The 103,951-nt window shown below is 34.5% G+C and overlaps 5 protein-coding genes and 1 long non-coding RNA gene across 11 annotated transcripts; 5 read left to right on the top strand and 1 right to left on the bottom strand.

Moving 5' to 3' along the window:
- The first annotated feature begins 3,023 nt into the window (after positions 1-3,023).
- LOC130625895 (uncharacterized) lies at positions 3,024-17,819 on the top strand. Of its 2 annotated transcripts, XM_057441022.1 has the most exons (10): positions 3,024-3,152; positions 3,594-3,716; positions 10,578-10,693; positions 11,190-11,903; positions 11,985-12,127; positions 12,362-12,393; positions 13,873-14,027; positions 14,529-14,902; positions 15,302-15,354; positions 17,048-17,819. In XM_057441022.1, exons 1-10 carry the CDS (start codon positions 3,082-3,084, stop codon positions 17,142-17,144), a joined length of 1,878 nt encoding a protein of 625 aa, XP_057297005.1. In that variant the 5' UTR covers positions 3,024-3,081; the 3' UTR covers positions 17,145-17,819. The 2 variants fall into 2 exon arrangements, with proteins under 2 accessions (XP_057297005.1, XP_057297004.1); XM_057441021.1 differs by having other exon boundaries at positions 11,190-12,127; positions 17,048-17,817.
- Positions 17,820-18,996: 1,177 nt separating this feature from the next.
- On the bottom strand, positions 18,997-22,031 carry LOC130625896 (uncharacterized). Its single transcript, XR_008981772.1, has 2 exons — positions 21,576-22,031; positions 18,997-19,702 (listed from the first exon to the last, which is right to left on the bottom strand). It is a non-coding gene; the product is annotated as an uncharacterized LOC130625896 (long non-coding RNA).
- A 5,925-nt stretch (positions 22,032-27,956) lies between these two features.
- LOC130625894 (exonuclease 3'-5' domain-containing protein 2-like) lies at positions 27,957-31,121 on the top strand. Its single transcript, XM_057441020.1, has 4 exons — positions 27,957-28,740; positions 28,878-29,512; positions 29,791-30,028; positions 30,541-31,121. Exons 1-4 carry the CDS (start codon positions 28,100-28,102, stop codon positions 31,034-31,036), a joined length of 2,010 nt encoding a protein of 669 aa, XP_057297003.1. The 5' UTR covers positions 27,957-28,099; the 3' UTR covers positions 31,037-31,121.
- Positions 31,122-37,087: 5,966 nt separating this feature from the next.
- On the top strand, positions 37,088-62,038 carry LOC130625892 (SRSF protein kinase 3-like). 4 transcript variants are annotated; one of them, XM_057441018.1, is made up of 15 exons: positions 37,088-37,233; positions 44,366-44,453; positions 56,042-56,172; positions 56,559-56,667; positions 56,778-56,865; positions 57,257-57,344; positions 57,827-57,933; positions 58,394-59,108; positions 59,195-59,269; positions 59,414-59,481; positions 59,824-59,931; positions 60,317-60,386; positions 60,526-60,618; positions 61,142-61,175; positions 61,441-62,038. In XM_057441018.1, the coding sequence occupies exons 1-15, from the start codon at positions 37,203-37,205 to the stop codon at positions 61,592-61,594; spliced, it is 1,959 nt and encodes a 652-aa protein (XP_057297001.1). In that variant the 5' UTR covers positions 37,088-37,202; the 3' UTR covers positions 61,595-62,038. The 4 variants fall into 4 exon arrangements, with proteins under 4 accessions (XP_057297001.1, XP_057297002.1, XP_057296999.1 ...); XM_057441019.1 differs by lacking the exon at positions 37,088-37,233 and adding an exon at positions 42,501-42,612; XM_057441016.1 differs by lacking the exons at positions 37,088-37,233; positions 44,366-44,453 and adding an exon at positions 53,492-53,803.
- A 7,612-nt stretch (positions 62,039-69,650) lies between these two features.
- On the top strand, positions 69,651-82,575 carry LOC130625891 (uncharacterized). 2 transcript variants are annotated; one of them, XM_057441014.1, is made up of 10 exons: positions 69,651-69,909; positions 70,714-70,931; positions 71,701-71,836; positions 73,034-73,263; positions 73,771-73,868; positions 74,089-74,158; positions 75,061-75,226; positions 75,427-75,740; positions 77,299-77,388; positions 79,043-82,575. In XM_057441014.1, exons 1-10 carry the CDS (start codon positions 69,672-69,674, stop codon positions 79,508-79,510), a joined length of 2,028 nt encoding a protein of 675 aa, XP_057296997.1. In that variant the 5' UTR covers positions 69,651-69,671; the 3' UTR covers positions 79,511-82,575. The 2 variants fall into 2 exon arrangements, with proteins under 2 accessions (XP_057296997.1, XP_057296998.1); XM_057441015.1 differs by lacking the exon at positions 77,299-77,388 and having other exon boundaries at positions 79,043-82,520.
- A 15,123-nt stretch (positions 82,576-97,698) lies between these two features.
- Positions 97,699-103,535, top strand: LOC130625265 (uncharacterized). Its single transcript, XM_057440317.1, has 4 exons — positions 97,699-102,966; positions 103,116-103,174; positions 103,263-103,487; positions 103,529-103,535. The coding sequence occupies exons 1-4, from the start codon at positions 97,699-97,701 to the stop codon at positions 103,533-103,535; spliced, it is 5,559 nt and encodes a 1,852-aa protein (XP_057296300.1).
- The last annotated feature ends 416 nt before the right edge of the window (positions 103,536-103,951 follow it).

Below are 103,951 nucleotides of genomic sequence, written 5' to 3'. Positions count from 1 at the left end.
GACGTGGTTTGGGTTAACCCAGGGCAATGGTAACATTCGCTACCCCGTATAATGAATTGCCACCCAGGTGAAACGAACCCTGGTCTCCACACAAAGTGCAAAAGTTATAATCAAGCTAAGGCACCAAAAACTTCTTCGTAGGACAAGTCGTAGAACAATGTATATGTTCTGCCCAATCTTAGGACGCTGCCCAATCTTTGGACACAAAATTGCCAAGTCTTAAGATTGGCCGGCCAGTCTTAAGACTGGGCAGGGCGTCACAAGATTGGGCAAAAGACCATGTTAGGCCCATCTTTGGTGCCTTTTAGATTTAAAAGAAGGGATGTAGCACACAAGCTCTGTTTTTTGCAAGTCCAAACAAACATTCTCAGGTACATTAAAACATCATATTTTGAGTACCGTTGAATTGACCCGGCCAGGTTTTGGACACATTAGAGTGAAAATCTGGTAGAGCACGTGTTATACATTTATATACAGCTTGGACTATATTTATGAAGAATCAGAAAAATCGTATTCAACCATATTATTACTTAGCTAGCTGTTAATTTCGTTGGATGAGATGTTTAACCAGCTACCGAACTGTAGCTGGCTAGCTAATATCATAGTCTATAGAAGAAAAGCCTTATAGACTGTGCTAATATGGTTAAGTAGTTTCAATTTTTTATACATAAAAACATGGCATATATAAATTTTTGGCCTTTTGATTTTCCAAGAAAAGTTTTAATTTAAAGTTCCTATTTCATCCTGCCTGTATATATATCTTTTGCCTATAAATTTACACAGGAGTTATATACAATTTTAAAACCTTATATAATTTTTTACACTTATGTTAATATTTTGTTAGCTTGCATTTTTACGAGTGTAAATCTTATATTCCATGACAAAAAAGATTGTCTACATCGACTCAGTACTTTAGTATATAACCAGTCGATAAGGCCCGACATGCACATGACATGCATTAATCGGCAACATCGAAGGAAAATGACAATATCCACTATGACCATCACAAACACTCCACATTATCATATAAGATACAGTGCCGATCGCGAGTAAAGCTACACATTTTCGAGAGTAAGAGTACAAAAATTAAACAGTGAAAGTGCGAGTAATTCACTTCCGAGTACAACGCGAGTTCAACTAAAATGATATTACTCGCATTTTTGTTAATCATACTCTCAATGATTAATTATATTTTTACTCGCGAGTGTACTCACGTACGTACAGTTTTTAGTACAGCAGGTAATTAAATTTACTTGTTTTTGCACTCCCGAGTACAATGAGAGTAGAAAATAAAAAAAAGCCTAACATTTCATTCATCATTTAATAACCTTTGTTTTTGTACTCCCGAGTATAGTTGGAGTAAGAAATAAAAAAGCCGAAAATCAAATTCCTTATTTAATGACTCTGTTTTTGCACTCCCGAGTACAATGAGAGTAAGAAATGAAGAAAGCCGAAAAATAGCTATAAAAGAGTTTGCTTCTTTAGGAATTCATTTTCAGTGTCTTCATTTATCTGAGTTCACTATGATGTAACTTTCTTTTTCAAGGTCCGTAGTCATAGTTAAAGTTTGTGTGTTTTAATTGTTTATTAACTACTTTAATTGATTATAACTTTCTGTATGTGATGTAGTGAATTATGTGAAGAAATCAAAATTTCCTAGCTAGAAATATTGCAACACAACGGTAAATATATTTGTAAATGAAACCCTATGTATTGTTTTTTATGGTTAACTCTTTTATGCTTTTTGCTATAGCTTTGTTCACTTTGTCAGTGTACGTTTGTCTGTTGGCTCATATCGAATTCATTGGATTTTTTTCCTCAATTATCAAATCATGGCTTAAGGTTGTCATTTTGGCTTATTTTATGGGTTTTTAAAAAATCTTGTTGCTGCTCTGCTTTATCTAAGTCCCATTAAAATTAATGGGGCTTATATACATCTAGTAAAGTTACAAGTTTTGAGCAAAAAAATATTATTTTTTAATCAGCACTTTAATTTGATTTAGATAAACAAGTTGATTTAGATAAACATTTTTTGTTGGGGGAGGTAAGCTTTAAAAAAGAGGCATTAACAATACCATTTTTGTGCCAGTTTCCAGTCCTTGTTCTTGGGATGCACAAATGTTAGCAAAAATAATATAATGAACAGTGATGTGGCCCTACCCATGTTCATGTGCATTCCTCCTTGTAAACGGGATGACGACATTTAATGATGGTCTTATCGCGTTTGTCAAAGCTCAATTCCAACTAGCAAGTTTTGACAGAGAGCATACACATTTATTTCCAACTAAGGCTTGGTGTCTTGAGCCAGCAATGTATTATTCTCTATGAAATCCCATGTAAGGACTGTGATACTGTTCATTTTGGTAAAACAAAAAATGTTTAAACAACATTACAGGAGCGCAAAAGGATGGTACACAACCATGATACAGACAAAAATAAGATTGAAGCCTAAAATATGTTAAAGAATGATGGTGTGATCTGGTCCGAAAATGATTTCATTTATTGTCTAAAGTCATGCTTGTGCATGACTTGAAATTATTTGATATTATTCTGTGACAATAACTGAACAGATAAGAAGTATTAATTTTTAAAATTACTACTTTCATGTCACTTTGGTAACTGACCTTTGTTATATAAAAAAGTGTATTCTTTTTGCCCCAACACAATCCGAATGTTCAGGGAATGAAAAGAAAGACAGTTTGTCAACTATTGACACATTGGAACGCTAGTGTTTACACTTGCCTACACAGACCTCCAAAAATTACTGGTTCTCTTCGCAGTCTGTGACCATATTGTAACTTTCTGGTTTTCTGTGCAGACTCGTGGTTTGCTCCTTAATCAAAACTTTGTCCATAATAAAACCAAATTTGCCAACCATACTGCATTTTAATAAGCTGTTATGAGTTTAATGTTTCTGCGCTTCCAGGACATGTCTGAATCTTTAGGTTTGAGTGAAGGTGTGCAGGCACACAGTAAATAATTCACAGCAAAACCTGAATTACCCAATCTAGTTTATGTAGCTGTGTACCTTTTTGTGTTAAATTAAACAAGACATTTTAATTTTTTTTTTGCTTTTTAAGAATGAAGTCAAACTATATTATAATAAAAGAATTTCCGGCACAAATAACAAAAAAAGAAGTAAACAAAATCAGGTATAATCTTTATTCTCTTTCACCTAATTTAGTAATATAATACTAGAAGTATTGTCTATATACTCCATATATAGGGCTATATACTCCATATATAGGGCTAGAATTGTAAAAATTGGGAAAAAGCCTAAAATGTTGAAATTTATAACATTAACATTTTAATGCTTATTATAATCATTAGATCATAATTTAGAGCTCTTTGCATTTTAGAGAGCTTTTTATGGTAGTTTCGAGGTCTCATATGGTGACATCATTAAAGTAAAAAAGTTTTAAAAAAGGTATAAGTCATAAAAGAATTCCTAGTGACAAAGCTTTAAATCAATTAAGGAAGTAATTAAGAATATAATAATGAACAAATAAAACTTACTTTGCTGTGAGCCCCCGTTCCAAATAGGATTAAAAAATATCATGGAGACTCTTTTTAATTTCATTTAGTCCTTTTAGATCTATTATTTCATCCAATGACCCTCAATCTACGATAAGGTGCTTGAACGTTACTGAATCAGGAAACGTGGCTATTGTTATTAAGTTTCAAAATGTCACTTACGCAGAAAAAGCTGTTACAAGGTAAGTAAAATAATATTTTATCTATATTTTAATACTCCTATAGGTCTGTCTGTCATGAAAAATGTTGCCGCAAATAGCGAGATCCGCAAAATGCGTTAAAAAAAGGATGGGCATTTATTTTTCAAGAAACTTGCATGCAGAATCAACATGGAATGTGGTGTGAACTTTAGTGTTCTATCCACAAATAAATTTGAAATCTATCCTAAAAATGATTGGAAGAATTAATTGTTAATTTGCTAATATCTTATTGTGATTTATTTTTGGTAGAGTTTTGCGATTTTGCGAAAGGATTTGATGATTCGCAAAAAAAAGATTTTTTCGTTCCATTACTTATTATATATTAATTTTGAATATCACAAGGTAGATAACACTAGGTTGAGGATGGCTAGTGTAAATGTTGGTACTCTGAGAGGTAGAGCAGGTGAAGTAGTTGAAATGTTAGAACGTAGATCTGTTGATATGTGTTGTGTTCAGGAAGTCAGGTGGAGAGGAGCTTCAGTGAGATTTGTTGAAGGTAGGAGGGCAAGGTATAAGCTTTTTTGGATTGGTAATAGTGATGGATATGGAGGAGTTGGTATATTCGTTGCAGAGAAGTGGGTAGAAAAAGTAATAGATGTTATGTGTGTTGATAGTTGTATTATAGTGATAAAAGTTTTTGATAGGTAATAGGATTGTCATTTTTCTGTCAGTTTATGCTCCGCAGTGTGGACTCAGTGAAGAAGATAAAGATAAGTTTTTACAATTACAAAAAATACAACAAAAACGAATTCAAATCAAATCTACGTAACGTACCATGGGAAAACTGTCTATCGCAACCAAATGTTAACGCTGCTTGGGATTTATTTAAGAGTTATGTTATTAAAGTAATTGATATTCATGCATCTTTAATTGAAAAGAAAATTGGTGGCAAGGATAACCCATGGATGACGAAAGAAATTAAACTTAAAATGAATACTCGTGACTATTATCTCCGAGGGGCGAAACGTACTAATGCCGAAATCGATTGGTCCGCTTATAAACGTATGCGTAATAATGTAACAAACACTATACGTCATGCCAAATCTAACTATGTACGACATGTTTTCAAAGAAAACATGCATCATCCAAAACAATTCTGGAACCAAATCAAAAAATGTTATCCCTCAAAGGAAAAGGAAAGCCTGAGTAGATCATTTAAAATTGATGATTGTATCGTAACAGATAAAAAGCGTATTGCTGATAATTTCTGTACCTTTTTCTCAACTATTGGTTCCTCTTTATCGAAGAAGATACCTTCAATTTCGAACTCTACATGGAAAACGTTTTCATGTCAAAGCTACCTTAGATGCTTCAAAAAGTGACTTTTAAGTTCAGTCAAGTTTTTGTTGACGATGTTTTACCGATTCTGAAATCAATAAGAAGATCAAAAGCATCTGGTGTTGATGACATTCCAAGTTCGTTGGTCAAGGATGCCGCTGAAGAACTTGCACCACCGATATCATTCTTGATAAATTGGAATTTTAAAGTAGGAACTTTTCCTACAGCTGAAAAAACTGCAAAAGTAACACCATTGTATAAATCTTCAGGAAAAAGGAACTCTTTTGACAACTATAGACCGATATCTGTCCTGAATGTTATATCCAAAGTTATAGAAAAAATTGCTTGTCATCAAATTACAGACCATTCAGAGAACAATAACCTACTTAGTTCTTGTCAATATGGGTTTCGTCGCAATCGATCTGCACAACATGCGGTTTCAAAATTGGTTGATCACATTCGACACAACATTGAAGGAGGTAAATATACTGGTGTTCTTTATATGGACTTTTCGAAAGCATTCGACACCGTCAATCATTCATGCTTATTGCAAAAGTTACCTTACTATGGAATAAATGGAGTTGAACTTGAATGGTTCAGTAACTACTTGTTTAATCGAAAACAACTTGTCGTGTATGAAGGAGTATATTCCAATGTAGAAAGTATAACACATGGTGTACCGCAAGGTTCCATTCTTGGACCCTTGTTGTTTCTTATCTTAGTTAATGACCTCCAGTCCCAGCTTACCATATGTTCCTTGTTGATGTATGCTGATGACACTGTACTATATTTTTCCGACAAATTATCATCCAACATCGAGAAACTTATAAATGAAGAAGCTGAAATTGTTCAAAGATGGGTGAACGACAATTGTTTGCTACTTAACCTTAAAAAAGGAAAAACTGAATTTGTATTACATGGTTCACGTCCATCCAAACAACCAAATTGTTTGATCAATATCAATACTGTAGAATTGAACCGACCTGAATCGTACCAATATCTTGGAGTAACATTAGATCAACATTTGAATTTGAATTTTCATTATAATTCGGTTTACAAGAGAATATGCTCACGTGTTACATTGCTCAGTCGAATTTGTTATACTTTACCACCAACGGTGGCAGAAACTATCTACAAATCCATGATTAATCCACTGTTTCATTATTGCTACCCTCTATTTTCTGGCTTGAACTTAACCTGGAAAATCAAGTTTCAAGCGCAACAAAATAGAGCAAAAAGGATCATTGGCACAGATTCTGCAATGTCCTGGCTGGAAATTGATCTACAAAGAAATCGAAAAATGGTTACCGATGTATTTAAATCGATTCACAACCTGGAACCAATTCAAAATGTTCAATATGAATTTATAGAACATCGAATCAACACATGTGGTAACAAATCGTTACTCAGAGTACCTTGAAGCTGGTTGCAAAACCACTTGTTATCAAGGAACCTTGCTGTTCAATAAACTTGATTTACCTTTGAGAAACGAAAAGTCATTTATTATTTTTAAAAGAAATATCAGCGTAGTTAATTTGTCTTAGTTATTCAATTTATTTTTACTGTCTGTTTGTTTTTCTAGTTCAAGTCATGTTTATCGTTACTATGTATATTTTGTTTTAATTTTTGGTTTTCTTGCATTGTTTAATTTCTTTCCTCAAAACCTTGTTTGTCTCATGCTATTTGATCCAATTTGAATCACTTTTGTATCCTGATTGCCTTTCATTTTGTTCTAAGTTTCTCTCTTTATGGATTTTATTGCCTGAGAATGTTTTGACTAAGCAGTGTAGTAATTTATATGTATATATTTTTCTGATCATTCTATTAGTATCGTTACCATGTATATTTTGTTTTGATTTTTGGTTTTCTTGCATTGTTTAATTTCTTTCCTCCATAACTTTGTTTGTCTCATGCTATTTGATCCAATTTGAATCACTTTTGTATTCTAATTGCCTTTCATTTTGTTCTAGGATTCTCTCTCTATTGAGTTGCCTGTGTGTGAGTGTTTTGACTAAGCAGTGTAGAATAATTTTCGTGCTATCCCATTCTTACGTCATCAGTGTACCAGTTTCCTTTTTTCCATCTAACCTATCTAATTAATTTATTTATTTTCAATTACCTTATTTATTTATTTGTTTTTGTATAATATGTATAGAAAAAAAGATTTACCTAAATTATTACCTATTTTAAAATTTCATTTATTACTATTTTTTGTTTCAACAGGTCCTACATTGATACCAGGATTGTAAATATTTCTGACGTAGTCAACCTGTAAAATTATAATTGTTAATTAATTAATGAGCTAATAGCAGTTACATCAAAGTTTGGAGACACTGAACTTGTCATGGTGGGTGGCGACTTTAATGGTCATGTTGGGAAGTCATCTGAAGGTTATAGAGGTGTGCATGAAGGCTCTGGATTTGGGAGCAGAAATAAGGAAGGGGAGAGATTGCTTGAGTTTGGAATGGCAACGGACATGGTGGTTTGCAACACATTATTCAATAAGAGACAGAGTAGGCTGATAACATATGAGTCAGGTGGTTGTAAGACACAGATAGATTACTTCCTGGTTAGAAAGTCAGACAAGAAAGTGGTGAAGGACGTGAAAGTTATATCGGGGGAAGAGTGTGTTTCCCAGCATAGGTTGCTGGTTTGTGATATTATCTTGAAGAGTGTTAAAGAAGCCAAGGGAAAGTACAGGCCCCGTCGAAAAGTCTAGAAGCTGAAGGAGAGATTGTAGCAAGACAATTTAGTGCTAAAGTTCAGCAGTTAGCCCACAATGGTCTGGTCAGATTGGCACGGCTGCAGGAGTATCAGGTATTGTTGCAGAGATAGTAAAAGCATCTGGATATATTGGAGTTGAGCTTATTACAAGTCTTGCTAATCAACATCTTGATTAGTCTTCTTCATTTGCTTTGCTATCTTGAATACCTCTTTGCGATGGAGCTATTCCAAGTGAGTGGCAGTCAAGTGTAGTAGTGAATTGTTTCAAGGGCATGGGTGATGCATTAGAAAGAGCTAACTATAGAGGTTTGAAGTTAGTTAATCAAGTAATGAAAGTTATTAAAAGAGTGATTGATAAGTTACCTAGAGAAAGAATCATCATCATCATCATTCTCGGCTTAACGTCCGCTTTCCATGCTAGCATGGGTTGGACGGGGTATATTAATGACCCTCTTCCAATCTGATCTAGACTGTGTTAGATCTAAACTCAACTTCCTCTCTATCAAGTCTGTCCTTATAACCTCCTGCCAAGTCTTTCTCGGCCTGCCTCTGGGCTTTGCCCCAGGAACTATCAAGTCTCTACACTTTCTTACCCAATTATCCTCCTCCATTCTTTCTAAGTGCCCCAGCCAATTCAATCTTCTTATCTGGATAACATCTTTAATTCTACGGAGACTTAGCCTGCTTCTTAGCTCATCTGAACTCTTTCTGTCTCTCAGACTGGCATTACACATCCACCTAACCATTCTCATATCATTCCTTTCTAAACGGTCAAGATCTTCCTGCTTCACTGCCCATGTCTCACTACCGTACAACATAACACTTCTTACACAGGCCTCATACAACCTACCTTTTACCTCAATTGACAGGACTCTGCTAGTCAATAAAGGAAGTAACTCTCTAAACTTTTTCCAAGCAGAACCTATCCTGCAAGTAACACTTCTTCCAACACCTCCATCACTGCCCAACATATCACCTAAGTAACAGAAGTTCTTAACTATCTCTAACGAGCCACTGTTGTACATCATTAAAGCTGGAAATACTTCATTCTCTATAATCTCACCTTTGCAACGCTTGCATACAAACTGTATGCCAGCTCTTAACCTTCCACTAATACTACTGCACTTCTTATGTACCCAATGCTTGCAAGTCTGACAAAAAATTGAGTTACTGCCAACCCCTTTCCTGCAAACTCCACAAGGCCACTTTCCAACTACAAGGTCACACTTGGCTGCAATGCTACTTATCATGACTTTAGACTTTGCTGTGTTTACCTTCAGCCCTTTCTCTTCTAGTCCTTTCTTCCACTTCTCAAACTTTTCAACTAATTCTTCCATCGACTCTGCTATGAGAACCAAATCATCTGCATACAATAACTCCCATGGACAACCTGTTCTGAACTCCATCGACAGCGCTTCTAAGACTAGAATAAACAACAAAGGACTAAGTACAGAACCCTGATGTACACCAACATTTACACTAAATTCGTCACTAAGTGAATCGTTAATCCTGACACGACTTCTAGCATTGCTGTACATAGACTGAACCATCGTAACTAGCCACTCATCCACACCTAATTTTCTCATATAGATAAGATGCAATTTGGTTTTGTTCTGGGGCGTGGCACTACAGATGCAATATTTTTACTCAGACAGCTTCAGGTATTTAGGAAAGAGAAAGAGATTCTATTTTGCCTTTGTAGTGATGTCAGGATTAACGATTCACTAAGTGATGAATTTAGTGTACATGTTGGTGTACATCAGGGTTCTGTACTTATAGTCCTTTGTTGTTTGTTCTACTCTTAGAAGCGCTGTCGATGGAGTTCAGAACAGGCTTTATGGGAGTTATTGTATGCAGATGATTTGGTTCTCATAGCAGAGTCGATGGAAGAATTAGTTGAAAAGTTTGAGAAGTGGAAGAAGGACTAGAAGAGAAAGTGCTAAGGGTGAACACAGCAAAGTCTAAAGTCATGATTAGTAGCATTGCAGCCAAGTGTGACCTTGTAGTTGGAAAGTGGCCTTGTGGAGTTTGCAGGAAAAGGGTTGGTAGTAACTCAGTTTTTTGTCAGACTTGCAAGCATTGGGTACATAAGAAGTGCAGTAGTATTGGTGGAAGGTTAAGAGCTGACATCCAGTTTGTATACAAGCGTTGCAAAGGTGAGATTATAGAGAATGAAGTATTTCCAGCTTCAATGATGTACAACAGTGGCTCGTTAGAGATAGTTGAGAACTTCTGTTACTTAGGTGATATGTTGGGCAGTGAAGAGGGTGTTGGAAGAAGTGTTACTTGCAGATAGGTTCTGCTTGGAAAAAGTTCAGAGAGTTACTTCCTTTGTTGACTAACAGAGTCGTGTCAATTGAGTTAAAAGGTAGGTTGTATAAGGCCTGTGTAAGAAGTGTTATGTTGTACGGTAATGGGATTTTGTTTGTGTATCGCTAACAAAATTTGGACTGCAAAATAAATCCCCGTAAACAAAATCCTAATAAGGTATTATTTTTTCCTAATATAGTAGTATTCGTTTTTTTCTTTTTTGTTCTTAAAGTATAGGAGCCAGCCTTAACGAAACTATGGTTTTTTTATGATTCTCAAAGAGATATATTTAGTATTATTAATTTCTGAAATACATGGCGTCTTTATTTTATTTATTGTTTTATTCCTTTTTCAATGGTATCATCTATATTAAAAAGCTGCAGGTATGAAAAAGATGTGTGGTAAACTAGATAAGTATCTCCTGACTCATGGTCTAGATTATGTTTTGCTAGAGAATTTTAGCTAACTTTTTTTAAGCTATTTTTGAAAAGCGTTTGAAATCACTTGCTACATGTAATTATTTGTTACTAGATACAATAATTCAAAGCTTCTTGGACGATGTGTTACCATTGAATATTATCAAAGTCCTGTTGAAGAACATTTGAATTATTATATTCCCAGTCCTCCCAAATCATGCAGTGTTCTAGGTAATTACATTTCTTAAGAAATTATAAAATTGCAAAATTTTTGTTGTGTCTTTTGGTTGCATCATGTTGTAGTCTGAGCTTGTCCCATACAGTAATTATGTCGTTTTTTATAAAACCTCAGGCGTTGCATTGATAGATTATTTTTTTAGTCTGATAGGTAAAGTTACAGAACTTAATACTGTTATAATGTGTTTTTTTGTATTTGAATTTTAACAAACACATGTTTTATTTGCTAAAATTCCCCAAATAAATAAACCTTCCATTCCATGAAACATAAATTTTTCCTTTTCTCTTTTTAAAGTTATTGAAAATGCACAATTGTATTTTTTCTTGTAAAATTTGTGTTAACCTTCTTTACTATGACACAACAAGGTTCTCACCCTCTATTAAAAAGAACAGAAAGTATTATCTTCTTTTTTTATGGTTGTTTCCACAGCAATTAAGACTCCAAAAAAAGCAAGGAATAAATGGTTTGATAACCTTGCTTGATTTCTAGCAACAACTCAACCTGAAACAAAACGAAGGAGATTACCCTGCATCGATAATAAAGCATCAAAGATGTTTTGTGATGAAATTGAAACTATTAATCAGAATTTTAAACAGGTTAATCAAGAAAACTGTGATCCCTTGAGGACAAGTAATTGCAGTCAGTCAGACGTTGATTACACGGTATATAATCTAAACGAAAGTTTAACATCAAGTAGAAAGAAAAAGGCTAACTACAGGAGAAGAATAAGGAAGGAAATATTAAACAGTAAATCACATATGACTTCCAACCAACGCACTTCGAAAAATGTGCATTTTTCTCTTCAAAATCCCCAATATTGCCCTGATACTAGTTTCCAAACTATGTGGAGGGTGCTGGACGATGCTTTGATTCGAATACAAAGTAGTAGTATGGTGCCTATTCCAAAGCCTTCCAGTTGCGATGAAAGGCGTACAACAAAATTTAATACATCCAGAGATTTTGCTGATATGTTAGCACACAAGACTGGCTTACCTACGACCAAACATGTATCTAAAAAAATTGGTAAAACTTCGCATCGAAATGATACCAAGGGTAACGAATGGGAAAGTGAGGAAGGAACCAGAAGTTATAGTAACTACAATAACAGAGCGTCTGCAGTGGATATCTTGGATGAGATGCGCGCTCCTTGTGGTCTTGGCAAGAAGGATTTAAGCAATGGAGCAATAACATCAAATCATCAAAGTAAGGAGGGAGACTTTCTTAGTGAAAAGAATAACTGTGTTCTACAATTTACAAAGACAAATTCCAAATTTGAACTTGTAGCGCGGGAATTAAAATCGTCTGATGTGATGCATACTAAAAATATTCAATCAATTGAACCAAACTTAACTCAAACTGGTAACATCCGGGTAAAAGTTGATAGAGGATTTCCACCACTTCAAATAGATGCCTTTAATTCAAACAAGGTATTTCATAGCTTATGAATTTTTCTTGTCAATTCAGTACTATTTTGCTAAACAACCTTAGTTTGTTCGCACAGTTTATTATTTAATAAGAGCTTTTTTAACTTAAATATTTGTTCGGGGAAGACTCAATAATATTTAAATCAAACTTCTTTCTATCATGAAACAGATTTTACAAGTAAATCGTAGCAAATGTCATCATTATTAAAATATTAGATTCTGTATTTTACTTTTTAGAGCTTGAAACAAGAAGAAGTGTTAAGAAATCGGTAGGTATATTGATTTTGTAATGTTTTAATTGTGTAACCCTATTGTTTTCTAATCACTTCTTTATTTTCTTCAGAAGTACTTCATCCCCTTCTTACAACCACAACATTACTTTTATACAACTTCTTTGTCATTTTCTTACAACCTCCACATTATTTTCTTACAACCACTTCATCATGGCCTTACAACCACCCTATCATGGTTTTTACAAGCACTACATTATTTTCTTCCAACCTCTACAGCATTTTCTTACAGCCAATTTATCATTGTCCTTACAACCACTTTATCATTTTCTTATAACCACTACATTATTTTCATATAAGAATTTCATCATTTTCTTACAACATCTTCATCATTTTCTAGCAACCACTTTATCATGGTCCTTCAACCACCACATCATTTTCTTACAACGTTTTCATCATTTGTCTTATAAACACTACATTACTTTCTTACAACCACTACATCATTTTCTAATAACCACTTCATCATTTTCTTATAACCACTTCATCATTTTCTTGCAACCACTACATCATTTTCCTACAACCACTACATTACTTTCTTACAACCACTACATCATTTTCTTACAACCACTTCATCATTTTCTTACAACCACTACATCATTTTCTAATAACCACTTCATCATTTTCTTACAACCACTTTATCATTTTCTTGCAACCACTACATCATTTTCCTACAACCACTACATTACTTTCTTACAACCACTACATCATTTTCTTACAACCACTTCATCATTTTCTAGCAAACACTTTATCATGGTCCTTCAACCACCACATCATTTTCTTACAACGTTTTCATCATTTGTCTTATAAACACTACATTACTTTCTTACAACCACTTCATCATTTTCTAATAACCACTTCATCATTTTCTTATAACCACTTCATCATTTTCTTGCAACCACTACATCATTTTCCTACAACCACTACATTACTTTCTTACAACCACTACATCATTTTCTTACAACCACTTCATCATTTTCTTACAACCACTACATCATTTTCTAATAACCACTTCATCATTTTCCTACAACCACTACATTACTTTTTTACAACCACTACATCATTTTCTTACAACCACTTCATCATTTTCTTACAACCACTACATCATTTTCTTACAACCACTTCATCATTTTCTTACAACCACTTCATCATTTTCTTACAACCACTTTATCATTTTCTTGCAACCACTACATCATTTTCCTACAACCACTACATTACTTTCTTACAACCACTTTATCATGATTTTTACAACCACTTCATTATTTTCTTACAACCACTTTATCATTTTCTTACAACCACTTCATCATTTTCCTACAACCACTACATCATTTTCTTATACTTACTTTATTATTGTCTGATAGCAACTACGTCTTGGTGTAGTGCTTAAAAACAGCTATAGTCAACTATATAACTGTCACATGACCTATAGTCACTCCTTGATTTGTCCTAAAATCTTTTCAGATTGTTTATGTTTTATGAAGTAGCCGATATAAATATGATCATACCTTTTAAACCAATGAAAGACTGCTTACTGGAAAATTTGTTACCACCTGTTCCCAGCGATGAGGAAATAGTGGCAATTATTGAAGACGTGATCACTGGTGCAAAATATAATGGTTAGTCCTTTAATTTCATACATGTTTCAGGTTTTTTTTCATCATTCTTCAGATTTCGGTGAAGACTGTGAAAAGTTCTCGAAACTCGAAAAGTATTTTAAACAAAATAAATTTCAAATACCAAGACCTTTCATCTTATTTTCTGATAGTGACGTCTTTCCGCTGTTTTTTTCTTTGTTTTAATTCGCTCTTGTCTACATTGCCAAAATTATGGTTCGCAGCTAAAATGCCAAAAAATTGAATATTTTTTAAAGTCATTAAAAAAAAAACAATTTTTTATTTTCTTCGCGTTTTCAATTTTTTATAGGAAATGTGTTTTTGCTTAGCTTTAATATATAAATACTAGTCGTCAACCCGTGGAAAAATCCACGGGGTCGCCCGTCATTTATATATCGCATTTCGGGTTTCCGTAACAGACAGACGACGGCTATTGCCATACAGACTTCACCTATATTTTTGATATGTTTTCTGTTTGCTTTTATGCCTATTCCTTCTTTCCAGCTGTTGCAGGCGTTTTACGAGGTATACGTTGCAGAGGATATGTTGACAAACAACTTTTAAAGTTTGAAAATAAAGAAAACCAAGGTGTAGCTTCCATAAAAGTCAATATTGATAAACAGTCATCCATGGACACACATTCTAAAGTCGGGAAACATGAGGCCGTTACCATACAAGCGAAGGTTGAGAATCAAGCAACCGTGATCACACAAGTGGAGACCGAAAAGCAGGCGGCCATGGATTCAAAAGCTGAGGCTTCCAAGCATGCAACGATGGACACACATGCGAGACCTGAAAGGCGAGATCTGGTGAAGAATCACACGTGTACTAAAACACAAACCAATAGTGATGAGTTGAACAAAAAGGAGAGACTTCAGGTTTGTATGTAGTCAAAGTAAAAAAAGTGTAATGCAGATTGTGAAGCTATTGAGAATGATTTTTTGGTAGTATTATTGCAGATGATGAAAAATAATTTCAATTGTTGTCTGGATGTCTCTTTCGTCTTTTCTCCTTTCGTTATTTTTTCAAAAACCTCATAATTTACAGGTAAATTATGAGGTTTACAGGCTTAATGTCGCCGACAACCTTGATAATTTTCTTGGTAGAAACATTGTGAATGCGATTCAATAATTTGAAGGAAGGCTCTGTAACAATGTATATATTTTTTGACAATATATTTTGGAGGTATACTTCATTTTCAGGTCAATATGTAAAACCTTGGTAATCTTGATATTATTGGTAGATATTTAAAGTTTTGTTTCTGTTATTATTGTTAGGTGTTCAAGAATGATTGTGTTGCCATAACAACAACAGTCAAACTGTTAATCAGGTGAGCGTTGTTAGTTGTGAGTTTTTTATAAAGTCATCAAAACATATCCATTATTTCTTGGTTCTAATTTCAACTTATTTATATAAGTAATGTTTTAGATGCTGAAAACCTTATAATCAGACTTCCTCAGGAATGTTACTTTTCTTTTCAGATTTATTTTCTGTGTTTTATGAGAAATCTTTCGCGAATCAGGTGTTTTTTCATGAAGTTAATTTTTGTGAATGAGAGAAAGAAAAACGACTAATGATAACAATACTAGTAGTAAACCAAAATGGATCAGTGTAGAAAGTTCGAAATCTTCCTTTTCTATGATATCTTCTCGTCCTTATTTTCCATCCAATCTTTCCGTCCCTATTTTCTATCATATCTTTTCATCCCTATTTTCTATCATATCTTTTCATCCCAATTTTCTATCCTATCTTTTCATCCCTATTTTCTATCATATCTTTTCATCCCAATTTTCTATCCTATCTTTTCATCCCTATTTTCTATCATATCTTTTCATCCCTATTTTCTATCATATCTTTTCATGCCAATTTTCTATCCTATCTTTTCATCCCTATTTTCTATCATATCTTTTCATCCCAATTTTCTATCATATTATTTCATCCCTATTTTCTATCATATCTTTTCATCCCAATTTTCTATCATATTATTTCATCCCTATTTTCTATCATATTATTTCATCCCTATTTTCTATCCTATCTTTTCATCCCTATTTTCTATCCTATCTTTTCATCCCTATTTTCTATCATATCTTTTCATCCCTATTTTCTATCATATCTTTTCATGCCAATTTTCTATCCTATCTTTTCATCCCTATTTTCTATCATATCTTTTCATCCCAATTTTCTATCATATTATTTCATCCCTATTTTCTATCATATCTTTTCATCCCAATTTTCTATCATATTATTTCATCCCTATTTTCTATCCTATCTTTTCATCCCAATTTTCTATCCTATTTTTTCATCCCTATTTTCTATCCTATCTTTTCATCCCTATTTTCTATCATATCTTTCCGTCCCTATTTTCTATCATCATATCTTTTCATCCCTATTTTCTATCATATCTTTTCATCCCTATTTTCTATCATATCTTTTCATCCCTATTTTCTATCATCTTTTCAACCATATTTTTGCACACACACAGGCCAGACAGAAAGCGTTAACAAGTTGCTAGTCACATTCTAAAGCAAACCTGCACACCGAAATAATCCACGTCGAGGCCAACAAAGGCCCCGAAATTCGTGAAAAATGGCCATGTTGACGTCAGCAACAATTAGCACATTATAAGAGTATGGACTTAATCGAGTGCAAGTCCACTCTGAACATTGAAAAGCGAACTTTGACCAGTTCAAAATGTGTCAATCTAATATAGAAATAGCCTACGCAATTACTTGTGGTGGCGAGCTTCAAAATTAGCTGCCTTATCTCAACATATTTAGACCAAGATTGTTGTTTAAGCAGACATTCTATTTGGCGAAATGGACAACTTGAGGCATATTTTATTTTCGCGAGAATTAATTTCTTCGGTTGGCTATTTTTTGTATATTTCGCAAGAAGAAATTTTTGCGAATCGGAACGAAATATCGCGAAATTTTCTTCCCACTCGAAATACTTTTTGTGCTCAACTTCACTGCAATAAAGGCCGCTCACATAACTTTTCTTAAAATACGACTGTTTGTTTCTAGGAAGAATCCTGATTTAGAAGCGAGGTTGGTTTTATCCTGTAAAGACATTTTGAATGAGCTTAGTTTGGCGTTCCAAAGAAATATGGCGTTGAGTTGACTCAGTGGCGTTTCAAAGAAATATGGCGTTGAGTTGACTCAGTTTAATATTTATTTCCTTGTAGAAGACCTTTGCTTTTGTCAGAATTAGCATATCAATCAATTTCAACGCCCTTTGTCCACCCCTTTCTTCCAAGGTGTTACTCACAAGAAACCTCCTGTTTCTGTTAAATTCACTGGATCTGTTTAATATTGGTAACGGAATACCTTTATAAGCCTATTCGTAGTTTGATGACAGAATGCAAGTTTTTTCTCTGTTTCAATTATTTTATTTTTGCAGTCATTGCGAATAACTTTTGTTGATGTTTCATATATTATATTTTTTGTTTGTTTTTTACGTAAAAAGAAGTTATTATGGTAATGTATCATAAAAGTTAAAAATGAAAAGTTAACAGAGCTATTATTTATGTAAAAATATAGAAAGTTGAGATTTGTATATAGTTTTTTATATGCTTTATTTATTTTATTTGTTGTTTTTATTTGTTTGTATTCATGTTATGCAGAAAAAAAAAATTCCATTTCGATATCTCTGGCCTAAGATTCAGTGCCAACTTTGTTCCCATTCTTCTTCACATTTTTTATAGCTAAATTCGTTTTTTTCACACTGTTCAGAGCTCAACAAGGCAGGTTTTTATCCATAGAAATTCGCAATACAATAAGGTGTGAACAGATGGTCGTGATGTTCCACTGTTCCTCCTATGAAGTCTTCTATTAGGCAAATTCCCATAATGATGAAACAAAGCGAAACCCGTAGTTGGTACTCAAGCGAAAGCTTGCGAAGACAACTTCATTTGACTAAAGCGTCAAAAATGCAAAAAAAAAAAATTTATTTGCGGAAAGAGTCAGCCATCGCGAAAGTTTCTATGTGTGCTAAAACTGTAAAAAATAATGTAAATCTTCCCTGGTGATTCGCCAGGGGGTGAAACACTGGCAAAGTCTGCAAGGTGCAAAACATGCGTTGCTTTGTTTTGCTTTAATTGATATTTGGCTGGAATTAAAACATCACATTTTCTCAGTTAACCCTACAGTGAAACCTTATTTATTGATCAATGCTAGTGCGCTACAATCATTTACATAAAGAGACAACGCAGAGCCCGGAAACATCTAGGGTGTTTAGGCATTTGACGGATTTGTTCAAAAACAAATGGAAATCCACTGACCTATCTAAACAAAATTTGCAAATATTTTGTTCGTCACGTGCCACTAACGAATATAGTGCAATCTCGTGTGCCCATAACTTGTGGCCAAATCACCATAGCTCATGGACAAAAATATTTACTCTAGATCTGACTCTGCCTGTTGGTACAAGTCCTCTGCCGGCAAACATTGAAAGTCGACCTCCATAGAGCACGGTCATTCAAAACCGCGATTTTAAGGAAAAAAAGTGTGCGCATGCGCCAAAAATTTTTTTTAAAAAAGCGCCTACGGCATAAGATTATGACGTCATCGATATTGACCTCACTCTCTATTATCTTGTTTTAGTTGCCCAATAAAAGAAAATTTAACATTTTTTTCTTTTAAAACTAAAGAAGGATGACCATAGACTACTATTTCGCCTTTGGTTGCTACCCGGGGCAGCCTAAACAGACGGCAAGGTCCACAAAAGCCCGGATGGCTAGTTCACAATTTACCAGTACAGGAGCACTCTTGTACAACATTCTGACGCAAGGTTTTGCCTAAAAATTACTTTTCCTGTTTGCATGTATCCCTTATCGAGCGTTCTATCGTATTAGGTAGTAGCTGCCACTTTTTTTACTACTAAAAGTTCGAGCTTTTCTACACCATACATTTCACTTTCGTTTTCACAAAAAAAAAATGGTTGACAACTATTAGAAATGTAAAATAGACGCTAATAAACAAAGAACAACCGATATTATACTACTAAAATTAAATTTTAAAAGGAAAAAAAAATAATTCATCTGATCTGTAACCTTAGCTAGCTCTAAGGTTGGTCTTGATTAGTTTTCTCTATCTAGAAGCCTGCTAAAACTAAACGTAAATGTGAGAAAGCTAGCTTCACTCAGACTCAGTGGACCCCAATGGAAATAATCCACTAATAATAGGTTTTTGTGATATTCTGGGCTAGAAACACATCATTATTGTTGTTGTTGTTAGACTAGCAAATGATTGCAAATGAAAAAAATTTACAGTTATATAGCTATATATATGTTAAACGAAAAAGCTAACCATTTACACAGACATTTCAGCCTAGACCATTCCCTAATTGTGAGATTTTTCACCACGAAAGTCAATCTGAATTATATAAAAATACTTTACAAATTAGGCTATTACAAGTATTTTTTATTTCAATTCATAATCTGGATTTCACGAATATATTCTTATTTCAAACGCATCCAACAAAAAGTGGTAATCGAGCAAATCAGCAAGATCTTCTGTTTCATCATTGTTCCATCATTTTTTTAACCGCTTCTGTCAACAAATCTTCACATGCAAATCACGTTTGAATGACGCTTGAAATTGTGAATTATTGGGTCAAAATTACTTTAATGAAATCGTGCCAACATGTTTTGTATCATAGAACAATTTGGGACTGGTGCCCTAAAATGTGAAAAAACAGAAAATACAATATAAGCTACCAGAATCACCCAGAACCACCCAAAACCACGAAAACGCATGCATGTCCAATGTGTGGCAATCGTTTTCAATATTTTATAATTTAATAATTTAACAGACCAGCCGTCAACGTTCAATGGACCCCGGGTACAAACCTCGTACAGCCGACTTCCCGAAAACAAAAAGTTTCTATTTCAAGTCTCAATTATAAAATGTATTTTTTTGTACAAAAAAAGTTTCATAATTCCCAACTTCTTACTAAATGTCCTCCTTTTCAATTTCTTAATGTTGGCTTGGAAGGTCTTCTACCTAACATGAGTCTTTCCCTTTAAAGTCTATGTTATACACGTTCGATACGGAGCCAATTATTAACGCACTATTTACACCAGCGTTTTTTCCTAGTTGTTTATATTTTTTTCAAGTGACTGTTCGTGTTAATTTGGTCTGGAATCAGTCAGAATGACCTAGGGGTCATTCTGACTGATTCCAGCTGGTTCTGGGTGATTCTAGGTTTGGAAAACAATGATTGAGCAGATGGCGGGGCCTACAAAAAGCTCTTATCTTTTAAAAAAACCTGAGGCTCTCATAAAAAAGCATGTAAAATGATAGCAAAGTGTGCATAAAAATGTACAGACATGTGAGTTAATGTTTAACATATTCCTGTGAAACCCCTGACTTTTTTCCGGCGAGATAAACATAAATTTTTCATGATTTATCAGACACCACAAACTCGGCATAAGCCTCAATTATATAAGTCAAAAATTTTTTCCAGGGTACGAACAGATATGCTGTCCAAATAAATGCACAGGAGCATCTCTGGTTTAGTGTTACTTGTTGTTTTGTTAATTATATACATATTATAGAAAAATATTATCGATTTCTTTTTGTATGAGATTTTTCATTAACAAACAAACCTTCGCTATGAAAAATTATTTTTAGCAGAACTATTAATAAACCCTAACCCCTTTTGGGTGACTGTGAAACAGTCAGGGTAAACACCTAATTAGACGACATGACCTAATTAGGCGAGTCATTTAGTTAGGCGACATGATGTAGTTTAATTACGCTAACCGTAGTTTAACTAGGCGAACGAAAACTTTCTGTTGTAAATACGTCGAAATCATTGCGTTTCGCACTACAATTTTTATGTGAATCAAATCGCAGACAATTTTGACCAATTATCGTGTTATTTGCATTGCGCATTGGCAACTTATGGCCCAAACCTTGTGTGGCAATATTTGTTGTTTTAAATAATGGATTTCAGCCATTTACGCCACAGGAAAAGAAATATGGGGGATGAAAATGTGGTATTGTTTGACTAAGATTTTAACGTTGCTAAAACAGGATAAATAAAAAAGAAACGTTACAAAACAAATTGTTACCACATCCATCTTAAAAAAAAACAATTTTTTTTTTTGCGTTTTTTGTGAAAGAATATCTTCATTAAATTATTGCGTATTTTACTATCGTCACCTAAATAGGCGACATGTAATATTTCATTTTAACATAATTCTTACTTGCGCGAGCATATCAAGGCACGAGTGACAATTTTGGAATCATGGTTGCATACACTATCCATTCTGAACAAAGTGTTTTTGCTATTTTTTCTTAGGAATGTGTGAAAAGCCATTGAATATTGCAATGTCTTAACTAGGTTACATATGGTCTAACTAGGCTACAATGAGTCGCGTAAATAGGTGGTATGCCCTAATTAGCCTACCGTCGCCTAATTAAGTGTTTACCCTGACTGAAAAGTTAGGGGGTAGCCACAAGCAACATTTTTCACATCTAACACTGGTTTATTGCTTACATTTATCTTATTGAGTGCGCAATTCTCATTTAAAATAATGATATTTACCGATTTATGAAGTCTCGGAAAGGTCATTTCCGAGGAGCAATTTCTTTCAGAAAAAAAGTGGCAGCCACAAACCACTGGTTTTTTTTGATAAAACAGGCTATCAGCTTTCAGGAAAAACATGTCTTAAAGCATGACTTTGCGTTGGAAAGCAAATATCTTCATTTTCCACCAACTTATAAAATTTTATAATCAAAACATTGCTATTCTTTCTGTCTCCTCCCAACAAAAGTGAAAGTGTTCGGGTAGTCGAATCTAGAGTTTTTGTATAGTCCAAGGCCTGCTCTACTAAAATAAAATCCTTTTAGGGGATGATCTCTACCGCAGAGGCTCAAAAAACATTTGTTTTTAAGGGAAATTAGAAGCACGTGCGATGGTGGCCATTATGAATCGCTTGCGGCAGAAAATTTGATAACAAATAATGGCGCATGCGCACACTTTTTTTCCTGCCGTAAATGACCGTGAGAGATGTACGTTTATGTATCATTTAGCACGTCTCAGCTGCAAAGTCAGTAACATGGTGGCGTTTTCAAAAAAGAACGATGAGCCAATGCGCACTGTTTGTTTCCAGGCAATAAACGCTCATGCCACCCGTAAAACGCTCCACATACCTTCTCCTTTCCACCAAGTTCGCCACCTGATGCATGGAACAGATAACACAGCGTACCTCATCGAAGATAGGCATATCACCACCTTTATTACATCTAGTGTTTGCTGTCGTTACTGCACGACCCCTTTAAGGTTCCATTTCGTCAGGTGATGCTTACGAATATATTCAATGAAATGGCAACATACTTCACGAATAATATCAAAGCTTTCCACGACGATTTGCTCTGGGAAGACACCTTGAAAAAAAGCTTCTTTCAGACGCCAAGATGGCTTGACCTTTGTAATAGAAATGGTTAATCCAAAACTCTGAGAAGTTTATCCTGGGCGCTGTTGGAATTTTCTGGATTTAAGGTTGCATGTAGCACTATTCAATCGAGTGATAACATCCCTTAAGCCAAAACCGCTTTCTCAATATCAGACACCATAATAGGCATACGTTCTTGGTTTGGGCTGATAAACCAGGTTGTCTACACTCTCAGCATGACCAAACACATGCAACCGTTCCGTGATCTGTTGAAACTGAAAAACAAGTTTTTGTATGGAACGACGTCCTGCAATAACTTGAAGAATATCGAAGAAAACGAAAATGGTGTTCACAACTTCGACAAAAGCAAACCAGCATGTTTGGCTACCGATTGATCCAAAATGGGTATCAAAAACACTGCGCCTTTTTAAAATGTCAAACCATTTTGTTGTTGCAAAGTGGTCCTGTCTGGCAGTCGTTTTGTACATCCTGAGTGTACATATGTAGCAGACGCGTTCAGCAAGGCTCGGCATTTTATCCTTGGCTGCAACAATCTTATAATCGTGGTTGACCATAAGTCACTTCTAAGGATATTCCTCAATAGATCCCTAGAAAATATAAGAAATAATCGTGCCTGAAACTTGACGAAAAAATCACTTAGATATGGCTTTACCGTGCATCATATTTCGAGAAGCTAGAACTGAGTATCTCACAGCCCCTCCCGACATGCCAGCAGAAGCAAATCTTGGAATAACGCCACTCCCTAGTGATACTGCGACATTGCATTCCAACTTTTCGCTGGAACCACTACCATCTGCACATCGCATCCTACCCACGACAGGCGATGATTGATCGAACTCCACTTACAACCTAGAGCAGGATATCCAGTCCATCGCATCTTTACTATCTCCTCAGTCACATGGGGCATGGACAAGACTGACATGCGACATTTAGTATCTACAATCAAATCTGGATGCCCAGCTAGAGTTCATGATCTTCCACCCACCCTGCATTAATATTAATATCGCAACAACCTATCAACCATAGATAGGCTGACGATTTACAAGGGCAGTATTATCATCCTAACATCATCCTCAATAATATTAATGTAGTCCACCAAGGTTCTGTTTTTTAGCCAGGTATAACTACAGCTATTAAGAACATACGTGTTCGATACCGTCAACTACATCCAGCACAGCTAGTGTACCATCAGTACCCTTTTCAACAAATCTGCATTGACTAATTTCAATGCAACTTGTATTTCATATCTGCCGATAGCAAGTCTAATTGACCTATCGTTGAAAGGTCCAGTAAAGGTAGCAAAAGCCTTGCCAACAGTCTCCGCCGAACTTTTGTAACATATTGCATCCCAGATGAACTCTTATCAGATGGCGAGCCTGAATTCATAGCGAAGAATACTAAAGATTTCATGGAAGCTTGGGTTGTCCATCGTCGCAAACTGTCAGTAGCGTTCCCACTTAGCAACTGTCGTGCTGAGGTTGGTGTCAACACCGTAAAACGAACGATAGTTGGCAACACTGGACACAGTTAGACACAGACGCCTTCTACGAGCTATGTTAACCTACCACAAGAAACCTGATATTGAAAAAACATATCATCTGCTGTGTGCATATTTTTGGCCGACCTTCACGCATGCCAGTCAAAGGCAATCACATGACCAGCCTGTTCCAGGGTCATTGTTGGCTACTCCGTAATAACGGCTCAGGGGTCACAAGACCCTGGGGACGAGGATGTCTGTTTTCTCCCGCGCCTGTTTGGACCCCCAGCAAAGTTTAAACTTCGTGCATGTTTTATTTGACACTATCTAAGCACGCATGCTAAACAGATTATTTTTGCAGTTTTGTTGATTTCCTTGCCTTTCCTTTGACCTTTGTTTTTTAATATTCATACCGCAATAATTTGCATATGGCTCTCTAACTGCAAAGAAGGTTAGGGGGAGATTCTGTGGCACCTTCTTTATTTTTGTATATACGTATGTTGCAGGAAAAAAAAATCTAGCCAAACACGATGGTGTTGAAGAAAAACGCATGCTAGTCAAAGGCAATTTAATGAATAGTTTTTAATTACCAACATACATGATAACTAATCAATTTCTATCAGGTACTGTTCCAACTTATGTTGCAGACTTTTACTATAGCTAAGCTAGCTAAAATCCCCTACCCTACATTGAAAAACTTTTAATAGATAGATGACTTGCAAATGTTTACAAAAGTTAAAAAGTTTTTGGTTTTTTGCACATGCGCAAGCATTTCTGTAGGCAAAAAATAAAAACAACAGACAATAATAATCAAGGAAATCCATCCATTAAGGATACGGTAACCCCCTGAGGCACATACTCAGCATATTTAAAATATCTTCTCTGTTCACTATATTAACCCTAGCAAATATATATATTCTGAAAGCCAAATAAATTATCTCTAGAGTGATGAAATAATATTTCCATAAAAAAAATCCAAAAAGGAGATAAAAAATTATATACGAAAATTCACCCTCCCAGTTCATTTTGTCAAACACTCCGCTCAGTAAAATTTTTGTTCATTGAAAAAAATATGATTCTAAAGCTCTTATTCAGCTCTAAAAAACTTTGCTTTTTTACTCAAAACAACACGTGGTTCCAAAAATATAGCATATTTTGTGTTACAGTAGGTGTTTTATGACTGATTTATCTATTTTTAAGCACGATAGATCAATAACTCGATATTTACTTACTTTCTGCATTAGAAAAAGCAAAGTTTTGTAGCCAAAGATATAATTGTTGCAACAAACTTGTTTTCGTACAATATCGGCAAGATGGAGGGTAGTGTTTAACAAAAATGTATACCGTTACAACTAAAAAATTTATTTCGAGAAAAAGCAAATCTAAGAGATTTGTTTTACCTACAAGAATCATGGTTACACTCACTTAAACATTATGAATAATTAATAACTCATGAATATTTTATTTAAAATTAAAGGTATAGTGTTTTCGTAGAACTATAGGTCTAGTTATTGTTGAACAGAGAACAGGATAACATAACATAACAGGATAAAAACGAAAAAAATAAAGAAATAACTTCTAAAGGTATAGATGATAAATAATAATAAATTTGTATCGATTATTAAAGTGTGAATGTTTCCTATGTTATATGTAGAGATGCAATTTTTTTATTCGTTCTGCAAAACTCTCTTTAATTGTTATACAGATTAAATATATTTGAGGAATTTCAAACTTTGAGCACACTATTGAAAACTAAAAAGATAAAAAGGATTTTTTCCCATTTTATCCCTCTTAACAATAAATATTTTTGATTCTTTTTTTAAACATATCAGGAAAATATGCCAAAGAATCAAAATTAGAAAAAATATTTTTTTTAAAAAAAATGACTCTGAAAGGGGTTACCGTATCCTTAAAGAAATATTCGCTCAAAATTAGTAAAATCTTTTAGAAGAATTTAGGTAAAATTTAATTCCAGCTCCTCTTAAATCTTATGCTACCCAAAAAAATTTATAATCAGCGTTAATAATCATTTTACCATGTGGAAGTCCTGCTTTTTTACCTACACAAAAGTGCGCACATGCCTATTGTTCTGAAAATGAAATCAAAACATCTATATACGTCACACAGAAATTGGTTTAGAAATGAGTTAAAAACGTTTACAAAGTTCTGTACATATGCACACATCCCAACAGGCAAGAAAAGAAAGACCACCTAGGCCAAATTAACTATTTATGCTCCTTTGTAGATTGACATAGATGGATAGATGTATGTGCATATTTTACATGGCTAGCCTCACAAATATCGAGGGATATACCCTGTCTATTATTTCTCAGAAGGGGCCATGGCTTAGATGGAGGGTCCTAGAGTATTTAATGCTCATTTTGACTTACGTAGACCCAATTAGTAGGGCGCGCGCTCTACTAGACAACTCCTGGCAACATCCAACAGCCCACACAGTGTGCCATCTCCCCAATTTCCCTCATATGGCTTGGGTTAACATTACACTGTGGTAACATTCACTTGCCTATGTTGAATCGCCATCAAGAGGAATCGAACCCCGGTCTCCTGCACAGAGTACGAGAGCTATAACCACTAATCTATGGTGCCATGAAGGCATGCAATTTTTAATTCTTTAATGTATTATGACAACCATATTTTCCCCGTATTTTGGCTTTATGCATACAGTTTAATTAATATTTTTTTGTTACGAAGGAAAAAAATATAATTTGTCTTACCAAAAAAACTTATTTGAATAAATTTGAACCCTTGTTTTGATTTATAAAAACAACTATATAGCTGTTCTAGTGAAATTATATAAAATACAGGCAAGGCTAAAAACTTGTTTATAAAAGTTTTGCAGCAAAAACTTTTCATGTGCTGTTTAGAAAGTTATTCAAAATATGCTTGTGTTGTTTTAAAAGTTATACAGCATGTTATACTTCATTGTTTCCAAATTTATACAGCAAGGATATTCCTGATGAAAGTTATTATATTTTCCTGATTATAAGGATTTCGTATAAATTTTTGGGAAAGTTTCAAGTAATTCGCAATATGTAAGGCTCTAAGAGGTATGGAACTTAAAAAAATTTCACATGCAAGTGCCTAATATATAAATGTGCAAACCCAGTTAGGGGCTGTAGGAGATGGTACGATTGCCAGGAGAGGACATTTGCCACTCTCATTAATAATTATACTAAAAATCACTTTGTGTTTATATGGAAAATTTTTGTCCCAGGACATTTTCGTACATTTGACAAGTAATAGTCTTTTAAGTGGTACAAGAGTGACTATCCAAATTTTACTTAGTGTATACATGACTGCAAAATAACTCATTGCCACATAGATGATCTGAAAACCATAATTTTAAAACATTTACAATGAATGGACTTACTGTAGTGTTTCCTGTATTAATTGAGAGCGTTTTGGCCTTTAGGTGAGTGAATAGAACTATATTTTGGGTAGCTGGCAATGTTTCATAGATATTAAGTACCCCACTAATGTGATTGTTGCATTACACAGTACTTCTTATTTATCTTTATTAAATCCACGCAATTGTTTGTTTTTTCATGAAGGTTCTCTTAGAAGGCCATGCTTGTCTCGGTTGTTTTAAGAAGACACAGAAATAAAATTGATTTTTTTGCCAGCAAATTTTGTGTTGAAACAACTTTGCAAGAGTATCAAATCTATTTTGATTCTGCTGCACAATTTTTGCAACTTTTTTTGCTTAATTTGATAATGATAGGACCACAAGCAGCAATCGTTATTGTTATAACATTTTGCTGAATGTGCCTGAAAAACGTTGATTGTGGTTCTTTGGCTGAAGCCTACAAGTAGAAAAAAATATTACAGAAGTTATTTCTTCCAAAATCAAGCGTGGAACCATGCTTGGTTTTGTGGAATATCCACTTTCAGAATTGGGATATAATATTTAACATAGGTAGGCAATTTTAGCTTTGAACCCCCAGTTTCTGGTAGTAAAGTATAGTTTTAACCTTTGTTCACTTCTTATATATATTTTTTAAAATTAGTTATTTCAAAACCACATAATATATATATTTAGCAAAAGCATACATTTTTCAGAAATTTGTGGAAATAAATTAATTTGATGCACCTGACTGTCTTGTTTTATCTGTAAAATGTATTATACATTATGAAGAAATTTAATTGGTCTTTTGCATGTGTAGAAAAAAGTATGAATGGCTTACCATGACCCTTCATCATGAAGAGTATTTCTGGAGTAGCACAGAATACCCAGAAGGATTTGTTCTTGTTGCCACTTGCTCCATGCTTAAAGAAATGTTCTTTCGCTATGTGTTACCAATAGCTCGTCGAATACTACCCTTAAAAAATGATTCACATTTAAAAAGACAACGAATAAAGTTTGATACAAATCGTAAATACATCGCAACGCACATCAAATCTGTTTATGAGAAGGTAAAAGTTTTTGTTGTAAGTGATGTGCAGTTGTGCAATGAGTTGCTACAGAAACGAATGGTAGGTGAAAATAAGGTCAATTTTATTGGACTTGACTGTGAATGGGACTCATCTAAAAAGAATGGGGTTGCTCTAATTCAAATCTCCTGTGGAAATGACTGTTTGCTTTATCAGTTATCAAATGCTAATGGAGCCATACCAGATAGCCTCAGGAAGCTGTTAGAAGATCGCAAAATTTTAAAGTTTGGAGTGGCTATACAGGAAGATGTTAGAAGATTACTGTACCATGGCGTAAATGTCCATGGTTTTGTTGATCTTCGCAACTTGGCACAAAGGTGCTTACCTGTTCAGGAAGATATAGTGCTTCATGACAGTGATGACCCGTGAGTAAATTGTTCATTGTGTAGGTTGCATAGGTATATTTGTTGCATAGTTATGTCTGCTGCATAGCTATACCTGTTGTATATACTAAATTCTCGTAGTCACAATGTCTCATAGTCATACCAATATTTTATTTCAGCTACCAGTGGACAAGTCTTCGATCACTCTCAGCCAATGCATTGAACATTAAATTAAACAAAAATTACCACATCCGATGCGGCGATTGGGAAGCGGCATCTTTATCGAATCAGCAAGTGTTGTATGCTGCAAAAGATGCCATTGTTTCTCTGGAAATATTCTACGCACTTGTACTCCTACGGAAAGTTACTCGACAAAATGTTTCCGTGCTGCCGCACTCTTTCAGTACGAAGACGGAAACCATTAAAACATGGGCAGGCGGAGACTCATGGGAAAAGCTAATATTAAATTTGTACTGCTACTGTCACTCAAGCGATCAATTAACCGAACTTAACCCAATTCTCCCTAAGAATTACCATGTCACAAAGCCATCTGATTGGTTAATTGAACTCGCCTATTCCTTATGTCAAGGCATAGTAGACACCAATCACAAATACCGACCACCTGTTAATGCCAAAGGAAAACTCGGCATGTCATCGCGGGCAATGTCAACTAAGGCTGGAGTTCAAAAGGTTTCCAAACATCAGTGCCGTGGTAAACCGCTGTACGAAAATTGCTTTTTGTTGGGACCTGATAAAAAGGTGCTGGCTACGGTAAACGAATCCAAAGCACGCTGGTACCTTCACAAAGGACTAGGTAGGATTGCTTGTGTAAAATCGAAAATCAATAATTTTTTTCTTTTGTTGGCAAAACATAACATTACATATACAAGGTTGCCAACATTGACGTATTTTGTGGCTGAAAAAAGATTTCTTGTAAGCATACAAAATCGGAAAGGAAATTACACTATGTTTGTTAAAAAAGGAGTACTTTGCAACCTGAAATTAGAGAAAAATCTGGATTTTGCAGCACAGTAAGCAAAGGTATACCATTCCTGTCATATAGTTTTTTATATATGATGTGTTTGCTTTCAGGGGAAATCGAGTGCGAATCTCCCTTCACAGTAAGGTTGCTGTTTGAGCCGTCTGGCCGACCGATGCCCGACGCTGACTACTACACGACGGTGAAAGAAAACGTATGTGTCGTGTGTGGATCTACCGACAGTTTTGTGCGCAAGATGATCGTCCCGCACGACTACAGGAAATACTTTCCGCAAGATTTTAAAGATCACATGTCGCATGATGTTCTATTGATGTGTTTGGATTGCCATAGGTGCGTTTTTTGGTCGTAACTAACTCGTTTCCTCTTCCACTGATACCAACAGAGTAAATATTTGTATTTGGTAACACTTTATTGACTAAGGCACTGTAAAAAATTGTTTCTTGGCTATCTCTTGCGTATCCACCCCTGAAAGAAACATGTTTTTATGCGGATTCGATTTAAAAATGCCCTGTTTATAAATTACAGAGTCAAAAAATAAAGCAAAATTTGCACTCAGAAACAAAAAAGAAAGAAACAAGAAAAGTAGTTTCATTTGATTGACTATTATTTTTTATTTTGTATATATATATTGTTCCGGTCCTGTATTTAAAAAAATATAATGATTGCACCTCCAGCTTACATAGAAACGGTCGTAACGGAACTTTTTTTTTAACCAATCAGATTCCAGAAAACAGAGTTGTTTGATCCTACTGTTTCATTTTATTCTTGAATGGAAATTTACCTTATGAAGGCCTGTGAATTTACTGCCGGTATTTACTTTTCGTTTTATTAATATTTTACAGAATGGCGCAACAATCTGACGAACAAATGCGACAAGAACTGGCCGAAAGATACGACGCTCCTATGGGCACAAAGGAGCGCATGATGTACGTGGATAATCCACAGTTGGCTAAAGTGAGATCTGCCGCGAAAGCTCTCCTACACAGTGGCTCTAAAATACCCGTGATGAGAAGAAATGAATTAGAGGAGGTTGTTAGAAGCTACCATAATGTGAACGTATTATCCGAAGATTTGCTTAAGAAAACTGTTGAGATTAACGTTAAAGTTGAAAATCGCAATTTTCAAGGGCTTCACGGCGAGAGAGTCGTCCGAAGTGTTATCTCAGAGGGGGAATTACCAGAGTTTGTACGCTTGTGGAGGAGACACTTTTTAGAATACATGCAACCAAAGTATTTACCAGCCATGTGGTCAATCGATCATAATCTTCATAAAATCCAATCGCAGAATTCTATGATTGAAACAACGAAAAGTGAAGCTAAGTCTGGTGTAGTGTTATAATTTTTTTTTTTTTTTTTTTTAAATATTGGTTTATATATTTTATATTTTTTCTGAAGTTTATATTTACATAATCAGATATCCGAAACATGGTTTTATGTTTTACTGGTTACCTGTCGATATGGATACAATTACCTCCTCTGTAACGCGAGAGATCTGGTCACGTTTGTCAGGCGAAACCAGCGTATTTCTAAGGAGCGCAGTTTAAATGACGATTTAACTGCGAAATATCTTTTTAACTTCCACGAGAAAAAAAATTGTGGCGAAGTAAAGTACTGAATCTATGAAGCATTAAAAACAAAACAATCAAATTCTTTCTCCGATAATTTTTTTGAAAAATAAAACTAATGTTTGTGTTAAAAGTTTACAGCCAAATATTCTGCGCCAAAAAAGAAAAAATTAGGTGGCGAATTTAAAATACTGAATCTTTAAAGCATTAAAAACAAAACAGTCAGAATCGTTTCTTGTATATATATTTTTAAAAATATACACTAATGAATGCATTTAAAAGTTTACAGCCAAATATTTCACGCCAAAAAAGAAAGAAAAATATGTGGCGAATTTATATTTATTATAAACAAAACAGTCAAATGCTTTTTGTGTATATATATTTTTCAAAAACAACACTAATGATTGCGTTAAAAAATTCACAGTGGAAAATTTGCGCCGTAATAGTGAGTATTCGGATTTTTATTAGCTCGAACTGTTTTCTACGGTCCCTTGGACATTTCCTAATACTTCCTTTTAAAAACTACTCGTTAACTCGAACCCCGGATAACTCGAACATTCGTTTTCTCGAACCATTTTTTGGTCCCCCTTAAGTTAATTTCTTCGGATAACTCGAACTTTTTACTGTCTCAGTAGAGAATAAATGTTCGAAAAATGAATACTGATAGTAATGTATCTTATGAGGCGTCTTTAATGAAGAACATCCTGCAGAAGAAGACACAGATGATGCTGTTTCAAATGAGCCAATTCGCCCGCAATCTTATGATGTGCGTCAAGCCATAGTCACAGGAAAAAGGATAGTCTGGATACAAGGGCCGTCCTACTCATACCATTAAGCGCGGAGGTTGAAATTAGGGGGGCCGTATAATTTAAATGCAAACATTTGCGGTGACGATGGCTGAACGACAGGAAGACTTTTTGAGTGGGGAAGACTTGGATGCAATTTTCGCAGTAATCGATATTGAAGATTGAATGCTTTTTTTAGGTGGATTTAATGTTGGTAGTTGTCCAGGTACTAATGTAGTTCTCTTCGTGTCTAAATTAAAGTAGTTAAAAAGTATATACTACAAATGTGCCTTTTCCATATCCCTGCTTATTACATTATATACTGAAGATGAAGAAAGGGTTGGCTGCAAGTAACTTACGCTTTCTGACTTTGTTCTGTTTAAAATGTAGCTCGCAAACATGGAGGCTCTTCTCAATTTGCTGTCTCAAGAAAGCATCAATAACTCGATCTTTTGTTATAATATGTACAAGATTTGACCTCCATTGGAAATTGTAACTATCATCACCTCGTGGGAGTCCAAATATAGCAGTGTTAGGGGTGTATCTGGATATTGTACATCCATAAATAAAACAGTTTTCTCCATGCATCGCGACGATCCAATACAGTTCCCGTCAGCTCTGCGGTTTGTTTTGCACTGATATTACACGGGCCCCCTAAATTATCATGGAACACGACCTTCAAATCCGAACGGCCCTTGTATCCAGACTAGCTATTCTTTTTCCTGCGACTATGGTCAAGCTTTGGAGTTACTCCGGGAGTATATGTTGTTTAGTGAAAACACAGCAGTTCACAAACACATCAGCCTAATAAGTCGAGTTGTTGAACAAGAACTATCAACAAGGTTAAGTCAAACCAACATACGAAATTTCTTTTAATGAAAACTTACTAGATTGTAACATTTATAAATTTTATAGAGTCTAAAGAAAAAATCGCCTTAACTCGAACTAATATCTCATTTTTGTCTAAGTTCGAATTAACGGGATCTTCGCTCAAGTCAAACATTCGTTAAGTCGAACTGTTTTCTCTGGTCCCTTGGAGGTTCGAGTAACCGGGAGTTAACTGTATATTTATCTCGTGCGACTAGATCGTATTTCCTTAACTCACTTTTTAAGTCTGCAGTTTTCTTGACGATTGTTCATATTTGCTATCGCTAAATTTTGTGCATCTCTAATTTTTTGCTACTCAGCGATGATTTTGTCAATGGGAAGCTTGAGGATTTAAAACCGGGGGTAGTGGGTTGATCTATTATCAATATCTTCACACTGTCGACTAAGTTTTAACATCGTTGGGGAAATAATTTTTAAATCAAGTGAATTGAAACAGTATATCAGAATATAAGCTTGAAGAAGAGAATATCAAGAACGATGTTACACGTTGTCATTCAATTGAAAAAATCACAGTCATCATGAAGGCTAATTTTTCAAATTGCCATATTATCAATATTCCGTGCCTTCAGAGTAATCGAAATTCATTTTAACATATCGTGCCATTTTTTTACTTACATACGATGTATTTAGCGGTTTATTATTTATTTATTTATTGTAGCAGTTGACTTATCTGCAAAAGCAGCAATTTTAAGACCGTCTTCACTTTTAGCAAAACACCACCTTTGTAGTCTTCGTTTTACCTGGAGTGCAGCTGAGCAATACCCAACACAAAATACCCCACATATCAACGATCGTGACGAAGGTGATTCTGCAGAATCAGAATTTGAACTAGTTACTGAAGATGGCAATGCCTTTGACAACTTTATATGTTAAAAGCTTTTGTGTGTTTTAAAAACATTTATAGTACTTCTGTTTGTAAGCTAAATTTTGTTTTATTTCTGACCAAGTTTCACCGCGAAGATTAAAAAAGGGTTATCCGTAAAAATAATCCACTCCAAATATACCGCAGCCTTGTTTCGGCGAAATTAAATGCACACTAAATACGGCGATTATGGTGTCTGCAAAAATTAGTGCACGCGAAATTTCATCACGAATGATGACCAATTATCATTTCGTCTCCAACCATACGCGAATTTAAAAATCGTTACATATTTTGAATCGATATATCGTTTTAAAATTTATTATTATCTCTTAAAAAACCACCCTCGTCCTCCTTTCACTAAGCCCCAAACAATTCATATAATTCCAATCTGTTTCAATACAAACGCCATATGACTAAGAGCTGATAAAATTGAACTAATGAGGAGGAGCAGGAGAAAAGATGATCAGGAGGAGGACGACGAGGATGTTTTGCGACGGGGTTGAGTTATCTGCGTTAGTATTGAATTTTACAAATAACGTAGGGAGGTCACTTTTAAAGTGCCTTGCGTGCAAACGCACAGTCTTGCGTCCGCCACTTTCATTTCCTATGTTTCTTCAGGGATTAAACTGCTTTCTATTGATAAAACTGTGTGTTTGTTTTAGTCTTCTATGCTTTCTCATGCTTTTTATTTTATATGAACATAAAGCAGAGGAACAGTGGAAGATAAACTGTTTTTTTCCTGACAGATTTTCTTTTAATTTTATCTTTTGTTTATTCATTACAGTTAACCGCTGTTGAAACACCATTCATATCTTCGCTATTTTACCTCCAATGACATATTTCTTACAGCGTGTAGTGCAAGCACAACCTCGTCCCTGGAAGTTCTGCGTTTTTGAGCCATCAAGTAAGCGCTAGCGATTTTATCATCATGCAACAAACCCTGGAAACGAGGATGGTGCAAGCAGTAACAAAAGGTTGTTTGTTTTGATCTAATTTTTTCAATATTTACATAGTTGCACACCTTTTTATAAGTTTCTGCAGAACCTGGACAGAACAGATAAGAAGGCTCTCCTGAGATCCTCAAAAAATACATTTTTACATTGTCCTGTTTACAAATAACAATTTCATAGGTGTATGGTGGCAATTAGGGTTGATTTTATTTCGTTTAGATGGTGCAATAGGGCCATTTTCGCAACCAATCGCAGAAATAGCATCAAGCCTATAGCGACCATTTATGTCATTTTTGGAAAGCTTTCTCTTTGGTTGATGCTTAACGCGTTACGATCATCAACAGAGCCCACTTTGAATAATAAATATGCTGTTGCACAAACAGTCAGAAATCTGCCTTAACACAATGTCGTTCCAAGCATCTGTTGTCTCTTTTTTATTGGGTACGGCGAAGAACGAGACAACAGGTACTGGAAATGAGGTTGGATTTAATAGTATGCCCAACCTCATCACAAAGACCCCTTTTCGCTTTTCGCACACGCCGTCCCCAATATAAAAAAGCGAAAAGGGTCCTGGGGACTAGCTGGAAGAGATAAAAAAAAAACGTGGGGACGAGGGTGAAGTTTGTCGACAATTCACTTTCCAAAACTACACTAAAGAAGAAACCAATAAGAAGCATACTTCCAACTTTTTCGTTGGTTTGCAGGCCACCCTTAGAGAGAAAAAACTAGTTATGTCCAACTTTGATCACAAGGCCTGTAGTGTTTTATCCTCATATCTAAAAAAAGGTACAGGCCTAGGAGCTGTCCGGTCAGAATATTATATGTGTATATTTTATGTTGGGTATTCCTCAGCTGCATTGAAGGTAAATCGAAGACTTCAAAGGTGTTATGCTAAAAGTTCAAAAAGGGACGAGGTTTGGTATGCTCTAGCATCGCGAGGCGGCTGTTATTGCCCAACTTTCGTGCTAAAAACTCGCGCAACTTCCATGAAAGATAATTAGACCTTAAAAAATTATGCTGCACATGAATGAACTACTGATAGTGTGTTCGAAGTCGAGCAATTTAATCAGTGTTTTTAGCTTAGAAAAGCACCAAACTGCAAAATTTATATTTTGCCTATATTTTGTTTAGCAACGGATAACCGTGGCAACTAACCGAATATATTTTAACTCAATTTTGCGCTATTGTTGCGGTTTATGGTATTGTAGTAGTATTTTCTAGATCTTTCTGAAAAAGAAAATCCCTCTATAAGTAAAAAAATTCGACACTGTTTTTTCGGATTCCAGTGTTTTATCAACAATATGTTAGATAAAGTTTTTTTTCCAATATAGAACCTACGCTGAAATTGAAGAAAATGGAGATTGTTGAAGAATGATAACAATTGTAAACTCGTCGGTAAGCATCCCATGTTACCTAGTCTAAGTTACAAATGCCCAAAACGACACCTTTTGGTAATAACTCTGCGTAAGAAACGCTGGTTGTCCGGTTTCTTAAGTTGTTTTTTAAAAAATAAACCTTAAACTCTGAGAACGAGAATGGTTTTTATAATGTACAACAGGAAAACAACGAAACGAGTTTTTTTCGCGACGCCACTTAAAAAATTACAAAGAAAATAAACAGATGAAATTATCTTCTTTCTTATGTTGCTGTGAAGCAACATAAGAAAGAAGAATAAGCCAAGAATTTACTGATAAACCGCCCTCGAAAATACAAAAAAAAATTACAAACTTATATCGACTTTTCAGATTTGGACAGCCATCATCAAACCATAAACTTTTATATGTTTTTGACATTTTACCCCTAATATCGCTGAAAATGTTCAAAAAGATGTTCAAACAGTGTTTCGTTCAAAACATCAAACATCACCTACTTGAAAACAAAAAAAACTTTTTTTCAGCTTGGTAAAAAATCATTTAAACAGTGTTCTAGTACAATTAGGTTTCAGCTCTTAAAGTTTCCTTTCGAGCTACAACAGGTTGAACAAATACAAAGTTACTTTAACTACTTGTGTTCTAAACACTACTTTACTCTACGACAATGTGCCTTGCACGCTTCATTTCTTTGTTTGTTAAAAAATGATCTGCTAAAACTAATTTTAACAAAACAGGGCCTTTGTCAATTTGTGAAATATAACAACACGGACTTTTTCAAAGAAATCACTGCATTTTTGTCAAGTTTTTTTCGTAGCCCTGGTATTTTGTGAAAAGAAAGACCCTCGTCCCTGACCTTCTGCTGTAATATATTTTTGGCGCCATTCATTCTTCCCCCGAAATAGGTTGCGTGGTATGGTGTAAAGGCTGCGCTTGTCCGTAAAATGAGGGCAATGGATCAGTTGGGGACAATTTTAACTAGCCTCTGGCCCCAGGTTTTGTCCGAAAAAACCCACAGGCATCACACGGCAGGACTTGTTTTTTGAATACGCATGCGTGCATGGTACTGTACATGAAAAAACAACATGGAAGACGTAAAAGGACAACAGAGAAAAGGTATTTTTTTCCTATTATTTTTACTGGCTTTTAATTAACAAAAACTTGTATTTCTTACGTTTAATGGCTTGCTAACTTGCCAGTATACATCTAGCAAAGTTAATCTGATGTATGTAATAAAATTCACATGATTGCTATTAACTTATAGGATATGCTACCAGGAATAAATTTTCCAGATTCTGTTTATATGGTCAGGCATTTTTATTCTACAACTTTTTTACTCTAGCAGGAACTGTTGCAATTTAGACAGGAACCTGTTGTATTTGACCATCAATTTTCCTTGGAAACAGACTTTGTTTAGGCAGACATCACAAATTCAGCGATTCGGTTCAGCTTTTTGTTGCGTAGTAATGATTGACATTTTGCTCAAATGATGAATAACATTTATGCTACATCCGCCATTTTTAAAATTTTGCAGGGTGAAAACAAACCTAGTTCGTAGGATGGAGAATGCTAAAAAATGTGGAAATAAAAGAATAATTAGCTAACGAAAGGTAACCACAATAAAAATCTGTCTGGAAATGATGCTTAGCTATCTAGATTTTGCTCCAAAAAATTATCTTTGCTCAAAATGTGTCTAGCTAGCACTGCACTCTCTTAGATAGATAGATGTGCATATTTTACATGGCTAGCCTCACAAATATCGAGGGATATACCCTGTCTATTATTTCCAGGAGGGGCCATGGCTTAGATGGAGAGTCCTAGAGTATTTAATGCTCATTTTGAGCGACGCAGACCTAATTAGGGCCCGCGCTCTACTAGACAACTCCCGGCAACATCCAACAGCCCACACAGTGTGCCATCTTCCCAATTTCCCTCACATGGCTTGGGTTAACCCGGGGCTATGGTAACATTCACTCGCCCATGTTGAATCGCCGTCAAGAGGAATCGAACCCCGGTCTCCCGCACAGAGTACGAGAGCTATAACCACTAATCTACGGCGCCACACCTAAAAAAAACTTTCACCTCCAAAAAAATTGTTATGACGTCAAACCGAATCGCCGAATATTTGGTGTTAGAGAACCATTTGATTGCAATTCTTGACATGCCTTCTTGACAACCTTGTTTGAGCAGGACCATAGGATCAATGACTTTTCAAGCATCACATTGCACAAAAAGTGTGCACAAACGCTGGAACAAAAGATATAAACAACAAACCAATGTGATTACTGAGACAGCAAACACGCACGAATTTCCTTGGAAGCCTACTTTTGGAAAAAGTAAAAGGCTGCATGACTTTTTGTATAAATCACACCATTGCTTTGCCGGCGTGCGATTGCATATGCACGTCCACAGATTTGTTTAGGTGTGCAATTAATGGCACCTGCAAATCTTTGTTTTCTTATGTCTCCAAAAAATTTCTCAATTTATCGAAATTACGAAATAGCAAATTAAGAAATCAGAGAAAGATTTAAGAAGGCTTTGTATCCTTTATCGTTAACTTAAATCTTTTTTATATCTATATCTGTAGAAAATCATGTAGTTAAAAAATGCATATTTGTATGAATTTGCTAAAGAGACAATAGTTATTCTAAGAAATAAACAGGGTTCGAATTAGAAAACCATCTAAATGTGGCCTTTGAACACCTTAGATCAATTACCATTTTTCTACCGCCGTTCTTCGTTCCTAAGTTTTTAAAATGCGATCTAATAAAGCATTTTTATTGCCGATTTTCGTTCTTAACTTTTTAAAATGCAATCTAAAACAGCATTTCTATCGCCGTTCTTTGTTCTCGCAAAAATCGCATTTTGACTCGCAATTTGTGAATTGTGAACTGCTAATTCGAACACTGGTTAAAACAGAAACATAAATAAGTAACAAGGCATGCCAGTAATAATAATTTGATCTAAATCTATTTTTAGATCTTTTATCTTTCTTGTCATAATAATATGAACAACCTGTTCTGAACTCCATCGACAGCACTTCTAAGACTAGAACAAACAACAAAGGACTAAGTACAGAACCCTGATGTACACCAACATTTACACTAAATTCATCACTAAGTGAATCGTTAATCCTGATAGGACTCCTAGCATTGCTGTACATTTGTGGCGCTGTAAATTAGTGGTTATAGCTCTCGTACTCTGTGCGGGAGACCGAAGTTCGATTCAACATGGGCGAGTGAATTTTACCATAGCCCTGGGTTGACCCAAGCCATGTGAGGGAAATCATGAAGATGGCTTCATGTGTAACACGTTGGATGTTCCTGGGAGTTCTCTGGTAGAGCGCGGGCCTTAATTGGGGCTGCATAGCTCAAAATTAGCATTAAATACTCTAGGATTCTCCATCTAAACCATGGCCCTTCCTGGAAATAATAGACAGGGTGTATCCCTTGATATTAGGGAGGCTAGCCATGTAAAATATGCACATCTATCTATCTCATAGATTGTACCATCGTAACTAGCCACTCATCCACACCTAATTTTCTCATAGCCCACCAAATGACTTTACGTGGCACTCTATCAAAAGCTTTCTCTAAATATACAAAGGCAAAATAGAGATTCTTTCTCTTTCCTAAATACTTTTCCTGAAGCTGTTTGAGTAAAAATATTGCATCTGTAGTGCCACGCCCTGGAACAAAACCAAATTGCATCTTATCTATATCAATTCTTTCTTTAAGTAACTTATCAATCACTCTTTCAATAACTTTCATTACTTGATCAACCAACTTCAAACCTCTATAGTTACCTCTTTCTAATGCATCACCCTTGCCCTTGAAACAATTCACTATTACACTCAACTGCCACTCACTTGGAATAGCACCATCCTTTATAATCTGGTTAGCAAGACTTGTAGTAAGCTCAACTCCAATATATCCAGATGTTTTTACCATCTCTGCAACAATACCTGATACTCCTGCAGCCTTGTTAATCTTCCATTTCCTAATAGCCTCCACTACCCATTCTGTCTTGATCTGCATAGCTGGCTCTTCTACAACATCATAATCAGACAAATTATCCTCATCCCAATTAAACTCAGTGTTAAGCAACCTTTGATAATAATTCTTCCAAGCTACCCTTTTCTCCTCCTCTGTGCTAGCCAAAATACCTTTATCACTACGTATACACTTCTCACCTATAACATCTTGATTAGTCTTCTTCATTTGCTTTGAATACCTTGAATACCTCTTTGCGCTGGTCTTCCCTTCTTAACACATCTGCAAATCTGTTTCTCTCTGCTTCTGATTTTGCCTTATACACTGCTGTACGAGCACAGAAAATATTTACTTAGCTTCTAAGTAAATATTTTCACTACAACCTGACTTCCACTCTTTTCAAAGTTTCCTCTTTTCCTTTATACACTGGTCAAACTCATTATTCCACCACCAGGACTGTCCATGTCTAGCTAGTCCTTTCCTCCACTCACAGGTATCATCAGAAGCTTCTAGAAGACATTTCTTAAAAGTAGTCCAAGTACTTTCAGCATTGTCACTATCACATTGACCATTGTGGGCTAACTGCTGAACCTTTGCACTAAATTGTCTTGCTACAATCTCTTCCTTCATCTTTCAGACTTTACGATGGGGCCTGTACTTTCTCTTGGCTTCTTAAATACTCTTCAAGATAATATCAAAAACCAGCAACCTATACTGGGAAACACACTATTCCCCTGATATAACTTTACGTCCTTCACCACTTTCTTGTCTTACTTTCTAACCAGAAAGTAATCTGTCCTGACTCATATGTTATCAGCCTACTCTGTCTTTTACTGAATGATGTGTTGCAATCCACCATGTCCGTTGCCATTCCAAACTAAAGCAATCTCTCCCCTTCCTTATTTCTGGTCCCAAATCAATAGCCTCCATGCACACCTCTATAACCTTCAGATGACTTCCCAACATGACCATTAAAGTCGCTGCCCACCATGACAGTTCAGTGTCTCCAAACTTTGATGTGACTGCTATTAACTCATCATGATTAACAGGTATAAATTCCTGAAGGAACTTAAAACATGTGAGCATGAGTGTGTAGCTCTGGCCAGCTGCCTAACAAGATATTTCGACACTTTGGAGCTAGCAAGTTAATTTAATAGATATCCTGTTTAGTTGTACCCTGGATAACTAAAATGTCATATTGGTTTTTTGTCCCCCTTAGGTTTTGACAAGCCAATAGTCCACTAAGTTGTACCATGGATAGCAAAGACACTTGGCCCTTTTTTAGGTATCAGTTTTTCTGTCCCTTTAAAGTTAATCAGACACTAAGAAAAATATTCGAATTTAAAATGGAATTCTTGCGAACTTTATTAAAATGACACGATTTCCTTAGAGCATTTATTCTTCAACTTCAACATGACGTTTTGCAGCATAAAGTAACATAAAATACAATCATATGTAATTGTTGGATATATTATGAACCCTGAAAACAAAAAGGCGAAACTTCTTAATGCATTTATAGATTTCACTTTTATACTTTTCAAGAAAGTCTGAGTTAATATGGCTTCCAATATCTCAAACATCAGTTACTACACCCATGAGAAATTCTTCAACATGTTATTATGTTATTAAAGAAGGGCAATTATTTGCTGACACTTAAAATGTCAAATTACAAGAGCTGAACATTCAATTACTTTATTTCTAGAACAAATTTTAACACTTTGCTTAAAGTTTCTTGTAGATAATTACAAGTTATTTCCAGTCTTTGCATAAATTCACATAAAGAAATAATAAAAATAACCAAATGTCCAATGTTTCCCAATTGTTGAGTAAGTTCTAAAATAAGGACTTCATAGAACTTTAAAGGCCAATAGCAAAAGCTCTGCGAGCTATGGGACCTAAAAATTGGGCATGCACATGTCTGATATGAAAATCCAGTAAGTTTTATGTAGCATAGCGAAAATAGTTTTAAAAAGTGGGGGAACTGAAAATAGTTAAGCATAAAGTACCCTCTTGTGTGATTATTACTATTTTGTGTTGTATATGAATAAAAACTAATTTATTTCCTAATTCTTGGTACATAAACTCTGTGCAAGCCAACAAGTTTTACTTCACAGCAATATTTTGTAAGAGATTTATCTGGGCCTTTGATTTTATTTCTGTTTATCAAAATGTTGTTTGAAAGAAGCCTTAATATTTCTAAAAAAGCAAAGAAAATATACTGTTACTAAACCCTGCATTTAAGAACAAAAATAACTCCTGTTTTAACATGCTTTAACATGTTTTAAATGCATTATGTATATCTTGTATTTAAATTCTAAATGCATAAATATATAGCTTTATTAATTAACCATAAAATCAAGCGCATATTTTAATTATAATATTAATTAAAGACGAGCTGTAGGTGGATTTTTTAGTAAAGCAAAAGGAGAAAACGTTAATTTTTGTTTAAAAATTGTTTTGTTTCTTCAAGAAATCATGAAAGAAAACAAATTTAGAAGAAAAGGTAAAAGGAGGGAAACAAACTATTTTTAAATTTTCTGCTGAAGAGTTAAATGCAACAGATATATACATTGTATAAAGCAAAGTTTAGCATTTAAATAAATATTTGCTTGTGTCAAACTTATTGCATTATGCTCATGTGTACAGAACATAAAAAATAATAGTTTTGCAAATTACTACTACAGGCCTTGCCATGAGCAAATAACCTCCCGAGCAATTAATTGCTCGCGTCAGAGTGTCTACGCGAGCAATTTTGCTTGCCATATTTTTCGCTAAAAAAACTTTACATTTAGTCTCTTTTTCAGGAGAGGCGTGCGCCTTGGCACACACCTAAATTGTTTTGGGGGTGTGATTAAAAGTCCGCCACATTTCCAGTTTGGTAGGACATGTCCGTAGCTCGTTTTAAACTTTCGTCGGTTAAAACGTCCGATAGATTTCCGTCTTGGTCGAACACTTTTAGATCTCAGAATTATTGAATAGTCCTGGTCCTTTAAATCCACAAGCAAGCCTATTCATAGCCAACCTGACCATCCTAGCTAATTCACCCACTCCTGACTTAGTTAAAAAACTACGTAGACATAAATCTCTTTTGCTCGGCCCCTTCGTCGTTGGTAACCAGGTCTTACATAAAAAATCCAGCCATGCGGTTCTTAACTAATGCGGAGGTGAACGCCGACGGAGCACTGATGACGCAAGTCTGCAAAACTGCACTTACAGGCGGAACAGACAATTTATCATGGATTTAATTGTAGATAATTTCTTCATTTGATGAAACAATTGGAAACCATAGCAGGTCCAAATTTAATGGATTATTTTCTTTATGCCGCAACTGTTATTCAAACAATTTTAAAAACGAAACCCGCATGCAGTGTAATTTTTTTTTCTGTATAAATTTTATGTACCTGACGTGTACCTTAAGAAGAGATTTTATTTATTAGTTTTATTTAAACCACGCGGATAAAGATTTTTTTTTTAATTTGAAAACGAAGCATATTTTTTCCTATTTGCTTGTTATGACCTGAAAAATAAACATTAAATACCATTTTGGACAAGTATAAAAGGAAGTTAAGATTGAGAGAGTCGCTATACCAGTAGACGCTCGATCATGTTTGGGGTTCACAATTAAAAACGTCCCCCACTTTTCTACTGCAAAATAAATGTGCAACAAAGATTAACCTTAATGCCCGTATCGCACGTGTTTTATAAAATGGCGAATGAACTGTTGTACGATGGGTGAAAAATAATCACACCAAATATCTTTTCATTTTCACTTAAAAGACCAATCAATTCTTCAGAAAAACTTATCTCAAAATGGTAATTTTTACGCGAACAATAGAATGCTCAGGTAACGAGCATTTACTTGAGCACTACGCGGGCGCAAGCAATTGCTCGCGACTCATGGCAAGGCCTGTACTACCTGTTGCAAAAAAAGTTAGTTAAAAATAAAATGTTTTATATTCTGTCATATTTTTTATTTGTACATATAATAATACAAAATTAAAAACAAAATAGACTTTAAATTATCTAAATTGTTTTGTTTAATCTGTCTGTCTTTCAGTGGCAGTCTGTCAATTGCGATTGGAGAATTCCTGTGTATTTATCTGCTGGTTAAGGACTAGTAGTTTAAATTTTATTTGTCCTATTTTGTGTATCCTTAAGAAAAGTAGCAACTTAGCATCCAATTTGAAATAATAGACTGATGATCATGTTTGAGCTGTGTATTGCATTCTAATCTTATTCTTCCTTTTTTCATTTAGTCCTGGTTCAGCGTGCAAAAAAGAGAAGGAACAAAAATAAACGGAAACATGGTGGACAAAGAAAGTCGAATGCTCTACACCAAGACAGGTAAAATAATTTACATTTTAACCTGTGAATCTATCATATTCACATTCAAATGATCTTATATTTAGAATATCTTTAATCAAGTTAGTAAAGTTAATTCTAAAGTATATTATACGCTTGATACAGGTTGTCAGTACAACACCATGACATGACATGAGTAATAGTATTTTATGGTCAGAAAATTCAGCGTAAATTACATGTTTACGGTAGCATAATTTCTGAAAGAAACTTAAAACAGGTTCCATAAGGTTAACAAACTAGCTTCATAAACAGCGAAGCACAATTGTTTTTTTTTAGTGGTTTTTTGGTTTAAACTACCCAAGCTGATGTAAGCGTGTGCAAATTGAGTTCTTGATTAAGTCAGTGCTAGTATATACTAAAAATATAAATTGGGGATGTCTTTTGTTATTATTTTATTACAACTTGTGTTTGCCTTGGTTTAGGCACTCTTAACATTTTAATCCAATGGAAATAAAGTCTAAATGTGGTGCTGAGTGTTATGTTATATAATATATAGGTTTTGTTTATTAGTATTAAGTAACTCAAAGTCTAACTTTGATTTTTTACAACTGAATAGGGGTTATCAAAAATTAAATACGATTTTGTGCTCCTAAAGAAATTCTTTGTTTCTTGTATTCTCAAGGGGTTCTTATTGGGAAAAACCAGTTGGTGTGCTAACAATGCTAAATGTTCTACCCGGTGTAATATTGTAGCTCCTTTTGGTATGTAAGACATTCAAAAAAAGCACACCCTACCTTATCAGGCCTGGAAATTCGGCGGAAACGTTTGTTTCGTTTCTGCGACGTTTCCTTGGACAATATTTCAAATTATAATAATTTTGTATTATAATATATATTTATATCATATCTTACTACTATGGAGTAGGTCTTGTCACTAACCAGGGACATTATGAAATGGTTCTCCACTTATTTATCAGTTAAAGCTAATTGTTACCGTGGTTAACATATCGTTTCCGCAAGTTCTACTTCGCGTACACGAAAAAATGTTTAGATCGTTTCCATCAGCTTTAAAGCACGGTAACGATCGATCGTTTCCATAGACTCCACAAATTTCCAGGCCTGCTTATAAATTTTTAAAATTTTTTTTCAAAGAAATAAGTTTGTTTTCTAAAAAGGCTAACTGAGATATGACTTGGAATAAAATTATACATTTCATTTTGGCTGTTATAATATAGACTAGTTAACGTATGGAAAAACCTACATAATCACCTGTCACCATAATGTATTCCTCTGCAGGGTGCTGGAATGGTTCAGTGTTTAAATTATGTACCTGTGCCTCACACATAAGTGGGGCTCTTTCTACACGTTAATGGTATGTTACAAATTTAGTAGAGTCCTTAACAGCAATATTGACGTTTAATATCTGTTTAAAAAAAAAACCTCTCATACAACTTCGACTGAAATAAAAGCACAAGTGCACAAGTCAGCAGAGTAAGAACAATCGTGGGCGACATTGGCTGATTGCTTTCTGCAGTTAAACTAAAATTAATCATTTTAAAGAAGAACTAACAATTGATTAAAAGTTGTGTTAAAAAGTGTTGTGAGTATAAACTGTGTTAGTTTTTTTATATTTATTAGCTCTGGTCCTCAAGATATTAAGGTACTAAGTAGTCCTACTTTCTGTTCGGTAAAATACTAACTTGTGTGGCGTAAGCTCACAGGGATGTAAACAAATGCATTCTGAATGAACCAAGTGAACCTGCCTCTTGTGATGTCTAAGAGTAATTCCATTTATCATATTTTGAAATAAATAAAAACTAGCTGAATTCCCGCAGAAGAATCAACTGAATCTCTCATTAAACCAATGTAAGGGATACTAAACACAAACATAAAACACAGTTATTTGAATTTTCAAAACTCCCATTTCAACCTCGACCCCAGGCTCTTTGTCTCTTTTATAATAGGATGGCAAAAAGAGAAATAAGACCTGGGGTTGAGGTTGGAAATAATCTGCATTATTATATGTGTGTAACCGCCGAAACAAAACTTTTAAAAATATAAGCATGTGCAACAACAAAATAAATAAATTATTATAAAATAAAAATGGAAAATGTCCAAAAATATCAAAGGTGTCCAACAACCGTTACGTAAAACTTGCTTTGCATTCCAGGATACTAAGCATTAAAAAAATCCAACATTTTTCGTTAAGTCATACAAAATCAGCTATTCAGTATATTGCATACAGCAAACTTTTCAAAATTTTACTCAAAATATAAGAAATTAATAGTTAAAAATACATAAAAGAGAAATATAAAAACTTGAATCATTTGGTATACTGTATATTTACCGAAATATTTCAATCCAAAATATTAAAGGAACAGTTTGCCTTGACCCAAACTTATAATCAAGAAAGTCACGCATAAAATCAAAGAAGATGACAACGCACCTTTTTGGAATTTAAGAATCAAATATATTTCAAACGATCGTAACGTAACAGATGTAAACATATATTTAAGTTTAGGTTTGAGGTTTAGATTTTTTATAACGACATTGACACTGAATCACACAGTCTGTAGTGGTAAAAGCAATAACAACGGAAAAATTACTTTTACAGTTTATGTAAATTATTCTTTAGAAATATAAAAACTTGAATCATTTGGTATACTGTATATTTACTGTTTTTATAATTTTTTTATATATATATATTTTTATATATTTTGTCTGTTTTTATAAGAATAGTGTTTTAGTTTCAGCCTCGATGTTCTCAAATTTTTTGACAAATGCTATCCTCAATATTCTCAATGTGTTCTTAACATTACTCTGGCCTGAAATTATATAAGGCCTTAATAAAATAAAGCATGCTATGAGTTACTATAGCTAGCTAATGTCAATTCTACTACATTTAACGGCCCATTGCTTGGACACTAAAAAGTTCAGTTCGTTTGATGTACAATAAAAAAAGTAAACTTCTAATCAATTTTGTGCATCATACAAATGTTCATATTTAAAAAAACTATCAAGCGTAGACATATTCTTAGGATATTCTGAACTTCTCACCCTTTTTTGACTGTATTCTTACAAAATAATTGCTTAAAGAAAATATTTTACGGAAAAATTTAGCTCTGAAAGAAACAGCTAAAAATCGTTTTACACCCAAAATCATTTCTCTATCAGATAATTTAGACAACACACCTGCTTTTCTTTCTCTTTCTTAGTAAGTCGTTAGCTAGGTTGAATAAAAGTCCAATCAGTTTTTTACTTTGATTACTAAATTTCGCTTCATCCCAAAGAGAACGAATTGAAAATGTATAGCTACAATTGTCGAATGCATTTCCAATCAATTCTTTTTGTGATGTTATATCATACGTTTTTTTTTGTTTTAAAAAATATTTTTGACAACAACATTAACTTCTTCGACAACAACAGTTTGTTTTATACATTTTAGATTCAAATTAAATTCATAATCGAATGCGATACAACCTCGATCCCAGAACACAAAAATGTAAAATATGGAAAAAACATATAAGCTTTAAGCTAACCTCATGATGAGTAAACATTGACATGCTTTGTTTGAAGTAACTTTTTTCAGATTAACTTGAAAAACAGACAGCCTTCTTCGCGTCGGTTTTCTTTTCTCAGTTGATAAACGACTTATTTCCATGAGATACGGCGCGCACATGGTAAACCAGGGTTAAAATTAAATTATTTGTTTTCTCATTTGGCAGTTTACTTTTTTTTTTACTAAATTTTAGCATATAGCCACGTCAAAAGACGTCATAAGAAAGTGACCTGTAAGTTGCGTGTCGTGGACTCACAATTTTACTCAAGCAAGGGAATTAAGATAATGTTTATCATTATAAATATAGTAAATATAGTTTTAGAGTTTTAAACATGAGTTATCAAATTATGTGTATTCAACTTTGTTATAAAATTTTTTAGGTGCTTCATTTAATTTGCTAGAATTGAAAACAAAACTTCAAATATAGCAAAAACGAAATAAAAATAGTGTTCAAGTTTTTCTTTGTTTACCTAGTTTCACATTGTGTTAAATAGTTAAAAATTATTTTTACAATAGCATTGGTTTACTGGAGTTTAACCTCGCAATAAATTATAATCTCTTTTGTAAGAACAAGAAGTGAGTGTATCTTCACAAGTTCTGGTATGTACCCCATCTGACATCAAAAGCGACCATTCTGTAATTATGGCTTTTTGGGACAAAATTTGGAATTTAATAAAATGCAAAAATTTAAAAAATTTTATGCTATGTTGTTTTGGTGATATGTATGAATGTTTTTGTTACATAAAAACATGTATGTAGTTTTTTTCGTGGCTCTCCTTTAAATAAAAACAGCCTACAAGCTTAAAAACGGGAACTGGGGATAAAAAACATTGGAAACAACTTCCTACGTTACATGTGCATTATTCAAGATACAAGATTGTTATTCTTGTCTTCAATAAAAAATACCCAATTGTCCTGTGGGTTGCTGAAACAATCATGAAGACAATTTAATTAATTTACAATTATATTTATTTGGGTCACAAAAGATTTTGCTAATGTTGTATACCTCATAAAAATTCCAAATAATGTAAAAATAAAAATTTTAATTTTAAGTAATTTAAAAATAAAATTATATTTATGAACTGTCTGAAACTTTTTTTTTTAAGTAATTAGATGCAACTGTATGTTATTATGTAACATATTGTGTAATGTGAGTGTTTGTGTGACAGCTTTAATATATATAACGTTTATAGTGTTATTGTTGTCCTTGGTTTTTTTTTATAACTCAAAATGTGTTGCTTTTAATCAAGAAAACTGAAATTTGATACCCCCTCTTTTTCTGCTTTGTTAGCTTGTGATAAAAACCCATTGTGCCTTCTTTTGCTTTTCTCCTTGACACAACGCTTTCTTGCTAATGACCTTAAATTGACAACTTGCGTCTGCACAAAAGATTAGCCTATTGAACTTTGCTTCTTTGTGGTTTTATAATTAAACCTTCATGTTTTTGTTTTCACCTCAGGAGTGTGGTTTAAACAGCTCTTTTTAAACCATCTTAAAAATGGGGTGTTATGTTTCACTTTTATTATATTTTAAATGAAGGTTTTTTTTGAGAATATGTTGGTCTTTTAATCAGTAAAAAAAATGATCAGCTTATTTTGTATTCTCCTTACTATCATTATATTATATATGTTTGGATGTTGTCTTTTTAGCTGTAGTTATTTTTGTTTTATATTAATTAAAGGAATAAATTAAATGTTACGCTGCACATCAACTTTTTTCTAAATACTAACATTAGTTTAAGGTTGAATTCAATTTTTTTAAGATAAGTTAAAAGTTTTTTTTTTACAACATCAGCAATGTTAATGTACACTTAATATTTAAAGTTTTTGTCAAAAATGCTCATTTTTGTGCATCATTTCACCCTCAAATGTTCTGTTGTTACTTCTTTTAAAAAAGTTTTAAAATTATTAATATTTCAGCAATATTTATGTACAAGTGTTTTATAACATTTAGGATCAAGGTCAAAATTACTTGTTTTTGTGCACTTTTTAGTTTTGGATATTCTTATCTGTGTTTTTTTGAAGTTGCAAAATTAGATATTTTAACAAGAAAATGGGCAGCTATAATGACCAGATTTACGATTGGTGATTTTTTCTTAGTAAATGTAGACACGCATCATTTTGTTCTTAATCTAGGCTAAGATTGTTTTTAGTCTATATTATAATACCCGTATGCGTCTGTCTGTCATGCAAAATGGTACCCGCAGTATCGAGACACACAAAATGCAGTTCTAGTTCTTATAAAAAACTTTTATTTTTATCATAAACATTTAATATGTGTTTAATAAAATTTATGATGAATTTTACATAACCTTCAACCAACCTGTGTAAACAATTTAATTGTGTGGAAAATAGTCTGCTTTGCAAAATAGCATGACGTAAAAACATAGCCTGACTACCTCTCCTGTAGCCTATTCTGTATGATTTGCATTCAGATTCTCCCACTGCGAAATTTTACAACCTAATGGTAAATGTTGTGCCTTTTTTAACAAAATATGGGTATTAACAGTGCATTTTGTAGAGTTTTAGTTTGTCACCTATCGAAGCATCGGAAGCAACTCCAAAACAGGAAAATTTCTCAGTGAACATAGATTTTAAAATTTTCGTTATTGCTAAGAAGATTTTGTGTAATAGTAGGTTAAAATATTGAGTGGAACGGATGGATTCGGTAATTTCATTGCTTTCTCATTGATAAACACCTGAACAACATTAGAGAAAATAATTGTTTAGAGAATTTTCAAGTTAAACCCAATTTTTATTGAAAAAGCATTTTTTGAAGAAAAAAGTGCAATAAACAGTTAATATCAAAATAAATCTAGATTATTTTCCAATGTAAAATCTGATGACTACTTTCTTAAATTTCACAAAACGTTTTTAACACTCTTTTAATGTTGCAGTATTGTTTAATGTTTCAAATTTTTATCATAATTCATGCCACTTTTATTTCTTTGAAATCACTTCACAATATTATTACAAGTCAGTTTCTTCAAAGAAACTTAATGTCAAGGGCCTGATTAAAATTTATTGTTGTGATTCAAAGTATACAGATAGACAGTTAATTACTCAAGTGTATTTTAATTTTTGTCATCAGATGAGGTGATTATGTTATGAAAAGGAAAAAAAGCCACATCATTTATGTTGCTTAGTAAGATCAATTATATTTCCATTTGGATAAGGGATGTCATTGACATCATACTGATCAAACAGATTTTGTACTGATGTAATGTTTAGTTTTGGTTGTGTGTGGTTTAATATCACAGCGGGGATTAATAGAAGAAGAGTTGTTGGTGCTGTATATAGCATTGTTTTGATAGATTTTTCGTTGTTGTTTTTTGTGTTATGGATAAATTACATTACCTTCACAGTCAATTTTAGAATAATTTCATGTCCCCTTTTTTTTTCTTATGGCGGGACAAATGTTTTGTTTTTTCGATTCGTTCTAAGAACATAAACAACATACTGGCCATGTTGAATACATATTAAGTAAAAAAAAGCAAGCCTGAAGAAAAGACAAAGTTTTTTTGTTTGTTTTGAAATCACTTGTGAATAGCATAAATTTCGTTTACCTCTTTTTGCCACAAGTGTCAATTTTTATGCTTATAATCCCCTTAAGTCATCAAGTTTGTGAATAAAAATTGTCACTTATCATAGTAAAAGCTTATGTTAGTTAAGTAAACAGAGAATTTACATAAAGCGTTATATAAACACAATTAGTGTTAGAATGGAATTTTGGTTGTGTGTGGAATGTTTTTCTTTTGTTAGAGTTTTCCTTACTGTTTTCTTGTAGGCGAAAGTGTGTGCTTGTGTTTCATGTTAGAGAGTTTCGCTTCGCCCAGAGTGAACTCAAATCAACTTGTTTTCAAACTGTGACTGAGTGGCTTCAAAATATAAGTTTATATAACTGGCATTGGTGATTCGTCATTGTGATCTCCGTCTGCTTTGTTTTGAAAGCTTTAAAATTGATATTTACAAACAATAATTAAGAATAAAGATTTAAATGTTTTTTGTTTTCACTTTGCAGGAAAGTATAAGTTTAAAAAGAAAGTATTAAAAATGGTAGTCAATAAAATGGTTTCATAACCATTTCAGTATCATGTTTAAAGCATATATATTTCAACTAATTAATTTTAAAAGTTTAATTTCTCAAATTAGCCCACCTTAACAAGTTTATGATTTCGTGTATTTTCACTTGCTTATAACCTCTTGATTAAAAATTTATTGCCTTGACAGAAATTTGTGAATTAGTTAAATTGGATCCACCTGAATGCAAAGTTGCAGCCACAAGGAGGCGACTTTAAAAGAGTGTTGTATTGAAATGCTTTTTTTGAGAGAATACATGGAAATATTTCTGAAGATTTAGACTTTTTTACAATCTTAACTTTAAACAAACACATGGAAATGCTTCTGAAGATTTAGAGTTAGAAAGTCATTTATACAATCCATTTTGGTGATCTGTTTTAATAACTTTAACAAACACAATTTTTTTAACCTATCAAGATTTTATTGTTACTCAATAATTTAAAAGTTCACATTTCTTTACTATTTTTATTTGTGTATATACTTTTGTTTTTAACAAGATATAGAAAATGGGAAAGCTATGAAAGTATTTTTTTCTATGGAATCGAATTTGTTAATAAAATGCATGTCTAGAGAATTTTTCAACAATTTTTGTTGGCTTCCTACTTTCTTGTGTGTGGTGAATTTGTGGTGATGGAGTGTCTTTTTTATTTTAATATTGTTCGAGTAATGTTTTAAAACTTCAATGGATATTGTTACCAGTTTTACAAGTTTAACTATTTTTATTTGTTTTCTTTGTTTTCTTATAAATTCATTTTGTTCTATTTTTTTAGCTTTTATTCATTTAAACTTTTCTTCTATAATATAGAATGAGTAATATTTTATATATACATTGTTGATCTTCAACAAGAGGAAATATTTGTGTTTTTTTAATGGTCATGTAAGAGCATCATGAAATATTTATGTCATCTAAGTACTTGTCGTTTCTATACGTCAACTCACCACATACATGCTACCTACATGTAATGATGTCATCAAACCAACAACAACATAAGAAATTCATGTTGTGGTGACAGAATGCTTTTTTTATTTGTATCAGTAGTTTTCAGCTTTATTCAATTTTTGTACTGTATGGTTTGTGTGTGGGCTTTTTTATATTTGGGGTGGACAGTGATCGAAAATCTGGTATTTTTACATTCGGACAGTCTTTTTAAAGTTTTATGTTACAAAATGGAAAAGGTTTATGTAATAGAATATCTTTGTTCAAATAATTTCAAGTTTTGCATCAATTTGTTAAAACGCTGTAAAGAAATTACCTATATGCTTGATCCAACAGACACTAATTTGCTTGTCTATACATTATAATTAGCATAGAGTTTATAATTAGACGTCTCACTCCTTCTTCACTCCTACAAATATCTTGTAATTTTTGTCGCACTGCAACAAAAAAAGTTAAAATGATTTTGCTTGCTTCTTGTTTCAAAAGGACTGTTTTAGAGATTATTTTTAATGTTATTTGTCATAGTTTTAAATAAAAAATATAAAATAAAATAAAAACATACAAATTAAACAAAGAAAATACTGACGTATACATTATATTAAATGCTAGACAGACAGTTCCTTGTTGCGTAATAACACAATGGTGAAATTATTGGAAAGAAAGTTTTTCAGAAGACGTAAACGAGCCATTCGAGCTGTACTCCGTGCTTGCTTGCCAGATTTTTTGAATCAGGTTGTGTTGAGCATGCTTGGCTTGATGACCATAGAACCTGTGCTTCAAATTGACTGCGTAAGTGCAAGTGTCAAGTCGAACACGATGTAAGTATTGATACTAAATATTTCAAACTACAGTTGGATTTTCTTTTCGTTCAGTTGTGTGATTCCTTACTAGTTGTTTTTGGTTTCCATGATCATTGCCATATTTGCACCGCCTTCTCATGATCATTGCCATATTTGCATCGCCTTCTCATGATCATTGCCATATTTGCATCGCCTTCTCATGATCATTGCCATATTTGCATCGCCTTCTCACTCAATTTGGTAAAAACTTCGATGTAAAATACTTGATTCAGGCGTTTGCGGGAAAATTTTTAACATGTGTGCAGCAAAATGGACACACTTCTTTATGAAATTTGTAATTTTCTATGCATTTTACGTGTATGAGGGTGTGTGTGCTGCTATCACACATCTCTGTTGAAATAAGCTGGTGTTATTGATCAGAAAGTGTACAGTTGTTAAAAATTTATCGCTGGCTATGGCTAAAAATGTATCGCTGGCTATGGCTAAAAATGTATCGCTGGCTATGGCTAGAAAATGTATCGCTGGCTATGGCTAAAAAATGTATCGCTGGCTATGGCTAAAAAGTGTATCGCTGGCTATGGCTAAAAAATGTATCGCTGGCTATGGCTAAAAAATTTATCGCTGGCTATGGCTAAAAAATTTATCGCTGGCTATGGCTAAAAAATATATCGCTGGCTATGGCTAAAAAATTTATCGCTGGCTATGGCTAAAAAATTTATCGCTGGCTATGGCTAAAAAATGTATCGCTGGCTATGGCTAAAAAATTTATCGCTGGCTATGGCTAAAAAAGTTATTGCTGGCTATGGCTAAAAAATGTATCGCTGGCTATGGCTAAAAAATGTATCGCTGGCTATGGCTAAATGAAGACGTTTCTTCACAGAGAACAGAAAAAAACACAACTGTATGATATGATGTCTCAAAATGTAGATCGGCTTGTAGGTGATACTAAGATGAAGTTTACCTGAAGATGTTACCTTACCTAAAGTGGCATAAAACGTTTTTTTTCTCCATTAAGAAGCTTTGAAATGATACCCGCGAAAAAGAAGTTACATTTGACTAGGTTTTATTTTTTCGAAAGCCAGAATTAAATTGTTGTAAACATATTGACATAAAATTAAAGTTAAAAAATGAGGGAACAGAAGCTATTATAAGGCAGCGTAAAATAAGGTGGAACTTGAATTTTATACTTTACGGAACACGTCTTGTAAACACGACACCAATTCACTTTGGCTAAAAGTTTAGCGTGCCAACTGGCTTTGTCCTGGAATGGCATTCAATAAAATTTAACTTGTACTTCTTTTGTTGTCGCAGTGTAGTGGAAAAGTTTTTACAGATTGCGCTTACCTGCACAACCTATTCCAACTACCATGTTGTGATATTACACCATAGCTAACTTCTACAGCTGAAATTTGTTTACAACACAACCTATTTTCAGGATAGAGACAAAAAAATATTCGCAATTACTCTTTAAATAATTTATAACTATCTAATTTTTCTTCTTTTTGTTATTTTTTTTTTCCAGTTTAGCCTTCCAATGAAAACCTATTTTGTTGGTGTGGTGCAAAAACGATTTAAATTCTAATCTGTTTTTTTTTTTTGATTGGATTTTTTTAAAAGATGAGGTTTACTTGCTGTAAACGTGTTAAGTTTCTCTGACTTTTCATGAAGTTTTGCTGTGTTATCTAATCAATTTGACCTCGGTTGAATCTTCGAGTGGTTTTGTGTGAAAGGAACATAAAAAATGCAAGAAGGTGTATTACGTCATCGCCAGAACACGCAGAACATCTTTTTATCGTGTTTTTTTCTTCCTCTCCAAAAGAATGACAGCCGTTTGAAAAATTGTAACGTTAAAAAACGTGGACGCCGTACAACCAGAACTTTTGTTCCAAAGAAATTGAAAAAAGTCAGGTGATAGATGAATTTTTGAGACTGAATTTTTACGCTCCTTGTTTCAATTTTGTTTGCTTTTCGATCATTCTTTTTATGTTGGTTTTATTTTTTAAAGTTATTTCTTATATAGTTTTAATTTTTATATAGTTTTTATTTTTATATAGTTTTTATTTTTATATAGTTATACAGTTGAGAAAGCGATAAAGTAGATTGAGAAGTTTGTTTTTAATTATTTAATATGTTGTTGTTGTTGTTGTTGTTGTTGTTGTTGTTGTTGTTGTTGTTGTTGTTGTTGTTGTTGTTGTTGTTATCATTGTTTTTCTATGCACTCGATTCGTCTAACCACTACCATGTTTGCATGTTTAGCACACCTGGCTCCAACACCGACGACAATCATCGCCATGAACAGCCTGTCGACAACAGATCAGCTAGTGAAGATGACTACGCGTCTGATTCAGATGAAGAGGAGCAAGAGGACGTCGCTGATTATTGTAAAGGTGGAGTAACTTAGTGTAAATTTCTTATCGTTTTCTTGTGTAAAACACAGCTTTTCCCCGTAAAGCCCGACTTAATGCACATTTTGACTCTGGCCAAAACAACGAACGAAAGCTGTTATTTTTATATATTGCCTGGAGTAGTAATTGTTTTTTCTCTTCTTGTAGCGTTAAGAAAGTGTTAAAGCGAAATAGATATTCACACGACAACCAATATCGTGTTTGCTCCGAAGTAATTTTTTTTCAAAGTCAAGCTTTAATCTACGGTTGTGTTTGTTGAATAAGCTGAATTTTTAAATATCGTGTTGATGTTTGGTGTTTGTTGTTGTTGTTTGTTTTACGTAGATACTAAGAAATTATAATCTATTAATTTTTCTCTTCTTGCACAGGTGGCTACCATGTGGTGAATATAGGTGACTTATTTCAAGGTCGTTATCACGTCATTCGCAAGCTTGGTTGGGGACATTTTTCGACAGTGTGGCTAGCATGGGATTTAACGTGAGTATAAAATTAGGTGCCTTTCTGTTCAGTTGGTTGGTCGAAGCATGAACTTAGTTGAGTACATGTTGTATCAACAATGGTTTTTGAGCAGTATTTTTTCATTTCAGAGACAAGCGGTACGTCGCGTTAAAGATAGTGAAGAGCGCATCTCATTACACTGAAACTGCACTTGACGAAATGAAATTGTTAAGGACGGTAAGATATGCTTGGTGTAAAGGAAGCCTTACTTCTTTCATGTGTTGATGCATGAGTAACTGACGACAAAGCGGGGAAAAGTAAACATAGCCATTTTACTTCAATTGATAGTCTTCCATCTTTTCTGTACACTGCCTAATTTAATGATAATACACTTTTTTTACCAGTTTGTAAGAAACCTTAGGCTCTGAAAGGCTTAATTTTAGGAAACTTTTAAGAAACTTTGACAGGCTGGAAATCTCTAACTTTAGGCAACTTATACATATAACAGAAAAAATACATATAAACATAGCAAATGTTGTTCATATATTCTAAAACTAAGAAAAAGTAGGAAACATTTAAGTTTCAATGTATCAAAATTTTAAGAAACTCCACTTTATACTCACTTTAGGTACACACAGCTGATCCTAGTGATCCTGGCTATCCGCACGTTGTACAACTGTTGGATCATTTCAAAGTGAGAGGAATACACGGAAGCCGTATCTTTTTCCGTAGACTGCCGGTTGTTTTGTTACATACAGCCCTAAATCTAAACTTTTGTAGACATGATTTCGAACGGACCTTTTATGGTGCTTTAAAATAAATAAAAATAGGATTGTAAGGCTTTCATTTTTTACTTCCAAAGTCAAAAAATCTGGGGGGGGGGGGGGGGAAATCGAGGTTAATGTGAAACCGTATTCTAATATTTTTCCTTCAGATTTTAATTCGATCTTCTATTATATGCGTCATAGCGGTCTAATATAAAACTGCCAACACCTAAGATTTTACTTTATACGTTCAATACATATCTTTAAGCAGACAGAAAATTATAACAAAATCTCATATAAAAAAAAAATGTTTTTCTCTGACGACTCTTAACATTTTTCTCGTTGTCATGGTTACTTTTACGTGACGCCATAATGGAGTTTGTAATCATTTAGTAATGGCAGCTTCATGTTTTCTTTAACCCACAACTTTATAGATGTTTGTATGGTGTTCGAGGTGTTGGGACATAATCTCCTTAAATTTATTATCAAATCCAGCTATCGTGGTATATCTCTTCTGATGGCGAAAAATATTATACGTCAGGTAGGAGTTTCGAAATATCTTTACTTGCTTTACTTATACTACTCATATCTTTACTTTACTTGACATTACTTGCAATAAAATGACTTTCAAGTCATGTGACACAGAATGTTGATTGTTTTTGTGTTCACACGTCCAAAAAGTGTAAAGCTGTTTTTCTCCGCCGCCCTTACATTAACGCTGCACCGCGTGTTTTCATAGTTAATTAATTAATAGTTAATTAAACGCCCCAGATTTTTAGAAGCCTAAACTACGGTCCTATTGTTTTGTAAGGAGGTGATAGCGTGAAGTTTCCTCTTTATTTTACTAAGGTATATTAACTGCTAAATTTGCTAACTAAATTCGCAAGCTGGTATTTACAATCCAGACTGTACGCCACACTACTCGGTTGTTGTCTGGTATAGCCTTTTCAGTTTTACGCGGTTACTTATTGACTTTTTGTTTTGTTTTGATATTTTTGCAGACGCTTCTCGGTTTGAATTATCTTCACACGGCATGTAAAGTTATTCACACCGACATCAAACCCGAAAATATTCTTGTTTGCATCAACGAAGAGGAGATACAAAAGTTAGCTGTTGAAGCCACCGCCGCTTCGCAACAAGGAAAAGTATCGAAAGCGCTAGCCGCAACAGCGCCGAGACATATAGTGCAGAAGCAGAGTGAAACCACGACGAAAATGTCGAAAAACAAGAAAAAGAAGCTAAAACAGAAAATTAAAAAACAACTGCAAAAACACCAACAAGAATTGGAAGACGATAACGGTAATAATATTGACGCGAAACTTACGGTAGACAACGAAAATAGTGTTAACAAGGAAAACGGTTGTGTGGATGACGCGGGAAACATGGAAAACGTAAGAGATATTAAGATGGAAGAGTGTAATTCACAGAACGACCGTGTGTTGCCCGAGTCAGAGGAAAAAATGGATACTCTAACGGTTGTGAAAACTATTCCGGAAAATACTGCAAACGAACTTTCGAATACAACCCGAGAGCAACCCATCGCTCCTGCACCTGCGGAGGAGAGCGATTGTAACCGTGACGTCAGAATGATTAGCATTGAGCGCAATGCGGCGGAAGCAAAAGAGTTAACAAATGGTTGTAATCAAGACAGGTCGAGAGATGAGGAACGAAAGGAAAGAACGGGTGTCAGTGATGCGGAAAACCACACCCATAATGGTAGCTAATTTTTACTCAAGTCGAATTTATATACTTTTATACTTTTATACTTTTTGTTATTTTCAATTGTTTTCTTTATTCGGTAGGTATGACCGTGGAAGAAGTTTTAGCTGAGCGACTAAAAATTGATAGCGGAAATCAAGAGAATATGACTAGAAGAGGTGATTGGCTATTTTGTCGTTTGCTCTCCTATTGTACTCGAAGCTGTCTATACATAGTATGATTCCCGGGTTTAACAGTGCCTTCTTTACACATGTTCAATATCTTTTGAATTTGTTAATAAAGTATTTGATTATTTATTTCAGCAACATCTTTTCTCGATAACCCAGATATTCAAGTGAAAATTGCAGACCTTGGGAATGCTTGTTGGGTGGTAAGTTTTTGTATCAATCAGTTAGAAACTACTCAAAATTTTCCGCAGGGAGTCGGTTACTAATGTACTACACGTATTTTTATAAACAACCTGGTGCTTAAGTTGCTCAACAAATGCCTTAAGCTTCTTACCTGTTGCTTAGTAGAAAGTGAAAAAGATATCAAAAATCCTACCAAGAAGTACAGAACTAGATGTTTTCACCTAAATACCAAGCCGAAAAAGTTAAATTGATCACTCGAAATTACTCCACTTCGTAGACACAAAACAAACTTAACCAATACATACCCAGTTCTACTTAAAAGCGATGGCTTCTGATATAACATTGATTTTTTAAATTATTAGGATCACCATTTTACTGATGAAATCCAAACGCGACAGTATCGCAGTATTGAAGTTTTACTTGGTGCTGGATATGGTCCTCCGGCTGACATGTGGAGTACAGCCTGCATGGTAAGTTGACATCTAGATAGTGCATTTCACGACGACTTAAAAAGAAGAGACAGTCTTTTTTATGATTTACCATGTATTTATCCACTGGTTAGGCGATTTTTGTATCATTTACTAATTAATTAACACCCATTTTTACTATTTGGCAAACATTTCAGGCCTTTTTAGACAGTACATCTTACGAATGTGGTAGAAAACACGTCTCCCAAACCTCGATGATTTTCTAACTTTTTATTTTTCATTCACAACCATTGTTATAATGACAAACTCACTAAACTTTTTTATAGCTCCTTTTTCTAAACACGTGACAATTGTTTATTTCTAATGTTAGAAAGGAGGCCTACTTTGTGTTTCTTCTCGTGTTTTTTTTCTACTCCTTAATTTTTAGGCGTTTGAGTTAGTGACAGGTGATTTTCTGTTTGAACCTCATTCCGGTGAAGACTATTCAAGAGATGAAGGTTTGTTTATTTGTTGGTTGGTTTGTTGATCGGTTTGCTGTGTGTGTTCACCGATAGTGAGCAGTACTCTTTTTGTTATGTTTTTATGAAATCACGTATAATTTAAAATGTCTACACTGTAACACTTCTCAATGTCTAGATCACATCGCTTTGATAATCGAACTGTTGGGTCGTGTACCGAGACATGTGGCATTAGGTGGCAAATATTCGAGAGAATTCTTCACCAAAAAAGGTAAGTCGTCTGTGTGGTGGGTAGCGACTAGAAAAAAACATTCCTCAGCTCAAAAGCTACCAAAGTCCTTATCTTATCGTAATTTCGGAGTAAATACTTCAAGAAATAGTTTTGCGGTAACTTTAGGTACTCTTTGACTATGTATACCTTTGCTGTAGCAACTTGAATCGACGGTGTGTTTTTGCTCTCCTTTGCTCCTCCGTTCAGGCGCTCCTTTGGAGCCCGGTCCCCTCTGCTTTAGCAAGGAGGTTTTGAGTTAAAAATGAACAGATCATAAATTTCTCTAGCTAAATATTATATTTTTGCAGGTAATTTTATACATTGAAACAATTTTTTTGTTTTTAATAAAATTCAGTTTTTAACCGAAATTATCAAAGTTCTTAACTGGCAACAAATTTTGTAATGTTAAGCACAGCCAGTTTCCGTGTTGGTGAGCAACGCATTTCATAGCCTCGTAACGCATTTTATAGCCTCGTAATGCATTTCATAGCCTCGTAACGAAAATGTCATATTTCTTTTTTAGGAGAACTTAGACACATTAAAAAGCTGAAACCCTGGTAAGTATTTAGGTTAGAAGACATATGGTTTTCAACCTGAAATCTCAGCCTGACATTCTTATAAAGCATATTTTTATAAAAGAAAAAGCAGGTTTTGGGAATTGTCGATTTTACATGATTTTTTTGCGATATATTACTTTTAGCGAATATGGCCAAAATCCGTTAATGTGTGAAAATTAATACCTGTTAAAATTAGTAACATTAAGGTTTAAGTTGTTTCTTCCTTATTTGTAATGACGGAGAAATGTGTTAACTTTTTGTTTAGGAGTCTAAAAAACGTGCTCATGGAAAAGTATGAATGGGCGGATCAAGATGCTCAAGATTTCTCCGATTTTCTTGTTCCCATGATGAATTTTATCCCAGAAAAACGAGCAACGGCGGCTGAGTGTTTACAACATCCTTGGTTGAACACGTCTTGATAAAACAGGAGTAAAAATCTGGGATACGGAATTAAAGAAAGTTCGAACACGTTTTGGCAAGAGGTTACATTTTCTGCGTCTGTTACAGGGTGGATAGTAAAGATAACAAAATAGACATTGCTGATTGCGTAAAATTCAAATTGATGTTTGTTAGCCCATAGTTAGACCTTGTTGTGTGATGTTGGTTACTTCTGGTGAAGCTTCCCTGTTCTGGTTCTACCTTGTTAGTCCTATGATGTGTCATATTTGCCAGCTTTCCTGTTTTGACTAAATTTTCGCGCATATTTAAAGAAGATAAGTTACGCATCGATACGTTGCAAGACGCGTGTTTTGTTACTACTCGATATATTTGTCATTAGGTTTTTGCTACATGTTCCAGTAGGCTACAGTTGTTTAAATTATTTGAATGTTATGTGCATGCAATGAAATCAGTAGACACATGAAGACGTGTATTTATTGTGTCTTCTCTACACTACACTGGAGATGTTGTAGGCTTGTGTGTCTTACGACAGAAATTCCAGTAATATTGTGTACATCGAAGTGCTCTTTTAGATAGATGTGCTTATTTTGCATGGTTAGCTTCACAAATATCCACGGATACACACTGCCTATTATTTCCAGGAAAGGCCATGGCTTAGATGGGTAGTCCTAGAGTATTTAATGTTCATTTTGCGCTACGCAGTCCAAATTCGGGTCCGCTATCTACCAGACAACTCCCTGCATAATCCAATTACTCACACTGTATACCAGTTCCCCCATTTACCTTGCATCACTTGGGTTAACCCCGAGCTAAGGTAACATGCCCTCCTCCATATTGATTCGCCGCCAATCAAACTCAAGATTTTCCGCACAAGTGCAAGAGTTTTAACCATTGAGTTACGACGCTATTTTTAATAGGTGTTCCATTAGCGACCTTCCCCGAGCTAACGACTAGTATTTTTAAATCATATGGGTGATTTCTTAAAACAGTCTCCTGACTCTTGGTAAGATCTTTTTTAGGCTTCGCTTTTAATTATGCCTGGTTTTCACTGTGCTATGTTTCTTGTAGCACGTGCGTTGATTCGTACTCAGACCTATTTGCTGGCTAAAGGTTGTTACAGAATTTTTTTGACTTTTTATGACTTTGATGCTGTTTTAGGTTAAGCAAACATGATGACTTACAAATCTTTTTCTTTTTCTGACGCAGTTAAAAAAACGTAGAAGATCATCAAAATGTTACTGTACCATGTAAAAATACAAGGCCCTTCGGATGGTTAAAATTAAATTTAATCATCCAAGAACTTTAAAATAGCCCTTAAATGCATTTTTTCGATAAGGTATGTATTTCAAGGCGTAACATTTTCCCAGTTCATTGAATAAGTTAAATTATTAACATAAATTTAAAAAAAACTAAATATGAAAGTTTATAGATTGTTACTTGATAACAAGTAACAACACGATGCATTTTATTTCAATTTTATGACTCTGTGTTTTAGCCTTTGAAATAAGTGACGTCTTTTAGAATTTTCAGAGTGGCTGAGTGCTGGACGAATTTGTTTGACCTAGAACAACATCAAGAACAGTGTGCCTATACTTTTTTTTTCCAACATTGGCATCAGTTATTTATTATATAGGAACTAAATGTCGCGAATTTCGGCAGTTTTTGTAAATTTGTCCCCGCGAAAAAATTAATTCTCGCAAAATTAGAGATTACAACAGTTTTTACTTTGTTGTATAAAAAAGCCCCTGGAAACGGTATAAATAAATAAATTATGAAAAAGTTCGTCAAAAAAATTAAGTTCTCGCAAAAATACTTGAAACATTTGCTGTTTGAAATAAAGTTCCATGTAGGGGCTAGCGGCTTTAAATCCATGCAACAACCCTGAAGACAAGGATGTTTTGTTAAATATCTTGCAACAATTAATGTCTTTGAGGTACGTAATGAACTATAATGACTTTAAAACAATACAGATAGTATATGCGATGCACGCAGTTGCTTTGAAGAAAAGTTGTTAGCAAATTGTAAACTCGTATCATGGTAGCTTTATATTATGTTCCTTTCTTCGTTTCTCAACACGTAGATTTTCAGAAACGAAACCAATCTCGTCCCCACGACTTCTTTTTTATTGTAAACTCGTATCTTCAGTTTTCCAACTGAAATGTAAGCGCTGCATATTATGTTGCTTTCTTCGTTTTTAAACACGTACAATTTCAGGAACAAGACCAATCTCGTCCACAGGACTTCTTTTTTATTGTAAACTCGTATCTTCAGTTCTCCAACTGAAATGTAAGTGCTGCATATTATGTTACTTTCTTCGTTTTTAAAGACGTACAATTTCAGGAACAAGACCAATCTCGTCCACAGGGCTCTTTCTGATCTGTGACTACGTGGAAGACGTTTTTGTGCCAGCGCGGATATTAAAAAATCGAAAAAGAAGGCCTGGGAACGAGATTGGAACGAGACGAGAATTTTATGAACCTTTTTTTTTCCTTGCTATCCTAAAGTGTGGTAAAAAAAATTTAATTGACAAGATAAAGTATATAAAATATGTTTTATTCTTAATATTAATACCTTCCCTACGAAGTTTTACAAAAATTGTCTATTTTTAAATTTTAAAGAAAAACATTTTAAGTTTAAAGAAGTTTTACGTACTGTTTTGTGCTTTTTAAAAGTTTTATTGATTTATTGATTTATTAATTTATTCATACAAGTTTTACTAACAACTGTGAGAAAATTTTAAACAGCCTAAGCATTAGCAATATTAGATAAAAAAAACTTTTTAGGACTACGATTTTTATTAGCATTATTCCGAATATTTAGACAGGATATAGCCACTTCAGTGTTTGAAACACTGTTATCAATGTGGGTCCTGTCTCTCTTTTTCTGATTGTGGCCTATATTTGGGGATTGTGTTAAAATTTGACATTAAACGAAACAACTGTGTGATATTTTTGTTTTTCATAAACTTTCATTGCTCCTATCATAGTCATAAGAAAAAGTAAAAACTTTCAGAGAGCATCCAAGTCTAATTTATATCGTATTGCACATCAGCTAATGTGGAAATGAAATCTGATCAATCCAACTTATCATCTCTGCTCAATACCTTAAATGATCTTGATTCTTGTGATTCTAATTGCATTTTTTTTCCCATTCAAATGATCTTAAAATGTCCTAAATATTTGTACGTGGTTTCCTGAATAATCGAAAAAGCATCTAAAAGTCCTTCTAAATTCTTTTAAATATTCCTAAATAATTAGTTGTAAAATGAGTGAAGACCATTTGTTCTTTACTTTCTGTTACGAAGTAATTTTCAACCAACGTTTCTATCAAACTTATTAAGCCGATTTACACAAGTATGGGTTAAATTGTCACGTTGTTTATAAAATAATGGACGCACACCTACTTTTTGTGTCTCTTTTTACTTATTGTGTATTATTTCAGTAATGTTTCGCATTCGAAGTGGTACTTACGTTTATTTCGTTTTATCTATTTGACTGATTGTTCTCTTGTGTACTTAAAAATACTGCTGGTTCTCTGTTGGTTACTTCAAAATACTGGTGGTTCTCTGTTGGTTACTTAAAAATACTGCTGGTTCTCTGGTGTTTACTTCAAAATACTGCCCGTTCTCTGTTGGTTACTTCGAAATACTGGTGGTTCTCTGTTGGTTACTTCAAAATACTGGTGGTTCTCTGTTGGTTACTTCAAAATACTGGTGGTTCTCTGTTGGTTACTTCAAAATACTGGTGGTTCTCTGGTGGTTACTTCAAAATACTGGTGGTTCTCTGGTGGTTACTTCAAAATACTGGTGGTTCTCTGTTGGTTACTTCGAAATACTGGTGGTTTTCTGGTGGTTACTTAAAAATACTGCTGGTTCTCTGGTGGTTACTTCAAAATACTGTGGGTTTTCTGGTTACTTCAAAATACTGGTGGTTCTCGTGGACAAATTGGTTTAAAAAGTGAAGACATTTATACATTGTCTAAGAGGGTCCTGTCACAATTGTGACTGCTCTAGAAAATTTTTGGAATTTAATACTCCAGATAAGCTAAACAGTGTTTAAATTCTAAAATTTTACTGCATTAAAATGAAGAAAATAGTGTTTTTGCAGCTATTATAAGCTGTCTTTAAACGTCTAAAAGTCAGACCCACCCCCTCTTCCATTTGATTAGCCCTAGCTTGGAAGTTCCACCCATTAGTTTTGCTTCCCTTCTGTTGGTTTTGTTACAATAAAGTTGTATAAAAAAGTCGTTTTTCACGAAAGCTAAAACTACTCGTGCCGCACTACACGCGCAACTTATATCATGTCTCACTTTTTGGACAACTGTGTTGTTAAATACAAAGTTGTCAGCCTCGTTGCTAGGGCGTTTTTACATCATAGCCTAAATATAGAAAAAATCTAAGAAGGACCTGGGGACGAGGCTAAGAAAATGTAACAAAAGTTAGAAAATAATCTTTCCTCGCTATAAAAAATTGATAACATGAAATTCCGTGGCTAAAAGTGTTTTAATATTGTCCTAATTACTTAATTTTTTGAAATCTTTATATTATTTATTTTAATTTTTATTTATTTTTATATTTATTTATTTTAATAAAACACTTGTAAGAAAAACTAATAAATTATATATTTGGCATGAGTTAAGGCAAGAAACATGAATTAAAGCTCACCTCTGGTTTCATTTGAAGAGCTTAAAAGGTTGTCTATGAAAATTAAAAAATAACAAGATTCATAGACAACTTTTCTAAGTTCCTACATATGAAGACAACTTGTTTATTTTGCAGAACATAAGCTTTAACATAAATGTCGCTTGCCTTAAAACAGAGGAATTGACGTGTATATTTTATTTTATAGGCATAATTTTCATAAAATATAAGCAATTATGTAAGCCACCTTTGCCAGGGAGTTTTCGCCGCAATTAAACTCATGGGAACGGCTATGTGTACTGGGAACGAGATTGTGTCTAAACAGTTCAGTCGCTATCAAGTTCATCGAAAAAGCAAAAGTGCCCTGGGAACGAGATTGTGTCTATGCAGTTCAGTCGCTATCAAATTCATAAACAGGCAAAAAGACCCTGCTAACGAAATTGTGTCTACAAAGTTCTGTCCTGAAGTAGATCTCGGTCATAAGATATCAAAATTTTGTTCGTCAAATTAGAATAGCTTAAGTTTTTTAAACCAGAAGACAAAAGAAGATAATTTTGCGTGGGATAATAGGCGGATGTTCATATATGGTAAATCTGTATATTTTATAACTATTGACTCATGCTTAAATTGAAAGAAAAAAATATACATACAGCAAGAATGCTTGCATCAGCATTAATTGTTCATTGGTTTATAAAAACGTAGTATAATTATTTTGTCCCTGATGATTGAATTAAAAATGTTATAGAAAAACTACTGTGAAACTATAAAAGAAAGCTATTTCAAGAACTATTATATTCTAATTCAACCTAAACTAGAAAGTCTTTAGGTAATGCTGCTAACAATGTCTTTCACATAATTTGGATGACGATTGGTAAGGTTGAGTTTTATGTCTGTAAAACTCCAATGCAAAATTTTATGTTTTGTGACAGAAAATAAAATTAGCGTTTTAGTGTCTTCTTTGGTTGGTTTTTATGAGTTGTTCTTATTCGTATGGTATGGTTAATAAAAGTATAGAACGTTTTTTTTATTTCTATGTTAATAATACTCGTATACTACCTGTTCATGAAGCCTGCGTACTACTTTATTTCGTGTCTATCGCAATGTAAATAATTTGCTGACGGGCAAACCCGTGGATTTTTGCACGGGATTAACGACTAGTATAGCCCGATTTTTTTCAACATGGTTGTTCCGCAGCTTTAATTTGGATTCCGGCAGAACCCGTTTTTTACCTGTTTTATTTTGAGCGCTTACGCGTAGTAGACCATTCATGAGGCTCGATTTTTACTAATAATCAATCCAAGTTGGAGTAAACATGCTACGGTCTGGGTACGCTGACGAAGGCATTTTTGGTTTGAAACGGATGGTGTCATTTTTGTATGTCTCCTTTTGACCCTTTTCTCTTCTAAATACTTTGTATCTATAGGAATATTTATTCTGTATGTTTTCACATGTCAAGATTAAAATATTGTCACGTTTCTTAGTAAGTAATATGAAGTTTTAACGACCTTTGGGTATTCCATCTTTATGGTTGGCTATTTTTCTTCCCCGGCGGTAACTATGTTACATTACCTGCTAGAGATACGTATAGCATTGTTCTAACTTATTTGCCGGTCAGACAAGCTAATTAGCGGTCTGTTGATGGTTTCAAATAGGTTAACAACACTATATTTAAACTTCGTCGGAACAAGGACTCCAAACTGCAATGTTATGATTACAAGTTTACAACGCTACCACTACACCATCTCCGCCATAAAACATCAATTTTATGATTTTCTCTACACCATCTCCGCAATAAAACATCAATTTTATGATTTTAGCTACACCATCTCCGCCATAAAACATCAATTTTATGATTTTAGCTACACCATCTTCGTCATAAAACATCAATTTTATGATTTTAGCTACGAACGAAGATTTTAACGTCAGATTGCTACACCTGGTGTTGTGCCTGCTATTAGCTTTACCTCTACCTAAAAAGTAAAATTAACCCAACCCAGCTTGGCTACAACAAAATTCTTAATAAATGATTCTTATGCTACATACAGTCACGTAGCTAGCTACACCTTTTACTGTAATATAAACTGTAAATGTCTACAGTTTTTTGACTTAAGGAGACAACAGTCCCAAATTGTGATACTTAGTTAAGGTTTTTTTTTACTCATAATTAATTTTGTAACAACAGGATTTTGTAAATATTCTACAAAATAAAATTTCTGAGTAATTGTTTTAGCTGGATGGGGTAATGGCGCTGTTTCCTGTATTTTTATTTAGAAGGAAATATTTAGCAATACGGATGGACGACATGGTTCACCTGTACTAAGCGCTCAGCCTGTTGAAGCCTAAAGTCCACTTCAATCTTTTAGCACTTCGGTTCAAGGCGCACACGTCAAAGTGCTTAATACTGCTCAATATTTAAAAGCGCTTTTGCACGCGCTGGTCGTTTTAGAGTCAAAATAATTTTCACTTTTAACAGAGGGCTGTGATCGCTGCAGTGAATATTGACGTAAGTTCATGATTTCGACCAATGGATTTGCTTAAATCGCCGTCATTTTGACTTTTTGCGCTAATTTCTGTTTCCAGTGGACATTGTCTTGGACGCACGACCGCATAGCGCTAAGTGCATCGCACTTTGCAATCGAAGTGAACTTCCGCATGTAATGACGGGCTGTTCCCTGTGTTTTTACTTAAACCGAGGTTGTGGTATAGTTTTTTAGAAAAGAATATTAAGCCTTACAGGTGTGCAACGTGGTTTACTCATACTAAGCGCTTATCCCGGTGTCACAATTAATTTTTGAACTTTTGCGGCAACTTATTATTAAATTATATTTAGAAAAAAAAATCCGGCTGACTGTCTTTGCTACAGCAGGGTAGCTATAAGTTAAAACTTGACATTCAACGTTGGAAAGCTTATCACTCCGAGCGCTTTACTGGATTTGCGACACACTGTATACTTACTCCTAAACTCTCGGCCTGGCGTTTAATTCCGTATCACATATTTAATTGTGGCTTAACCCGGCTAGTCTATATTATAACACTCGCTGTCTGTCTGTGATCTAATTTAAAAACCAAGGGGTTTTGTAATCGAAAATGTCATTATAATTGCACCTATAATTATAGTCATAACCCCCGTCTAAGCAAATTTCGTTACTTCATGTAAACAAATGAGCGACCTAACGTTGACTTCTTCGCGGGCCAATGGGTAGTATATAAAAATGCCTTAGTTTTAGCTTAGGCTGGTTGTAACTTTTTTTTTACTCTTTTTTACGAAGCATGAACATTGGTAAAAATAGGGAAGAAATGTTCAGAAATGTTTGCCTGTGTGCGTTCTTAATATTGTTTTTAATTTTTGGCAGAATCTCAGCCTTAACGTTCTTATAAACAAGGTTCTTATAAAGAATATGTAAGATTATATTAATAGCTTATTAACTTTTTTATAGCAACATTGACAATTAGAAAATATGATCGTGCGCATAATTTATGTGGTAGCCATTATTAATTTATGCAGCTGTCAATTTATAAAAGTAAAGAGACTCCGCGATGGCGATGAGTTTAATTCCAGCTCGACAAAGTGTACCTCTTACGGAGGAGTATTTAACGCTGACGTATGCAAGTGCAAGAACGTAAACAAACATGGCACCTTATTAACCAACCAAAATGGAAGAATTAGATGTGCGTACAATGAAGCTGGAGAAACAGGTTGGCTAACTTATTGTGTTTGTCTGAAATTATCACCAAGTTCTTATTACAGTAAAATATTCATATAACCAACAGCCTTCATAGCCGACACATTTCTACAATTGACACGTTTCTCAGGAATGGATGGAATGACGGTCAAACTCTCATAACAAAGACTTTATGTAGCGGACAGTTTCAAACAGGGACTCTCCATCGCAGACGGCGTTTCAAAGGTTCCAATATACATTACCCGTGAATCACTACAGCGGACACATTTAACAATAGGTCATATAAAACCATCTATGTAAGAAGTAATGACAGAAAATTCAGAATCTAAAAACAAATGGTATCATCAGATTAAAATCACAAACGACACAATACTTGCGCATTTTTTTGCAAAAATTCCTCATTTTAATTCCCAAAATTTCTCTATCTTAATTTCAAAAATTTCTTTTTTTTCCAAAATGAATTTCTAAATGACAACGAGATGACCTAATATAGCATAATGCCAAGTATAATTCCAAATATGAAGAATGGTATAATTAATTAAGGCTTAAATTACATTTCGTTCGTTCGTTCGTTCGTTCGTTCGTTCGTTCGTTCGTTCGTTCGTTCGTTCGTTCGTTCGTTCGTTCGTTCGTTCGTTCGTTCGTTCGTTCGTTCGTTCGTTCGTTCGTTCGTTCGTTCGTTCGTTCGTTCGTTCGTTCGTTCGTTCGTTCGTTCGTTCGTTCGTTCGTTCGTTCGTTCGTTCGTTCGTTCGTTCGTTCGTTCGTTCGTTCGTTCGTTCGTTCGTTCGTTTGTTTTTTCTTTTTCATTTTTCTATAGGTTGCAACATTCGTTTCCTGGAAGGACAAGTTATTAATTTTATCGACACAATTGCTCGAAGTCCTATTGGCAGCTTAAGCAGAGATGCATTGCAGCCCTTGTCACGTGTTCATTGTTCAAAAGTTGGACTGATTGACGTAGAACGGTGGGAAGGAAATTGGAGAAAATTTTCAGATCATAAAATGAAAATTATTTACAATGATCCATATCAACTTGATGTAAGCTGTTGGTTAATTTGATTCTAACTTTTTCCATTTTTATATGTGATATGCTTCATTTTATCTCAGTTGCCCTCTGCTGTTATGGTCTAAAAAAGTGCTAAAATCAGTCCTGACTTATAGTGCTAGGCCTAAAAATACTCCATTTAAAAAAAAATGGTCGTAGGAAAAGTAATGATCACTCAAGCTATGATTTTTTCGAAAAATATTTTCTCATCGATGATTTTCCCGACTAATTTTTGACAAAAAATCTGTACCAGCAAATTTACAGCTAGCTTTTAAAACAAAAACACTCTTTTTGTTTTTACTCGATTAAAATCCTCAGTATAAAAATGGCATTGTTTAGAACTACACGTTTATTGAAATAAGGATTGAACACAACTCAGAAATCAAACGTGTACACCACATCTCGATCCGCCATGTTACCGGGCTCCCTATGTTACGTCAGAATCGAAAAAATGTAAGAATTTATAAGCACTCTCACAAACAGTATTGCGGAGAATTTGGCTCACACTCCTTCCTAAAAACATTTCAAAGCATGACATTAAACGTCAAACTAAAACCTTCCCCTGTCCAAACGTGTAATTAACGTTTGGCGTACGCTTTCCGATTTGTGAGTTACTCGTAAAAACATACAGCTTCAAACTGGAAAAGTTTACTGGGGAAGCTAATGAAATTATTCTAGCGACAAAAATATTTCTTGACGAATTTTTCTTGATTGATAAGGTAACACTGTATTGGACATTTTCAACATTAAGTCACTTTTTAGTGGTCTGCGTCTCCTGTTCCAACATGGAGTCAAGATTTCCATGGTTACTTGTTCAAAATAAATATGCAATGTGATGTAATCAATGGAAGTAAATTATTGGATTGTGTTATGGTCAAGTTCTTTGGCAGTCAAACTTGTAAGTATAGCTATAGAAAAAGCTCGTTCCCAGGGCATTTTGTCTTCTTGATCGGTAATAACGGCTCATGAGCCACAAAACCCAGGGGACGAGGTTGGCAGTGGAGTTATTACCATACCTCAGGATATACATTTAGAGCTTTTAGGTGTTTAAGCTTCTAAGAAATGGTTTAGCTCATTTTATCTAAATCATTAAAAATCACCACTATCTTGGTTTTCGCTACCGGGCAAATCTTTAAAAAAAAGTGTATTTCGCGGAAATTAATCATCTCGAAGGGAACACATTAGGATTTTTTCGCGGAATTTGATTTTCGCAGCTGCTTGATTTGCAAAACAAATATTTTTGCGATCCATTAAGAATGCAAAAATCGAGGATATTTAAACATATTATTCTCAATAAGAAAAGTGCCTATAACATTTTACATTTAAATATTTCGTATAACATCGATTTTTAGGAATTGAAGGTATTATGAACGTCTTTGTCGTGCTAACGCTTAACATAATCAAACTTGAGATGGTACTTAAAAATTACATATGTTTACTTCAACATTTTTTGGACATGAAAAGAGAGAAAAAGTGAATGTTGACCTACCCTTTTAGTTTGTAACTGATTCCTCGCTGGGAATTAAGCCTTAATTTACTTAGATAGCACTTCTTTTTTGTGCAAAATTCGTATTATAAGAAATTTTCCCTTTAAATTAAAAAAGTAACCAGTGATGAACTCAACACACGCTAGTGCTCTTAAGGCCGGTTTTCAATAAAATCGTCCATGGTTGTAACTTTCAGGACTTCACAATATTCTTAATTTCTCTTCCATTAAAGATGGCACCGTTTTATTGGCTGCTAAAAAATTATTCGTCTACAAACCCTTGGAATTTAACTCGTATTAACTTCCAAAGCAGCCGATATAAAGCATTGCAACTGAAAAAAAATGTAATAACATTAATTGGATCAAAAAGTAGGCAGGTTGCAAATTAGTGGTGTGAAGCATTCAAAAGGGGCCTGAAATTTGCAGCCCAAGTTGACTATTGTTTGGTCCAAGTTGTAGCTATATGCAAGTGAACATAAAGTAGCTCTCAGAGTTAAAATTTAGAGAAAGGTTCGCCGGATTTAAACTATAAATTCTAACTACAACATCAAATGTTCTTTGAAGAAGAAAAGAGTACATTAGAATAACCTACCTTTTATGCCAACGTAGATGATATTGGGAATATTTCAAAAACAACAACAACAACAACAACAGCAAAAACAACAAGAATATCAACAACAACTAGGCCAACATCAAGAACAACTAAATCATCAAATACTCTACCGTCATCTACAAAAGCAACGACGACGTTGCCGCCGTCGTTTACGTCACAAACCTTACCGTCAACAGAAATGACGAAAACAAGACAAACGATGTTAGCGCCAACTACAAGTTCGAATGTAAGATTTCATTGTCATGCTATCTTTAGAATTCAAATCAACAAGCTTACCTCCTGCAAAAAAAAAAAAAAAAACAAGTTGCATTCACATAAAAGTTGTCTATGAATCTTTTTATTTTTTTGAAAAATGCTGATCGGTTGTCTGGATTTTATTTACTTAAAAATTTTGATAAATCTGCAAATTAATACATAATGTCATGTATTACAAAAATGGTGCATTTTAAGGGTTTCTTAAAGCATTTGGTGATGTAAATATGTCATTACCTATCCAATTTGATATTTTAAACATATTTACAGCCACAATAATATAAAGTTAGTTTGATTATCATTTATTAATCTCGGAAACCAATAAATATTTTAACAAAAGACAAAAATATTCACAGACAGGTTTAAAAGCTTTTTCGTATGAAACAAATGAGGTTCAAATGTAAAAACTTGTCGTCTTTTTGCCACGAGTCTTCTGCATACTGTAAACAAGAACTCTTTTCATGATTTATTTTCTGTTTAGGAGTCTAACAACGCGGCATTGTTCATTGGTATTGCTTGTGGCGCAAGTCTGCTCACGGCTATCATTGTGTTGTTGTATTGCACATGTTGCAAAAAAAGGTAACTTCTTGTATTTACGTACCTCCGCAAAAAAATTCCAAAAAAAGCTACAGCGAGAAAGATTTTATTTTTTCAAGTAAAAGTCAACAGGCAACAACTAAGAAATAGTAGAGCATAAAAAGAATGGAAACGTAAGAAGCATTGAGCCTGAACCCTGTTAAAAAAAACCTTTCCTTTGCTATAGTAAAAATCTGCACTTTGACTTCTTCTTCTCTTTAAGATGCAACAAGAAGGCAGAGATCGACACTGAAAACAACAGTAACAACAACATCGTCTTTCTTGATAACGAAGTAAGTTTTTCGTTACAACATTACTGTGGTCCAATTTCTTTCTATGTGTATAAGACTTCAAGACAAATAAAAAGTTTGAGACAAAAATAGCGTTGTAAAGGGCAAAGAAAAAACACTCAGTCATTAGCCTTGATAAATCTACTAAAACAAGCATATATGACTCGTTTATTGGTGGAAAGAATCTCCTTACAAAGCTGACACAAATAGAGTTGTATTGTAGTACTGACTGCCATTTATTTTTTCATATCATTTGTATTGTTTATATTATGCTGCAGAAATCAATGTAATTTAGGCATTACGTAAATATAGTAAACTAGTCGTTAGCCCGTGGAAAAATCCACGGGTGCGCCCGTCGCAGCTAAGCTACCATTTTTCGTGACAGACAGACAAACAGACAGACAGACAGACAGACAGACAGACAGACAGACAGACAGACAGACAGACAGACAGACAGACAGACAGACAGACAGACAGACAGACAGACAGACAGACAGACAGACAGACAGACAGACAGACAGACAGACAGACAGACAGACAGACAGACAGACAGACAGACAGACAGACAGACAGACAGACAGACAGACAGACAGACAGACAGACAGACAGACAGACAGACAGACAGACAGACAGACAGACAGACAGACAGACAGACAGACAGACAGACAGACAGACAGACAGACAGACAGACAGACAGACAGACAGACAGACAGACAGACAGACAGACAGACAGACAGACAGACAGACAGACAGACAGACAGACAGACAGACAGACAGACAGACAGACAGACAGACAGACAGGCTAAAATAAAAAAAACCCTAAAAGTTCAGCTACTGAGAAACACTAATTACCAACAATATAAGAGTGTGTCTAACGTCTTTGCAACTTCATCTTCTGTCTTTAGCATGAACTAATGGAACATAAAGTGCTGGAACATAAGGCGTCTGCTCCTAATGAGTACATGTGTCCACAGTCTGAATCCACTACTAATGTTTACCTCACCCCGAATATAGAATTAGAAAAATCTTATGCGGAACCAAACTTTGCTGTTGGTCGAAGCAAATTTTATGGTATGTGCTATAAAAATATTGTATGAATGCATGGATTGTGTATCTATACCGAGAAATATTATCAGAGGTCAAAAGTATAGACCGACCTTGCGAGATCGCTAACTTGATCTCATGCAAGAAGTAAAATTGACATATAAAACTTTTTTTATCCTGCCTTCAGGCCTATGTCCAGCAGTATAACTTCCGTTCATTCCTTTCAGGGCAAGAACCTGTTTCACCATATTACGTTACGAATATTTTACCGAAAAACAGAAGTCGCTTTCAAAAGTTTGCAGACAGTTTTAAATCGTCGTTACAGAAAAATTCAAGCTTAACTCACAACACGCTCTCACAGAAGCATTCATATATCGATCTGGATGCTCCAAATTCTTCCACATATACTCAGTCAACAAAAGAAAGCGAGGTCACCCCAGATCACAAGATTGTGGATAAATCTACGGTTTCTGATCGAATTAGTGAGACTAAAGACACTATTTCGCGGGAACTTGACAAGCCAGAAGCGAGCCTTGATCAGGTAACTTTTTATACGAAATCGGTTTGTAGAAAACGTGGTGTTAAAAGTAAAGTACAATTACACGCGCTTTAAAGTGGTACACCTAGAAAAAAACTATATCGCAGTGGACTGTCTTTTCTGAAAATACTTGATGAGGATATCATAGTACGTGACGGTACGACAAAATTAAGTCAAAAATTTTATTGATTGGTTGCCATGGTTACCTGTTGATAGGAGAAGTATAAATACATTTTGCTGCTCGACGCCTAACCAAATAACTGAATAACATGCGTTATTTCAAGCGCCTTTTTGGCCGCTTTTGTTCCTCAAGGGTCACTCACGTGTATGGATTGAGCGAAGCGCAGTTTCGCAAGGCTGACTCGTCTTCCAGAGAACTGATGCGGTATTTTTTGGACGACAAAAAAGCTAAAATAGGGAGAAACAGGCAATATCTTGACAAAATAACTGAAAGACAAAACTTCGATTTGAAAATCGGTTTCATTTAAACACTAGGTGGTACTAATGCCTGCATCCACACAAAAAATTGTAAAGCGTGGGTGCTTCGATCTTGAGAATTCGAGTGGATTCCGAGCTTAAACGGCAAAAAACTTGTTTAAAGATTATTTTATAGACATTCTTGACTTGATGCGAAAATGTTTCCTATGGGCGTGGCTATGCCCATATATTTGCGGTTGGTTGGAAAAAGTGGCAGAATGTGCAATAAAAACTATTCTAAGATGAATTTGCTGTCAGAAAACAGCTAAATGACAATTCTTGAAATTAGATATTTTTTCTAGGAAACCACCTTAATATAAAACAAAAAGCCACTTCTTGTATTCTTGTATAAAACGTAAACTTCTTCTCGATCCTTTTTTTCACTGATTTATTCGATCATTATTAATACTGTCATTTTCTTTCTAATATACTTCGTATAATTGAATTTAACATAACGTGCGCAAAAATAATATCACCTTACGCGTGAAAAAGCATGACCAAAATTTGTACAGACCAACAATTCTCACCTTTTTTTATCGCCTTTTTCCGGTTTTCGAGCATAATTTCTTCTTAAAACAATAGAATATCGACGTTGAATATTTTGTTGAAGATATTATTTCGGTTTGTCTGTTCGGTATTCATATTACTGTGGAAAGTTTATCATTTCTTGAACATAATAGTTTAGTAGGCGACGTTTCGGGAGATCCTTCTCCCATCATCGGACAAAGTAAAATGATGTTGAGCATGTACTTATATAATTACAGAGGATTGAAATGCAATGTTTCATTAAACTACAGAAGCGATAAAAAGAGTACTTGTAATAAATATTCCATTACTTTGGCACGAAAATGTAGAAATCGCGAAGGTGGAACCCTGAAAAGAAAGATCACACGTGAAAAATCAGCTTTATAAGGACGCTACTTCAAATTTCTCTTTCATGCCGCACGTAGTTCAGTGGGTTCGTCTGGAGCTCCTATTTCTGAAGACCAAGAATCGAATCTCTTCGTTAGTGACGCACAAAGTAGCTCTCATTCAATTTGATTTTTCAGTAACAGAAGGTACCTTATTTATTGCTATTCTTTAGAAATTACCTTTAAATCATTCAGAGCAGTCTTTTGATGACAACGATGATGAAGTGGAATATGATTTGCCAAACAGTGAAGAAATTAAACAGGTTTGAAAAAGTTTAGCTATCTATACCATTTTGTCCTTTTAGCAAACGTATGTTGAAGTCAATTTTAGACCAACGGTTTGTTGAAGTAGCGCTTCAGTAAAAACGAATTTTTATAATTTTTGCTATCTAATCCAGTATTAAGAAGTCTACAATAAAATATTTTTTTACTACTCAAAATTTGTTGCTATAATTAGATAGCTTGCTTAAAGCTCTCTTCAATACCGAACTGTGTAGAAACGTACGGCACTAATCATTTCGCCACCGGCGACACATCCTTTGAACAAGCAATCTTTCATTCTCTTTCATTTGAACATTTTCTCCGCTTTGGTCCTCAATTTCTGCTTCTTATTATCCTCGCAGCTTTTTTTTTCTCTGCTACTCTCAGTTGAAACGTTATTTAGTAAGAAGACTCAAAATACTGATACAAAGCTGCGTCATGGGTTTCATAAATAGTCAATTGAAATAATAGGCCAAAAAAATGAAAATGGCCAAGAAAGAAGATGAAAATATCTGTAAAAAAATGGTGATGGGTAAATAAAATCGGCAAAAATGTATGGTTAGATAAAAGAAAATTGGCAAACATGGTCTTATTACCGATGAAGCAGCAACTTGTATTTCAGCTTCCGTGTAGAATCGTGTGAAGAAAGTTCTTGCAAAAAAACCTGCAAAGAAACCTTTCATCTATAATGTAAATGCCCGAAGTGCGTAAGCCATAATGGTAACCACAAGTAGCGATTTTTACCAAGGATTTTTCAACCAGTTAAAGACTGGTTAAAATAAAATCTTCTTATTTTTAATGTATTACGTTATCATACATTGTTAGTATCACATGTTGCATAGTTCTAAATGCTACGTTTCGCCGCTTTGCTCTGTATTTTTCTTAGCTAGAAAGGGTAGCCACATACCAGACACTAAACTAAAAACGTACTGTATCTCACATTGACATGGAATATATACGCAGTCGGAAAAAGAGAATAGATGAGTTCGCCGTCGCATAAAGCAGGCATACGCTTCCTAGGTTGTTTGAATGGGGTGAAAGAAGGAAATTGTTGAGCTTGTATTTGCTTTTACGGGTGCGCCCACTGGGTAAAGAATAATAATTGGTACAACATAAAGCCATGTACATCTTTAAAAAATCCGCTAAACCATTTTTCCAACCCGACGCTATCTTGTGAGTTCTTTTTTCATCAAACGTTTTGCTTGTCCATTTTTTATTAATATACTTTTAACAACCAAAACCCCAGGAATTTAATATCTTACAAGGTTTCACTCTAGAATCGAAAAACTATTTATTCTTGCCAAAAATTTCCTAAAAGATTTATTCGCGAAAGTTAATAACCATAATTTCGCCGTTATTTTGATACATTACGTTCAAGTATAATTTTTAAACGCAAGTAATCAATGACGCGCCGCGATGCGTTTTGACCAGACGCATGCGCACTTTCTGTTCGCCTAATGTCGCTGTGAAAAGTTTGATTATCTTCATGCCGCACGTAGTGTAGTGGGCTCGTCTGTGGCTCCCAGTTCTGGGGACCGCGGATCGAATCCCGCTCACTGCTGTTAGTGATGAACAAAGTAGTTATTCTTCAATATAACTTCATGTTTGTTGAACAAAAAGATGTAAAACATTTAATGCGTGATATTCTTGTGTTAGGAACTCACTGACAACTTTTTTCTCGATATCGAAGACACTGGCGATGGTGACTCTGATTGGAGTGAACATGACATCACAGAGGCGAAAAAGAATAGTGGACAGGAAGAAGAAAAAGAAGAAAAGAGAAATAAGAACGAAACTATTGAGGAAGGACTAAGTAAAGAAGATAAGAAATCAAATCAAGTTGAGGAAAAAGGTGAAGAAGTACAAGACAAACAGCAGAAACCGATGCCAATGCCAAGACCTTTGTATAGACCAGTGACAAAATCAGTACCTAAACCATCCCCAAGACGCAAGTCTACACAAGAAACTCAAAAGGTAACCAATCAGGATGATGATTCCCAACCATCTTCTGCCATCCAGGAAGAGACTAATACTAACTTTCTAAATACATCAGAAGAACAATATCAAACGCTTGGAACTCGTTCCTTGCAGCGGTATCAATCTTTAAATAAATTCGTAAAATAAACATCGACCGCTTTGACTTGCTTAATCTTTTATACTTTTTTATTATTACTTCTAAAATACTATTCTAAAAGGGCTGCAACCAGGTAGCTTTCATTTTTTTTTAATTGGTCAACTGTTTATGTTAAAAAATTGCTGAATGTGGTACCACCTTTTATACTCATTTTCTGTATTGCTTCAAAAGTAATATTATAAAGTGTGGCAATATAGAAAACCAGTTTACATACAAAACTTACGTACAAGAAATCTAATCTACTTTGAACTTAATTATATGAGGTGAGTTGGCTCGCTGTTGGCCCTGTTTGCGGGACAAGTTGTTTGAAAAGATTGCATATTATATGGGAAAATTCAACCCGGGATAAGACCTACGCTGCCGGATTGAACAAAAATGCGCGTAATTTTTTAAAAATGGCGGATGGAAGATGTAAACAAACAAGCGCAAGTAAATCAAAATTCTAAATCAAAGTTCTATAGTCTAATTAAATTTCTAGTCTGCTGCTTCGCTCGCCATTATTGTTTTTATTTCGTTTTGGATCGCAATGCGCATGCTCTTCTTTTTCAACCCGGCGTCAGGTTCGGCAAAGTGATATTATATGAACCAAGTCAACCCACTAACCTAATCCGGGTTGAAGAAAACGAGGCAGGTTGACTCACCTCATATAATGTCAAATATTTTTTAGTACTGATCTGCCATTATGCCGAGCTGTTTAATTTTGTGGCGAGCCAACACCTAGCCAACTCGCCTCATACAATGAGGCTCGTACACGATCTTTTTTATAAGCAACTGAACTCGATTTAAGCAACTCTTTAAACTTTAAAAATCAAAACACTTAAAAGAAAGAACTAAAACTCGCAGAAAAATAAAACTTCAATGATTTCTTCCTTAAACGAACTAGGTGAGGATAGAAATATTTTTGATGTTTTTTTTAATTAATCCGTTGTTTCTTGGCTTCAAAAGAGTTCTTCTCGTATTTTCCTGAATAAAATTACACAACCATAAAGCAACTTTAGATCTAGACATTAGCCGAAAAACAAGCAACTTGAACTGTTACTAAAATTTTAAGTTGTTTATAAAAAAAAATGTGTATAATGACCAGCAGCGAAAACACGTGTTCTCAGAAAGATGATGACGTTATACCAAAATTGCTGAGATCAGCAAAATTTTATCTCCATCAATCAATTTCCTTTACGCTAAATTATATTCCTGCCGAGTTGTACCAACATAGCTAAAGCCATTTAAAATTTATTTAAGTTGGTTAAAGCCATTCCCAAAGATATTTGATACCAAAAATGCCCATTGTAAATAGGTTTCAAATATAATTTTAATTTTACGTTGTAAATATGTAAGTAGGTTTTTTTAGTCACTGAATTATTTTTATATAACGCTGTAAAACTTTGTTCATAACTTATAAATATAATTGTGTTTGCACTGTTATGTTAAAACTTGAATAATCAATTCTGGAGATCAAATGTTGAAGTGTTGTAAAGTTGTCCGAGCGGATATAAAACAGAAATTTGGAAGTATTATTGACAGGGAGTCTTGAAAATTGAAAATGCCTATTTAACCATCTGAACACCTTTGACTGAAACATCGTTCAACTGATTTGTTGATATTACTCTGATTTCTCCGACACAAATGATTGCTTTTTTTTTAAGGCAACGGGGAGTATTTTCGCAAAATATAGGGGTCTCTTATGGAAAAAGAAATCACCAACGTTTAATAATATCTCGATAAATTTAGCTAAAATTCATTTCATTTTTGTTTTTTTGTTATCATAATACGATGTTTTTTGAAAATAATTTTTTTTCAGGGAGCTCATATAGCAAAAGTTTTGCTAAAAATTCCTCATTTTGATTGTCTTTTGCTGTTGTTAAACTTGAATCAACCCTATTTTTGATTTAAATTCCATATTTCTGCTAGCCAACTATCCGATCTTATTAAGTTCACATGTTTAAACCTTGTTCTATTTTGTGCTAAAAAAAACCATTTTTACCACAGTATTTTGCAGTTATTGATCCTTAGGGTGATGATACACGATCCAATTAATCAAATTCGATTTATCGAAATTATATTGAGCATTAAAATAAAATCTAAACTTGACAGGTGATACACAAGAACAGATTTTTGATATTTTCCTTTCGATAAAATGTCTTAGAGCGAAGACAGAGTTGGACTCGCTGCTGTTGGAGTTATTATTTCGGCAAATAAAAATTTAACAAAACGTTAGAAACCGTCGTATGTGGACGAAAAGACCTGGCTGGAGAAAAGACTCAATTTTAGAGTGTGTTATATGTTATTAAACGAATTTCTGTTAGAGGGAGATTATTTCAAATTTTCTTTGAATGTCTTCTGTAATAAGCTACAGAGCGCTTCTTCCAACATCCATTCACTGATATCTTTTTTTGAAGACATGATGTTTTTAAGCGTCCTCTAGTAATGTCTATTTTTTATATAGAAACTCCACTTTTCTAAAAGCACATTTGATGTACAGATTTTAAGCATTTTAATTCGTTAAAAGAACCTCTATTATTCTTATTACTATTATTTACACAGGATAGATTCAGTTTCTATAGGAACTGTTATCAATAAGAGTCCTGCGAAGGGAGTCCTACTGCATTTAAAGCTCCCATTTGAGCTACAGAAGGCATGAAAGCACAACACCCGCTAAACTCAACAACCGCCTAAGATATCAATCCTATTCTCATGCTGAGCATTCAGCAAAAAGGATCGAATTACACTCGGTCGGGGTTTGAACCCAAGACCTTCCGCACTGGAGGCGAACGCTCTACCACAAGGCCACCAGTCGGTTTTCATATTGACGATAACGATTGGAGGTCACGCATTTCGATTAATCGAAAAAGTTAAACCGCTAGGGTTAGGGTCTGACGGTTTAAAAATCGAATTCGACAAATATTAACATGGCGAAAGCACATGATTTTTACATGATACACGATCCAATTTGTCAAATTCAACAAATCGAATTCGATTAATCGAATCGTGTATCACTGTCTTAAGTCACGCATATTTTGAAATCTTACTTACAGTAGTTGTCGATCCAGTTTACTAAAAATACACGTACTTTAATTTTTGAATAAGTTCAAGGCGGATTCAGATAAAACAATAGTAACTTTAAGCATGTAAAGTGAAATATTTTGAATTCACTGTAGCTATACATTTGATAACAAATAAAATTATTATCTAGATTCATTTTCTTCTTCGTCGTACCAGCAATGTTGATGTTGAACTGAAATAAGAAAATAATTTATTTTCAGACATTATAATTTAATACTGTATAAAACCGTAAATACATCTAGGGAATTATAATGGTCTCAATATAGTACATACAAACTTACACCTTCATTTTCACACTCGTCACGACAATTTTGCATGCAGCAACACATTTCAAGCCAAATCTTTTACAAAAACAATGAGCGGTTACACAACTTGTTTCACTCTGATATCGAACGAACGTCAATAAGCCTTGTGGAGCAGCAGGTTCAGTCGGTGTGAAAAATCCTTTATTCAATATCCAGCTACATTTTAACTTATCGACAAAAAACTGGTCAAACGTGTCCCAAACCAAGACTTGAATTTAAACACGTGAAATGTGCCATTGACATCCAATGTCCTCGCAATGTGCTCCACATCAGAAATCCATGGAACAAATGAACCACAGGAAATACAAATCTTGACAAATTGGCCTTCAACAATTTCGAACCTGAGGAGTGATCACGTTCAGCTGCAATTCCAAAGAGAAACGGCGCTTGTAAACTTTTTTTTACATGCTTTAATTATGCTATGGCCAATAGCTGTTTCTTTCAGCTTGTTAGGGACTAAAATCTCCAAAAAAGTTTTCAAAGTCTCACGAGAAAACATTGTAAAAATCACTTTTCAGTTAAACAACAATACTGATCTTCCTGTCTCTAGCTTGTGCACACACTTTCCTTCAGATTCACAACCGATAACACATTTTACCATATTCTAAAGAAAAGTGCCAAGTAACCTTAGACTATGAACCGGAACCACAGATAAGAGCCTCTCTATATTTTATATTCATTGCAGTAAGGGAGAGTTTTAAATTTCTAAAAACTTTCAATATAACTACGGAAAACACAGAAAAATCATAAAGGCTCTTACCTGTCTATATCCACAAGTCAAATCAAATCTACAACCAATATGAAATACGTTATTATATCACTAAAAAGAAGCAAATGAATATGCGTAAAAAACAAAGTATCAATTGAAACCACAATTCTTTTTTTCAAAATAAATATTTAAGTGTTTGGATTCGAAAAAGATCCGAAAAACAATGTCATGTGATTATTACGAAGAATGTCATTTTTCAATAGCAAAAAAGATTTTTGTAACAAACGATCCGCCGTTTTTAATTTTTTATGCCTTTACGAGACGGTAAAATTAAAACATGTATACACTCCAATTAGCGGATACCATCGGTGTCCGCCTGTTGGAAAGTTTTACATTTTAAATGAGGGAGCCAAATCTGATCCCCATGTCAATGAGGGAGTAAGGAATAGTTAACTTAGAGATTTAATCTATGTTGACCAACGGAGTAATCAGGGAGGTCAACCCAGTACCAGGTCAGTTTCTATCAACAATTTTTGTTCAGCCCAAAAAAGAAGAGAATTTCAACCTATAATAAATCTGAAGCAGCTAAACGAGAAAATGCCATACATTCACTTCAAAATGAAGGTTTAATTTACTGACTCAAGGGAATTTCATGATCAAAATAAATATGAGAAACGCTTATACCAATTCACCCGACTTCGCAAAAATATCTGAGATTACAGTGGAAACAAAAATTGTGCCAAATACTGGTCCTCGCTTTTGGCCTAGGCCCATGTCCCCGAATTTTCACAAAATTAATGAAAGTCCCAGTAACAGTATTCAGACGTCTAATGATCTAATAATTGCATATATAGATGCTTTACTATTGATTGGCAAAAGATGGGAGGAAGCCCCGAACGCCAGAGACTCTGTAATATTGCTTTTGACAAATCTAGGTTTTGCAATACATTGAGAAAAATCTGTTTTGGAACCCACACAAACAATGGAGTTTCTAGGAATGATGATCAACAGCAGGGAGATGGGAATCACTCTTGCATATAAAAAAATCAGAAATTTGTCTGCCTTTAAAGGATTTAGCAAGTCTCATAGGGAAATTATATGAAACGCAACCAGCGATAGCATCAGCTCCTCTACAACTATGGTTTTTGCAACAGGACCTTATGAACGGTCACCGCACAAAAAAGAATTACAACTGGATAATACCATTTTCTCAGGAAGGGAGTTTGGAACTGACGTGGTGGGTAAACAATATGAAACTGCGAAAGGGAAAACCAGTATGTAAAGGTCCCCCGGATATGGTAATGTTTTCGGACGTGTCGTCCCAAATAGGGTGGGGAGCAGCTTAGCGAATGGAGTGTCAACAGGAGGCACCTGGACTCTTCAGGAAAAAGCTTAATACCACATCAACGAACGGGAGCCTTTCAAACAAATTTTAGCAAATGATTGATAAATGGTTAAAGATTATATTCTAAAAAGTGTTTAATTAATTGTTGTTTTCTGCTATTTATCCTGACGATCTCTAGTCTCTCCTTAATGGAGGAAAGAGTTTCCTTTCCTTTCTATTGAGTTCGTTAAGTTCTATAAGCTCGTCAAGCATTGTTAGCGTTGTGGCAATAGAAACTTTTTTTAATCATATAATAATCACCATCTTCTCATCGTCATCAGATGAAAACTCTTCTATTTTCCAGACTCTTTTCGAATATATTCATCTACACATTTTTCTAGGGGGCTTACTTTCCAATCTACCTTATCTGAGTTGATTACACGTACTGAAACACATGTTTCGATGTCGGATGCCCTGAAACCATCCAGTTCTGGACGATTCAAAGATTGTTTGATGTTCATTGCTTCCTCTTTTAGGGGGTATTCAAACTCAAGTTGCCATGGTTAACGTCGAATCGACGTTGAGGGGGGTGTGTCTAAAAACTGACGTTTGTCATGTGGCAGTTTTATAAAAAAAATTTTTTTCAAGTAAATCCATATTCATTCAGTCTTTCGACTATTAGACAACGACGCAAAACCACACCCAATCACATTTTCGAAGAAATGCAGTCTCATCCAAAAAGTGGGATAATTTACAGAATAGTAATAAATAGTTTTAAACTAAACTCCGCTCACGTATTCAAAATTTTCATATTCAGAGAATGAGGCTTTAATATAATTTGTTGACTAATATCCAAACTCAACCTTAAAAATAACAGGTTGTGCAGCAATGATGGTTTCCAGCTATTAAGGTACCGCATGTTTTATAGTTCCGCATATTATTCCCCTCACCTAAAGAAGAACTATCGCGCTTCCCATATTATGTATTCCGCGCTCCGTAGGTATGTTTTGTAAATTAAGCGCCGCGAATATGAGAAGTTCTTGCAAACTTTTTTGATACGAATTCATCATTCGGAATTATTCGCCATTTGAAATTCCTAAAACGTGAGCGTTGGAATAAAAAGAAAAGCTAATTTCTATATTTGTTCTGTCATTTCTTGGAAAGTTTTTTAGATATAAGTTTTGGATTCAAATTTGTGCTTGTTCATGTAAGTGTTTACATTAGAGTACGTAAAACAACTTTCATTAAGGCTTTTTAATTTTCAATATTTTTATGATATTGCAGCTGCTTTACCCATACACGCATTTTTCTCTCCCAGACTTGAAGTCATTATTTTATTTAGTTTTTAATTTTTTTTTTAGCCTAAATTATACAATTTATTAAATATATTTTACTGGTTTGTTTATAGCTTTATGGGAAAATGGCACAAGCTCCGGCCAAAGAGAAAATCGATCTTTTTATCGCATGCCCAAAACTAGTTATGAACAATTTATCAATAAGAAATGTGTTGAAAAAAAGAGGTTTTCAAAAGTAAAAAAAATTATCGCTAGGGAGAACGCGTAAACCGCAGAAAACCCACACATCGGTTTCTTCTTTAAAACAAAGCGTGATACAAGTACTCCTAAGCGACAGGAACCCAGAACATTAGAAACTAAACATGACCAAGCAACATTAGAACCTCATCTTCTTAAACGCACTTTTAATCCAAGTACTACTATATTATGGAGCTTTACACAGAGAATACAAGTAATGTCTTTCATATTATATGATCAACTCTAGATAGAGAAATACAGGTTTATATACAAACACGTGACACACTATAAAACACAGACTCACGAACCACAGTACTAAACATAGAACATAACAACTACAATTTACAATCGTAAAGCTTTTTGAACGAAAAGGAAATTGAACTGTTAAAAGGATTTTTCGCCAGATTGAAATCCCATTTGTTGATTTTTTTACAGAAGACATAAAAAACGACCAAAAACTTCTAGATTGGGACTAATTCCACCGGCTTAAACTTCAGTACGAGGGAGGTAAAACAAGGGATAAAGAAACAGAATTGAGTAAAAGCTTGCTAGTATTGATATTTGTTCAAGTACACGCACAACGGACTTTCTTACTCCTTTTCAACTTTTACAAACATACTTAAGGTATGTACCCGGACTTGTGAACCTGGCAGTTGCTTTACACGTGTTACGGGATCCTAACACTCAGCCTTACACAGGTGATTGATGCTTAGGACCAGCCTCGGTCAGGACCAGCCTGAAGTTACTGGGTTTATACACGTTGGCGTAAAACCACGAAGACATAATTATTCTTACAAGAATAACCATGGGTACAGCAGGATCGTTAACCCTGTAGACAAAGTGAGCAATATATATCTAAATGTTGCATGGTAAGTGCGACCACGATATATTTCAGCACGCTTTTTTCAATGAAGGTTCGATACGAGCTTTATTTAAAACAAGAAATATGTTGAATGGATGTCCTGGATATGTGCTATGTTTATTTGTTTTTATTTTGTATCAAATTTTGTACTTCAAAGTTAGCTTTATGATTGTAAGGATATTAATTTGTTTTTTTAATGAACTGGATGAGTTCTTTTGCTAAGCAAATGTAGGAACACGACTGGCAGTCTTCGTTTTATGTATCCTCTCTTGAAGAGGAACAAAAACAGGTATCACATGTTACGGTTGAAGTGGTAGTCACCCTAGACATATAGTCAGCGCGTGAGGAAGAGCCTTTTAATTCATCCAAAACTGTATGGAGATTTCAGGAACATCTTGCTGTGTGTTGTAGTTAAAAGCAGTGTATTGTTCTGATATTATCCTTTTTAAAGCCCAAAGAAAGTTTGATGGGTCGATGTCGGATGAAGAACGTTTCAGCATAGACATATTAAGTACGACAGCCCTTGAAATTGGAGAGAGAGACCCAGACGGCCATTGAGAGCACAACAACGGACACACACTCAGAATTGGCAAGATCGCATTTGCATAGCAAGTGTTGCCTTTGTTAATAAAGCCTGGTCTTCTCGCAGATCTTTGATTTAAAGGATTTTGGTACGGTTTGGTGGAATGTGAAATTCGGTTGTTAATGTTGTTTGAGTGATGGTTATTGATTTTGAGGTCGTTTTTTGTTGGTGCTTTTACAGGGGGTGGTATCGTTGGACCATTCTATAGTGTTCCTTGCTAACTAAATACAGAAAGAGGTTTCCATGCTTTTGTGGCTTAGATGTTTAGCTGTGCGAGTGGTTAGTGAGTTTGGAAACCCGAGACGCTTTGAGGAGTAGGTGACAGTGTTCGCACAATACCCTCTAGCTCCTACTTCCATGGCGAAGAAATCGACAGACCAACCGTTTGTTGCAATGACATTCACTAAGGATGAATATTTTGTTGTTTTGGTGAAATGCCAACTGTCCATATTTTCCTCGCATGGACATGTTAGTTCTATAAGTATTACACTTTTATGGCAGTTGGAGAATATAATTACATCTGGTCTTAATGAGGTAATTGCAATATGACCAGGAAAAGAATATGAGTTGTTTAGGTCGGATTCGACCTTCCGATCAGAGGCAAGATGTAAAATGCCTGTTGGCAAACTTTTTTCTTTTGGCAGGTGCCTGGCCAGATTTTACAAAGATCTGTTTGGTGATGCGCTTTGGTGCGGTTGCTGGAATATCTGAAATGAAGGCATTTATTGACTCCACCAGAGTTTTTAACACAGTATCATGTCGGAAGGTAATATTTTAATAAATAAATGCGCCTAGAACATGGGATGTTGTGCAGACTACCTTACCGTATAAATGACAGTTAGCTTCTATGGTAATGTGCCAGCGTTTCAAGTTAGATGGGGATGGTAAAACATCGAACGTAGAAGCTAGGCAGAAAGAAAGTAAATTTGGAGGCATGGCAAGGATGGAGCACCACGAGAGGTCTTGCTTTACGTATTTCTCCCATCTTGTCCATTGACCCTGTACTTGCATGGCACTGCTTTGTTGCGGGTACTGCAGGGTGCTTAATACTGCCAAGTCCGCTTTTTCCAAATTGAGTGTAACCCTTGATTTTTTTAAAGTGGAGTTCTGATTCAGCTATTTGAGCTGCGTTAGCAGTAGCATTGTTTTCCCTAAAAATTTGAAAACACTATGTACTAGCTTGAATAATCACTTTGTTTAATGAAATGCAGCTTTTTATATAGCACAGTAGGTACATAATTGGTACAAACCTTGTTTTTGAAGTTTTACTTATTGATTGTTTTAAATCCGAAGTCTTTTTAGAGTTATCACCATTTTCAGTGCTATTTAGTGGACCTCCAAAAGATTCATTCACTGTAACAGCGGAAGACATATTTTTCTCGGTTAAAACAGAGCTGACATCATTGCTTGTTTCCACATTACTTTCATCTTGTTCAATAATGATCTGCAACCTAATATTAATAAAGTGTTGTTAATTTGAAAACTTTTATAAAACTTTTATAAAAGACGAAACGGTTTTTGTAGATGTGCTGGCGCAAAACACTTTGTAGCAGTCACATACAGATAGGAGGTGATTGCTAAAAGTCAACAAATTCTTCAAAAGAATCTTTATAATATTGAAGGCGAAAATTTTTTTGAAACTTTGGACATTTGCTAAATGAAAATTCAATTTTCTGATGCAGTTCTTCAAAGGTAGTAACACCAATTGTAACTGTTATCAATTTTTTGGAAATTTTTGAGTGCAACTCTGAATTTTTCTTCCATTATTGTTTTCTTTTACTAAAATAAATAAATTAGAAATATGCATGACACTCACAGACTATGAGAGACTACAAGAATACTTCAAATATTGATACTAATTTTTGTGCAAAAAAAAAGGAAGTTAACATGCGCAAAAATATAATTATATATACAGCTTACATTAAAGAAACACATCTATATTTTATTTGCTATTGCACAAATAATTTTTTTCACTGCGCAAAAATTAATACATGAACAATTAGTACAAGATTCATACAATATTCGTAAACAATACAATATTTAATAATATTTAATAAAAAGAACAATATACAAGCACACTCTGGTTAAATAGACACATTGATTTGTACATAATATCTAAAAATTATATGGTCAACATTTTCGTAACTATATAATGCAAGTGAGTGATAATGCAGTAAGTCCTTCATCAAGATCAATTCATTATTGTCGCTCGGTTGAACAGAGTATGCATGAATATGACTATTGTAAGCATTCATGTCCAGGATATTGCATAGCAAAATAACAGAATCATTGACAATAAATACTTTCAATATTTTTCCGAACGCATATTCATCCTCCTGGAAACGAATAATGACAGCTTCATCCTCAGTAATCGTTGAACTTCATATTTGACTGACTTTGCAACAGTAAACACAAAATCTTCATTAATATCTAAGTTTCGAAATAACTTTTTTTCAGATTCAACGAAATGAAATCTCACTGGAACCAATCACTTCTAAATTTGCATGCACAAGAAGGGAATCTTCTTTTAAGGATAGGTATGAAAACATTTGATGTTTTTTTGCCAAACTCAAACACAATTTTTTCCTATTTTTATTATTGTTCAAGAACTGTTTTAGTTGCACATTTTTCGACCCAAATCGCCATGTTTTATAAAGTGGACCAAATTTCTTAATCATATCTGGATAATGTTGCAAAAAATGACATTTTGGTGTGAGAATATTTTGGGGATAACACTGTAGATAATCTTCTAAAAAGTCATCTATTAAGTGTGATAAAATTAAAAGTTCTGGTGATGGTGCCCCTAAGCGATCTACAACGTCACGAAATAGAATAAATTTTTTTAAACACTTATCATCCAAAGGTAATTTTCTCCAAAAAAGAAGGGTAGAAGACGCAAAAAGTATCACATTTCAATGGCAGTTTGTTTCACCTTCAACTGGGACGCAGGCCGATCTTGTATCACTTGTGGTTTACTTTTTTTGTCAACATGAGAATACGGATAAGTTATTATTGCTTTATTTAATTCTAACAATGAAATGTATTTTTTATCCATTAGATACAAAATTAAATCCACTGTCAGATCCTTTGCGAAACCTTCTAGAACATCGTGGGCAAAATCTGGTGGTAAACCATCAATGACATTAAAATAGTTAAGCGAATTCAGACACGAATCACATGCAATACCATATGTGGAAGACAGTGAAGGATCAATACTAATATTTTCAATGTGGTTATTGAACATTTATTTTGTCCTTAGTTTTGATCAAATTCTAATATCAGTCAACGATATTCTTTCGGCCATGCAAAATCGACAAAAGAAACAGTCCCATAAAATATGTGTGTCATACCACTAAGACAAATTTCAAGGCCTAAAGTTTCCAGCTTTTTTAAATCTTCGAGAACTGGTTCTAAAATACTGCTATAACCATATTTTTGACAAGGGCTGTTGGACACAAAAGAAGACGGTAAATATTGGTTAGTCTACTTCTGTACTTTGACGGTAAGTTTCCCAAAAGAAAATAGAAACCTGATATTTTATATTTTTGAATTTTGTTCCCCAATGGATTAGATACGGTAAAGTCATCGGTAATGCACTCTTTTCAAAATTTGAAAATTCCTTGCAAATCGTATTGTTTATACGATTTGCAAGGAATTTTCAAATTTTAAAAAGAGTGCATTATTCGTAAATACAGTGCCATCTCTAAAATCATTCAATCTGCTTTTAGGCCCATTGATGGGATTCAACACAGCACCAATTACATCTTCGTGACTCAAAATTTCATTTAGCGTTTTCAAAATTGGTATATATTGAGTATAATCAGTTTTTCCAGAAGTCCCATCAACCCCACTAAAGCTTCAACAGGTGCAATGTAACTAGCTTGTTGATTTATATAAGCATCAAGTGACTTTTGGCCAACAAATTTTGAGCAATCATGTGAAAAAGAACTGTTTGAATTTAGAATAGCATCCAGTTCATAGTTAATATCAATATTACTCAGGTAAGATTTTACAAGGACTGCTAAGTTTTTTTCTCTCCAAATTTAACAATCTTTTCAATTTTTCTGAAATAAAGCTAGTGCAATCGTTAGAACCATTATAACTTACTTTTAGTTCCATTAATAAATTGGAAATGATATCTGTGTGGTTAATATAGTCTTGAGAATAATTACCCTCTTCAATTTCTGCAGGAGTGGTTAAATTCTCGTCATTTTCGTCAATATCGATACTGGATTGATCTGCTTCTTTTCTTTCCCTAAGATGAACGTCAAAAAACCACCTATGGTGGGATTTTAAATGTCGTCTGAAAGATTAATAATTTGTTTATGTTCGTAGACAATCAGATATTTTGCATCGATACTTGAAGTTTGGTAATAAGCATGTTTATCCCATGTATGGCGAAGCAGTCTCGTATACGAGGGCGATTCCTATTGACAAGGTTCGAACTGACATAAAAACTTCATTTAAGGTAGCTAGCTAGCTTGATAATTATATAAAAAAGAAACTATGCAAAGTAACCTCCAAATAAAAACAAAACTTTCTTTTGACAAGCTGTGCATTTCTTTCTCAACTATGATTGGCTCAAAGCCTTTATGCTGCGCAAAATTAAACAATTTGATTGGCCCGCCTGCACTTATTTTCTTATTTATTTAATTGATAAGAAATGATGACTCTTCCCCGTACTTTATTACTCTGCCAAAAAAGGTTCTAACCAATATGGCAGATAACCCATTTGAAAACACGAGTTTGTGTCACGTTTGTAAAATAGAAGTTTTTTCAAAGGGAATGCGTCTTCACGTTCAAAATCACCGTGAAGAATATAACAGAACGAAAAACAAATCTGCTGTTTGCCAGACTTGCAAAAAATGTTACAGAGGACAATATGAGCTTTATGAACATGTTAAGTTCTCTCACGAGACGAGGGTGCCGATAAGCCGCATACGCCGTAAAAAGTGCGGGCGTTTTCGGGCGAGTTCGGCGTTTTAAAAAAAAAATCAGGTATTTGCCCGAAAAAACCCGCATAGTCCCGAACAATGCCCCCCCCCAAAAAAAAAGATTCACCATAAATGACCCTCAAAGAATTATTTAAAAAAGTATAAAAATTAAAATGAACTAACTATATGGTAGCTGAGTTCTTAGAAGAACTGTTTTTTATGGTTTTTGATAAGATTTACTTGATAAATAACTTATATATAAACTTTATTACCTCCTTTCTATTCAAGCGCGTTCTTTCAACTGTCGTCCGTCATGTTTATGTTACAAGGGTTTGCATTTCGGGAATGTTCCGGGCGAGTTCGGGAAAGTGCGGGCGGTTTCGGCGGACAACCGTCAATTTAATTCGAAAAGTCGCCCGAACTCGCCCTTATATATTTAGAAGTTTGTGGCTTATCGGCACCCTCTTCTCACGAGAATGTGCAATTTGTAGCAAGCAATACAGCACTCGATATGCTTTAACAAAACACAAAAAGAAGATACATGCCGCAAGCTTAGTCGAGAGGAAACAGGAGAGGAAATTGTTGTGGATTTTTTTCGGAAATCATCCTACCAGTGTGAGAAATGTAGCACAACTTTTACACTCCGATCCAACTTAATACGCCATATAAAGAACAATTCATGTATAAAGTACACAGGAAAAATACATTTTTGCGAACTGTGTTTTGTCAATGGTGTTCAGATACGATTCAAACAAGTTCGATATCTCTAGAAGCATAAGAGTTCTTTTCACTCGTCAACACCTTTAGAAAGATATTACTGTGATTATTGTGAAGAAACATTAGTGTTACTACCACAGACAGAAGTACCATAAAAAACAACAGCTAATTCTTCAGAATGACAGAAACATTTGTATATGTATATCTTTATTAAGGGAACTTATTTGCGAACGTGCGTTTGGCGAAAATATAGCTAGCTAGCTACATATCACAGAGTTTTTCATTTTTTTATTGTTGTTATTATTTATTGTTGTACGCTGCTATTTTTGTGGGGAAAGTTCCGCAAATAATTTTTTTCCTTAAGGTATATATTATGACCGAGATTTGGTATTTTCTTACGTATATATTTTAAGTGTATTTTCACATGAAACATTTTGCATATAAAAATGTCTATTTGTATGACTCCTTATAGATAAGTTGCAGTGTGACGTAATATTTACCTTTTCGCCAAGAACAGTAGGCACACGTAAAATTAAAAAAGAAATAAATATCAACAAGAAGCCCCTCGGTTTAAAAAATTTCTGCCATTAGCAATAATCTGAAAAAGTGCTGAACTTTAAAGAGGACTGAGTAATATGGGGGAACAAAATCATTGAATATTCTGAAATTTTAAAATTCAATTTTTGATTATTATTGTAACCGTAAATCATAGCTAACTACACTTACATAAACTTCATTTCTCCATAGGAACAATTTTAAAAGAAAAATAATAAACCTGAAAATTGATGAGCAATAAAAACAAAATAGAAACAACAGCCAAGGCTGAAAATTTATCTATTTTCTCTTTTTTATGCAAAACAACTTTGAAAATATCTTTTAAGGTGGTAGCAATTTTTTTTTATACATAATCAGTTACGAAAGGTTATTTTCAGACTACATATTCATATTTTTTCTTTTATAACACACTTTCACACGATTTTATAGCTATATAATACATTATCTTTCACCAAAAATATTCAGCTTCGGCAATTCCTCTTTAAATTAAAATTCATGAATTAGTTCTGCTGAATATAGCTTTAGTCTACGTGCTTACAAAATTGTACAGAAGAAAATGACGTAATTATTAAAGGGAATGCTATGCTACACTGCACGAGCTTTAACTTTCAATAGCATATAAACTTTAAAATAAAGTATTGTTCATTGTATCCCCCGCCAAAGCGGACAAAAGTCCAATATTATGTATAGGTCAACATTTTCAAATATATGTTCAACATTTCCGTGTTTATGTTCAACATTTTGTATACATGTTCAACTTTTTCTTATATATGTTCAACATTTTGTATACATGTTCAACTTTTTCGTATATATGTTCAACATTTTGTATACATGTTCAACTTTTTCGTATGTATGTTCAACATTTTGTATACATGTTCAACTTTTTTCGTATACAACATTTTCTTACACATGTTCAGCATTTGTTTATATACGACCAACATTTATCAACATTTTATCAATAAAAGCTTTTTACGTAAACGACCAACTTTCATGTGATGAAGTTAAGTATATGCATTTCATATAATGGGTTTAAATTCTTGCACGGTATCAATATGTTGTTGTCCGTCGTATAGTGCGCGAAAACTAGTTCAATTTTTCCAAATCGGTCGCGGGGACCTGGGTCCTGATAATGAGTAACTCAATGGTGAAGCGCTCGCATGGTAAACAAAAATGGCTGACCTAAACGATAAACAACAAAGAGCGATTGCTCCAATTCTTTCACCGAATGCGTCACCAAGACTTCCTTCAAGAACAAATAAAAGATCTTTTTCGACTCCCAATGAAGAATTCAGTGCTATATACAACAGGAGGAGAATATCTTCCACTTCTTCCTTCAGCAGCACCACCACAACAACTACCACCAATAGCAATATCATAGCACCCCCAGGTGGTATTGGTAATTCTTCTGACAGTGGTATTTCTTTTGATCCTCTACGACAAAGCAGAAGACCAATTTTCCAGAAAGGAAAATCTCACCACAGAAACCACAATAAAAGAAGTCAAAGGGGTGCAGCAGCAGCAACATCCTCTTCGAAAAAAGCAAAAAAATTAGTTTCGGTGTATCGAACTAAGGATGTTGTCCTCTTACCTTCCTCCAGAGAGGAAAATATTGTGAATCACCAAAGGAAGGCCATGTTGATGAAAAATGGTTTTGTTAGGAGTGAGATGGAAATTGATAAAAGTTGGAGTGAAGAAGAAGTGATGAAATACTTTCGAGAAGTATTCAAAGATAAACTTGACCTTGTCAAAGGGATAAAAAGAGAAATTCAGTAAGTTACCTTAAGGTAGCGGTATGGTAAATTACACCTCTTCTGTATAAAGCCTTTTTTTCCTTTTTCTTTCAATCACTTTTGCATCCAAATCCGCTGACCAAAAATTAAAATGAGATTAGAGATCAAACACTCGTGAAGCCGAAAACGGAAGTTTCATGACGTCATCTAATGTATTTTTGAGACAGATCCCTTTTAAGAAGAGTAGGCAACCGAAAATTTTACGAAAAAATTATTCTGAGATATTCGTTAACAAAGTTTTTTCTTTCGACCTGTGATTGTTTACAAGAAATTGAAAGGAGAATATTTAATTATTCATTAGTTATTTAAAGTGAACTTATTCAACATTTTTTGTGCATAAGAATGCCCCCGTCATAATAAAACAAAATTAATAATTCTCAAAGCATTTGTTTCTGATATGATGATGTTTTTTCTCACGTCAGGGGGTTTAAAGGTGAAATATGGATAAAAATGTTCAAAAACAGGAAATGTAATAATCGAGAAAATGATTCTATTCAACTTTTATTTAAATTTTTCCAGTGCTATTTGTCTTGCTTATATCTTACACCTCATGCATAAATATTGCGTAAACAGAAAGTTCTCAATGCTGAAGGTCAGATTTTTTTAGTAAACGTGAGTCATAACGCACTTCGTGCACAGAAATATTTGATCGCCAGAACAAAGACATATGGAGTGGAACATTTTGTAACGCTAAGTCCTTCAATTTTCAGGAAACATTTTGGAATAAAGATTAGTTCATTGGAAAGAGCAGATTTAATAGTAAAATGTTCCTTAAAAAAAATGTAAAAAAAGTAATTATTCACCATACCGCTACCTTAAAAGAAAAAATTTTGGCAGAAAGAAATTTTTGCATATTTGTGTGATTGAGTGAAAATTCGCCTAAATTCACGAAAATTTTTTCCTACCAAAATTGAAAAGTTTACCTGCCAAATTTTCATTTTAGCTGAAGAAAATAGCTTTTCTGTATAATAGCTTTTCTGTATAGTTTCTTTTATTATGTTAGACAATACGTTGTATTTTGATTGGTTTATTTTACGGCGCATGCGTTAATGTAAAAACGTTGTAAACTCTGAAACAGCGTGGTTAGACCCGCGAAGAATTTAATAAAAACAGACAGAGTTATTTCTCTTTTTTCTGGTTTTTAAATGGCGCCCGATGAGGGACACAAAGATTGATTTATATAATTAAAGAAAATTGGATGCTATTGCTGTTGAGCAAAGACATTGATCAAGATTGGATCAACGAAATTTGAACGAAAGACACGTATGAAACGAAAATAGTTCAGTAAGCTCATTCGCTACTTGACTTGACTGACCTTTTTTTTTGAACTGCTTAATAATTTAATTGACATTTAAGAACGTTTTTAGACAGCCATCTTTGACGTTACGAAATCGATATTTTTGCTTGATTGCAAAGATATTTACGGATTTGATTGAAGTTTCTTTTTTTTTGTTTCTTGTGTGCCAGCACGTGGTTTAGACATAAGTATAGTTTTTGGTTTTACAGCTTATGGTTTGGGGCTATAGAAGAGTACGAATTCATGTTTTTTCTTGGTTTGTTTTGATACGTGGAGTTGTTGTTTAGACTTATTTATTTTGAAGGTTGTTTTATTTTAGTTTCTAAACGCGTGTTTCTTTACATGCCATTTTTCTGTTTTGTGCATAAGAAAAAGTTTACTCCTGTTGGGTACAGACTGCTGTTTACCCTCTTTGTGGATAAGAATTAGATCGAGATAGATTTTGGCTCCTGTTAGGCACAGGATACTTTGTAAGTGTTTGGGTATACTTCTATTTTAAAGCTTCTGAAGATGTCTGATCTACAAAAGAAAATTAATCAAAGAAAGGCTATCCGCATCCAAACTTCCTCGGTTATTAAAAGAATAGAAAAGCAGCTTAGTGATGAAAATGCTACTCATGTAAAGTTACTAGGTTTACAGAATAACCTTGTTAACAAGATTGAGCAGCTAAACATGTTGAATGATGAAGTTTTAGCTCTGTTGAAACCAGAGGAAGTTGAACAGGACGTTCTAGAAAGTATGGAATATACTGATCCCACACATGAACTTCTTGCAGCGGTCACGTTAAAGTTACAATCTTTATCGTTGTCCCCTCCATCTGAGGTTGACCATCACGGCCCAGATTCTGTAAGAAGTGTGTCCTCTCGTTGTCGTTTACCAAAATTTGAACTGCCAATTTTTAAAGGAGACCCCCTATGCTGGCAAGGATTTTGGGATCAGTTTAGCGCGTCGATTCATGACAACGAAGAGATTTCTGATATTGATCGATTTAATTATCTGAAGAGATATGTCGAAGGTCAAGCTTCTGAGACAATATCTGGATTAAGTTTAAGTTCAACAAACTATAAAGAGGCCATTAAAATTTTAACCGAACGTTATGGCAATCCACAGGTGCTGATATCAGCACACATGGATTGTCTAATTCGTCTGAACAAGGTAACTAATAAATCTGACATTGTGTCTTTACGGAAACTTTATAACGGAATTGAAAACTGTACTAGGAATTTGAGTGCATTAAAGTTGGACATTTCTGCATATGGAAGTTTGTTGATTCCTCTATTAAAAGAAAAGTTACCGGATGATCTAAATATGATAATTGCTAGGAAATTTGGAAGCGATATTTGGACGCTTGAACGCCTTATGATCTTTTTTAACGATGAACTGACTGCTTACGAAAATTGTAAACCTGTCGTAAAGCCAAGTGCAGAGGGAAAAATGAAAAGAAATGATGAGTTTTTTACATCAAGTTGCTTGCATAGGCAAAACTTCTTGTTAAATAAGTCCAAAAGTTGTTTATACTGTAATGGAAATGATCATTTGGCAAGTCGATGTAGGTCTGTGACAGAGGTTGTTACAAGAAAGGAATTGTTACGTAAGCAAGGTCGTTGCTTTGTATGCCTAGCAACTGGACACTTAGGAAAAAACTGTCCTAGCAACTATTCTTGTCGAAAATGCAAACACAGACATCACATTTCCATTTGTTCTTCTGATGGTTCGCAAGCAGGTGCTCATCACAACAATTTTGTATCATCATACAGTGGTGTTTTAATGCAAACTGCTTCTGCTGATGTATCTGATACATCAGGCAATGCAAAAAAGCACACGCGGATTCTATTCGATAGTGGCAGTCAGAGAAGCTATCTATCTCAGGACTTATGTAAGACTTTAAAATTAAAACCGTTAAGAAAGGAAAAGGTTATTGTTAAGACTTTCGGAAGTGACGATTCCAGGGTTCAGGATCTCCAAGTTTACCAGGTTAAGATTAAACATAAGAACTGTCATGGATTTTGTTTTGTTGAAGCATACTGTGTTCCAAATGTTTGTAGTCCGTTGACCCACCAATACCTTGAGTTTGTAAAAGCAAGTTACCCTCATGTGGAAGGTTTAGAGTTGGCTGATAGAAACGTGAATTGTCGGGATTTGAATGTAAACTTATTGATTGGGCTAGATTTCTATTATAGTTTTTTTACTGGGAAAATGAAAAAGGGTTCGGGGGGACCTGTAGCATTGGAAACTACGTTGGGTTGGGTCTTAAGTGGAAAATACGAGTCCGAGGAGCAGAAACAGCACTGTTTGCAAACACAGCATGTTATGAAAGTGGAAGTTGAGAAGAAAAATGAGTTACTAAGAAATGAGTTAAAGAAATTTTGGCAGGTTGAATCTGTAGGGGGTCAAGAAATTTCTGTAATTAATGATTTTGAAAATCATATTTATCATGATGGATCACGCTATGTGACAAGGTTACCTTTCAAGCCTGATCACGATCCATTACCTGATAATTATTTTGTAAGCGAAAGAAGACTTAGATCCACGGCCAAGAAACTGCATGCTCTAGGAATTTATGATGACTATGATAACATTTTTAAGCAATACGTCCAGGAAGGTATAATTGAAAAAGTAGGTCGCAATGAATTAATCAGAGAAAGTGGTAATGTCCATTATCTCCCACACAGGGCAGTTGTGAGGGAAGATAAGCAAACCACTAAGATTAGGGTTGTATTTGATGCATCCAGTAAGGCAAACGGTCCTTCTCTTAACGATTGTTTATACTCAGGTCCAAACTTATTATGTAAGATCTTTGATGTACTTTTTAGGTTTCGGTTGAACAAGATTGCAATTATTGCCGATATCAGGCAAGCCTTTTTAAATATTAGTATTGATCAACCTCACTGTGATTTTTTGCGATTCTTATGGTTTGAGGAGAACAAAGTGGTAATTTATCGTTTCCTCAGAGTTGTTTTTGGTTTAACAAGCAGCCCTTTTCTTTTAAATGGAACAATTCGTCAGCATTTAAATAAATTCTTAGATATGTATTCCGAGATTGTGAAAAAATTGGGTGAAGATTTGTATGTAGATGACACGACAACCGGTTGTAATTCTGTTGAAGAAGGGAAAAAATTTCAAGAAGTTGCCGTGGATGTGATGAGTAAGGCTGGATTTGAATTAAGGAAATGGTTTACTAATAATAATGAACTACAAGTTTTTTTTGATAGGCGAAAGGGGTGTGATAAGACTATTGGAGATGACATGACTTTTGCTAAAAGCCAAGTTAATGGAATAAATAAAGACTATAGTCATAAGGTTTTAGGATTAACATGGGATAAACACACTGATTGTTTTCTGTTTGATTTTAACGAATTTATCAGAAAATCTAAGGCATGTTCTTTCACAAAGAGGAATGTTTTAAGTTTATCTGCTTCTATGTACGATCCACTTGGAATTATTTCTCCTATTACAGCTCAAATTAAAACTTTTTTTCAGTCCTTGTGCGTGGATAAATCGGATTGGGATGAAGTTATTTCAGGTGGTATTGAGGCTAGATGGATCGATCTGTTAGAAAAAATTGAGTTTTTGAGCGTAGTCCGCGTACCAAGGTTTTCCTTCGTTGATTGGACCGAAGTTGTATCTGCAGAGTTGCATGGGTTTTGTGATAGTTCTCTTAGTTTATACTGTGCTCTTGTCTATGTGAGGATTGTTACCAAGGTTGGGATCAAAGTATTTTTTTGGACGTCGAAGACCAGGGTTTCACCACTGAAAACTCTTTCTATCCCTAGGCTTGAACTATTAGGATGTTTATTGCTTTCTACTTTGATTGAGGATGTCACGAGGGCTATTGCTGGAAGGATAAAAATAGATCGCATTGTTGGCTGGACAGACTCACAAGTAGCTCTTTGTTGGATCAGGGGTAAAGAGAGAACTTGGAAGTCCTGGATTGAGAATAGGGTGGTGAAAATAAGGAAAATTGTTTCACCTGACATGTGGTTTCACGTAGCTGGCGTAGAGAATCCTGCTGATCCACCAACAAGATCTATCGATGATTTTGTGAGTCTTTTTAATGGTATTTGGTTTAACGGTCCTTCTTTTCTTTTAAACGACAACATTCATTATGACGTAACAACTGACTTTTCAAAAACTGAAGTGGAAAAGGAGCTAAAAGCTTCGACTGACATACAAAACGTACTGACTGTTACTGAACAGAATGCGGTTGACTTGAACGAAATCGTTGATTTCTCTCGATATGGATCATTAAACAAATTAATTCACGTCGTAGCCTACGTTATTCGCTTTAAGAACAATTTGATAGCAAAGATACGTAAAAATGAAGAATCAAACAACGATGAAAACCTGAATGTCGATGAAGTAACCAAATCTTTGGACCATATTGTACGTGCCGAACAGCAAGCTATGACCAAAAATTCGAATTTTAATAAAACAAAGTCGAATTTAAATGTTTACCAGGATACTGAAGGATTTTTTAGACTGAAAAGTCGTTTTGGTGAATCAAAGTTAACAGACGATCAAAAGCACCCGCTTTTACTTCGAGAAGGAAGTCATGTGACAATGTTAATCGTTCGAAATGCCCACGAAGAGGTATTGCATTTTGGAGTGGAATCAACGTTGGCGAAGATTAGAGAAAGATTTTGGATTTTGCGTGGCAGGAAGACAGTGAGAAATGTTTTACGACGATGCGTAATATGTCGGCGATTTCAAGGACGAACGATGACCTCACCAGAAAGTCCGGATCTTCCTGTTTTCCGAGTGGATCATCTGACGCAAGCTTTTGCTACGACAGGGCTTGATTACGCCGGTCCTCTATTTGTAAGGATTCACGGACATTCCTGCTCAAAGGTATACATTTTACTTTTTACTTGTGCTAGTAGTCGCGCAATCCACCTTGAACTCACGCCTGACATGAAATCACCTGCGTTCATCCGAGGCTTTAAGCGATTCGTTTCAAGAAGAGGAAAACCAAATGAAATTGTAAGTGACAATTTCAAAACATTTAAGTCGTCCGAGGTTAAAGCTTATATGTTAAAAATGAGAATTGGTCAACGCTTCATTCTACCAGCCTCCCCATGGTGGGGTGGATTTTATGAACGTCTTGTTCGTTCCGTAAAAACATCTCTTAAGAAAATACTAAGAAAGTCGTTTCTAACGTTTGAAGAGTTACAAACTGTTTTATGTGAAGTCGAGAGTGTAATCAATTCAAGACCACTCTGTTATGCGAGTGATGAAGACGTTGGAGCTGTGATCACCCCTAATCATCTTATCTTTGGGAGATCATTGAACCATGCTACAACTAATAATCAACCGATTACTGTATTAGATGTGACCGAATGCACTCGAAGAGTCCTTCGTTTAAGAACAGTCTTAGAACATTTTTGGAAACGCTTTAGTATAACTTATTTGAACGAACTGAGGCAACGACACCTTTACGAAAGGAAGAAGACAGCAGACGCAGAGTTGAGGCTGAATGATATTGTACTCATCAAGGACGACACACCCACACCACGCTCGCAATGGAAAATCGGAAAGATAGAAAAATTAATTGTTAGAAAGGACGGTCGAACTCGAGGTGCAAAATTAAAAGTGAATTCGACATCAGGCCGGTCAACTTATGTGCATCGACCTGTTCAAAAGTTAATACCGTTCGAAGTGATAGAAGAAGAGGTGAAGGCAACTGAGGCGGAAGATAATCAACTTTATCCTATGGTCATCGACGAACAGAGTTCAGGTAGTTCAGGTGGTGCGTGCGATGAACACCGCGTAGAAAGTAGAGTACGCCGGCGGGCTGCGATAGAGGGGCAGAACTTTCGTCGTTTTAAGGACAAGTATAGTAATTGATTTCTGTCAATTACGGGGGGAGGATGAAGAAAATAGCTTTTCTGTATAATAGCTTTTCTGTATAGTTTCTTTTATTATGTTAGACAATACGTTGTATTTTGATTGGTTTATTTTACGGCGCATGCGTTAATGTAAAAACGTTGTAAACTCTGAAACAGCGTGGTTAGACCCGCGAAGAATTTAATAAAAACAGACAGAGTTATTTCTCTTTTTTCTGGTTTTTAAATTAGCAATAGCAACAAGTTCATTTTTGACGTAGTTACAACATTGGAAGGCTGTCCGCATTTATTTCAAGATTGCTTTGTTCCATCAAGCATTTTTAATGCCATCGATGTTATTGATTGTCTAGACATCGTGAAACCGGAATCAAATGTTTCAACTTATTTACGAAATTATATTGAGAATGCATTGTTAGATATTCTCAAGGCATTTCTAATATTTTGCACTGGGAGCAAGTTCGTTCCACGCAATACAAAAATTAAAGTTAAAATTCAAGCTGCTGATGCTATATTCGCGCATACATGTATGTGCACACTGACAATTCCGGAAAATCTCGGCAGCCAGAGTAAACATTGATTCCCTCATTTCTATCTTCATATAGTGGTTCAATAGTACGATGAAGTAAAGATAAGCATTCTTCACACAACGAAGATTCAGTTGTAGGGACTTGCACATCATTATCTGATTGAACGTGCGGTAACGGACCATCGTCGTCTATACCATAATTGTCCCAATTTGATATTTCAGCTGCCTCCAGCGACTCTGGATCTGTATTCAACAGATTTGTCATACCTAAATGCCACAATTGACGTGGTGATTTGTTATCAGTTGTTGAAAGCGGGTGGAAAGGCCAGTCCCTTTCAAGCTCTTGCAAGGCCCAATTGATTCGCGGTAAATAAACAAAATGAAGCGCATACAA

This window comes from Hydractinia symbiolongicarpus, chromosome 14, assembly GCF_029227915.1.
Source record: "Hydractinia symbiolongicarpus strain clone_291-10 chromosome 14, HSymV2.1, whole genome shotgun sequence".
Classification (NCBI taxonomy): Eukaryota; Metazoa; Cnidaria; class Hydrozoa; order Anthoathecata; family Hydractiniidae; genus Hydractinia; species Hydractinia symbiolongicarpus.
The sequence above is the reverse complement of the archived record's forward strand: the minus strand, read 5'-3'. Positions and strand labels throughout refer to the sequence as shown.

Coding starts and splice junctions, on each gene's coding strand:
- LOC130625895 (XM_057441021.1), top strand. CDS start 3,082: ATGAAGTCAAACTATATTATAATAAAAGAATTTCCGGCACAAATAACA. Junction 10,694..11,189: donor CAAATCATGCAGTGTTCTAG/GTAATTACATTT, acceptor CTTGATTTCTAG/CAACAACTCAACCTGAAACA. Junction 12,394..13,872: donor GAAGAAGTGTTAAGAAATCG/GTAGGTATATTG, acceptor AAATCTTTTCAG/ATTGTTTATGTTTTATGAAG.
- LOC130625894 (XM_057441020.1), top strand. CDS start 28,100: ATGTGTAGAAAAAAGTATGAATGGCTTACCATGACCCTTCATCATGAA. Junction 28,741..28,877: donor CTTCATGACAGTGATGACCC/GTGAGTAAATTG, acceptor ATTTTATTTCAG/CTACCAGTGGACAAGTCTTC. Junction 30,029..30,540: donor ATGTGTTTGGATTGCCATAG/GTGCGTTTTTTG, acceptor AATATTTTACAG/AATGGCGCAACAATCTGACG.
- LOC130625892 (XM_057441016.1), top strand. CDS start 53,625: ATGGTGAAATTATTGGAAAGAAAGTTTTTCAGAAGACGTAAACGAGCC. Junction 53,804..56,041: donor AGTGTCAAGTCGAACACGAT/GTAAGTATTGAT, acceptor TTGCATGTTTAG/CACACCTGGCTCCAACACCG. Junction 60,387..60,525: donor AGACTATTCAAGAGATGAAG/GTTTGTTTATTT, acceptor CTCAATGTCTAG/ATCACATCGCTTTGATAATC.
- LOC130625891 (XM_057441014.1), top strand. CDS start 69,672: ATGATCGTGCGCATAATTTATGTGGTAGCCATTATTAATTTATGCAGC. Junction 73,264..73,770: donor CGCCAACTACAAGTTCGAAT/GTAAGATTTCAT, acceptor TTTTCTGTTTAG/GAGTCTAACAACGCGGCATT. Junction 77,389..79,042: donor ACAGTGAAGAAATTAAACAG/GTTTGAAAAAGT, acceptor TTCTTGTGTTAG/GAACTCACTGACAACTTTTT.
- LOC130625265 (XM_057440317.1), top strand. CDS start 97,699: ATGTCTGATCTACAAAAGAAAATTAATCAAAGAAAGGCTATCCGCATC. Junction 102,967..103,115: donor AACACCGCGTAGAAAGTAGA/GTACGCCGGCGG, acceptor TTATTATGTTAG/ACAATACGTTGTATTTTGAT. Junction 103,175..103,262: donor TGCGTTAATGTAAAAACGTT/GTAAACTCTGAA, acceptor TTTTTAAATTAG/CAATAGCAACAAGTTCATTT.